Below are 137,784 nucleotides of genomic sequence, written 5' to 3' on the forward strand. Positions count from 1 at the left end.
TGGGGTGGTGAACATGCACCCGAATTTCTGAATGGCTGTCCATTATGTCTCCTATGCAGAGGCAGTGAGAAGAGTGGAAGAAAGAAGTGAAGTTGAAGAAATAATGGTAGTAGAAGTAGAGACACCAGAGAACATTCCTTGTCAACAGAGGGATCCTGACATGTTGCATGTTATGAAGGTGGACTTTGTAGCATTTATTGCATTGGTTATCAAGTGCACAGCGCAAACAGAGAGGAAATCGGAGAAAATAGGCATCATTGTGAGTGTGGCTGAGCGTTTTTTGGGACTCAGGGGCATTACAAGGAATCCTGTCGATGAATGCTCCGTCCTCACAGGCACCAGTGCGCCTATTTAGGGATGTGATTTGAACTATGACTGAAGGAGTGGGATGTTTATATTGTATAAAACAATACAATATAAACACCCTTTCCGCAATGTAATCTTTTTTTTTGTTTCAATAGGCCTACCCCGTACAGTAGGTGGCAGCAATACACCAATAGGTATAATCTGCCATAAAACCTTGAAGAAGAAGAAGATAATAGCTGGCTGGTTGGCCAGGAGGAAGGATGGCGGTTATGGAGTTTGAACCACATGGCTGTGGAGATAAGGATGAATGGGTTTCGATCCAGAAAAAAGGAAAAATAAGTAAAAATTGTTGTGGGAAATAATACATAGTACTGATAATAACCCATCGTATCTGGTAGGAATATGTTTTTTGAAAGAGAGGGATATGCCTGACTTGTGGAACCCGTTCGAAATTATGGAAAAAGCATTGGGTAAAGTCAAATCAGTGAAGGTCATTGGAAGTGGGTTAGTTCTGATTTCTTGTGTTTCTAAGAAACAGAAAAAATGTGTGTTGGATATCAAACAAGTTGATGGATATGATGTATCATGTTTTGAGCTACGGAGCAGGGCACCTGTCAAAGGAGTAATTTCCGTCTCGGAGGATGTTCACATTGCTTTATTGAAGGAAATTCCAGGAGTGGTCGATGTACGTAGAATGAATCATATGTTTAATGGCAGGAAGGAGAAGAGTTTGTCTGTTCTAGTGTTTTTTGATGTGGAGTCTCTCCCTACTCGAGTGCAGCTGGGATATGTGTAATATCCTGTTAGAGCTTTTGTAAATAGGCCTTTATGTTTTTTTCTGTAAAATGTTTGGACATGTAAGAAGTGTCTGCAGACGGCAGAAGCCAAGATGTGGGATGTGTGGGAAAGACCACTATGAAGAAGATTTTAAATGTCTAGTATAAGAGAATGGACAAGGAGTAAAGGGTTGCAACTGTGTTGGGGAGCATGAAGCGCAATCATTGGAGTGCCCGAGTAGGGTGAAAGAGACGGAGGTTGCTAAAATCAGGGCAGTTGAGAGAGTTTCCTATGCGGCGCCTGTCAAAGGGTGGAAAGAGTGAGTATATTTGCAGACCGGTATGCATACATTGGAGCCTACACCACAGCCTGAGAATCAACAGCAGGACCCAGAAATCCTTAATGTGGATTAGTGGATTAAAAGATTTTATAACTGAGAAGCTAAATGGAGTACTGTCTAGTGCGGTCCCACCCTCTCAAGCCCCAGAGCCTGAGTAGGGTTTATTTGTTTATTTATATTTTGTATTTATTATATATATTTTGTGGGGTTGTTAAAGTTTCTCAGTTTTCACCCCACCCAGTAGGTGGCGGCAATACACCATTTTTGGATGTAGTCCGTCAATAGAACCTTGAAGAAGAAGAAGAAGGGGACGTCTATATAACTGGATCATGGACTTCCTGTTCGATCGGGTCATACAGGTGAGGGTGGGGTCAGAATTGTCAATGGAAGTGTGGTTAGTCCGGTTTTGTTCACCCTGATGATAGATGACATATTTAAGGTGGGACAGGGAGTGGGTGTGGCCTTGTATGCTGATGATGGGGCTGTATGGAAGAGAGGTGTGAATGTGAAATGTGATGAGGAAGATGCAAGAAGCTGTGGAAGAATGGTTTCTAACATGGGGGTTTAGGATGTCTGTGGCGAAGTCCTGCATTATGGTGTTTTCTAGGAGGAAGGTTAAAGATGTTAGGCTGCAAATATATGGTCAGGATATAGGTAGGGTGTCTGAGTTTAAGTATTTAGGTATTTGGTATGATGAGAGGCGTATGTGGAAGGGACATATTGAGTATATTGAAATTAAGTGTAGGAAGGCGCTGCACCTCATGAGGGCAGTGGCAGGATGTGATTGGGGGTCGGATAGACAAACACTGTTGTGTATGTATCAGGCATTGATCAGGTCATCTTTGGATTATGGGTGCTTTGTATATGGATCGGCAGCCAAAATGGTACTACAGTGCCTGGATAGGATACAGTCAAGGGCCCTGAGATTTAGTGTAGGTGCCTTCAGGACGACACCTGTTGAGGCATTGCAGGTGGATAGTGGGGAACTGCCACTGAGGATAAGGTGGGACAAACTGGCATTAGCGTACTGGGCGATGTTGAAAGGGAGTTCAGAAGGACATCCTGCGGTCACGGCAACTGGGGAATGTTAGGAGCAAGGAGTGGGTAAGCAGAGGGCGTACGGGTGGACAATTGGGCAGAAAGTGGTCGAATATGGACTGGGGAGAGGACTGGGGAGATAGGGCCGGCAATTGCATTGGGGAACATTCCTCCGTGGCTGTTTCCGAAACCAAGTGTACAGTGAGGGAAAAAAGTATTTGATCCCCTGCTGATTTTGTACGGTTGCCCACTGACAAAGACATGATCAGTCTATAATTTTAATGGTAGGTTTATTTGAACAGTGAGAGACAGAATAACAACAAAATAATCCAGAAAAACGCATGTCAAAAATTGATTTGCATTTTAATGAGGGAAATAAGTATTTGACCCCTCTGCAAAACATGACTTAGTACTTGGTGGCAAAACCTTTGTTGGCAATCACAGAGGTCAGACGTTTCTTGTAGTTGGCCACCAGGTTTGCACACATCTCAGGAGGGATTTTGTTCCACACCTCTTTGCAGATCTTCTCCAAGTCATTAAGGTTTCGAGGCTGACGTTTGGCAACTCAAACCTTCAGCTCCCTCCACAGATTTTCTATGGGATTAAGGTCTGGAGACTGGCTAGGCCACTCCAGGACCTTAATGTGCTTCTTCTTGAGCCACTCCTTTGTTGCCTTGGCCGTGTGTTTTGGGTCATTGTCATGCTGGAATACCCATCCACGACCCATTTTCAATGCCCTGGCTGAGGGAAGGAGGTTCTCACCCAAGATTTGACGGTACATGGCCCCGTCCATCGTCCCTTTGATGCGGTGAAGTTGTCCTGTCCCCTTAGCAGAAAAACACCCCCAAAGCATCATGTTTCCACCTCCATGTTTGACGGTGGGGATGGTGTTCTTGGTGTCATAGGCAGCATTCCTTCTCCTCCAAACACGGCGAGTTGAGTTGAGCTCGATTTTGGTCTCATCTGACCACAACACTTCCCCCAGTTCTCCTCTGAATCATTCAGATGTTCATTGGCAAACTTCAGACGGCCCTGTATATGTGCTTTCTTGAGCAGGGGGACCTTGTGGGCGCTGCAGGATTTCAGTCCTACATGGCGTAGTGTGTTACCAATTGTTTTCTTGGTGACTATGGTCCCAGCTGCCTTGAGATCATTGATCCTCCCGTGTAGTTCTGGGCTGATTCCTCACCGTTCTCATGATCATTGCAACTCCACGAGGTGAGATCTTGCATGGAGCCCCAGGCCGAGGGAGATTGACAGTTCTTTTGTGTTTCTTCCATTTGCAAATAATCGCACCAACTGTTGTCACCTCACCAAGCTGCTTGGGGATGGTCTTGTAGCCCATTCCAGCCTTGTGTAGGTCTACAATCTTGTCCCTGACATCCTTGGAGAGCTCTTTGGTCTTGGCCATGGTGGAGAGTTTGTAATCTGATTGATTGATTGCTTCTGTGGACAGGTGTCTCTTATACAGGTAACAAACTGAGATTAGGAGCACTCCCGTTAAGAGTGTGCTCCTTATCTCAGCTTGTTACCTGTATAAAAGACACCTGGGAGCCAGAAATCTTTCTGATTGAGAGGGGGTCAAATACTTATTTCCCTCATTAAAATGCAAATCAATTTATAACATTTTTGACATGCGTTTTTCTGGATTTTTTTGTTGTTATTCTGTCTCTCACTGTTCAAATAAACCTACCATTAAAATGATAGACTGGTCATTTCTTTGTCAGTGGGCAAACGTACAAAATCAGCAGGGGATCAAATACTTTTTTCCCTCACTGTAGATGTGGATATGATTGAGGGTAGGAGAGAATGGGGTGAGGACGTGAGATGGGGTGTGGAGAGATGTATAGATAATCGTTTTTATTTGTTTTTAAGGATATATACCGATAGTTCAAAGGATCCAATGAGTGCTAGGGTGGGGGCAGGGGTGTATATCCCAGATTTCAATGTTAGAGTATGTAAGCGGTTAACTGATTGTGTCAGTGTATGCGGCCGAGTTGATGGCTATGATTATAGGTTTGAGATGGGTGTGAAGACAGGCAGGTTGGATAGGGGAGACTTCTTTGTGTAGATGATGGTGCTGTAAATGGGATTGAAGGGGATGGGAGTGGTGGTAAGCTTTTGTTGGGTTCCCACCCATGTGGGTGTGGAGGGTAATGAGAAGGCTGATGTGGGGGCTAAGAGCGTGGTGAGGAGAGAGGGGGTAGATATTCAGGTCCCGTTGGGCCATACGGAAGTCAAGTCCTTGATCCGGGCAAAAGTGCTTGATCTTTGACAAAGGGAGTGGGATGCTAGTAGTAAGGGGTGGTCATTTTATCGCGTGCACCGGTCAGTTAAGGAAGAGGTGGGGAGTATGGGATGTAAGAGAGAGGAAGTTGTGTGGAGTAGACCACGGTTTGGATGCCACGTTGTGGATGATAAGGAGACACGAAACAGGTCTGTGTGATGAGTGTTTAGTGGAGGAAACAGTGGAGCATGTGTTGATATTTTGTGACGTAGATAGGGAGAGATTGTGTGAATGGGTTAGAGAGGCTGGAAGAGGTTGGGGTTTGAGTGGTGTAGTGGGGGGAGGGAAGTGGTGTCTAGGGCTCTATTTCACTTTCTTAGAGGAACAGGACAAATGAAGATAATTTAATATAGGTAGGCCATGACTGGCCTCACACTCCAGTAAAGTAGAGTAGATGGCATGTACGCACCTTAAAAGTTGGATGCGATGCCAACAGAATCTCGAAGAAGAAGGAGAAGGAGAAGGAGAAAAAAAAATCTTTAAAAAAATCGACCAGACAGTGCAGCTGGCGCTGAGTGGAATTACTGAAGGTTTTTTGGGGAAGCAGCGTCCGCTCAGGAGAAGATGGCGGAAACTGAGGTTTTGTTTGAAACTGCTAATGAGTCGGGTGAAGCTAATAGTACAGAAAGTGAAACGAGAAGTAAAGCTGTGGTGGAAAATAGGAAACCACTAGACTTGTTTTTAGTGAGTGGGGGTTTTAGATCAATGCTACTTGGGAAATCCGTTTAACGTCTCGAAAGAAGTCTGGAATGTGTTCGAGGAAAGTGTGAAGTCAGTGAGAGTCACAAGAAGTGGTTTTATTTGGATTTTTTGTGTGTCTGCAGAAAAAGTGTGTTTTAAGACTCAAAAAGATATCGGAGTGGAATATTTCCTGTATGGATTTTCGTAGCAGCAGAAATAAAGGCAGAGGATATTACTGAAGACATTGATGGAGTGGATGGTGCACGTCGACTGACCTGTATGGTGGATGGAGAAAATAAATTCACTTCATCCATGCTACTGTTCTTTAATGAAGAGTCTCTCCCTTCTCATATAAAGTTAGGATTCATGAGATACCCTGTAAGCACTTTTGTGGACAACCCCCTTCAGTGTCATAAATGTAAAAGATTTGGTCATGTGTCAAGTGTGTGCAGAAGGGAAGAGTATCGTATGCCAGATGAAGGGAAATGTTGCAACTGTGGAGGTGAACGTGCGCCTGAATTCCTGGAGTGCCCTGTTAAGGTGAAGGAGAATGAGGTGGCAAGGGTAAGGAGTGTCCAGCGTGTCTCCTATCTGGAGGCGATGAGAAGATTGGAAGGAATGAGTGGCGGGGAAGAAACAATGGTTGTAGAGCCATCACGACCAGTGAAGGTTTCTCATCAACTGAGGGATAGTGAAATGCTACATGTTAAAAAAGGTGGACTTTGTATTATTTATTGCAATGGTCATAAATTGTACAGCACAAGCGGAGAATAAGTCTGAGAAAATTGGAATCATTGTGAATGCAACTGAACGTTTTTGGGGTCTTCGTAATTTCACAGCCGAGGCCGTGCAAGATAACCTGTCGGTGAATGTTCTGCCATCCCAGGCCCCTGAAGCTGTGTAGAGATGTATTTTGGAGTGGACTGTGATTGAAGAAGTGGATGGGTTTTGTTAGTTGAAGTGTTTAATTTTGTATTATGTCATTTTCCCCCCTTTCCTGCAATGTTTTTGTGTTTCTTATTCAATACCCTGTCCAGCTGGTGGTGGTAATGGACCATTAACATTGGATGCCAACCGCCGTTAAACCCCATCGAAGAAGAAGAAGAGTGGAATGACTTTGACGGACAAATGGGCAAGACGATCGATTGCTTCTGCTTTAACCCATTCTTCAGACAGACATTACTAGTTGCGCATGGTGATGTTTATATACGATCAAGACGAAGCAGCTGCTCTACAAGTGGGATGCACTGTTGAGAGCTACATCCCTAGGGATTTGTGCTGATTGTACAGAGATGGTGACAGCCGGTTAAATGGCAAGAACAAGATGTATGTCAGGAAAAGTGCAGTATTATCATAAGGAGATGTATACTTGGAATACGGAGGAGGAATGGAGGGAAAAAGAGAGGCAGAGGAGGTCTAAGAGAGAGAGGGAGGAAGAGGGTGAGCTTGAGTCGGTTAAAAATGGCAGAAAAAAGGGAGATAGTTTGTTAAAGAAGAATGGTAGAAGGTGTAAGCAGAGTGAATGAGGGCTTAGTATCGGAATTTGTAGGTGTGGTGAAGTTCTTGGAGCCCGAGGCTTGCACCGAGGGTCAGGATAAAGATGTGTCTGTGACAGTAGGAGTGAAGTCTTTGGAGAAAGTGGACCCTTGCCTTTTGGCCATTTGTGGTTTCAGGGTGGGTGAAAACAGAGTTGGGTGCTGTGGAATCGGTGAGGGTAACCAGAAGTGGTCTTGTGATAATAATTTGTGTTTCTGCTGGTTAGAGGGAGCAGGAGCTCCGCGTTAAACGAATGGGGGCAAGAGATGTGAATTGTTTTGCTCTCAAGAAAAGGGTGCCATTGAAAGGAGTGATTACTGGGGTAGCAGTAAATGTGAAAGTTGACCAACTGAAGGGGAAGATTCCCGGTGTTTGTGATGCGCGTCGTTTGGTGCAACGCAGACAGGGTGGCATGAGTGGAGAAACAGAAGAGTCGTTGTCTGTTCTTTTGAGTTTTGATGTTGAGTCTTTGCCCGACAAAGTGATGTTAGGATATATAAGTTATCCTGTACAAGCTTTTGTGCTGAAATACATTACGTTGTTACAGGTGTCAAGCTTATGGGCATGTGGCAGCAGTGTGTAAAAGGGAGGTTCCTAGGTGTGCAGAAGGGCATGAGACAAAGCAATGGGTAGCATTGGGGAAAGTAATGATATGTGTTAATTGTAGGAGTGCCCATGGGGCTGGGGATCAGAAATGTCTGGTGCGAGAGAGGCAGGTTGAGGTTTCCAGGGTAAGAGTAGTGCAGAAGTTGTCGTATGCTGAGGCAGTGAAGAAAGTAGAGGAAGATGGGTCAAGGGGGAGGGATCCTGAGAGGAGTGGTGTGAGTAGTAGATCTGTACCAGTACAGAGGGATAGGCCAACAAGTGATATATGTTTCAGCCTTTATAGCAATGGTTATTTACATTTACATTTACGTCATTTAGCAGACGCTCTTATCCAGAGCGACTTACAAATAGGTGCATTCACCTTATAGCCAGTGGGATAACCACTTTACAATGTTTGTTTTTTTGGGGGGTTGGGGTAAGGGGGGGTAGAAGGATTACTTTATCCTATCCCAGGTATTCCTTAAATCAACTGTACTGCAGGGATGGAACGTAAGTCGCAGAAAATTGAGGTTGTGGTGGCAGCTGCAGAGAGGTATTTGGGTGTGCAAAACTTGACATCAGAAGAGTTACAGGGTGTGTTAAGTCATGGTGTCCCATCCTTTCAGGCTGTTGGCCTGAAGTAGGACTAAATAGATTTAAATAGTGGAGTCGGGTGAGTGTTGTGTTAGATGGTAGGGTATTTGTTTCTTTATTTTTTGACGCAAAGTATAAGGAAGTTATACTCCAGCCTAGTAGGTGGCAGTAATGCAACATTTATTTATTGGTTAAACCTCATCGAAGAAGAAGAAATGGGCAAGGCGTTGTGGCTGACCAAAAATTGTGAGTAAAAAGCTAGCTAGCTAACATTACTAATTATCCATTCAGGTTAAATAGACCTAGCTATCATAATTACATATTATCTCAGTCATTGACAATTTTAGATAATGTTAGCTAGCTAGCTAGCTAGCAAACAAACCCATTCATGCTAGCTTGAGCATTAGCTAGCTAGTTACTTAGCTAGTTGCTAGCAAGCTATTTTCCTGTGCTGTGTGTGGTAGCAAAAATGTTAGCTAGCCAAACTTCAACAAAAACCTGTCAGTGCCTGTAGAAAACGTGTCTTCTGTAAGCCTAACGTTAACGTTACTGTGTGGTGCATTGTTTCACGTCAGGTAGCTAGCTAGTTAGCAAAAAATATACTGAATAAAATATAAACTCAACAATTAAGATTTTACTGGGTTACAGTTCATAGAAGGAAATCAGTCAATTGAAATAAATTCACTAGGCCCTAATCTATGAATTTCACATGACTGCACAGGGGCACAGCCATGGGTGGGCCAGGGAGGGCGTAGGCCCACCCACTTGGGAGCCAGGTCCACCCACTGGGAGCCAGGCCCAGCCAATCAGAATGAGTTTTCCCCCCACAAAGGGGCATTATTACAGACAGAAATACTCTTCAGCACCTCCCCCTCCTCAGATGATCCTGCAGGTGAAGAAGCCGGTTTTGGGGGTCCTGGGCTGGCGTGGTTACACGTGGTCTGCGGTTGTGAGGCTGGTTGGATGAACTGCCAAATACTCTAAAAGGGAGTTGGTAGAGAAATTAACATTCAATTCAGTCCTGCAGTCAGCATGCCAATTGCACACTCCCTCAAAACTTGAGACATCTGTGGCTTTGTGTTGTGTGACAAAACTGCTGGCCTTTTATTGTCCCCAGCAAAAGGTGCACCTGTGTAATGATCATGCTATTTAATCAGCTTCTTGTTTTGCCACACCTGTCAGGTGGATGGATTATCTTCACAAAGGATAAATGCTCACTAACAGGCATGTAAACAAATTTGTGCACAAAATCGGAGAGAAATAAGCTTTTTGTGGATATGGAAAAATCTTTTATTTCAGCTCAAGAAACATGGGACCAAAAATATACATGTTGCGTTTATATATTTGTTCAGTATAGGTTTCTCACACGGTTTGGCTAGATATACAGTACCAGTCAAAGGTTTGGACACACCTACTCATTCAAGGGTTTTTCTTTATTTTTACTATTTTCTACATTGTAGAATAATAGTGAAGACATCAAAACGATGAAATAACACATATGGAATCATGTAGTAACCAAAAAACTGTTAAACAAATCAAAATATATTTGAGATTTGAGATTCTTCGAAGTAACCACCCTTTGCCTTGATGACAGCTTTGCACACTCTTGGCATTCTCTCAACCAGCTTCATGAGATAGTCACCTGGAATGCATTTCAATTAACAGGTGTGCCTTCTTAAAAGTTAATTTGTGGAATTTCTTTCCTTCTTAATGCGTTTGAGCCAATCAGTTGTGTTGTGACAAGGTAGGGGTGGTATACAGAAGATAGCACTATTTGGTAAAAGACCAAGTCTATATTATGGCAAGAACAGCTCAAATAAGCAAAGAGAAACGACAGTCCATCATTACTTTAAGACATGAAGGTCAGTCAATCCAGAATATTACAAGAACTTTAAGTTTCTTCAAGTGCAGTCGCAAAAACCATCAAGCGCTATGATGAAACTGGCTCTCATGAGGACCGCCACAGGAATGGAAGACCCAGAGTTACCTCTGCTGCAGAATATAAGTTAATTAGAGTTAACTGCACCTCAGATTGCAGCCCAAATAAATTCTTCACAGAGTTCAAGTAACAGACACATCTCAACATCAACTGTTCAGAGGAGACTGCGTGAATCAGGCCTTCATGGTCAAATTTCTGCAAAGAAACCACTACTAAAGGACACCAATAAGAAGAAGAGACTTGCTTGGGCCAAGAAACATGAGCAATGGACATTAGACCGGTGGAAATCTGTCCTTTGGTCTGATGAGTCCAACTGTGAGATTTTGGGTTTCAACTTTGTGAGACGCAGAGTAGGTGAACGGATTATCTCCGCATGTGTGGTTCCCACTGTGAAGCATGGAGGAGGAGGTGTGATGGTGTGGAGGTGCTTTGTTGGTGACACTGTCAATGATGTATTTAGAATTCAAGGCACACTTAACCAGCATGGCTACCACAGCATTCTGCAGCGATACGCAATCCCATCTGGTTTGCACTTAGTGGGACTATAATTTGTTTTTCAACAGGACAATGACCCAACACACCTCCAGGCTGTGTAAGGGCATTGACCAAGAAGGAGAGTGATGGAGTGCTGCATCAGATGACTTGGCATCCACAATCACCTGACCTCAACCCAATTGAGATGGTTTGGGATGAGTTGGACCGAAGAGTGAAGGAAAAGCAGCCAACAAGTGCTCAGCATATGTGGGAACTCCTTCAAGACTGTTGGAAAAGCATTCCAGGTGAAGCTGGTTGAGAGAATTCCAAGAGTTTGCAAAGCTGTCATCAAGGCAAAGGCTGGCTAGTTTGAAGAATCTAAAATGTAAATCATATTTTGATTTGTTTAACACTTTTTTTGGTTACTACATGATTCCATATGTGTTATTTCATAGTTTTGATGTCTTCACTATTATTCTACAATGTAGAAAATAGTAAAAATAAAGAAAAACCCTTGAATGAGTAGGTTTGTCCAAACTTTTGACTGATAATGTATATGCTAGCTAGGCCTATTCCCTGTCTGAATTAATTTAACATGGTTGTAGCTAGTTGGCAAGGTTATTACTCGTCCTTTTATGGTGGTTCAGTTACTGTATGTTTATTGTTTCATAGTTAGCTAGCTAGTTAGCTGGCTAACTAGTCTCAGTCTGGAGGCAGACAGTTACTTTAGGTAGCTATAGCTAGCTAGCTACATATTGAAATGAAAGGAGTGTCACAATTGTTCATCCAAGTTTAGGCTATCCATTTTGACTCTCCACTTAAATTGTGCTAACGTTATGTCTTTGTCCCCCACTGCCCAGATACTAGAGGCTGCATGGCCCTGAATGCTTCTCCCACCACCAGTGTACTGAATGCGGGTATCTAACGTTGCATATTGAAATGAAAGTAGTGTCTCCAATGTTTATTCATTTTGGCTGTCCCCTAAAACCTTATGTCTTTGTCCCCCAGATACTAAAGTCGACATTCTCCCACCACCAGTAACGAGTTGGAAAGAAGACTGCCCGCCCAAGCATCGATGAGGCCTGAAAGTCATATTGTACCATAAGTATACATGTGGAATATTGAATACTATTTCATATGTAATACTGTAAACCAGAGGTGGGAAGTAACTAATTACAAATACTATTGTTACTGTAATTGAATAGCTTTTCCAAGAACAATTTTTCAAAGTCAGTAATTTTACTTCTACTTGAGTAAAATGTAATTGAAGTAACCGTGCTTCTACTTGAGTAGACTATTTCAGTACTCTTCCCACCCCTGCTGTAAACCACACACAAAGTGTCTGGACTCAACTCAATGCAAATTAACGTCTTGCACACAGCAATGGACTGTATAGAAGTATAGCAAGTTCTGAGCAATAGGAAAGGCCACACTTTGTGTGTGGGTGCGTGTGCGGGCATGTGCAATAGTGGATATTTCAGTACTCTTTCCACCACTGATTAACATTTCTTTGAATGTTTAATTTCTTTTCAAATGTTAATAGAATAGTTTTGACAAATCCTTCGGGGGGGGTTTTTTTACATACAGATGTGCGTTGCTCCAACTCATAAAATAAATTAACTTAGTTCCTACTGTACATTATTTTCCTCTCTTCCTTTGTCAATGTAATGCCTGGAGAATATCAGGTGTAACAATGTTCAGGTAACCTTAGCAAAATTAGCTAATTGTCAAGGTCAGTGTTTTTATTTTAAAAGTAACTCAATTAATTTTACTCAGTACTTTTTAAATGAGCTACTTTTAACTTTTGCTTGAGTTTTTTTTTTTTTACACAAGTAGTTTTACTTCTACTTGAGTCAAATGTAATTGAAGTAACTGTACTTCTACTTGTGTACGGTATTTCAGTATTCTTTCCCCCCCTACTGTAAACAATGCACAAAGTAGCTGGACTCAACTCAATGCAGATTAACGTCCTTCACACAGTAACGAACTGTATAGTATTGCATGTTCTGAGCAATACGAAAGGCCACAATTTGTGTATGTGCATGTGGGCTTGTGCAAGAGTGTGATGAGTGTCATATTCATATATTCTAATCCCCAGGTTGGAACCAACATGGCTGAATAACTCCGCCAGGCGACCAAAAGAACAAGAGACCTGAACCCTTCGTTCAGATATTATGTTTTGTTGTTTTACATGAATTCATATAGAAAATGGATACCTGGTAGGGGTTGGGGGAGTAGATGGTAAAGTGTTCACTTTTCTTCGCCCCCTTTTTCCTAACCTTTAATTGGTAGGGGTACTGTGATTTTCAAACTATGGATTGTGCTTCTAAAGTTTTTATTTGTGTGTTCCTTATTTGTTTATCTTTTGCATGACTTCATTTTGGAGCTGAAATTAATAACTCAAAATAACAATTTGTCATGATTGGCATATGTCATTTTAAGAATTTCATAGACTGTGTAGTAATTTCATAACATTGATTGTTATTGTTAGACATATTTGTACCTTTTGAAAATTAACAGATTCTGTAATAGAGAGAAGGTAGAAAAAAATGACCCTGCAATAAAGTAAGAAATAACCCACTTCTGGGTCAAAAATACATGAATAACAATAACCCAGCAAAAGAGTAAAAACCAACCCACTGCTGAGTCAAAGTAACCACGGTTTTCACGTAACCCAACAGTGCTGGGTATGTACAATAGTGACCCAGCGCTGGATTACAGAAATTACCCAAATTGGGACATTATTGCATTTTTTTGTGTAAGGAAAAGGGATGACCATGACATTGAACCTCTGTAGATAAGACATACTGTAGCCGTATGTTATTTCCATCCTTAAATGTTTGGGGGATATTAATGTTTACATAAGGAAGATGACCTTGGATAAAGCACAGCATTAAAGTCAATGCCCCAAATTTGCAAAAACAGAACAATGAATGATTCATGCTACCAGCTAACATCAATGGACATTTGACACCACATGACAAGACACAGCCATTGTTGAATGAAAACATTGTGGTGCCACTTGGAGACTGACATCATAGATCAAGTCGTTCTCCATTTGACTGTCAGTGTTGCACCATTGTTTATGGTCATCTGAAGTTTTAAATTTTTTATTTCATTGCATGGGCCAATGATGATACTGCAATGTATAGCCCACTGTAGAGTTACACAACATATGGATCACAATAGTGCACTCATATGAAGAGTATAACGAACCTCCTTCAAGTCGATATTGTATTGATTAGTAAATGAATAAGGGGTACATGAAAGACAACATCTGAGTGGGATTTTAAGCAAAAAGTTGCGTCTTCTCTTCTCTCAAACACAGAACATGGGTAGATATATGCAGAGAATGAGAATGTAAATATAATGGAGAACTGCAAATAGGACATTAGTGCATATCTTACCTGATTTTAAAAAATCCCCATGAAAACTTTCAACTAGTGAGACAGGGTTGTAAAAGGTTGCATAGGATCAATGGTATATAGGGTCCCCGAACTGAATGAATCGGCCCACTGCCACCCTTGGCGATTTGTCGGAAGTCCCTCCCTGCACATTCATTCACAATTCTCACTGCTGATCAGGTCAACTGGCAATTAAACAAAATCTTCCGTTTTGGGATGAAACCGTTAATCGCGTCCGCGATAGACGTGTTCAGTTCTCTTCCAGTCGCAGTGATGCCTATAAGACAGGAGGACGCAGTATGAGTTGACTGAAATTGGAAAAAGGGAGTCAGCGGTATTGTCATAATTTATACTACAATGGACGAGCCAAACATTCTCAGACGTCGTGGGCTTCAGGTAAGAAAGCCAATAATAAAAAAACATCAGCATAGCTATTGAAGATTGATATGATAATGCTTTGGAGTTGTGTTTTTGCATTAGAACATTAATGATGGGCCTACACAAACAAGTGTTGACCCACATTAGGGCAAACATGCGTTTCTCTCTAGGGTTATTTTGTGATTGTCAATTGCTGTTTACTAAACGACATAATAAACTGTTTACATTGGGCGCAGTGTTATGGCCCCCCAAAGCCAGTTTTTGGGGTCACAAATTATGGATATCTCAGAGCAAATTCGCATCTCATGTATTGTGCCACATTGTTTTGAAATGGTCATGAATAGGTTACAGTATCGATCCATTCTACACACATGAATGATGCGTGCGTTTGAGTAGGCTTGTGGATGCGCAAGTGTAGTTAATAAATCAATTGAACCACAGACCGTTTTTTTCTACAGGCAGACAATTTTCTACAGATTGAATGTCTTATTATTGCCAACACTAGGTTGCTGTGGTGATATGGGCGCTGAGCTCAATTGAATTCAGGGATGGATGATTGGTAGAGAGGCATCCCTTTATGTTCACTTATGTGTCCTATATCCAGTATAGATGAGTCAATTCTAGTCCTTCCGACGGCTCAACGTGTTCAGTTGTTTTTCATTCCAACCAATTACTCAGATAGCGGCGTAGCTGTTAAAATCGCTTCAGCATTGTTTGCTCTAAACCCATTATAAAAGAGATGTTGGTGGAAATGTGCTTGCCCCAATATCCAAAATAGGTGTTTTCATTTTATTATATTGATTTGGTTTCTCCATCTTACATGAGCCTGCAATGAGAATGTGCTTTTGGTTGTGAAACAACTTGCTTTTATCTTTGAAAATACAGCACACTGAGACATCATTTTCGGCATTCATATGCTCTGTACATTATCATGCACATTCTACATACAAGGGCTTCAGAATTAGAGCAAATAGAACAACCTACATAATGGCTATGAATGAGAAGACCTACTTAAGACATACAGAACTAGGCCAGAGCTATAATATCTTTACATATAGGAGGGGAATGAACAGCAGGGGACATAGCTGTCATAGACTGAGTTCATAATCAAACAGCCTTTCCCTCTGCAAGACTATCTTTACCGCCATTGTCACCATTTTAATGAATCGATCTTTCTCAATTGCAGAAAGAGCTGAGCCTTCCACGAAGGGGGAACATGTAAGTATCACTAAAGATCATCACTGGTTATCTCTACTCTTGTTACAAAACTATCGGGTGTCATAAGGTGTTATCTGTCAACAATTTGTCACAGTAGCAGACATTTACTTGGCACTTCCATGAGGCAACACCTCTTAAAAAGCTGCTTGTGAATTGTCTGTAGGCAAATGTGGTTTCACACTCCAAACCAGTTTTGCGAGTGCTAGTGCCTTGAGGTGGCAGATAGGCGTTAACGTTAGTCAAATATTTGGACATGTTAACAAACAGTGGTAGATTGAATGAGAATATACACTGAGCATACAAACATTAGGAACACCTGCTCGTTCCATGACATAGACTGACCAGGTGAAAGTGATGATCCTTAATTGATGTCACTTGTTAAATCCACTTCAAATCAGTGTTGATGAAGGGGAGGAGACAGGTTAAAGAAGGATTTTTAAGCCTTGAGACATGGATTGTATATGTCTGCCATTCAGGGGGTGAATGGGCAAGACAAAATATTTAAGTGCCGGGGCCTCCGGCAGGTCTAAGGATTTGAACCCTGGCTCCTGTCGCAGTTGGCCGCGACCGGGAGACCCATGAGGCGGCGCACAATTGGCCCAGCATCGTCCGGGTTAGGGGAGGGTTTGGCCGGCCGGGATGTCCTTGTCCCATCGTGCTTTAGCGACTCCTGTGGCGGGCCGGGCGAATGCACGCTGACATGGTCACCAGTTGTACGGCGTTTCCTCCAACACATTGGTGCGGCTGGTTTCTGGGTTAAGCGAGCAGTGTGTCAAGAAGCAGTGCTGCTTGGCAGGGTCGTGTTTCGAAGGACGCATGGCTCTCGACCTTTGCCTCTCCCGAGTCCGTACGGGAGTTGCAGCGATGGGACTGTAACTACCAATTGGATATCACAAAATTGTGGAGAAAAGGGGTCAAAAGTAATAATAATAAAAAAAACGATTTAAGTGCATTTGAACGGGGTATGGTAGTAGGTGCCAGGCGCACCGGTTTGAGTGTGTCAAGAACTGCAACGCTGCTGGGTTTTTCCACACTCAACAGTTTCCCGTGTGTATCAAGAATGGTCCACCACCCAAAGGACATCCAGCCAACTTGACACAACATGGGCAGCATCCCTGTGGAACGCTTTTGACACCTTGTAGAGTCCATGCCCTGACCAATTGAGGCTGTTCTGGGGGCAAAAGGGAGTGCAACTCAATATTAGGAAGGTGTTCCTAATATTTTGTACACTCAGTGTATAGATACATCTAATCAAATGTACACCCACACATTTTATGAAAGGACTATACATATATTGTTTATAGTATGCATGCACATCCAATGAGTTGAGGTCTTGTCAGTCTGGAAATAAAATCTGTATATGCGATTCAATATCAATAATTTCGCATATCATGCATTGAATTCTACATTTACATTTACATTTTTAGTCATTTAGCAGACGCTCTTATACTCATGTTTGTAATGATATGTCAGTTAGAAATGTGTATTTGCCCAGTGACCCTTGGCATGTTATTGTGTAGTCATAGCCTATTGCAGAGCTCCAAGATGAGGCGCTGGCATATTCCATAGGCGTGCAATCAGACAGATATATTCTGTTGTGGGCTTCTTATCGACATAGTCAGACAGTAACAGGTGTCATCAGGGCCGGCTCTAGCCTTTTGAGGGCCCTGAGTGACATTTTGCCATGGGGTGGAGAGTTTTAAAGGTAATTTCCTGCAATTCTACACATTTTGCCATGACTTATGCCATGTTAATGGTATCTGAGTGAGAGTGACTAACAAAATAAATGGGGGGCCCCCTGGAGGTCAGGGCCCTTGGGCACGTGCCCTGCGTGCCTAGTCTGTATTCGGCCATGATTGCTACAAGTTTAGATCGCTGCCTAGACTAATTTACCAATCTTAAAATTGTTAGCTGAAATGGCTAATTGAGTGACTGTCAGTGACTGACATAAGAAGAGAACAATTGCTGATGCACAACCAAATGTTCAACTTGCACCTTGTGTATTCTACTATTCTAACTCTCAACAGTAAGTTGTGACCCCGACTGAGTTCCCCCCCCAAAAAAAAATAAGATACATGTTGCAGTTATTAAGCAAGTTTTCTGCAGTTTTACACATTTTGCCATGGGGCGCAGAGGAAATTGTAAAATTATTATTATTATTTTGGGGGTGGGCCCACTAGTGGCCTGGGGCTCTAAGCAACAGCTTATGCCTGGAGCCGGCCCTGGGTGTCATAAAGAATGGAGCATAGATATAGATATGTGTGATTTGTGTATGGAATGGAGAATTGAACTCACAATGGCTTATAATGGGAAAGTCTTGTAAAATAGATTTGAATTGCTTATTGACAGGTCTTTCTCAACATATAGGCTAAATACATTATTTGTTGATCATTTCTGTCCCGCGTTTTTATAGAAGATGAATGATTTATTATGGAATGATAAGAAATAGGCTACTTTAATGGATGCACTAGGTCATCTTTTATCAACTTACCTGAATCTTTTTGAAATAGTCATGACCACATAGGTCTACAGTGACCACGTTTACATGCCCATAGTATTCCGATAGTAGCTCATATCCCGCTTAAGGTCTTATAAGCTGTTTACATGCACCTTTGATATCTCGCTCACGAGTATCCCTGTAACCATGAATAAACAGAATATTCCTCATTTTTAAGTTCATATGGGTTAAATGGAATAGTAACTAAAATATGGACGCTGACTGTAGGCCTATAACCTCTCACATGTAGCGTAATATAATATTAACTCCTGTGGAATTATGCATTTCTTGCAGTAAAATGATACAACAAATGTACAAATGGGCATGTAACGTGTTATTTGACACTGTTATGCAAGCAGACAGTATTTCAACCACATAAAATATGCACCCAAGATGAACAGAACGTGTCTAATCGTTTTCTCAGCTTTTCATTTCCTTAAAACCCGTCAAACTGTTGACATTTTGATATTTTGCACAGGACCAATCTTTCCACTGTTTTGGAGTTATTGCGTTTTTTCCCTGTCCCTAAACGAAACAACATGCAACAACTTCACTTAAATATAAATGCAACAGTTTCAAAGATTTTACTAAATTAGAGTTAATAGAAGGAAATCAGCCTATTTAAATAAATTAATTAGGCCCTAATCTATGGATTTCACATGACTGGGAAAACCGATATGCATATGTTGGTCACAGATACCTTAAAAAAAAAAAGGTAGGGGCGTGGATCAGAAAACCAGTCAGTATCTGGTCATTTGCCTCATGCAGCGCGACACATCTCCTTCGCACAGAGTCAGGCTGTTGATTGTGGCCTGTGGAATGTTGTCCCACTCCTCTTCAATGGTTGTGCGAAGTTCCTGGATATTGGCGGGAACTGGAACATGCTGTCGTACACGTTGATCCAGAGCATCCCAAACTTGCTCAATGGATGATGTGTCTGGTGAGTATGCAGGCCATGGGAGAACTGGGACATGTTCAGCTTCCAGGAATTGTGTACAAATCCTTGCGACATGGGGCTGTGCGTTATCATGCTGAAACATGAGGTGATGGTGGCGGATGAATGACACGCCAATGGGCCTCAGGATCTCATCACGGTATCTCTGTGCATTGAAATTGCTATCAATAAAATGCAATTGTGTTCATTGTCCATAGCTTATGCCTGCCCATACCACAACCCCACCATGGGGCACTCTGTTCACAACGTTGACATCAGCAAACCACTCGCCCACACAACGACATACACGCTTGTCTGCAATCTGCCTGGTACAGTTGAAACTGGGATTAATTCATGAAGAGCACACTTCTCCAGCGTGCCAGTGGCCATCTAAGGTGAGCATTTGCCCACTGAAGTCGGTTATGACGCCGAACTGCAGTCAGTGCAAGACCTTGGTAAGAATGACAAGTACGCAGATGAGCTTCCCCGAGACTGTTTCTGACAGTTTGTGCATACATTTTTCAGTTGTGCAAACCCACAGTTTTATCAGCTGTCTGGGTGGCTGGTCATAGACAATCCCGCAGGTGAAGAAGCCGGATGTGCAGGTTCTGGGCTGGTGTGGTTACACGTGGTCTGCGGTTGTGAGGCCGGTTGGACGTACTGCCAAATTCTCTAAAACGACGTGGTAGAACATTACATTATCTGGCAACAGCTCTGGTGGACATTCCTGCAGTCAGCATGCCAATTGCACACTCCCTCAACTTGAGACATCTGTGGCATTGTGTTGTGTGACAAAACTGCACATTTTAGAGTGGCCTTTTATTGTCCACAGCACAAAGTGCACCTGTGTAATGCTCATGCTGTTTAATTAGTTTATTGATATGCCACACCTGTCAGGTGGATGGATTATCTTGGCAAAGGAGAAATTCTCACTAACAGGGATGTAAACACATTTGTGCACAACATTTGAGAGTAACGAGCTTTTTGTGCGTATGGAACATTTCTGGGATCTTTAATTTCAGCTCATGAAACATGGGACCAACACTTTACATGTTACGTTTATATTTTTGTTCAGTATAGATTACTAATGGATTCATTCTTTCACTGTAAGACATTATTCTGGTGAACACTACTTTATTTAGTCTTCTGGGGCAACAAGTTATGACAGAATAGAAGCTGCATGTATCTAAATATAGCCTAGTTGACAAACAAATGGACTACCTAATGTTTGAAATTATCAGAAACGTATCTAAATAAGGGGTGAAAGTAGCCTAAGCTGTATCAGCAAAATATATTATTATGGAAGTATTATGGTGGATCAAACTGCGCAGGTGATTTGTTTGACAATCAGATGAAAACATCATCACACCACACCCATGATATTCGAAACTGAGCCTGCGCAGACTGCGAAAAACAACAGCAAAGGGGATACGGTGTCGACATGCCACAGTATCCCTTCTAACATCAGCATGTCCCTGGCATTTTATCCGGGTTTCTCATAAACGGGATTCAAGCCTTTTCGGGTTATTGTAAACGGGATGATGTTTATATGCGTCAACTCAAAAACAGAATACTTTAATATCCCGAGTAATAACGGGATATTTGTGTGCATGTAAACGTGGTCAATGACATTCAAATCGATGTGAAACCCATGATCAAACTTTTACATGAGCGCAACAATCCTCCAAATGACAACTTCCTCCCATCGGCGGCAATACCTCCTCCAACCGATGGGCTGACAAAATTAACTGCACAATTATTAGCTGTGGCTGGAAAGTTTTTTTTTTTGATCAGTTTACATGTTTTTGAGATTTAGAAATATGGATAATGTTGTGCGCGAAAGACAATGTAGTGCGCGAAAATTCACAGGGAATAAATAAAGCGATGACGGCATCATTTACGGTTGCTTTCTTGCCTGAACTGCCACGGGTATGGAGTCAGATAGTGCTAACCATTGTCGGAGTTTTTGGTTTCGGACTCCGAGGGCTTTCCGCAACATTTCCGAGTAAATAACAATTATGTTTCTCAAGAGATAGTGGACATTTACCAAATTTTATTTAAAGTATCACCTTGCATCATGTCTGATCAGAATTACTACTGGACCGTCTTGCCCAGCTACAAAACAAGTTTTGTGACTGGGGCCATGATGAAAAGATCGAAAAGGTAATCTGATTTTCTTCTATCATCCGATTTGTCAAACTATTTTAATCAGTGATAGTGTAAGACTTATGAATGGGACCCGCGCAGTTTAGCCTATTGCATGTCAATTGTGTTAGTCAAAGCAATCACCAGGCAACAGACCAAAATGACGTCGCTTATTAAATATGCTTTTTGTTGAAGATTTTCTCTAACAGTAATTTTCCCATTCATAACAATAGCACAAATTGGCCTTTGCTTTCATGTTGTTCACTCTGCTTTCGCGTTGTGTTCTCTACTACAGTATTTGTCGGTTTACATCTGCCCTAGTTTTGTTTTTCCGATAGAGAAACGTGGCCATTGTAGACAATGCGGTTATTGTTGCCTATGTATTGTCTTATAGAAGCAGCAGCTGTCCATAGGGACACAGTGTTCTTCATGCAGAAGGCTCACAGCTTGTTCATTACAATATAGGTCCCTCAAACTCAACTCTTGACAATGAAGCCAGTTCCACAGCTTTTTTAAAATTGTTCCCCTCTATTCAGGGACAGATTTAGACCTGGGACACCAGGTGGGTGGAATTCAGGTAGAACAGAAAACCAGCAGGCTGCAGTCCAAGTAGGGTAAGAGTTGAATGCCGCTGGTATAGGTTATACTATAGTCTAGCTAAATATGCAACCTGGACTCAGGGGTAGACGTAACATAGTAAACGGAATCCGGGATACTGAAATTAGTATATGTAGTGCTGAGCGATTTAACCAACATTTAGTAGTTTTTGTTTTTTAAACAACTAATTGATCAACGTCAGTTAAATTATTTGAATTCCATTTCCTTCAGGGTTTTTTTCTGTGAGCTTGATGTGCAGTTTCTGTAGAGATAAATCGGATCAAGCCTGAATTGTGAGATGTAGTAGGGAGTTGTAGTTTCCAACAGGGAAATATTCGACATAGTTTAGCACAGTAAACATGGTATTTAACTACAATGACCATAATCCATTGTGTGCCCACTTAAACTTGTCCGGTCTGTGCGGGGCAGACATGGATACTGAGAGAAGAGCGAACGCGCGATCGAGAGGGATAGAAAGCAGTTGCTTTGCGAGCCTGAAAATACATGATCTAAGTGATTGATAGTTGGTATTCAGCAGTCATAAAAGTATGCCTTGTTTACTTTGAAGAACTACTAAAATCATTTTGTCAGACCACATAGGCAACAGCTCTATAGAGATGAGATGACTTGGAATTAAATAATAAAGTCATCAAATAAAACAAACTTTTTATTAAAATAATGTGAATAACTGATGGGCAGTAATGGGCAGTCACCACCATCATGGGTCTTTTATTAAATGTTTTATTCAGTGTTACAGCATTCATCCCACATAATGCATAGTTCATTTTAATGTCCCCAAAAAATATTCGAAACCGAAAGGGACAACTGTGATTTAATTTTTAAATAATCGAACCGAAACTGAACTGACCTCTAAAAGCACTAATCACTCAGCACTAATGATATGATATATTAAGTTTGGTATGGTATATATTAATTTGTCGACGTCGTCATCCATTTCGTATGATATGTTACGAATTACAATTCGTATGATATGTTACGAATTAATTTGTGGATGTCCATCATCCATTTCGTAATATATTTTATGAATTTGCAATACGTTACGAATCTCAATTTGTTGTGGCTAACGTTAGCTAGGTGGCTTATGTTAGCTAGGTTAGGGGTTAAGGTTAGCGTTAGGAGTTAGTTTAAGGGTTAGCTAACATGCTAAGTAGTTGCTAAAATGCTAAAGTTATCCGTGATGAGATTCGAACACACAACCTTTGGGTTGCTAGACGTTCGTGTTCTACACCCACCCACCTTTTGTTTTTGCCTTAAGTAAACTTCTGTCTTTATATAACCATACCAAATGTAACATATTATACAGATTTTATTATGTTACGTCTAGTGTATGAGACCAAGCTGAAATATAAAGCAAAACTGTATAATTTACCCTTTTAATAGCTGGGCAACAGAACACATTTCAGCAAATAAACGCCCGTTTCAAATAAACGCCGGGTCTAAATAAATTGTTTACGAGGTTACCATGAATTGTTTACGAGGTTTAATGTTTGATGTTACATAAAAAAATTAACAATTAGCTATGCAAATGACTAAAAGCTGTGTGCATTAAAGCTGAAATATGTAACTTTTGGGGCGACCTGACCAAATTAACAGAAATGTGAGTTATAGATATGACATTCTCAATTAAAGCAAGTCTAAGAAGCGGTAGATCTGTTCTATGTGCGCTATTTCTATGCTTCCCGTGCTTAAGTTTCGTTTTTGTACACCAGCTTCAAACAGCTGAAAATACAATATCATTGGTTATGGAAAATATATTTGACAGTGGTTTAGATGGTACAATGATTCTCTACACTATACTTGCTTGTTTGTTTTGTCACATAAACTGAAATTAGTCGAACTATTAGAATTTTATCAACCAGGAAATGGCAGAGCAATTTGTGCATAGTGAGTGCATCTTTAAGCAAATAAACGCCCTGGCTATTAATTGAAGTTTTATGGCATTCACATGAATTCCCTATTTAGTGATATTAACTTTATAGAAAAAGCAGGGTAAGCATTGAATATTTCTTGGCTCTCTACATTTCCCTAAACATTTTGTATAATTAAAAAAAACATTTTGTAGAAAAGGTATTTCACTACAGTAGCTTACATTGGCGATCCAGTCAATATGTGGCCTACATGTTTGGCCATAGCCTACTACAGTTTTTTAGAATCCTGCCAGTGGATGTGGACAAATCTCAAGGTGTGTCTGACAGCTAACACCAGCAGTGTCAACAGCCAAGCATTCACCACAATCTCTGTTTGTTCATGACAAATCTGGCTATTTTTTGCACAAGCAATACAGCTTGTTGATAGACTGAGACAGAAACCATTTCTATTGACTCCGAGCGTTTTGGTTGTGATTTGATTTCACCTTGGCAGGTTGTTTTTGCAAATTAACATCGGTTATGAAACAATTGACCTGGATAGATCAAAGTTTGATGAATTAATAGATACATTTAAATTAATTTTATTACAAGGGGATCTTTTGTATTCTCAGTCGAGTTCTGCTATTAAACAAACATCTCTCCCAGATCATGTCTTTAGTGTTGAGGGCATGAATCTGATCTCCATGGAGACTGGTGGGGACACACCCTGCAGACACTGTGGCCCTCTAATAACATAGACAGAGTTTTTAACCAATGGACTGCTGAGCTAACTAATTTGGGTTAATCAAAGTTGTCCAATTCAACCAAATTAGATGGTAATTACTGCCCTGCCTACATTGTGATGGAGAATTCTAAGCCAAAAACAAAAGGGCCAAATTATTTTCCAAAACACAATTTGAATGATACATCTGCTGTATCATGAGTTGTTCTCAAAACCTGTGGTGAAATGTAAATACTGTATCATATATAACTGTTTAGATTCCACTACTTTAATGTGTCACTTAAAGCAATTCTCTCCCTTTCTCCACACAGTTGCCGTAACAACAAGAGAAGAAGTCTGGCAGTCGGGACAACCTCGCCCACACTCTCCCGACCACTCTCACCTCTCCCCCTTGCCACAGGTAGGTGTTGTTGTTGTCAGCCGTCTCTGCACTGCACTCAGCATGCGATAGAGATACCAGACCAATCAGCATGAGATAAACACATAGCAAACCAATCAGCATGTGACATTAGAGATAGCAGACCAATCAGACCTTTCCAGTGCAGTGTGCCAGCAGAGCACAATGCACACAGACACAGCTAACCACATGATGATATGTGTTCAGAGTTTTCTCAAACAGACAAATGAAAATGCAGCAGCTGAGCTGACGAAGCTCAAATTACTGTTTGGCTTCTGTTTTGAAGCTCTAGTTTCCGAAGAAGTTCATGTACAGTGAGGGGGAAAAAGTATTTGATCCCCTGCTGAATTTGTACGTTTGCCCACTGACAAAGAAATGATCAGTCTATAATTTTAATGGTAGGTTTATTTGAACAGTGAGAGACAGAATAACAACAACAAAATCCAGAAAAACGCTTGTCAAAAATGTTATAAATTGATTTGCATTTTAATTAGGGAAATAAGTATTTGACCCCCTCTCAATCAGAAAGATTTCTGGCTCCCAGGTGTCTTTTATACAGGTAACGAGCTGAGATTAGGAGCACACTCTTAAAGGGAGTGCTCCTAATCTCAGCTTGTTACCTGTATAAAAGACACCTGTCCACAGAAGCAATCAATCAATCAGATTCCAAACTCTCCACCATGGCCAAGACCAAAGAGCTCTCCAAGGATGTCAGGGACAAGATTGTAGACCTACACAAGGCTGGAATGGGCTACAAGACCATCGCCAAGCAGCTTGGTGAGAAGGTGACAACAGTTCGTGCGATTATTCGCAAATGGAAGAAACACAAAATAACTGTCAATCTCCCTCGGCCTGGGGCTCCATGCAAGATCTCATCTCTTGGAGTTGCAATGATCATGAGAACGGTGAGGAATCAGCCCAGAACTACACGGGAGGATTTTGTCAATGATGTCAAGGCAGCTGGGACCATAGTCACCAAGAAAACAATTGGTAACACACTACGCCGTGAAGGACTGAAATCCTGCAGCGCCCGCAAGGTCCCCCTGCTCAAGAAAGCACATATACATGCCCGTCTGAAGTTTGCCAATGAACATCTGAATGATTCAGAGGAGAACTGGGGGAAAGTGTTGTGGTCAGATGAGACCAAAATCGAGCTCTTTGGCATCAACTCAACTCGCCGTGTTTGGAGGAGGAGGAATGCTGCCTATGACCCCAAGAACACCATCCCCACCATCAAACATGGAGGTGGAAACATGATGCTTTGGGGTTGTTTTTCTGCTAAGGGGACAGGACAACTTCACCGCATCAAAGGGATGATGGACGGGGCCATGTACCGTTAAATCTTGGGTGAGAACCTCCTTCCCTCAGCCAGGGCATTGAAAATGGGTCGTGGATGGGTATTCCAGCATGACAATGACCCAAAACACATGGCCAAGGCAACAAAGGAGTGGCTCAAGAAGAAGCACATTAAGGTCCTGGAGTGGCCTAGCCAGTCTCCAGACCTTAATCCCATAGAAAATCTGTGGAGGGAGCTGAAGGTTCGAGTTGCCAAACGTCAGCCTCGAAACCTTAATGACTTGGAGAAGATTGCGCAGAAGTGGAGTGGGACAAAATCCCTCCTGAGATGTGTGCAAACCTGGTGGCCAACTACAAGAAACATCTGACCTCTGTGATTGCCAACAACGGTTTTGCTACCAAGTACTAAGTCATGTTTTGCAGAGGGGTCAAATACTTATTTCCCTCATTAAAATGCAAATCAATTTATAACATTTTTGACATGCGTTTTTCTGGATTTTTTTGTTGTTATTCTGTCTCACTGTTCAAATAAACCTACCATTAAAATTATAGACTGATTTTTTGTTTGTCAGTGGGCAAACGTACAAAATCAGCAGGGGATCAAATACTTTTTTCCCCTCACTGTATCACTATCTCCCTACTGCGAAACCAGAGGGGTTTGTATCGCTTTAGGGGAATAACTGATTAAATATACTTCACATGAAAGAGATAAAGGTTTCATTCATGGTTATTGATTGTGAGCCTGTGGCGGATTTATGGAATCTGAGACTTGTTATCCTCTTCCATTGTAACAAGCGGACAGACAAGCTTATTTTCATCATAACAAATCCGGTTGGCCAGACAGTTAATAAAAGTTTAATGCTACGGATGGAGTCGAGACTTATCAAGGGAGCGTGCGTTAGGCCTATCACAAAAACCCTGTCCTCTCCAGACCACATGGTCGTAAATATGCGTCGAGTTTATTGAATTCTGTTCCACCTGAGACTGATTTGCTTTGCATTTAGGGTCGCTTGTCCTTTTACTTGCGTCATCAGCTCCCAAGAATGACAGCAAACTGCAGTTATAACAACATGCCCTATTTCTTCATTATTAAAAACATGTCCCAGTGATAAAACTCTGACAGTCTGATTGTTGTGTTTCAGCTGGAAGTAGTCCCCAAGAAAGCTCCAGAAATGTCTCTGCCGGTGCCTCGGCCAACTTCCAGTTTGCGCGCAGGTAAGAAAAAGTCCAATCTTCCTTTCAACAAATACAGTTTAATAGAAGCAATTTACTTTTTAATTTGACGGTATTATTGAAGCTCCAAAAGTATTGGGTCATTGACAAATGTTTTGTTGTTTTGGCTCTGTACGCCAGCATTTTGGATTTGAAATGATATAATGACTGAGGTTAATGTGCAGACTGTCAGCTTTAATTTGAGGGTATTTTCATCCATATAGGGTGAACCGTTTAGAAATTACTGCACGTTTTGTACATAGTCCCCCCATTTCAGGGGACCAAAAGTATTGGGACAAATTCACTTATGGGTATTAAAGTAGTACAAAGTTAAGTATTTGGTCCCATATTCATAGCACACAATGACTACATCAAGCATGTGACTCTACAAATTTGTTGGATTCATTTGCTGTTTGTTTTGGTTGTGTTTCAGGTTATTTGGTGCCCAATAGAAATGAATGATAAATAATGTCCTGTCAAAAAGGATAGATCCTCCCAGAATTGTATAGGAACGAGATGGTTTGGTACAGTAGGTAACCTCCATCACTCCCATGACAACAGCAATGCATCAAAAACCTCTATTAATGAGGAGGACGGTGCTTTAGAGCGAATCCAGCCGAATGGCTCTAGGGGCACTCACGGGACATGGGACTTGGCATTTGTCAGTGCGATTAAAGGGAGAGTCACTGTGCAGTGCTCACACTCGTTACTTGGGGCTGCCATTATGATGCGATACAGACAGAGCCTTATGTCGAGTCTGTCAAGCTTCACATTGACTGTAAGCAAGCCCACTACTGGATACAAGCATCCACTTCAGTGGTAAACAGTGCAACCTAGTCAGGCTCGAGGACGGTGAGGTAAAGCCTTTTCCGGTACAGTATCAGTGTACCATAAGCCCTAAAGATAAGTGGGGGAAATCACATGGAACTTTTTAGCCGTGCGCAAGGTTGCGTTAACTTACATGACACAGCTAAATTTACTGAGGTTTCCGAGATGCCGATGTAGACAGATGCTGTGGCTGCACTATGTAAAGTGATGTGCTGGGATAGTTGTTGTCCTACTCATAGATTGCAGTCTGTTGTGTATGCAATTATTTGGCCATGGAAACAACACCATGCGAGAAATACTGTCACAATAAAGTGGGTGCTATGGGTATCATTCAATCAAAGCTGTTATCAGAACTTTGTTATGGTGGAAAATTCCCAGGTTATGTAAACATTTTCCAGGTGCTGCAAGAAAGTGTGTTTTGATTAATGTACTAAAGCAAATGTTTTCCTGTGTGAAACAAGAAGGGACTCAACTGTACACTACTTATCAAATACAATTCTCCCATTGTTTTGGCTTACCCGGAAACCTCTGTACACGGGTATTGATTGATTAAAGATCAGCATATCAAAACAGTCTCCCTTTACCTTCCTCTCCTACCTTTTAATATTAAATAATATCACTATTGTTAACCCCTTACACTCGTGGAAATTGGCCTATATGGATAGGGCTAAATTGAAATGTTTCTAACATAATTATAGAACGCATACGCATGACCATGGTTGCAATTGAAAGAGAACACTTTGGAGATTATGGGGAAAAAATAAGACAAGGAAAAATGATTACAGGGGTTTGAGTAGGAGGTCTAACTGGTGTCCACACACCTCTCCAAACTTCCATTGAGGAAGTGTTTGGAACACAGCCTTGCATCCCCACCATCGCACAATTATGGCCTATATACAATTACTGTTGTTTACGCAATCCAAAAACGTTCCATTTAAATCGCAATCTTGATCAGGTGGGCATCATTTGAAAGCTTATTCTATTGACAACATGGCTAGCTAAGTTATAAAATACGATCGTACGGTGTTAGGCTTTCAAAAGGCACTTCAGACAAACAGATTGTAATTTTGGTGCGCATAGAATGGAGTCATGAGTGCATTGAGTGCAAGTGCGTGTTCTGTGGCAAATTTTCTTCACAATACGACAGAGGCTCATTCTGTTCAGGACAAGCCAGGGTATAACGCAGGTCATCCTTGTACCTGTGGATCAAACAAAGTGATCATAAACATTGATACTGTAAATTACATGAGTTTTCAAATATGGAAATGTGAAGTGCACATTTGGACTCCTGGGTGTGTGGTTTGCTTGTATGACATCAAAGCGGTATTTATTATAATCCTCAATGTCTCATCCTTCAGAACACATCGACTCCTCTCGATTTACAGCATTTCCCTCAGTCAGACAACAACAAATGTGCAAAAGTAGCCCAATTTAGCAGGAGGGATGGGGGGGATCTTTTTGTTGCGCGCAGTGCTCAAGTTTATAACGGCTGTCAGTCAAAACCCATAGAGCGCTGTGAAGTGGAGAACCTGAGTTCTGACGTCATGTATAGCATGTTACTGTACAGCCACTGCGTTCCCATTTAGGCGCTTATCAATGACAAAATCTGCCATTTTCAACCCGTATACGGGATGATGGGACCTATGAGTGGAAAGGTTTAATAATACATCTGAGATATGAAGCGAAAGAGACATATTCCAGCCGACTAATCCTTGCCCTGATACCCACAGAAACCCCAATCTCATTAAGTCAGACCTGATTTGTCGACATGTCAGTCAAGCTGGTTTTACAGGGCGCTAACCTGACACATGAGGAATATTGTGCCACACTTGCCATTATGGATCGACTCCATCCTTAAACCTGTCAGGGAAATGGGGGGGGATGGGCCCCAAAGTGACATGTCTGTCAACATGGAGTGTCACATTTAGTAAATGAGGAAGTTGTGGTGAGGTGGGAGATTTGGCTAGGATGTAAACCAAAGTGGTTGAGCTGAAGGGTAGTGAAGTGTGTGTGTGTGTGTGTGTGTGAAATGACTCATTAGGCAGGTGCCAATGTGTTCATGGCATTGTGGTCTGATATCAGCTCGGCAGGTGTTCAGAACCTTGACTCCAGTCTGTGAGCTTCTGACAGCTTCACTGTGTCACTGACTGTTTGTTTTCTGTCTGTCTGTGCGTCTCGGTCTCTCTCTCTGTCTCATAATGTGATGAACCAGCCACCTGGCCCGCACTGAAAGGTAGGAAAACATTGTATCCTTTTTTCTTCTTATGTCAATTAAATTATACTTCATTTAAACATATTAAACAGCCTTTGGTAGTGCTTCATGATTTAACTCTCAAGAGGATATGTAAGAAATTTAAACGCTCACAAGTGCCATGTCTTTCCAGAGCGGATGGGCGAAGATGGTCTGTGGCCTCCGTCCCCTCGTCAGGCTATGGCACCAACCCCCCCAGCTCCTCAGTGTCTGTAAGTCGTCCCTCTCTTCCTCATTAAATATGTAAGCCCTTCGTCCTCAAAGACCAGCAAGGGAGCGTTTTGCCTTGTCGTCAATACTCTATAACTGTCAATCAAATGACTATGGAGCAACACCACCTTGTACAGTAAACCCATATGACATGTAGCTGTTAAGTTCAGTATTTAAGGTTAGTAATAGAAAGTAAGTCCAGGTAAGACATTTTATATAGTAGAAGACCGCTAAACAGGAACCAGGGTAGACGAGGCACATGCAAAAAATGTCATTTTTTGGGGACTTGTTTGGGATATTCTGTGTCCTTTTGGGGGTTCGTGTTGCATGTTCTGTTTTAGGCGCTTGTCCGGGATATTCTGTGTGTGTGCCTTGTCCTTGTTCCGGGATGTAAGTCTCCTGGCCTTGACATGGCTGTAATGGTTCACCACAGAATGGGATTAACGTTCATCTCTATATTGTCCGTTGGCAGTGTCCCCTATAAACAGCTGAGTGTCCATGGTGTTCTTTCAGCACAACTGTGAATTATGTAAACCAGCTGTGGAACAGGGTTGTAAGAGCAGAACACATGAGTCACCTCATGGGAGAACAGTAATACTGATGAAACGCCTCGCAAGCCCTTCTCATCCATCTTAAGCTTTTTGCCAGTGTTTTGGCTTGAGGGAGGTATGGTAGAGCAGAACTTAGGAAAATGACTACTTTGTAGTTTTTGTACAATGATTTATTCATTAACCCCCATGATTAAAAGCCCAAAATGACCTAATTTGAAGTGAAATCCTCACTTATCTTTTCAGTTGCTCAGGGCATTGGTTGTTTGCTTTGCACTGCTTAACATAATTTCTCCAAGGTTATTATAGTTTGGTATTTTTATATTCGTTTTTATTGTCATTCGTTTTTAATTATCCCGGCCGCGACCGGGAGACCCATGGGGCGGCGCACAATTGGCCCAGCGTCGTCCAGGGTAGGGGAGGGAATGGCCGGCAGGGATGTAGCTCAGTTGGTAGAGCATGGCGTTTGCAACGCCAGGGTTGTGGGTTCGATTCCCACAGGGGGCCAATATGAATAAAAATATCAAAATTATGTATGCACTCACTAACTGTAAGTCGCTCTGGATAAGAGCGCCTGCTAAATAACTAAAATGTAAATGTAAAATGTAATTAGAAATTCAGTTTAGTTTCAGTTAGTTTTCAGACCTGATTTGCTAGTTTTTATTCCATTTTAATTGTAAAAACAATTATATATATACATTCTTAGTAAAGTCTTTGACTTTATAATTTTATAATAAAATTATCTCAATGTGACTTAGATTTAATAGGAATAGCGCTGAGACTAGTGCAAAAAATATGTGTTTATATCAATCCAATCCTTTTCAATTTTAATAGTACATGTAACAAGAATCAAGTTAGCTACCTGTTGATAGTGATGCACAAGCTAGGTATGAAAAGCTTGAAATGGCCATTTTCTGACTGCATTTACCCACCAGATTCAGATCCTCCAAAAAGCTTGAAAACCCCATTACATTTTTTTGCCCAAAGTTTTGAAAAAACAATACAACTGAATATAATTCATGATGGTTTTTATTTAATTTTAGTTCGTTTTGGAGTCAAAGATAGTTTTAGTTTTTCATACAGGTTTGTTAATTATTTTATTTCAGTTTACTAAATCGTTTTTTCATGACTAGTTTTGGTTTACTATAATAACCTTGTCTCCCAGCACCATTTCAGTGTGGCGGGACCCTTTTTCCTAGCTATATTTTCCCCAGCCTATGATAATTGATCACCTATTGTGGAAACTCAGGTTAATAATAAACCCTAGACCTGTGAAAAACGGCATCACCAGCCAGACGAGTACTGGATGACATTGCACAATACCTCGTACTGCACTGTATACAGAAAGTAAAACCAAGGGCAACTAAATCTGTCAGCTGTGTCTGTGTCTGTGTCTTGCGGCATTGTTTCCTTATTTTGGAGTTGTCGAAAGACACCCCAGCCGGCGGACAAACAAGACCCATTCTATCCAGGCCCCTATGGTTGGGCTGTGATTTTCGATGGCTAAATGCATGGCTTAGGCAGTGAGGTCAGTCCCTCCCCTCCCACACAATACCCCATTCACTGCCCGTTGTCAGTTAACTCATTATGTAGCGCTAGGCACGGACGCCTCTCCGGTTTCCTCCTCTGAGAAAAGGTCAGATGATCCTCGCCTCCTTCAATGAAACACAAGCTTCTGGACGCTAATAAATTCCACTGTCTGCGTGTCGCACATTTGGTTTTAAATGAAAATACACACTGCCAACTGTGCCTCGGGCTACTGGGGAAACCAATACTGGTTCTGGTGACACACTGAAAGCTCACCAAATCCTTTTTTAAAGACCAAACTGGATGCAGGATGTCGTGCGCTTATTGCACAGTTCCACGAAATCCAATTTAGCTTGACATTTAGTTGGCTCTATAGAAACATCAGACAATTCAGCTACTAAGCATTATGCATCGTCTTCTAATACGTGGCAAGGCGATGTTATAGCCTACTATTTTCAGCCATGATCTCATTTATCTTCAGAGCTGACCTAACCTGAAAACACTGTTTTGTCAGCACTTTTTTAAAAATCAACATAGATAATGAGTTCACAAAGGGCGTTGATTTGATTGCATGTACACATTTACAGGAACTCTAGCTTGTTGTTGGTGTATCAAGGCCTCAGGGCCCCATGTTATGGGAAAAAAAAAACGACTTTGTTAGAACACATACTGATCTCTTTTTCTTCCCCCCTCTCTCTTTCTCTCTACCTCCTCCCCCAGTCGTCGTCCTCCTCCCAGGAGCTCTTGCACCAGCTGCCCTTCCAGCCCACGGCAGATGAGCTTCATTTCCTGTTTAAACACTTCCGGAGCACGGAGAGTGTGGCGGACGAGGAAGGGCAGCCCTCATCCCTTGTGAGGCTCCGCTCCCGCAGTCTTAGGTAGGCACACCACCAATCAGACCACCAACACACTTAAAGTTTGCATTTATTAATCTGCACAACAGTTGAAGTGTTAAAGGAAAGATTCAAAATAAAAGAAAATTGTATTGGTCACATGCGCCGAATACAACAGGTGTAGACTTTACTGTGAAATGCTTACTTCGATTCACCCATTTTGAATGTTATATTGTTTTTGCGCATCCCTCATTTAATGTTTTCATGTGTATCTGAGCTATTGCCGTTCAAGCAGGCAGAAATTCGGCCAGTTTGATGTAGCATTGCGATAAACTACATGGGAAATGAATAAGAATACAACTTTTAGATCGAAAACGTCTATCATGCATGTCAGATTTCAATACTGTCCGATGTCATAACGCAGGAGATTGTCTTCTCTTGAATGAGCCATTGATCATATAACTAGCTACTTCACATGTTGATATTGACTTTGGTATTATTGTGTCCAGGCTCTGTCATAGCCGGCTGCGACCGGGAGACCCATGGGGCGGCACACAATTGGCCCAGCGTCGTCCAGGGTAGGGGAGGGAATGGCCGGCAGGGATGTAGCTCAGTTGGTAGAGCATGGCGTTTGCAACGCCAGGGTTGTGGGTTCGATTCCCACGGGGGGCCAGTATGAAAAAATAAAAAAATAATGTATGCACTCACTAACTGTAAGTCGCTCTGGATAAGAGCATCTGCTAAATGACTAAAATGTAAATGTAGCTACGTTTGCTTGATAGCTAGCTAGCTAGCAAGCCAACCTAAAGAGAAAGCATTGCATTGTGGGTTTTGTAGTGGAGTTTAGCTGCAACAGATTTCCACAACGATTTTCACGTTGCTACCAACCTTTTTATAACGACAAAATGAAACAAAAGTATTGTTCTCACATTAGTGTTATTTAACACTAAATTATAGGAATTAGTGTGTTTTTGCTAGGTAGCGTTAGCTAGCGCTAGTCAGCTGTACCTGCGCCAAAACTCCGTCATTGTTCGTCCTATAACTTGTTCGCCATCTTCTTTTTAAATATTGAGCCACTTTTTTTATTTTCTCATGCTCTCGCTTGTGTCTGCAAATCAAATGTTATTCATCACATGCGCCAAATACAACAGGTGTAGACCTTACGGTGAAATGCTTACTTACAAGCCCTTAACCAACAATGCAGTTATGAAAATATTTACTAAATTAAAAAAAATAAGAGCAACAATAAAATAACAATAACGAGGCTATATACAGGGGGTACCGGTACTGAGTCACTGTGCGGGGGTACAGGTTAGTCGAGGTAATATGTACATGTAGGTAGGGGTAAAGTGACTATGCATAGATAGTAAACAGCGAGTAGCAGCAGCGGAAAAAACGGGGGGGGTGTAAATGCAAATTGTCCGGGTAGCTATTTGATTAGCTGTTCAGCAGTCTTATGGCTTGGGGGTAGAAGCTGTTAAGAAGCCTTTTGGACCTAGACTTGGCGCTCCGGTACCTCTTGCCGTGCGGTAGCAGAGAGAACAGTCCGACTAGGGTGGCTGGAGTCTTTGGCAATTTTTAGGGCCTTCCTCTGACACCGCCTGGTATAGAGGTCCTGGATGGCATGAAGCTTGGCCCCAGTGATGTACTGGGCCGTACGCACTACCCTCTGTAGCGCCTTGCTGTCGGAGGCCGAGCAGGTGCCATACCAGGCGGTGATTCAACCGGTCAAGATACTCTCGATGGTGCAGCTGTGGAACTTTTTGAGGATCTGAGGACCCATGCCAAATCTTTTCAGTCTCCTGAGGGGGAATGGCTGTCTTGGTGTGTTTGGACCATAATAGTTTGTTGGTGATGTGGACACCAAGGAACTTGAAGCTCTCAACCTGCTCCACTACAGCCCCGTCGATGAGAATGGGGGCATGCTCGGCCCTCCTTTTCCTGTAGTCCACGATCATCTCCTTTGTCTTGATCACGTTGAGGGAGAGGTTGTTGTCCAGGCACCACACTGCCAGGTCTCTGACCTCCTCCCTATAGGCGGTCTCAACGTTGTCGGTGATCAGGCCTACCACTGTTGTGTCGTCGGCAAACTTAATGATGGTGTTGGAGTGTTCCTTTTGTCCAGGTGGGAAAGGGCAGTGTGGAGTGCAATAGAGATTGCGTCATCTGTGGATCTGTTGGGGCGGTATGCAAATTGGAGTGGCAGCAGACATATAGTGAGCAATATGTTCCCAGATAGCACACATACGTCTGCCCAGCGTAGGGAAGATGTATACAGGATACATTGGGAAGATGCAGTTTAGACAGCGTTTGTTCATTGGCAAGACGTCTTGCAGATGTATTTAGAATGCCTACATTCTAAGTTCTACATTGTTTATACTGTATGTTGGCCAGACATCACGACTCTATTCTGTCTCGCTGACATCTTCCCAAGGTGCAAACGCTCTCCAAACTACATATTCCCCACACAATTTGATATGTCGGCCAAAGTTGTGCGCGTTATCAGGGTTTGGAACGTCAAATCATAAAATCGGTGTATCGGCCTCCCGAGTGGCGCAGTGGTCTAAGGTACTGCATCGCAGTGCTAACTTTGCCGCTAGAGATCCTGGTTTGATTCCAGGCTCTGTCGCAGCCGGCCGCGACCGGGAGACCCATGGGGCGGCACACAATTGGCCCAGCGCCATCCAGGGGAGGGTTTGGCCGGCAGGGATGTCCTTGTCCCATCGCGCACTAACGACTTCTTTGGCGGGCCCGGGAAGTGCACGCTGACTCAGTCGCCAGGTGTACGGTGTTTCCTCCAGCACATTGGTGCGGCTGGCTTCCAGGTTAAGCGGGCACTGTGTCAAGAAGCAGTGCGGCTAGGTTGGGTTGTGTTTTGGAGGACGCACGACTCTCGATCTTTGCCTCTCCCGTGTCCATACGGGAGTTGTAGCGATGGGACAAGACTTACTACCAATTGGATACCACGAAATTGGGGAGAAAAAGGGGGTAAAATACCAACAAAAATATATATATATAAAATAAATATATATACAGTCGTGGTCAAAAGTTTTGAGAATGATACAAATATTAATTTTCAGTCTGCTGTCTCAGTTTTTATGATGGCAATTTGCATATACTCCAGAATGTTATGAAGAGTGATCAGATGAATTGCAATTAATTGCAAAGTCCCTCTTTGCCATGAAAATGAACTTAATCCCCCAAAAAACATTTCAGCCCTGCCACAAAAGGACCAGCTGACATCATGTCAGTGATTCTCTCGTTAACACAGGTGAGAGTGTTGACGAGGACAAGGCTGGAGATCACCCTGTCATGCTGATTGAGTTAGAATAACAGACTGGAAGCTTTAAAAGGAGGGTGGTGCTTGAAACCATGGTTACCTGCAAGGGAACACGTGCCGTCATCATTGCTTTGCACAAAAAGGGCTTCACAGGCAAGGATATTGCTGCTAGTAAGATTGCACCTAAATCAACCATTTATTGGATCATTAAGAACTTCAAGGAGAGAGGTTCAATTGTTGTGAAGAAGGCTTCAGAGCGCCCAAGAAAGTCCAGCAAGCGCCAGGACCGTCTCCTAAAGTTGATTCAGCTGCGGGATCGGGGCACCACCAGTACAGAGCTTCCCCAGGAATGGCAGCAGGCAGGTGTGAGTGCATCTGCACGCACAGTGAGGCAAAGACTTTTGGAGGATGGCCTGGTGTCAAGAAGGGCAGCGAGGAAGCCACTTCTCTCCAGGAAAAACATCAGGGACAGACTGATATTCTGCAAAAGGTAGATTGGACTGCTGAGGACTGGGGTAAAGTTTTTTCTCTGATGAATCCCCTTTCCGATTGTTTGGGGCATCCGGAAAAAAGCTTTTCCAGAGAAGACAAGGTGAGCGCTACCATCAGTCCTGTGTCATGCCAACAGTAAAGCATCCTGAGACCATTCATGTGTGGGGTTGCTTCTCAGCCAAGGGAGTGGGCTCACTCACAATTTTGCCTATGAACATAGCCATGAATAAAGAATGGTACCAACACATCCTCCGAGAGCAACTTCTCCCAACCATCCAAGAACAGTTTGATGACGAACAATGCCTTTTCCAGCATGATGGAGCACCTTGTCATAAGGCAAAAGTGATAACGAAGTGGCTCGGGGAACAAAACATCGAAATGATGGGTCCATGGCCAGGAAACTCCCCAGACCTTAATCCCATTGAGAACTTGTGTTCAATCCTCAAGAGGCGGGTGGACAAACAAAAACCCACAAATTCTGACAAACTCCAAGCATTGATTATGCAAGAATGGGCTGCGGCCCAGAAGTTAATTAACAGCATGCCAGGGCGGATTGCAGAGGTCTTGAAAAAGAAGGGTCAACACTGCAAATATTGACTCTTTGCATAAACTTAATGTAATTGTCAATAAAAGCCTTTGACACTTATGGAATGCTTGTAATTATACTTCAGTATACCATAGTAACATCTGACAAAAATATCTAAAAACACTGAAGCAGCAAACTTTGAAGACCAATACTTGTGTCATTCTCAACCTTTGACCACGACTGTATATATCATCTGTGTATTGAATATCGTATCGGCACCTAAGTATCGGGATAATATCGTATTGTGAGGTCCCTGGCAATTCCCAGCCCTTGCAAATAGATAGCCAATCTGTCAAGGCTCACATAGAATTATGTGATTACGAGCAGCAGTAGTTCCTGGTTTTGGGTTTTCATCTTTGCTTATTTGGACGAATCAAGATTGGGCCAAGGCGGTGCTTAAACTGGTGCGGTGATTTTCAAGCCCGTGTTCGGATGATAAACAGTTTCCACTAGATTCCACAGCCACAAAATCAAAATTGGCTGTATCGTAAAAAATTCATGAAAACACGTGTGAAATTAGTGGAAGGGAGTGGATTGGCTGAGAGTTTCCATTTGCAAGGGAGGAGACTTCGCTTCTTTCCTTTGCACGAAGGTAATCACAATTGTTAACGGCATTCCCCCAAGATGTAAAAGAAGAAATGACAAACTTTTGCGAGAATTTTACTTCTGGGTAACTGAGATTGTCATGATTTGCTTAGTGACTTGCTTATCTCATTCACGATTCTTTCACATTGGTTTAGGTTCGTACCCATGAACAGAGGTGGCTTTTGCATCTGCTATGCATAAAGCTATTGAATACTGAGATTGGTGACTACATCCAGCCATCCAGGCTCTGCTTGCATCAGTGTTTATTTTCTTAATTTAGAATAGGAAAAAGCAAAACGAGTCAGTCAGTTATCCTTCTCCTCTTTCGACCACTTTAAGAAGACCAAGTCGGCCAGAGAGAAAATGCCAAAAGCGATTAGGATGGTCAAATCATTATGCAACAGAATTAAGTCCATTTTGTAATGAAGTTCAGATTGAGTTCAGACATGACAAGGGATTGTATTAAACAGTTACTTTGTGGGGTGCCCTAGAAATGGTGCTCTGGACAAATGTTGATATATTTTACAGTTATGGGGATCCCCACAACCGTACTATTTTTAACTGAAGCAACTTCCCCGATTTATTAAAAGGGGAAACTTTAAAAAAATTCAACTTCATATTCATCATCTCCAGCATCACCCCAACATCAACATACAGTGCGTTTCGGAAACTATTCAGACCCCTTGACTTTTCCCACATTTTGTTACGCTACAGCCTTATTCTTAAATGGATTTAATAGTTTTTTTCCCCCTCATCAATCTACACACAATACCCCATAATGACAAAGCAAAAAAAGGTTTTTAGAAATTTTAGCTAATTTATTACAAAGAAAACACGTATTACATTTACATAAGTATTCAGACCCTTTACTCAGTACTTTGTTGAAGCACCTTTGGCAACGATTACAGCCTCGAGTCTTCTTGGGTATGATGCTACAAGCTTAGCACACCTGTATTTGGGAGTTTCTCCCATTCCTCTCTGCAGATCCTCTCAAACTCTCTCAGGTTGGATGGGGAGCGTCACTGCACAGCTATTTTCAGGTCTCTCCAGAGATGTTCGATCGGGTTCAAGTCCGGCCTCTGGCTGGGCCACTCAAGGACATTCAGAGACTTGTCCCAAAGCCACTCCTGCGTAGTCTTGGCTGTGTGCTTAGGGTCATTGTCCTGTTGGAAGGTGAACCTTTGAAACATCAAGGATGATCAATGGAAACAGGATGCACCTGAGCTCAATTTCGAGTCTCATAGCAAAGGGTCTGAATACTTGTGTAAGTAAGGTATTTCTAATATTGTATTTTTTTGCCTGTTTTCGCTTTGTCATGGGGTACTGTGTGTAGATTGATGAGGAATTGTTTATTTAATCCATTTTAGAATAAGGAGTCTGAATACTTTCCCAATGCACTGTATGTGAAAATAGTGCGTTTATGTTCTGTAGTAAAAAAGATGGAGGAAGATACAGTTGAAGTCGGAGGTTTACATACACCTTAGCCAAATACATTTAAACTCAGTTTTTCACAATTCCTGACATTTAATCCTAGTAAAAATGCCCCGTCTTAGGTCAGTTAGGATCACCACTTTATTTTAAGAATGTGAAATGTCAGAATAATAGTAGAGAGAATGATTTATTTCAGCTTTTATTTCTTTAATCACATTCCCAGTGGGTCAGAAGTTGACATACACTCAATTAGTATTTGGTAGCATTGCCTTTAAATTGTTTAACTTGGGTCAAATGTTTCGGGTAGCCTTCCACAAGCGTCCCACAATATGTTGGGTGAATTTTTGCCCATTCCTCCTGACAGCGCTGGTGTAACTGAGTCCGGTTTGTAGGCCTCCTTGCTCGCACCCGCCTTTTCAGTTCTGCCCACACTTTTTCTATAGGATTGAGGTCAGTGCTTTGTGATGGCCACTCCAATACCTTGACTTTGTTGTCCTTAAGCCATTTTGCCACTACTTTGGAAGTATGTTTGGGGTCATTGTCCATTTGGAAGACCCATTTGCGACCAAGCTTTAACTTCCTGACTGATGTCTTGAGATGTTGCTTCAATATATCCACATAATTTTCCTTCCTCATGATGCCATCTATTTTGTGAAGTGCACCAGTCCCTCCTGCAGAAAAGCACCCCCACAGCATGATGCGGTCACCCCTGTGCTTCACGGATGGGATGTTGTTCTTTGGCTTGCAAGCCACCCCGTTTTTCGTCCAAACATAACGATGGTCATTATGGCCAAACAGTTCTATTTTTGTTTCATCAGACCAGAGGAAATTTCTCCAAAAAATACGATCTTTGTCCCCATGTGCAGTTGCAAACCGTAGTCTGGCTTTTTTATGGTGGTTTTGGAGCAGTGGCTTCTTCCTTGCTGAGCGGCCTTTCAAGTTATGTCAATATAGGACTCGTTTTACTGTGGATATAGATACTTTTGTACCTGTTTCCTCCAGCATCTTCACAAGGTCCTTTGCTGTTGTTCTGAGATTGATTCCAAAGTACGTTCATCTCTAGGAGACAGAACGCGTCTCCTTCCTGAGCCGTATGACGGCTGCGTGGTCCCATGGTGTTTATACTTGCATACTATTGTTTGTACAGGTGAACGTGGCACCTTCAGTTGTTTGGAAATTGCTCCCAAGGATGAACCAGACTTGTGGAGGTCTACAAAAATGTTTCTGAGGTCTTGGCTAATTTCTTTTGATTTTCCCATGATGTCAAGCAAAGAGGCACTGAGTTTGAAGGTAGGCCTTGAATTACATCCACAGGTACACCTCCAATTGACTCAAATGATGTCAATTAGCCTATCAGAAGCGTCTAAAGCCATAACATCATTTTCTGGAATTTTCCAAGCTGTTTAAAGGCACAGTCAACTTGGTGTACGTAAACTTCTGACCCACTGGAATTGTGATACAGTGAATTATAAGTGAAACAATCTGTCTGTAAACAATTACTTGTCATGCACAAAGTAGATGTCCTAACCGACTTGCCAAAACTATAGTTTGTTAAAAAGAAATGTGGAGTGGTTGAAAAACGAGTTTTAATGACTCCAACCTAAGTGTATGTAAACTTCCGACTTCAACTGTAAGTGTTTCCAATGGCATCGGTGTGCATCCTGTGATTTTGACCAATTGTGCATTGTCTACTAATTGGTTGATGTCATTGGAAACACATTTCTTTATCTTTTTTACTACAAAACATGTAAACATGCCATTTAAACATACAGTATGTTGATGTTGGGCTGGTGCTGTGAGCCCCACAATCTTGGACACCCATGTAATTGAGGCCAAGTCAAGACAACAAGTGTGGTCATGACTACATACAGTGGGGAAAAAAAGTATTTAGTCAGCCACCAATTGTGCAAGTTCTCCCACTTAAAAAGATGCGAGAGGCCTGTACTTTTCATCATAGGTACACGTCAACTATGACAGACAAATTGAGAAAAAAAAATCCAGAAAATCACATTGTAGGATTTTTAATGAATTTATTTGCAAATTATGGTGGAAAATAAGTATTTGGTCACCTACAAACAAGCAAGATTTCTGGCTCTCACAGACCTGTAACTTATTTTTTAAGAGGCTCCTCTGTCCTCCACTCGTTACCTGTATTAATGGCACCTGTTTGAACTTGTTATCAGTATAAAAGACACCTGTCCACAACCTCAAACAGTCACACTCCAAACTCCACTATGGCCAAGACCAAAGAGCTGTCAAAGGACACCAGAAACAAAATTGTAGACCTGCACCAGGCTGGGAAGACTGAATCTGCAATAGGTAAGCAGCTTGGTTTGAAGAAATCAACTGTAGGAGCAATTATTAGGAAATGGAAGACATACAAGACCACTGATAATCTCCCTCGATCTGGGGCTCCACGCAAGATCTCACCCCGTGGGGTCAAAATGGTCACAAGAACGGTGAGCAAAAATCCCAGAACCACACAGGGGGACCTAGTGAATGACCTGCAGAGAGCTGGGACCAAAGTAACAAAGCCTACCATCAGTAACACACTACGCCGCCAGGGACTCAAATCCTGAGTGTCCCCCTGCTTAAGCCAGTACATGTCCAGGCCCGTCTGAAGTTTGCTAGAGTCCATTTGGATGATCCAGAAGAGGATTGGGAGAATGTCATATGGTCAGATGAAACCAAACTAGAACTTTTTGGTAAAAACTCAACTCGTCGTGTTTGGAGGACAAAGAATGCTGAGTTGCTTCCAAAGAACACCATACCTACTGTGAAGCATGGGGGTGGAAACATCATGCTTTGGGGCTGTTTTTCTGCAAAGGGACCAGGACGACTGATCCGTGTAAAGGAAAGAATGAATGGGGCCATGTATCGTGAGATTTTGAGTGAAAACCTCCTTCCATCAGCAAGGGCATTGAAGATGAAACGTGGCTGGGTCTTTCAGCATGACAATGATCCCAAACACACCGCCCGGGCAACGAAGGAGTGGCTTCGTAAGAAGCATTTCAAGGTCCTGGAGTGGCCTAGCCAGTCTCCAGATCTCAACCCCATAGAAAATCTTTGGAGGGAGTTGAAAGTCTGTGTTGCCCAGCTACAGCCCCAAAACATCACTGCTCTAGAGGAGATCTGCATGGAGGAATGGGCCAAAATACCAGCAACAGCGTGTGAAAACCTTGTGAAGACTTACAGAAAACGTTTGACCTGTGTCATTGCCAACAAAGGGTATATAACAAAGTATTGAGAAACTTTTGTTATTGACCAAATACTTATTTTCCACCATAATTTGCAAATAAATTCATAAAAAATCCTACAATGTGATTTTCTGGATGTTTTTTCCTCATTTTGTCTGTCATAGTTGACGTGTACCTATGATGAAAATTACAGGCCTCTCTCATCTTTTTAAGTGGGAGAACATGCACAATTGGTGGCTGACTAAATACTTTTTTTCCCCACTGTAACTGTTTTAACTAAATGTTGCCATAAGTAGCATTTGATACATGTTTTCTCTGCTTACAGTTGAACTACTAGTCAACTGTAAAATTGCTAATAATCGTAGCACAATGTGCATTAGAAAGATAATTTGTGCTATAATGAAGAAATTGATTGAGTGATGATTTTCTTTTTTTCTTCCTCCAGTCCTGGTCGGACATGTGGCACCTTTGATAATGAGATTGTAATGATGAATCACGTTTACAAAGAGCGCTTTCCCAAGGTAGGTATTATTTTCTGACTCGCCACACTTTTTTTTTCTAGCACATCAATAGATTCATCCTCTTCACAAAATACTTTCAGTGTCTACTTTTATATTTAACTTTTATCTGCTTTTTAATTGTCTATGAAGTGCATTGACATGCATTGTGTTGGTGACACACACGTTCAAGTTTATCGTAACATTTGATGTGATCTCTAGGCCACAGCCCAGATGGAGGGGCGGCTGCTGGACATCCTCGCTGACTGCTCCCCAGACAGCACTCTGCCTCTGGCCGACGGCGTGTTGGGCTTCATCCAGCACCAGCTAGTGGAGCTGGCCAGAGACTGCCTGGACAAGTCCCAGATGGGCCTGGTCACCTCGCGCTACTTTATGGAGCTGCAGGAGAAAGTGGAGAAACTACTGCATGAGGTGAGGTTCTCTCTTGAATGACTCAGCTAAAGTCTCGTGCATACATTTTGCATTAGGTAGGCTCTCTCATAGAAATAGATTTACATGAGTGTATTCAGGTATGGAACTTTTGGAAACTGTCAAATTGCCGTGGTCTGAGGAGCTTTCCCCTATTTCTATTGGCTCTCTCCTGAATGATAAAATGATACAAGCCTGATGTAGTATGTGGGCTGTTCTTTTGGACATGCAAATTTAAGAAATGAACTTAAAAAGATCTGTTCTTTCAACATTAAATTGCATGGAGGATATGTTTAGCCTACGGAATAATACCTTTTACCATCTCAGGCATGAAAAACCTATAAACTAAGAGCTTTTTATCTGCCCTTGTACGACGTTGTCTGTTAACCCTATTATGGGACACTTATGGAACTGCCTAACTGTTATTAAAAGCATGTTTGAGATAAATCCAACATTTTGTCATGGATCAAGTATTCCTTGTACAAATAAACTCACATATAATATAAAACAGATAACCTTACCATTGGGCCTCTGACAGGGTTGATGATAACAGGGTTGAGGTTTTAGGTGAAGATCGGCCATTACTCCTCATGTGGTGAAAAGCATGGGACCACATGGTGTTCATGGAATTGGGAATTATACATATGTTCCACACATAATGAAAGTCAAAATCAAATTAAAATGTTGAGCTCGACCACCTCAGTCAAAGCTAAAACAATTATAAATACACCAAAAAGAAAGAGAATACTTCCTTCCTTTTCCACCATGCTGTTCAGAGGACCCAAATGATGTCACCTGCTGTGAATCATTTAACTTGGTGGAATGGCGTCCATTATTTTAAAGGGGTAAATTGTTTCCATAACAGGGTTGGCCTTAAAATGAGGGACAAACGTAAATGCATCACTAATCACATGAATATAAATAATAATCTTCAGAAATGACTGTCAAAGCAGCAAAATAACGAGGCCTTTACAATGATGGTGAAACTATGCAAGTATGTGGACACCTCTTCAAATTTGTGGATTCGGCTATTTCAGCCATACCCGTTGCTGACAGATGTATAAAATTGAACACACAGCCATGCAGTAGAATGGCCCGTACTGAAGAGCTCAGTGAATTTCAACGTGGCACCGTCATAGGATGCCACCTATCCAACAAGTCAGTTTGTCAAATTTCTGCCCTGCTAGAGCTGCCTCGGTCAACTGTAAGTGCTGTTATTGTTAAGTAGAAACGTCTAGGAGCAACAATGGCTCAGCCGCGAAGTGGTAGGCCACACCAGCTGACAGAATGGGACCGCCGAGTGCTGAAGCGCGTAACGTGTAAAAATCACCTGTCCTCGGTTGTAACACTCACTACCGAGTTCCAAACTGCCACTGGAAGCAACGTCCGCACAAGAACTGTTCGTTGGGAGCTTGATGAAATGGGTTTCCATGGCCGAGCAGCCGCACACAAGCCTAAGATCACCATGCGGAATGCCAAGCGTCGGCTGGAGTGGTTTAAAGCTTGCTGCCATTGGACTCTGCAGCAGTGGAAATGAGTTCTCTGGAGTGATGAATCACGCTTCACCATCTGGCAGTCCGACGAACAAATCTGGGTTTGGCTGATGCCAGGAGAACGCTACCTGCCCGAATGCATAGTGCCAACTTTAATGTTTGGTGGAGGAGGAATAATGGTCTGGGGCTGTTTTTTCATTGTTCGGGCTAGGCCCCTTAGTTCCAATAACGCTACAGCATACAATGACATTCTAGACGATTCCGTGCTTCCAACTTTGTGGCAACAGTTTGGGGAAGGCCCTTTCCTGTTTCAGCATGACAATACTCCTGTGCACAAAGCGAGGTCCATACAGAAATGGTTTTTGGAGATCCGTGTGGAGGAACTTGACTGGCATGCACAGAGCCCTGACCTCAACCCCATCTAACACCATTTGGGATGAATTGGAACGCTGACTGCGAGCCAGGTCTAATCGCCCAATAACAGTGCCCGACCTCAAATGTTTGTGGCTGAATAGAAGCAAGTCCCCGCTGCAATGCTCCAACATCTAGTGGAAAGCCTTCCCAGAAGAGTGGAGGCTGTTATAGCAGCAAAGGGGGGACCAACTTCATATTAATGCCCATGGTTTTGTAATGAGATGGTCGAAGAGCAGGTGTCCACATACTTTTGGAAATGTAGTGTAGAAGTCCTGGATTGCAGGGAGCTCAGCCTCAGTGATGTACTGGGCTGTCTGCACCACCCTGCAATCGAGGCCGGTGCTATTGCCATACCAGGCAGTGATGCAGCCAGTCAAAATGCTCTCAATGGTGCAGCTGTATAACTTTTTGAGGGCCAATGGCAAACTTTTTCAACCTCCTGAGGGGGAAGAGGTGCTGCTGCATGTGTGTTTCGACCATTTAAAGTCTTTTGTGATTTGGACACCGAGGAACTTGAAGCTGTCGACCTGCTCCACTGCAGACCCGTCAATGTGGTATGTCTTTTTTTTAGATAAATATTTTGCATTAGCTAGGTTTCCATCGAATTGGTGACATTTTCATGCGAATATTCTAAAATACGCATAAATAAAATATGCACATTTTCCCACCAGACATGTTTCTCCATCAAATTGACTTGGTCTGTGTGTGATGACGTAGAGCACATAAGTTACTTTTGCAGTTAAATTCATGTACCGAATAAAAAATACAAGTTGAATGGGTTTCCATCGCATTTACAACTCTACTGATGGTTTTGTCACAAAAAAATTGCATTTACATAGCGAATGTGCCCACTCTGGTATTGGCACATGCGCTCTAGCTAACAGCTCGCAGACACAGTGCGGGTATAGCCTACATGAGATTATTATGGACAACAGAGCGAGATTATTTAAATGTGTCTATCTGCAGCCGAGCATCAATCATCATGGGGGGGGGGGGGGTCAGTCAATGTAAATAGTCCGGGTGGCCATTTGATTAATTGTTCAACAGTCTTATGGCTTGGGGGTAGAAGCTGTTAAGGAGCCTTTTGGTCCTAGACTTGGCACTCCGGTACCACTTGCCGTGCGGTAGCAGAGAGAACTGTCTGACTTGGGTGACTCCAGTCTTTGACAATTTTTTGGGGCTTTCCTCTGACACCGCCTAGTATATAGGTCCTGGATGGCAGGAAGCTTGGCCCCAGTGCTGGGCCGTACGCACTACCCTCTGTAGCGCCTTACGTCAGATGCCGAGCAGTTGCCATACCAGGCTGCGATGCAACTGGTCAGAATGCTCTCGATGGTTCAGCTGTGTAACTTTTTGAGGATCTGATCTCCTGAGGGGGAAACCGATTCTGTTAGGACGAATGGTGCCACAAGCCCCTATTTTCATTTAAGAGGTCTATGAAAAGTGGATGTAGAACAATCAGACAGGGTGATTGACGGCGGGGGCGCTTGCTGGGGAGGGGTGGCTCCCAAACGTCATCATCCAAATCCTCTGCATCCTCCACTCTGTGGTGAATAAAATAAAGGGATATATTGTTGTGGCCCCGTGTAGCTCTGTTAGTAGAGCATGGCGCTTGTAACGCCAGGGTTGTGGGTTCGATTCCCACGGGGGGCCAGTATGAAAAAAATTATGCACTCACTAAGTCGCTCTGGATAAGAGCATCAGCTAAATGACTAAAATGTAAAATGTTGTAAGACGCACAGAATTACAGTTGACTCAATTTAGAAAACGACATTACTGTAAAGTTAAAAACACCAAGCCTAAACTTTATCTGTACAGTGACTCACATAGGTGTGAAGCACACACAATGCAAACAGTAACACTTTGGAGACAAAGGCAGATCTGAGAACCACAAATAAACAATGGCTATGAGAGTTTAGTGGCCTCTCCAAAGTTACAAGGATGAAATTTAGAACAGTGAACGAATATGAAAGACAATAACTATAGAAATTACTTGTTACATAGGCCTATGTAAACTAAATCCAAAGCACAAAAAGCAGACAACTTATAAAAAACTAAATACATATTGTAAATTGGCTATATAAAGTCATGAAAATAATGTACTTACAGATCTAAAAGTCGATCCTTCTAGAAAGCAATATTCGTCGGCCGTGTCGAAATCATTTTTTAAAAACCTTTCCCCCACTTAAAGCACAAATTAAAGCGATGAAATCTGTTTACAATGTAATGTAGCGTGCTCGGTACGTCTCGTCTCTGAACCAGGTAGCAATAGTTCGCAGTACGCATAAAAGGTTCTAGGCCTTGCTTTGTCCCACCAGGTCCAACTGCATATCCCTGGAAAGCTTATCTCATTGGCTACAAGACTCAAGGTGCCATAGTAGCCAATCTCCTGTGTAATGGATGCCTACAGCGCGTAAGTAGGCATCATCATATTTTTTATGCGCAAAGATATAGTCACTCGGTGGACGTTCGATGTTGCCATTAAGTCATACATCATCAGATAACATTGGCAATAGGTTAGATTTGTTCCTACCAACCAAATGATTAATTTGATACCCCTCATGTAGCTATAGCTCAAACACAGACCAAATCGAAGCTTACCTTGTAAGATATTTGTTGTTTGGCGAAAACGATGTGTAAAATAAACATTTTGACTCTCGGGGCTGGTGATCAATAACGGTAGGTCACGGGCAGACAAATAAGACATCGTCATGATCTGTGGAGTCCCAGCTTTAGGTGTGTATCAACGTATTCCATGTTTATTTCGTTTATGGTTCACAACGCTAACCGGAATGTAGGTAGCAGCCATCTTTAAATGAGGTCATCGACTCGGCCTGCCCTTATAAATGTGTATGCCCATATATGGTAGTAAGTCACACCCAAGATTTTAAGGCACCGATCAATAGCCAAGATACTCAGCTTTCCGCAGACACCCTGCTTTTGCAGATAGGGGCTACCGTTCTCATACCAGACTGAATTGAATAAAACAAATCAAATAGGGTCCCCAAATATGGGGACTTTACATTTAAGAGGATAAACTGCATGTCTTCCCGAGTCGTTGTGGCAGGACCACACAACTTCGATGGTTGGTTGATGATGGTTATTATATAAATATTTGCGCATAAAAACGTTTCCACCGACATTTCTCGCATAATGAATTTTACAGACACAAAAATAGCCCACCTTTTCTAGTATATTTAGTTTTGTCGACATTAGGAAAGTTTACAGAGATTACCTGTTTCTATCAGGCCTGTCGTGAAATGTTTTATCCGATATGTACTTTAAGCACATAAGAAGGTTGGATGGAGACCTGGTTATTGATTTCAGTGGCCTCTCAGTGTATTGAGAACATTAGATTGGAATTGGTCGTTTGATAGGTGCTCGCCCTGCTTTGATTCTAAACCATTAGTTGGCTCCGGCGCAATTGTCATTTTACATTAAATGGATCTCTCCAGTCTTACATGTGATTGCGTAAGCAGGGCTCATTGTGTAACTTTCCATAGGATCAATGCTTAACCATTGCTGTCCATACAATGGCTTGCCTTTATTTTTTGCTTTGTTAGTTTGTTGGCAGAGTTTTTCCCTGTATGTCATTCATTTTTCAAATATAGGATGCATCCGAGTTCATTCAGTCCTCTTATAATGGTTTGTTTTTGTCATAAGACCAAATATGTACCCTCTCTTCAAAAACAGAGCCACATCCTAGACAGAATTACAGTATTATGAAACCCTGTCATTGTTCGTACACTTTGTTGTACTTTCACATTAGACGGTGTTGCAGGCTGATCAGTATCCCCTGATCCCCTATAACAGTCACCATTTGTCAAAGCATCGACTACAACTTTTAAACTTTTCTAAAAGTTTATTGCCAGTCTCATGCCTGAATACTCAGGCTTAAAAAATACTGCACAATAATTGCAATGGATATTTGAAGCACAATTGACTAAGTTATACTTTTAATTAATAATTAAAATGCCATTTAGCAGACGCTTTTATCCAAAGCGACTTACAGTCATGCGTGCATACATTATTTTTTGTGTGTGTATGGGACACTTGATTGGGCACTATTTCTGTCACATTTGTAATAACTTGAAGCAGTGAATACTAAGCCAACTACCAACAGATTACTAGTAAGGAGCAGTTAAAAAAACTCTCTTTAACACTAATCTTTAAAGGGGAAATCTGCATTTTAAACAATAACAAAGGGCACCCCACCAATGTTTTGGTAAAAATATGAGGGATGAGGCTGGAGAAATGTAACCTTCACAAATATAGTTTTAAATATATGTTTTGATGCTATACAGTGTTTGTTTACAATTATATCATTTAAAAACATTGGCGTAAAACTTATGTTTTGGGTTCTGATGGGGTGCAACAGTTGAACTAAGCACATGAGGCATTCATAAGTTATAGTCTTCAAGAATCAATGGAGATATATAATTAATTTAAAAGTCAAAAAATGAATGTATCAATTGCAGATTGACCCAATGTTTGAATTATATATTTTTTTAATTTTTTTAGTAATTTAGCAGACGCTCTTATCCAGAGCGACTTACAGTTAGTGAGTGCATACATTTTCATACTGGCCCCCCGTGGGAAACGAACCCACAACCCTGGCGTTGCAAGCGCATGCTCTACAGGGGACCTTTTAAGTGAGAACAGCCTGGTTATTTGATTGTGAAAGAATGAGTTATACTGTAAGTGTTGTATTTGATTATCATTACTATACAGACTAAGCCACTTACTTTGACATTATACCAGATTATTTTGTAATGCTTCTATCGCAGTGCTGCCATGATGATAACTATAATAATAATAATTATTATTATGTTTTGGTGTGTGCTTATATGTACAAGTTTTTATTATACTCATGTATCAATTGGAAATGTGATTTTTGCATATCCCAACTCCCCTTGAGACACCCTCGGAGAGTGGGGACACTGCCAGGGTCCAGACCCTGGAGCAATTAGGGTTAAGTACCTTGCTCAAGGGGACAGATTTTTCACCTTTGAACTAGCGACCTTTCGGTTACTGGCCCAACGCTCTAACCGCTATGCTACCTACTGCCAATGTCATATACCAGGCATATAAGGTTCTGTATTGTTCTTGTCATGGTGATCAGGCGTATGAGCGGTCAGACAGTGAGGAAGTGACCATCATCATCAAGCTGGTGAAGAAGATTCTCATCATTATCTCCAGGCCAGCCAGGTTACTGGAGTGTCTGGTAAGATTCCCACACTCATGAAAATATATTTTTATTCTCCATTTCAGGAAGTTGTGCTTGTAAAGCTAACCAACACAACACATATGATTCATAACATCCATGATGCATTTTGCCCAGCCTCTATGATGTTGTTAATACTTTTTCATAGATTAAGTACAGTGAGAGCTAGTGTTAAGTACTCACCACTAAGTGTACATACTAGTTTGTTACAGGGTTATAACACTGTAGAAACCCTGGTAAACATACAGTATACCTATCTATGTAACGTGAATCATAATAACCAATATTCCTATGGTCTTTACACCACCAATAGGAGTTTGACCCGGAGGAGTTCTTGCACCGTCTGGAGGCAGCGGAGGGCCATGCCAAGGTGGGCCAGGTCATCAAGACAGACATCCCCCGCTACATCATCAGCCAGCTTGGCCTCACCAGAGACCCTCTGGAAGGTACAGTACTGTGGGGCTTCCTCTTCCTGGTAGAATCCTAGAGTGATATAAAGAAGGATGGGCCTGAGCTAGGAGCCTCACAGAGCTATCTAATCTATACATCAGCTAAAGCATGAGCAGTGGGAGCCATTGGAAGGTATTTGTAGGGTTTCCTGTTCTTCTTGATGCATTCCATGGTTGACTTCCCCTTAAGTTTCCTAGGCTCAGTTCTAAACCAACCACTATCTTAATATGAAGCACTTTAGGGTTATTTTAAAACCTGGCCAAGCGGCTACCTGTTGAAAAGATGCGGCTACCTAGTGATTCTCCCATAATGTCTTTGAATATAATATGCAATAGTTCAACTTATGATCGCACTGAGTTACAGAGGGGTGACCGTATGAGGATAACAAGGGTCATGTTCATTAAGGCATGCAAGATAAACGTTTAAAACGTCTTTGCTACAGAAAATGAGTGTTTCGTATTGTTCAGGTAGTCTCTGCAGGTTTCAGTCTGTTTTCTGTCGTTTGGTGCCTGACCATGGTCTCTCTCCCACTGTTGTACTGTAGACATGGTCCATCTGGAGCAGACCTGCCCTGGGCACGGAGCGGCCTGCAGAGACGCTGACGACACTGGGGAGGTAAGGCAACCAGAAACAGTTTCACTGCAGGATAAGTTCAGCCCCATGATGGTTAGATCATAGTGATGTAAAGCATTGTATTAGCATAGTGTAGCATGTACTGTGTAGGCCTATTGCATGAACTAGCATGTTCTAGAATTTAGTTGGCTTGGCTTTAGATGAGATGCATAGAAGAAAGTAAAGAAAGCTCTCTAAAAATTATATAACACATACTATGGCAATTACACAGCTTGTTTATTCGTTTTGACCTGGCGTTCAGGAGAAATAGCTTTGTTCCGCAATTTTGTGTCTCAGAACCGGGCAGCCTGCACTTCTTCTCGCAGGAAACCACTTGAGAGCGACTTTGACACCCTCAAGGTCATCAGTAACGGGGCCTATGGGTGAGTACGAGCTCTTCATTTATAGCGGTCTTTGAGGAAATCTGTGTGTGCAAAACGCAGAAGTGAAACTGAAAGAGGATGTTTTGAATGTGTGTGCTGCCATACAGTTGGCAAACATTTCTTCAACAAATACCATGCCAATGTTTGACCAACTGGCCAAATGCCTGTTCAAATATGTTGTTAGTGATGTGAGGACCCATTGCGCCATATTAAGCCGGGTGTACACTATACGATTTTGGCCCTGATTTTAGCTATCCCAGACAAGTTTTTGAGGTCAGAGACAAAATCTGCATGTCGTTGCTTACTCGAGGCCCGCGGCCGTCACCGGCGCTCGTTTAATGTGAGCGGGTCAAGAGACCCAATCAGAGGGCTACCGATCCCGTCTTTGAGCAGTCCCAGATGTCCCAAATTTTATTTTCAAACCGGTTTGATTTTATCGGCAGAAAGTCTGCAATGCTCTTGTAGGGTGAGATGTGCAACCACAAGTTGGAGAACGGTGATCAGCAATAGCCAATGAGAGCTCACCAGAGAAGAAGCCAGTGAGATGATGACAGTGTTTCGCATCACCCAGAATCAGTGTTGCCAACTTAGCGACTTTGTTGCTATATTTAGCGAGTATTCAGACCCCTCTAGCGACACATTTTCAAAAAAGCGACTAGCGACAAATCTAGTTACCTTTTTCTGGTGTTATTGGAAACTCTGACGTGAAAGCACGTATCGTTCTTACTCTTCTCAACAAGCAGCGGGTGCTGCCCCCGTCCCAAAGCGCTCACAGGCCCCACCCCCGTCCCAAAGCGCTCACAGGCGGCCCAGTCCTCACGCAGCAGTCCCTCCCAGCTGCAGTCAGAGCAGGAGATGTTCACCCCTCCGCGTCCAGACTGCAAATGAATCGTGCATGCGGGAAGCCGCCGCTGGCTGATCCCGCCCTGGCTTACATTCAGGGTGGGATGTAAATGTAAACATTAAAATAAACAATAATCAACAGAAAAAAGTTAATTTGTAGTTCTAAACATATTTAGGGTGTTTTTTACTCACTTTTTGTCTCTCCCACCAAGTTATTCCTCTCTCCTACAGCGTCCATCACAATTACATGCACATGGCCAATTATTCAAATTCACCCTGTCCAATCCTCCCAGATCTCCAAAAGTGACTAGGGGTTGTTTCTGGAAAGGGCCTGTGTCTAAATAGTTTTACAGAAGACAGCTCCCTCTTTTTATCTCCACTACACAATATGTCAAAAGCAATATGATTGATGCTTACTGGTCATACTCTCTCACATCAGTGCAGAAGAAGTAACTTAAGACAGTTATTCAGGTGCTTCTTATAACAAACTGGCTTTTCCTTTCTTCTCTCATTTCTTTCTCTCTCTCTCTGCCTTTCTTTTCTCCATTTCTCCCTTTCCTCTCTCTGCCTTTCTTTTCTCCATTTCTCTCTCTCTCTCTCTCTCTCTCTCTCTCTCTCTCTCTCTCTCTCTCTCTCTCTCTCTCTCTCTCTCTCTCTCTCTCTCTCTCTCTCTCTCTCTCTCTCTCTCTCTCTCTCTCTCTCTCTCTCTCCTTTTCCATGGTCGCAGTGCTGTGTTCCTGGTGAGGCACAGGGAAACCCGGCAGCGTTTTGCCATGAAGAAGATCAACCGGCAGAACCTGATGCTGAGGAACCAGATCCAGCAGGTATTTGTGGAGAGAGACATCCTGACCTTCGCTGAGAACCCCTTTGTCGTCTCCATGTTCTGCTCCTTTGAGACTCGCAGACACCTCTGTATGGTCATGGAGTATGTAGAAGGTAGGTTCTTAATGAAGATCTACACCCCTGCAGACTCACACAGACATATAATGTATATGGAAGGGTAGAATCCACTGGAATGTCATACAAGATACACACAGTCACACGCACACACACATTTGATTTTTTACACACTCATATGCTACGTATTGATTTACAGACGCTACCACTGCATGGCTATGGAGCATGACAGTACATCAGAATACCACCTTACCCTCACTCAACCCGCTTATTCTAAACGTAATGACTCCAAATTCACTCTTTGGGTGAAATTAGCCCAAGGCGGAGATTAGTTGAAATGATTGTCAGATAATAAACTTATATTATAGCGGCTGTAACTCTGATGCCTTGCAGTTCAAATTCAAGTCTCAGCAGCACACAAATCAAATCAGGCTCTCATGGTCGTTGCTGCCAGCCTTTAACACAGTCTGTTGGCGTGCCATCTTCCTCCTCAGGTGGGGACTGTGCCAACCTGTTGAAAAACATTGGCCCGCTGCCAGTGGACATGACCCGGATGTACTTTGCAGAGACTGTCTTGGCACTGGAGTACCTCCATAACTATGGCATCGTACACAGAGACCTGAAACCTGACAAGTGAGTCTGGAACCTGACTATCCAGGTGTCCTGCTCATAGTATACAGTAATGAAAGTGTGGCAGTGTGTATTCTGCTTTGTGTTCATGGTGTTGTCATTTTCAAACTAGGCCTACCGGTGTATTCTTTTTCAAACTAGGTCTATTTTCTATAGGCATTTTAAAGATGGTAAATTATCAGAGACACCGGAGAAGAGCACTTCTTTGGTTATGTGTAGAACATACATTCTGGAAGTTTTTTACACAAAGGCTTTTTTCGGCCTTGTTCACTATCCAGCATCAACTTCTGTTCTGTGGTAAATTATTGTTTTCTAATGTATTTTCTTCCTGTGTAGTTTGCTGATCACATCCATGGGCCATATCAAGCTGACTGACTTTGGCCTGTCCAAGATCGGCCTGATGAACATGACCACCAACCTGTATGAGGAACACATTGAGAAGGACACAAGGGAGTTCATAGACAAGCAGGTGAGCTCAATCTTTCTCTATCCTCTTTCTCTCCATTTTTGTCTAAATTGTTTTCTAATTTCCTCTCCATCTCTCTTTCTCTCTCTCTCTCTCTCTCTCTCTCTGATACCTTCTCATTCTGTTTATCTACCTGACCTATACTCTTTTTATTGTCCAATGCCCATTCTTAAATCCTCCCTTCTTCTGGTTCTCTGTCTCAGGTGTGTGGTACTCCAGAGTACATTGCCCCAGAGGTGATCTTAAGGCAGGGCTATGGAAAGCCGGTGGACTGGTGGGCTATGGGCATCATCCTCTATGAGTTCCTGGTGGGCTGCGTGCCTTTCTTCGGGGACACACCCGAACAGCTCTTCGGACAGGTGGTCAATGGTGAGAGTCATCTCATGAATGGGAAACGTTAGCCTGGTTAAATTAGACTGAATGCTATGTTTACTGTTGTTCACTCTGGTTTATCCAGGCTAGGGTAATGTGGCTTTGACTGGTCAAATTAATTCAATGAATAGGAGGTGCCTGTAGAGCCTATCTGTTGCCATGGATTGCATGCGATCACAGTCTTCTTGACCCAAAGACACCCTCTATCTTTTCTTACTCTGTGATAGGCAAATGTCCATAGTGCCAGATGTCTTTCAAACATCTAGTCACCAATGTCAAGAAGAACTTCTCGTCATCAATATCACAGTTCCCAACTACCAGTCTATTTGAATTATTGTCAAATGTTTCATGTTGTATTGTGTGTAATTCAGATGATATGGTATTCAGAAATGTGTGTATTTCACAGATGACATCATCTGGCCTGAGGGGGAGGACGCCCTGCCTGCTGATGCCCAGGACCTGATCACCAGGTTGCTGAGGCAAAGCCCTCTGGACCGCCTCGGGACTGGTGGGTGGCTTCTTTATTACCTTCTTCATTTGTCATTTTGGAGTCACTTCTATTGTAAATTGGATTAGAATATTTCTGAACACTTCTACGTCAATGTGGATGCTACCATGATGTTTATGGAGAATCATGAATGAATCGTGAATAATGATGAATGAGAAAGTTAAGAGGCACACATCCAAATCATTATATTCTTCACTGAAACAATTCAATGTCATGATCATTGTTTTTATTACTAAGATGGTTTGATGAGCTGAATCAAAAATGCACCACCTAAAGTGATATGGGTTTGACTATATTGACCATATTGACTACTGGTTTGATCAACTCAATGATCAAATCATTTATCCCTATGTTACTCCCAGGGGGGACACCAGAGGTCAAGATGCATAGGTTCTTTGTGGGTCTGGACTGGAATGGACTGTTACGACAGAAAGCGGAGTTTATCCCCCAACTGGAGACTGAGGACGACACTAGCTACTTTGACAGTAGGTGGCGACCTTTACCACTCTCATTGGGAGTATTTAAATGTTGTTGTTGTGTAAGACGCTGAAAGTAGAAGTAGCCTGTAAACACTGCTCTATTATCCTTACCCCCAAGCCTAATCTTAATCATCAAGGGCGGTGAAACTATCTGACTCAGGGTCAATGGTTAGGGCGAACATAACCTGCTCTGCGCTGGACGAGTGTGTAGGCTACTGACTTGTAATGTGTGTTGCTCTACAGCACGATCTGAGCGATACAGTCACCTGGGCTCAGATGATGATGATGATGATGATGAGACCTGTGATGAAGACACGTCCCTGGAGCTCAAGCAGTTCTCCTCTGTGGCACATCGCTTTAGCAAGGTGGGAAATGACCCAATGTTTGTTCAGATTTAGACTTTACCAAACATATTTACTCCGAAGAATACTCCTTGCAACACTGCCCCTTTTTAAAAAAATCATCATGATTTGGCTTGTCAGAACGAGATACAAAAAATATTTGTAAACTGTAAAATGACTCTTCCCTTAATGCGAGTCTCACTGTAATGACTTACATTTACGTCATTTAGCAGACGCTCTTATCCAGAGTGACTTACAGGACTCCCCTTTAAACCGCTCAACTGAAATTACCTGTGGTTTTGTTAAAAAGCATTATTTGTTTATTTTTCTAGGGGGAGGTCATGCTTGTTGTTTCACTAAACGTTTTTGTGACCTTTCTCTGACTTCTGACCTCTTTGTGCCCCCCAGGTGTACAGCAGCACAGAGCACCTGTCCACCTCCACGCCATCCAATCAGAGCCTGTCGTCGTCAGAGCGCAGCCACAGTGAGGAGAAGGAGGAGAGGTGGGAGGGGAGGAGTTGCCTCTCCCCAGGAGAGGGACACAAACAGGGGGCCAGCGGGGACTGGAGGACGGAGGGACACAGAGGAAGGTGAGAGACAGAGAAAGGTCCTTGGTACAATAACACAGCACTCAGACTACACTATGTTTCGTGTGAAGTTGAGACTAGTCTAGCATTAGCCGGAACATCGGCAAAATTCATTAAACACCGTTATATTTGCCTTTTTCTATGGTTATAAGGGAGACATCACATTCAACTCCAAATAACTATTGAAAACATGCACACATTCTAAAGTTAAATATTAATTAGTGGGCAGAAACTGTCATTCTTCCATCCGTTCTAGCATAATCAGATCGCAACTACCCTCTCTGTAAGTGTATCCTTTCTTGTCCTTGTTAACGGCATTCTGTTCTCCTCCCCTCCTGTACTCCAGCCTGCGTCCCAGGTCCTCCTCCAGTTTGTCCCAGTCAGAGAGGAGTGCCAGTCCGCTGGTGATGAACAGCACCCAGAGCCTGGACACCTTGCCACGCTTCACCATCTCAGCTGAGGAAGAGGGTGAGTTGAGACTGCACTGGTTCACACACATAAATGTGTTTAGGCCTACACACGCATACTGAGAGACATAGACACACTTTCTTTCCCTCTCTCTCCCTCCTCTTAGACGGCGTAGTGTCCAACTTGCGGCGTATCCGTCTGCGCAGTAACAGCACGGGCACGCGGCCCTCCTACAGGCGCGGGGGGTCCCGCCGCATCGGGCACCAGTTGGACACCCCCGAGAAGCCCAGGCCCCCTGCGGGCTGCAAGGTCCCCAAGTCAGCCTCTGTCTCTGGCCTGTCCCTCATCATCACCCCAGGTTGGTAAACCTACTGGAGCTAGCTATCTTGTACTAGCATACGCCGACATTAAGAGAGGTCTGGTCTCAAACGGTACCCTATTCCTGGTAGCATGCATTGCTTCATAGAATTCTATTTCTATAGATTGCTTTTGTCCAGAGCTATGACTAAAAGTAGCATTTTAAATGGGCCATTCATTTGAGATGCAGCCACTGTCTCTGGGTTAGCATAATGCTAGCAACAACACACACCTATTATCGTTTATGGATATGTAGCCTGTATGATGGATATGCTTGTTCCGACTTCATAAACAGACTTTGCTAAATTCTTTAAGAAATTCCTTAGTCCTAACGTATGGCCTCTCTCCATACCCCCAGACACTGCGGACGGTCCCCCCACCAGACCCAAGTCGTCCCTTTCCTCCAACCCCTCGTCCCGGGACTCGTCTCCCAGCCGAGGGGACCTGTCCCTCGGCATCAGCAGCCTGCGCCCACCCGTGGTCATCCACAGCTCTGGGAAGAGGTTTGGCTTCGCCCTGCACGCCATCCGTGTCTACATGGGTAACTCAGACGTCTACACCGTGCACCACATGGTCTGGGTAAGTGTCCCTACCACAGAATGAAATAGAACACTAGAATGGATTTTGGCACCCCAGCAACGTAACTACGGGATGGCCATCTTGGTCAGGGAAATCGGGCAATTCTAGTCTGTATCGCTATGGTTCCTAGTACTGCTGCAGTCATGCTTAAAGTATTGGGACTTGCTTTTATAGGCTGATTGAACTATTTGTGTGGTCTGGGATTGGTTTATGTTGTTTAGTTATTTCATTATGTGTCGTATTTGTTTCTAACAGCACTTGTCAGTCCAAATACCAAATGTCTGGCTGATTTTTAATCTATTGGGATTATTATTAGCGAGTGTGCCAGTCTTACAGTTTCTACTTTAGCCAAAATGTTATTTCGTCTTGTTGTACATTTAGTTTCTAAAAGCGTTGATGAATGCCAAAGCAGTCAGGGTTACATTCTGATCGGCTCTTCTTCATGTGTTCCTGTAGTGTGTGGAGGAGGGCACCCCGGCTCATGAGGCAGGGCTGAGAGCCGGTGACCTCATCACCCACGTGAACGGAGAGTCGGTCCAGGGGCTTGTGCACACTGAGGTGGTGGAGCTGCTGCTCAAGGTGAGACCCACTGGAAGAGGACTGTCTTAATACTCCTTCTTCCCTCCTCCAAATTTTACCATATTATTTTCACCTGTCCAGTATTTGGAGCACAGTAAACCAATAGCCCTTCTATTCACAGAGTGGCAACAAGGTGACGCTGCAGACCACAGCCCTGGAGAACACCTCCATCAAGGTGGGCCCAGCCAGGAAGACCAGCTACAAGAGCAAGATGGCCCGACGCAGCAAGAAGAGCAAGAGGCAGGACGGCCAGGACTGGTAAGAGCAGAACATTACGGCTGTCCATTATGTTACTCCAGTCACCACTACTAATGTGTAGCACCTACAGTGAGCTCCAAAAAATATTTGGACAGTGACACATACAATGACTATTAGATTAAAGTGCAGACTGTCAGCTTTCATTTGAGTGTATTTTCATCCATATTGGTAGTGGTGAACCGTTTAGAAATTACAACACTTTTTGTACATTTTAGGGAACCAAAGGTATTTTGACAAATTCACTTATGTGTATTAAAGTATACTGAATAAAAATTTTGATGTAACATGTAAAGTGTTGGTCCCATGTTTCATGAGCTGAAATAAAAGTTCCTAGAAATGTCCCATCTGGACAAAAGGCTTTAAAAATTGTGAGTGTGGCTTAATCAAGAAGCTGATAAACAGCATGATCATTACACAGGTGCACCTTGTGCTGGGGACAATAAAATGCCACTAAAATGTGCAGTTTTGTCACAACACAATGCCACAGATGTCTCAAGTTTTGACGGAGTATGCAATTGGCTGACTGCAGGAATATCCACCAGAGCTGTTGCCAGAGAATTGAATGTTAATTTCTCTACCATAAGCCGCCTCAACATCATTTTAGAGAATTTGGCAGTACGTCCAACCGGCCTCACAACCGCAGACCACGTGTAACCACACCAGCCCAGGGCCTCTGCATCCGGCTTCTTCACATGCAATATCGTCTCAGACCAGCCACCCTGATTTGATCATTGGCAATTTCAATACACAGCGATACCGTGACGAGATCCTGAGGCCCATTGTCATGCGATTCATGTTTCAGCATGATAATGCACGGCCCCATGTCGCAAGGATCTGTACACAATTCCTGGAAGCTGAAAATGTCCCCGTTCTTCCATGGCCTGCATACTCACCAGACATGTCACCCATTGAGCATGTTTGGGATGCTCTGGATCGATAGCATGTTCCAGTTCCTGACAATATCAAGCAGCTTCGCACAGCCATTGAAGAGGAGTGGGACAACATTCCACAGGCCACAATCAACAGCCTGATCAACTCTCTGCGAAAGATGTGTCGCACTGCATGAGGCAAATGGTGGTCACACCAGATCCTGACTGGTTTTCTGATCCACGCCCCTACTTTTTTAAGGTATCTGTGACCAACCGATGCATATCTGTATTCCCAGTCATGTGAAATCCATAGATTAGAGACTCATTTATTTATTTAAATTGACTGATTGATTTATATGAACTGTAACTCAGTAAAGTCTTTAATTGTTGTGTTAATTTTTTTGTTCAGTGTAGTTAAGTTTAGTTAAGTATTTGGACCCTTATTCCTAGCACACAAAGACTTTACTTTACTGCATTTGCAGTTTGTTTTGGTTGTGTTCCAGATGTGCCCAATAGAAATGAATCGTAAATAATGTATTGGGTCATTTTGGAGCAACTATTATTGTAAATAAGAATATAATAACAAAACAAACAAATATGGAATTCTGTGCTGCCTAATGCTAATATCGCAATCTTTTCTATCCACAGAATCAGTGTATTATAACGTCACATGAAAGGGATTGCTGAAAACCTTTATCCATATCCACATAAATTGAATCCCATTTCTTTCCTGTAGTAGACGACGTAGCATCTGGAAGAAGATAGCCAAGCACACCACTCCTCCCATGCAGAGCAGTCGCAGTTTCTCCTCCGGCTTCCAGCATTCAGTGTCCTCCAGTGACAGCTTGTCTGGCTCCCCCACCCAGAGCCTCTCGCCTGGGCCCAGCACACCCTGCCGCTCCCCCGCCCCCGACCAGTCTGGAGGTGAGTAGCTAGCCTCTATTGGATGTAAACTGTGGTTCTATAGTCAGCCATTTTGTGTTGTGCATATTTTAATGTAATAAGGTGGGTATATGACCATGTTTCAACCATTATGATATACCAAGTCAATTGGTATCTGAATAGAAGATACCTGGGTTATGTAAAAGCTCTTGGTTTTCATGGTACATGTCATACAGAAATGCAGGCAAAAGTTGATTCTCATTATTATCAGAACAGTTAACAGCACTACAGCGAGAATGTTTTCTTTGTAACGGAATAAATCAAAGGCTTATCTACAGCATGTTCTCCTGTACTATCTCTTCTCAGACTCCAACTCCCCCCAGAGCTCCTCTCCCTGCTCCAGCTCTCCCAACTCCCCAGTCTCCCAGGCCCGTCCCAGTTCCCTCCACGTCCTGGGCCGCTACACCAATGCAGGCCGCTGCAAGTCCACCAGCAGCATCCCCCCCTCCCCGCTAGCCTGTATCCCCCCTCCGCAGCCCCTTTCCCCCCAGTGCTCTCAGTCCTCCCTTCCTGGCCTGTCCAAGGGCCTCCATGGCAAGACCCTGTCCCCTCCCACCATTGCCCGCCACTCTGTCCGCCCCCGCAGTGCCGAGCCGCCCCGCTCCCCCCTCCTCAAGAGGGTGCAGTCAGCTGAGAAGCTCTCTGGGGCGTACCACGGCGACAAGAAGGCCTACGCTACCCGCCGACACACCATGGAGGTGCCCCTATCGGAGGGGGAGGGGCTAGAGGACCTGGAGGCGGGGGATACGGCCACAGGGTTTGTCTGTGTGGGGGAACAACATGGCCGCCAGGGCCTGTATCTGGGCGGTCAGAGAAGCCACAGGGAGTCGGCCAGCAGCGACCACCGCAGTGACCACTGCTCCAAGGAGTTGGTGATGAGGAAACTAGCCCTGTCCGAGAGGAGGGACTCCTTTAAGAAGCAGAAGGCGGTGCAGGAGGTGAGCTTTGACGACCCGGAGGAGAAGAAGGTGCCAAGACCCACGCTGCCCGTCAGGCAGCCACGGTTTAAGGCATCCTGGTTCAACTTGGCTCAGTCCGACTGGAGCCTGGAGGCGGCGGGGCGAGGAGCACAGGGTACAGCAGCGCAGATATCCAAACCAAAAGAGAGGGAGGGGTATTAGCCTAGCGTTGCTCCAAGAAGGTGAAAGGTAGTCTCACTCAAGACACCAAGACTCTAGACTAAGGTTACATACTCTCTTACCGTACAGTATATGAAGGGCTTGCATGTTTATCCGCAAGAATATACTCAAGCTGTGCCAATCGAGGCAACCAGAGGGAGAGAAGAACCAAAAAAAAGCTGTTACACGATCGAGTTACAGTATGCATCCTACCACACTGTAAACAAAAACTGTTGAGTGCCAAAATTGGTTTACATCCTGTTTTTGGTTTCCCCCTCCCCTGAAACATGTTTGTACTTTGTAAATATGTTTTTTTTACTGAAATAACCTATTCATTACTTTTTAACGTTCATTTCATTTTGTTTCAGGGCTGAATATGACGTATTATTGGCCCTTTTTTGTGGAAATTGCACAAATTAGGTGCGGCCATTCTGTTGTGTGAATTGATAAGAGACGTGAGGAAACTAAATTAAGAACAAATGTTTAGATGTGGTTTCTAGATGGAGACAGCGGATTAAGCAATTTATTGTCCATTATCTCTGTAAAATGTTCAATTGGTTAACATTTCCAAAAGTGTTTAATGACTTGGAAAATGGCTGCTGATTTTGTCTGATCAAATACGGCCTTTCAAACGTAAGTTGAATGTTTATGTACAAAAGTGTGTCCTTTAATTCAGTGCGGTCTTTAACACACTAGAACAATAATGTGTTGGTAATGATTTGTAGTCACTATCTGGACTGGATCCAAGAGAATCAGGGAAAGTGTATCACGTTTTAAAAGACCTTGGCACAAGTATGAAAGGTATCTAAATTCAGTATGCTTTGAAATAGTGCCCCTGTGCCAAAGCATGGATTTCTCATAGGAACCCTTCTAAAAAAAGAGGTAGTGTACATAGGAGGCTTCAGGAATGGGCCATGCCCTGTCGATCATCCAGTGATATCATCAAATGGATTCCACCAATTCTCTCATTGGTTTAAATCACAAAATGATTGACAGGACACAAAATAAATTAAGCTTAGTTCTGCCATTACTACCTTTTGATACTAGATTGTTGCCGATCCTGTAATGCCATACTTACCTACTTGTTGAAGCAAGCTACCCTACAATCTAATTTAGCAGGAGTGCATTTGTACAGGTGAGGCATTTCCCCTTAACGCTGTTCTCAATATTTTTCAGAACCCTTGTTTAAGAATCACACAGTGTATGTAGGAACTGGCTCCCTTTGCTGTTTTTAAACCATGTTATATGAATGTTTACATTTTGGGGGGCAAATGTGTACTGTATATGAACTTCTTCCATCTGCTGTTAAATTATTACAACGAATGACGGGAAACGGCAGGATTCCAACACAATAAATGGAACTGTTTTTTTGTATATTTTGACATGGAAGCACTCTTGTTACATTGCTGATTCACCAATGCTATTTACACACACCATAACTAATATAACGGCAGTTGGCAATGATTAAAAAGTGAGTTGGCAATGCTTAAAAAGTGACTTTTTGGGGGATAGAACAACAGACTTGACAGAGGTTTGGTGAGAGATTTGAAGATGGTTTTGCTCTCAACTTTGTATACTCCTTGGAACATTGTTTTCTTCTGCAACTATGGAATTAACAACCAAAATGCTTCCACTCTTGGTTATTTCAAATAAACTGTAATATTAGGATGAACTGTCGTACTGTATGTCAGGTGATGTTAGGAACACGTGTTTCACAGTTTGCTTTGGATATGGGAATATTGACGGAGTTAAAATAATAATTTAGCACCAACTAATAATTTAACAACTGGAACGAGATAGGATAGCGGAAGGTCAAATCTAAAACGTATCTACTTGTTTTATTACCCAACTTTGTTTACTTAATTAGTACTTGAAACAAATGTGTGGTTTGAGGATATAATCAAATAAGTAATTCAATTCACAATGGATTTCCCAGATCTTGATATTGTCAAAGTGTGGTCCCTTTATTAGAAATACTGCATCTTGTTACTGTGTCATCATAGTAGAATTTTTTACTGAATAACTACATGTTATATTTGTCAGAGGTTGTTTTCATGGTCTTGCTTGCTAGAGAATTTGTCTGATTCTTACAGTATGGCTAAGCTGACCTCGATTGTGAACATATAATCATTCTGCATTTCTACACTGTTCAATGATACACAAAAAAACACTGGTTCTGAATGTACCCAAATGAGTGTACTTTTTTTACGTCACTGAATTGTATTAATTTAGGGGTCTTTTAATTCAACTTAAATAATACTTCAATAATAAAGGGGGTGAAGTATGAGGTGCACACAGTATACAACCAACTGATGATACCTTCTCACATTTTTCCTGATATATGAAAAAGGGGACATTTGTAATGTTGATTTCTTCACATGGGTGGTCAATTGTAATTAATATAGATAATTCACATTGTTTTGTTCTGTCTTACCTTAGTGGCCCTCGAACAACTTCATTTAATATTTCCCAAACTGGTTTCTGGTGAAAGTTGGTGGAAATCCATTGTTTTGTCTAACAGTGTTTAAAATAAATGAATGACAAAAGACTAATATGAAGTGGACAATTATACTTGGACTTATTTTTATGAACTACATCTTACAACAATTTTGATAAGCACATTCACAACACTAACTATTCAAGGCTTATTGTGATCAAATCCATATTCTTCCATTCAAAACGCTGAACAAAAATATAAATGCAACATTTTCAAAGATTTTACTGAGTTACAGTTCATAAGGAAATCAGTCAATTTGAAATAAATTCATTAGGCCCTAATCTATGGATTTCACATGACTGGGAATACAGATATGCATCTGTATGGATCAGAAAACTGGAACACCTGTCGATCCAGAGCATCCCAAACATGCTCAATGGGTAACATGTATGGCCATGGAAGAACTGGGACATTTTCAGCTTCCAGGAATTGTGTACAGATACTTGCGACATGGGGCCGTGCATTATCATGCTGAAACATGAGGTGATGGAGGCGGATGAATGGCATGACAATGGGCCTCAGGATCTCGACACGTTATCTCTGCATTCAAATTGCCATCGATAAAATGCAATTGTGTTCGTTGTCCGGAGCTTATGACTGCCCATACCATAACCCCACTGCCACCATGGAGCACTCTTCACAACGTTGACATCAGCAAACCGCTCGCCCACACAACGCCATACACGCTGTCTGCCATCTGCCTGCTACAGTTGAAACTGGGATTCATCTGTGAAGAACATACTTCTCCAGCGTGCCAGTGTCCATCGAAGGTGAGCATTTGACCACTGAAGTCAGTTACGAGGCCGGTGAGGACGACGAGCACGCAGATGAGCTTCCCTGAGACTGTTTGACAGTTTGTGCAGAAATTATTCTGTGGTGCAAACCCACAGTTTCATCAGCTGTCCGGGTGGCTGGTCTCAGACGATCCTGCAGTTGAATAAGCCGGGTGTGGATGTCCTGGGCTGGCGTGGTTACACGTGGTCTGCGGTTGTGAGGCCGGTTGGATGTACTGCTCAGTTCTCTAAAATGACGGAGGTGGCTTATGGAAGAGAAAATAATTCAATTCTTACCGATCACTGCACCTGTACACAGCCCATCTGTAATTAGCCCACCCAACTACCTCATCCCCATATTGTTATTTACATTGTTATTTATTTTGCTCATTTGCACCCCAGTATCTCTATTTGCACATCATCTACTGCACATCTATCTCTCCAGTGTTAATACTAAATTGTAATTATTTTGCACTATGGCCTACTTATTGCCTTACCTCCATAACTTACTACATTTGCACACACTGTATATAGATTCTCGATTGTTTTATTGACTGTACGTTTTGTTTATTCCATATGTAACTGTGTTGTTTTTTTTATCGCACTACTTTGCTTTATCTTGGCCAGGTCGCAGTTGTAAATGAGAACGTGTTCTCAACTGGCTTACCTGGTTAAATAAAGGTGGAATATAAAAATTAAAAAAACGGCCTGGGATGACGGGACACCATTGCTATAAATGCTAAGAAGCAAACCTTACTAAAGCATACTGTAAACAAGTATCACTCGTTGACCTACTATCCCTCACCCTTGACCCATCCTCCTCTACTTTCTTCACTGCCTTTGCTTCTGCACTACTCCTCCTCAGCTTCAGCACTACTCTGACTCTGGCCACCTCAACCTGCCTCTCTCGCACCGGACACCTCCGATTCCCAGCAAAATGGGAAATACATGTACCAAGGCTTAAAAATCCTTCTTTAACCTGCCTCCTCTCCTTCAAATACACTGATTGAAGTGGATTTAACAGGTGGCATCAATAAGGGATAATAGCTTTCACCTGGCTTCACCTAGTCAGTCTGTCATATAAATAATGTTAATGTAAGTCGCTCTGGATAAGAGCGTCTGCTAAATGACTTAAATGTTAAATGTTGTACACTCAGTGTATTTTACAATAATTATTATAAAACGCCGTTGTGAACAGGCATGAACTGGCTGTACTGTCAAGATGCATTTTTTGGATCACTGAAATGCTTCAATTCAGGAGAGGTGAACAATTTGGGACTCCCTAAAAAACATGCCACTTAGATACAAGTGACTTTGTAACAACTAAGAAGAGCATTTTCGCTAATCCTAACCCTTTTCCTAACATTAACCTAATTATCATAACCTGCTACGTTAATTCTCCCAACCTGCTGCGCAAGTTCTCCTAACCCGCTACGAAAAAGTCGTAGGCTGTATGGAAGTGGCGTGATTTTAGGGAATTTCGAAATATCTATCGTGAGCATATGCTTCCTGTCCTGCAGGAATTCGTGCTTTTCCGACTGGGTTCGTTTATTTCCGCGGTGTTCATATTAGTTCCCACGCATTCTCCTTTTCTGCGCGGTGCTGTGCTGGAAATGGCTGTGTAGGGAGCTGAGAGTTATGTGCTGCAAAAGAAAGAAAGGGAGAAAGAAAGAAAGCGGACCAAGAGTGAACAAGGGGGGTGGAAGACTTTAAAGCATTGAGGGAAATAAACGGTGAAAGATAAGGAAATTAGCTGTCTACATTTCGACGTGTTAAACAGTTAAAGTGCCGCCACAGCTAGATTTGGAAGAAATATCTGCGGGTGAGTTTTTCAAGTTCTTACATTTCCAGTGCTAGCCACTGAACAGGAAAATGGTGGAAGAGCTTCAAGTGCGCTATGCATACAACGCAGTACGAACTTGCACATGTCTATAAACTTGTCAAAGAACACCGCAACAAGTCGTTTTCTGTACTTTTATAGCACGCTAAATGTTAAAATAATAGCCTCTATTGACATCTCTATTGGCATCTAGTGTGCCTCTATTGACATCTCAAAATCTACCAAGTCGAACTATCTAGCTACTGTAACCATATTTTCCAGAGTTCCCATATGGCGCGTGAATGTTGCATTATTTTGTTGGCCACATTTTTATGCAGTATAGCAACATGGTTACAGCTGTGAATTTCTCGAACACGACATCCATCTCTGGAAGATGAAATGTTTCATGTGCTAGTTTTACTTGCAACATTGTTGCGAGAAAAATAGCTACTGTAACTGACAGCACCCTATATTTTCGACCATTATAATATTGTTAATCCACATAGTTGGTGTGTTTTTGTTATTTTAAAGTGTAACGTTAGCATGTTTTGCACATTTGCATTGTTTTAGGTCTCTATGCCAAATCATGTCACCAGATTTCTCTTGGATTGATTCCAAATCTTGCAGGATCACCAATGTATGTGGCAACAATGCCTATCCAGTTTTGGAAAAATGTTTATCAAACTTTACATTCAAGTGACCCTATTACTGTATAATTGATAGTTTCTATAAATACAGTGTAATGTAAGATTGGTATTAACTCATTGCTACACTGTACTTGGGGTCAAGGTGAAGATTACTACTAGGGTTACTACTACAGATTACTACTAGGGTTACTACTACAGATTACTACTAGGGTTACTACTAGGGTTACTACTACAGATTACTACTAGGGTTACTACTAGGGTTACTACTACAGATTACTACTAGGGTTACTACTACAGATTACTACTAGGGTTACTACTACAGATTACTACTAGGGTTACTACTAGGGTTACTACTACAGATTACTACTAGGGTTACTACTAGGGTTACTACTACAGATTACTACTAGGGTTACTACTAGGGTTACTACTACAGATTACTACTACAGATTACTACTAGGGTTACTTATGTAACTATTACACTGTATATATATTTTTATTTCAACATAAAAATGAGAAATAAATAACCAGCCTACATATGACCACATATTTTGAATAGACTTCCAGTTAGGACATCCTCTAACGTCTGTATCTCGTTTTTGAAGAAAATATAACAACACCTTGAGGTGTGTTGAGAGGTGTTATGGCATGCCCATATTTATTCAGTTTAATGGAGCTACTTACGCTCATTATTGAAAAGTCTTTGAAGACCCAAGTCCCTTCATTTTGACTGGAAAAACTGGTCAAAACAATCGTCAAGTTCCTCCATTACAGCAAGTTGATGGCATGCCAGTTAAGCAAATAATTTCCCCCCTTTTTGTTTTACAGTAGATATGTGCCCTGATGTGGGCCAAGCCCTTTCCCACACAGGGTATAAAAAAGCCCCCAAAATGCTACTGCTCAGGCCAATTTTGCATTTGACCTACAAACAGTTAGTCAGATCTGGGTTAGATAAGCTGAGCCCTGATGTGCACCTAAGGGCAACTGTCTCTTAACAAGCAAGCACCACCACTATGTAAGCCTACCTCAAAATGTGCAGATTTGTTGTTGCTGCGTTTAGCTATTGAGGCCTGTTTTTCTGGAATCGTCTTATGCAACATATAGGCCTAGTGCTGTTCCTTATGTTGCTACAATATAACAAGGATTAGATTTCAAATATGCTTATGAGATATTACTAGGCTATATCATGTTGTAGACTGTTGACGTCCACAACAAGCATATGGTGTCTACCAGCGGACAGATGGCCACAAGGTGAATGTATGTCAATTCTAGTTTAAGCCTACATACTAGCTGCATTTTGGGGCTTAGATGTGCATTTAAATATTAGTTGTAACACTGTCTGCCTTTTTAAAATACTTACACTGAAATGGCTGTCTCCAGAAATGACACTTTTGACTCGAATTGGGTGAATGCCCCTTATGAAAAGCAATGATGAACACACAGAACTTGTCTCCTGCACTGATAGTTGGTTCAGGCTTTGATAGTCTGAGTTATGTGTAATTGTTAGGAAAGTATTAATACAGTTTGTCTGTTTTCCCCCCCATGCAAAGATTCATGTACCTGACTGAATTGCAGTATTAGTGCATTTCCATCATTTCCGTGTAGCTCAGTTGGTAGAGCATGGCGCTTGCAACGCCAGGGTTGTGGGTTCGATTCCCACGGGAGGCCAGTATGAGAAAAACAATTTATGCACTCACTAACTGTAAGTCGCTCTGGATAAGAGCGTCTGCTAAATGACTAAAATGTAAAATGTACACGGAGTGTACAAAATATTAGGACCACCTGCTCTTTCCATGACATAGATCCAGGTGAAAGCTATGATCCCCTATTGATGTCACTTGTTAAATTGACTTTAATCAGTGTAGATAAAGGGGAGGAGACGGGTTAAAGAAGGATTTTTAAGCCTCGAGACAATTGAGACATGGATTGTGTACGTGTGGCATTCATAGGGTGAATGGGCAAGACAAAATATTTAAGTGCCCTTGAATGGGGTACGGTAGTAGGTGCCAGGCGCACCGGTTTGAGTGTGTCAAGAACTGCAACACTGCTGTTTTTTTCACTCAACTGTTTCACGTGTGTATCAAGAATGGTCCACCACCCAAAGGACATCCAGCCAAGTTGACACAACTGTGGGAAGCATTGGAGTCAACATGGGCCAGGATCCCTGTAGAACGCTTTCGACACCTTGTAAAGTCCATGCCCCGACGAATTGAGGCTGTTCTGAGGGCAAAAGGGGGTGCAACTCAATATTTTGGAAGTGTACCTAATGTTTTGTACACTCAATGTGTATGAAATGCATGGTCACACTCCAGATCAGAAATTAAAACATTGTTTTTGGTCTGTTTTGAGGGGGCGGTCCTGCAAGATCACTGAGATGTGTATTTCTATTTATTCATTTCAGGAAATGAATAAGTAATGTTAAGTAGGCCTATTTGTAATTTCCCCTTGGCTATATCGTTTTACAGGAAAAACACATTGAGGGAATAAACACAAAAAGCTATGATGTGTCAAATTGTGGTCCTCTGTAGCTCAGCTGGTAGAGCACGGCGCTTGTAACGCCAAGGTAGTGGGTTCGATCCCCGGGACCACCCATACACAAAAAAATAAATAATGTATGCACGCATGACTGTAAGTCGCTTAGGATAAAAGCGTCTGCTAAATGGCATATTATATTATTATTATTATAAATTCGCAATATCTGTAGCAAGTGTTTTGCAGAGATTTTGCTTTATCAAATATAATTATAAAATATTATGCAATATTATGTTTATATATCAATAAGATCTTTAATACATCATAGCTTAATATTATGTCATGGCCCTGCGAGAGATAAGGGATAAGGGTATTGTCAGTATTTTCACCCCCAGTAACGGTCCAGTACAGCAGCCTGAGAGGGGACTGGGAGGTGGCCTTGAGGTTAAGAGTACAAATGGGCGCTGTAAACAGCCAGCTGGAGCCTAAGCAACCCGTATTTAATCAGTTCAGGACCACTTTACAGTAGGGATGGGCACGGTTATTTGAAAGTTATTAGAATATCCGAACGGAAGTTGGTATTCAATTACTAGTGAGTGTACATTTTTGAGAGCGAAATTATAGGCCTATTTTAACAGTGAAAAAATAATGTTTCTAAATTGAATTAAAATATCCATGTGACATTGTTACATATAAGGATATACCATGACATTTCAAATTCATAATTTAATAAAAAAAACTAACTTTTGAATATAGTTTTTCTGACTTTCAGCCTCATAAAGACTGGTAGCCTTTACACGTGTAGCTTGTTGTTTTTGTTGGCCAATCAAAGCGGCACTACAGTCAAACAGGTTCCATGTGTAGCAGTAAAGTGAGAGTTCACTAATGCAAGATGGAATTAAAAGTTAGCTAAATGAAAAGGAGTAGGCTACTACGCGCAACCAACTAAACTAACGTAGCAGGCATAAAAGAAACGCCTGAGCGGGATGCCCCACATTCTGGTCATGACGAGAGAAAAAATTGTCAGGTTCTCTTCTGCACTGTTCAACCAATCCAGTAAATTTGGAGAAGGAGTTTAGATGGAGTGTCGCCTTGTTAATATTCCGAATGGAAACCACTTCAGAGAGCAAGCTAGCACATGCTGTAGCTAGCTGCTAGCCAGATATTAGCTGGCGTTATCTAGCGATAATGGAATCTCCGACAAAGTTGTCACTAACAAAATTGGTATGTGGTGTCTGTCGACTTTGTGTCAATAACTTAATCTAGAAGAAAGACTGGCACTAGCTATAGACATCCGCTATATGTTTCACCGGAGACTGTAAACAACGAGGCGCACGTCCAAAAGTGGAAGTCGCATCACAGGTTCTATTCCTTTTCCCCTAAAAACCACTGAGGGTAGGCTGTTGTTTAATTTGAATGGGGCTGGGGAGAAAGCGCATCATCCTCAATTGGTCTGTGCCATGGGATCCTTGGGACGTCCCTACACCATTTGAAGTTGACATTTTAAATTAAGGTAAGGGTTAAAGCTACAATATGTAACTTTTTGGACGAGCTGACCAAATTCACATAGAAATGTGAGTTATAGATCTGTCATTCTCATTCAAAGAAAGTCTAAGCGGTAGATCTGTTCTATGTGCGCTATTTCTATGCTTCCCGTTCTTTTGTTTGGTTTTTGTGTCTTTTACTTTTGGTTTTGTACACCAGCTTCAAACAGTTGAAAATACAATATTTTTGGTTATGGAAAATATATTTCACAGCAATTTAGATGGTTCAATGAATCTCTACACAATGACTGCTTGTGTTGTCACATACACTGAAATTAGGCGAACTATTAACATTTTTGCAATCAGGAAATTGTAGAGCAATTTCAGCATATTACACCTTTTAAGGTTAGGGTTAGGTAAGGGTTATGGTTAACGTAGGGGTTAAGGTTAGGTGTAGGGAAGGGACGTCCCAAGGATCCCAGATAGCACTGACCATCCTCAATTATCCTGGCTAGCTATAGCTGGCTAGCTTCTCTAGGCTACTCCAGTCAAGACAGGCACTGTTATATGGGATGATAAATTACATTGAGGTTGCTACAAGTTAGCTAGTCTTTGCTGTAGCAAAGTTGACTTGGCTACTGCGTCTCTCTCCCTCCTGTCCACTCCGCTCCCATCTCACATATCCCATCTCCGCTCACCCGATGCAGCAATAGTGGCAGCAGCGTCTCTACCTTGTGCCGCAGTGCACAGGTTAAAAACGTACGTCCAAAAAAATATATAAAATTGTTTTTCGATTATACAGATATCTGAAGAAAAAAATAATAATCCCTACTTTACGGTGGGATTATGTTTTACTACTCGCTTATTTAGGAAAATAAGCTATTGTAAAATTGGTCAAAAGTTGCAGTGATTATATACCCAACTATATTGGCTTGCAGCTCCTCTGATGCTCCAGCTTTTGTGTGACTTCAGCCAGTAGTTTTGAAAGTAGTGCTCCTGAGTGGCGCAGTGGTCTAAGGCACTGCATCGCAGTGCTAACTGTGCCACTAGAGATCCTGGTTCGAATCCAGGCTCTGTCGCAGCCGGCCGCGACCGGGAGACTCATGGGCGGCGCACAATTGGCCCAGCGTCGTCCAGGGAGGGAATGGCCGGCAGGGATGTAGCTCAGTTGATAGAGCATGGCGTTTGCAACGCCAGGGTTGTGGCTTCGATTCCCACGGGGGGCCAGTATAAAAAAAAAGAAGATGTATTCACTAACTGTAAGTCGCTCTGGATAAGAGCGTCTGCTAAATGACTAAAATGTAAATGTAAGCCAAAACGGCATGTAGCTATGTTGAAACCGCTAATTACTGTTCCCAAAACAATGTCCAGTACAGACTAGAACACTACAATGCAAGAAGATACCGGTAGCTTTCAACTTTGTAGGCTAACTTTCCTTGCTAGCTTACAGCTGAAGCCAGCATCAATTCACTACCCTAGTACCTTGTTTGTGATAATATGCTAACATAATGCAAAATATTGCGGATTATAAAGCTCAAGGTTACCAAAAACTTTATTCACTTCGTCTCCCCCGCCTCACATCTCTCCCAGTCAAGATCATCTTTTGATTGTGGGGGCTGTTTTGTTCGACTTCAGTGCGGCTTTTGAGATTATCGATCATAGTCTGTTGCTGGAAAAACGTACAGTGAGGGGAAAAAAAGTATTTGATCCCCTGCTGATTTTGTACGTTTGCCCACTGACAAAGAAATGATCAGTCTATAATTTTAATGGTAGTTTTATTTGAACAGTGAGAGACAGAATAACAACAAAAAAATCCAGAAAAACGCATGTCAAAATTTTTATAAATTGATTTGCATTTTAATGAGGGAAATAAGTATTTGACCCCCTCTCAATCAGAAAGATTTCTGGCTCCCAGGTGTCTTTTATACAGGTAACGAGCTAGGCGGTGCTCCTAATCTCAGCTTGTTACCTGTATAAAAGACACCTGTCCACAGACGCAATCAATCAATCAGATTCCAAACTCTCCACCATGGCCAAGACCAAAGAGCTCTCCAAGGATGTCAGGGACAAGATTGTAGACCTACACAAGGCTGGAATGGGCTACAAGACCATCGCCAAGCAGCTTGGTGAGAAGGTGACAACAGTTGGTGTGATTATTCGCAAATGGAAGAAACACAAAATAACTGTCAATCTCCCTCGGCCTGGGGCTCCATGCAAGATCTCACCTCGTGTAGTTGCAATGATCATGAGAATGGTGAGGAATCAGCCCAGAACTACACGGGAGGATCTTGTCAATGATCTCAAGGCAGCTGGGACCATAGTCACCAAGAAAACAATTGGTAACACACTACGCCGTGAAGGACTGAAATCCTGCAGCGCCCGCAAGGTCCCCCTGCTCAAGAAAGCACATATACAGGGCCATCTGAAGTTTGCCAATGAACATCTGAATGATTCAGAGGAGAACTGGGGGAAAGTGTTGTGGTCAGATGAGACCAAAATTGAGCTCTTTGGCATCAACTCAACTCACCGTGTTTGGAGGAGGTGGAATGCTGCCTATGACCCCAAGAACACCATCCCCACCGTCAAACATGGAGGTGGAAACATTATGCTTTGGGGGTGTTTTTCTGCTAAGGGGACAGGACAACTTCACCGCATCAAAGGGACGATGGACGGGGCCATGTACTGTCAAATCTTGGGTGAGAACCTCCTTCCCTCAGCCAGGGCATTGAAAATGGGTCGTGGATGGGTATTCCAGCATGACAATGACCCAAAACACACGGCCAAGGCAACAAAGGAGTGGCTCAAGAAGAAGCACATTAAGGTCTTGGAGTGGCCTAGCCAGTCTCCAGATCTTAATCCCATAGAACATCTGTGGAGGGAGCTGAAGGTTTGAGTTGACAAACATCAGCCTCGAAACCTTAATGACTTGGAGAAGATCTGCAAAGAGGAGTGGAACAAAATCCCTCCTGAGATGTGTGCAAACCTGGTGGCCAACTACAAGAAACGTCTGACCTCTGTGATTGCCAACAAGGGTTTTGCCACCAAGTACTAAGTCATGTTTTGCAGAGGGGTCAAATACTTATTTCCCTCATTAAAATGCAAATCAATTTATAACATTTTTGACATGCGTTTTCTGGATTTTATTGTTGTTATTCTGTCTCTCACTGTTCAAATAAACCTACCATTAAAATTATAGACTGATCATTTCTTTGTCAGTGGGCAAACGTACAAAATCAGCAGGGGATCAAATACTTTTTTCCCTCACTGTATGTGTTATGGCTTTACTCCACCTGCTATATTGTGGATACAGAGTTACCTGTCTAACAGAACACAGAGGGTGTTCTTTAATGGAAGCCTCTCCAACATAATCCAGATAGAATCAGGAATTCCCCAGGGCAGCTGTCTAGGCCAATTACTTTTTTCAATCTTTACTAATGACATGCCACTGGCTTTGAGTAAAGCCAGAGTATCTATGTATGCGGATGACTCAACACTATACATGTCAGCTACTACAGTGACTGAAATGACTGCAACACTTAACAAAGAGTTAAGTGGCAAGGAATAAGTTAGTCCTAAATATTTCTAAAACTAAAAGCATTGTATTTGGAACAAATCATTCACTAAACTCCAAATCTCAATTAAATCTTGTAATAAATAATGTGGAGATTGAGCAAGTTGAGGTGACTAAACTGCTTGGAGTAACCCTGGATTGTAAACTGTCATGGTCAAAACATATTGATACGACAGTAGCAGTGCTACTCTACCTTCTAAACAGCACAATCAACAAGGTAGGTCCTACTGGCTCTAGTTTTATCGCACCTGGACTACTGTTCAGTCGTGTGGTCAGGTGCCATAAAGAGGGACTTAGGAAAATTGCAATTGGCTCAAAACAGGGCAGCACGGCTGGCCCTTGGATTGTCACAGAGAGCAAACATTAATAATATGCATGTCAATCTCTCCTGGCTCAAAGTGGAGGAGAGATTGACTTCATCACTGCTTGTGTTTGTGAGAGGTGTTGACATGTTGAAAGCACCGAGCTGTCTGTTTGAACGACTGGCACACAGCTCAGACACCCATGCATACCCCACAAGACATGCCACCAGAGGTCTCTTCACAGTCCCCAAGTCCAGAACAGACTATGGGAGGCGCACAGTACTACATAGAGGCAGGTAGCTTAGTGGTTAAGAGTGTTGTGCCAGTAACTGAAAGGTCACTGGTTCTAATCCCCGAGCCGACTAGGTGAAAAATCTGTCGATGTGCCCTTAAGCAAGGCACTTAACCCTAATTGCTCCTGTAAGTCGCTCTGGATAAGAGCGTCTGCTAAATGACTAAAATGTAAATGTAATAGAGCCATGATTACATGGAACTCTATTCCACATCAGGTAACTGATGCAAGCAGTAGAATCAGATTTTAAAAACAGATAAACAGCGGGGACTGTGAAGCAACACAAACATAGGCACAGACACATGCATACACACACTTGATAACATACACTCTATACACACGTACAAATTGATTTTGTGTTGTAGATATGTGGTAGTAGAGTAGGGGCCTGAGGGCACACACTTAGTGTGCTGTGAAATCTGTTATGAATGTATTGTAATGTTTTTTTAAATGCATAACTGCCTTAATTTTGCTGGACCCCAGGAAGAGGCAGCAGCTAATGGGGATCCATAAAAAATACAAATACAAATCTTGACAGTGCACACTTTGATCAAATAAGATTGGTTATTCTATGCAAATGTTGATCAGTACAATAAAATTAGGTAAACATATTTTTCATCTGTAGCCTCATGAAATCAACCAAAACAAGTTCAGTAACTCAATGCTTGCACATCCTATTGAATATGCATTCACCATATTCTGAATAGTCCTAGGTTACATCTTGATCTAGCCACTTTATCAATAGAGATTTACCATTCAAATAAATGATTTTCTTTTTCAGATATCTGTATATTCGAAAAACAATTTTATATATATATTTTTTACTTACGTTTTTAACCTGCGCACTGTGGCACAAGGTAGAGATGCTGCTGCCACTATTGCTGCATCGGGTGAGCGGAGATGGGATATGTGAGATGGGAGCGGAGTGGACAGGAGGGAGAGAGACGCAGTAGCCAAGTCAACTTTGCTACAGCAAAGACTAGCTAACTTGTAGCAGCCACAATGTAGCATTACGTTTTATATGTAGTATATATATTTTTTAACAAAGTCAAATTGATTGTATGATCGTATAATTGTTTAATTAATGCATACATTCAAAAATGTCCAATGTAATGATATTGAACTCAAAAGATCTGTCCGGTTCAAGTGCCATTCTGTGACTGGCTAATACGCCTTTTTTTTGCCGTGGAATCGTTTTGGTATCAACACTAATTCTTATGATGCATTACGAATTCCAATTCGTACAATATGTTACGAATTTGTAAGTGCTAAGGGATACTTCGGGATTTTGGCAATGAAGCCCTTTATCTACATCCCCAGATTAATCTAATCTGGTAATTTTGATGGTCCTTTCCTGGTAATGGTAAAATATAGCTTATTTATATTGCAGCACCAGACAATAATTGTATCTGTATAATACATTTTTTCATAAATATATATACAGTGAGGGAAAAAAGTATTTGATCCCCTGCTGATTTTGTACGTTTGCCCACTGACAAAGAAATGATCAGTCTAATAATTTTAATGGTAGGTTTATTTGAACAGTGAGAGACAGAATAACAACAAAAAAATCCAGAAAAACGCATGTCAAAAATGTTATTAATTGATTTGCATTTTAATGAGGGAAATAAGTATTTGACCCCCTCTCAATCAGAAAGATTTCTGGCTCCCAGTTGTCTTTTATACAGGCAACGAGCTGAGATTAGGAGCACACTCTTAAAGGGAGTGCTCCTAATCTCAGTTTGTTACCTGTATAAAAGACACCTGTCCACAGGAGCAATCAATCAATCAGATTCCAAACTCTCCACCATGGCCAAGACCAAAGACCTCTCCAAGGATGTCAGGGACAAGATTGTAGACCTACACAAGGCTGGAATGGGCTACAAGACCATCGCCAAGCAGCTTGGTGAGAATGTGACAACAGTAGGTGCGATTATTCGCAAATGGAAGAAACACAAAATAACTGTCAATCTCCCTCGGCCTGGGGCTCCATGCAAAATCTCACCTTGTGGAGTTGCAATGATCATGAGAACGGTGAGGAATCAGCCCAGAACTAAACGGGAGGATTTTGTCAATGATCTCAAGGCAGCTGGGACCATAGTCACCAAGAAAACAATTGGTAACACACTACGCCGTGAAGGACTGAAATCCTGCAGCACCCGCAAGGTCCCCCTGCTCAAGAAAGCACATATATAGAGGGCCGTCTGAAGTTTGCCAATGAACATCTGAATGATTCAGAGGAGAACTGGGTGAAAGTGTTGTGGTCAGATGAGACCAAAATCGAGCTCTTTGGCATCAACTCAACTCACCGTGTTTGGAGGAGGAGGAATGCTGCCTATGACCCCAAGAACAACATCCCCACCGTCAAACATGGAGGTGGAAACATTATGCTTTGGGGGTGTTTTTCTGCTAAGGGGACAGGACAACTTCACCACATCAAAGGGACGATGGACGGGGCCATGTACCATCAAATCTTGGGTGAGAACCTCCTTCCCACAGCCAGGGCATTGAAAATGGGTCGTGGATGGGTATTCCAGCATGACAATGACCCAAAACACACGGCCAAGGCAACAAAGGAGTGGCTCAAGAAGAAGCACATTAAGGTCCTGGAGTGGCCTAGCCAGTCTCCAGACCTTAATCCCATAGAAAATCTGTGGAGGGAGCTGAAGGTTCGAGTTGCCAAACGTCAGCCTCAACCTTAATGACTTGGAGAAGATCTGCAAAGAGGAGTGGAACAAAATCCCTCCTGAGATGTGTGCAAACCTGGTGGCCAACTACAAGAAACGTCTGACCTCTGTGATTGCCAACAAGGGTTTTGCCACCAAGTACTAAGTCATGTTTTGCAGAGGGGTCAAATACTTATTTCCCTCATTAAAATACAAATCAATGTATAACATTTTTGACATGCGTTTTTCTGGATTTTTCTGTTGTTATTCTGTCTCTCACTGTTCAAATAAACCTACCATTAAAATTATAGACTGATGATATCTTTGTCAGTGGGCAAACGTACAAAATCAGCAGGGGATCAAATACTTTTTTCCCTCACTGTATATATATATATATATATTTGATCATACTGCATATATTTTCATCAAAGAGCAGAGTCAGTCTTTGAGGATGCAAAAAAAGTGCAGTGTAAAAAAGGTGGAGTTGTTTGGGTCAGGAGTTTGATCACTGCCTAGATACATTCTAATATTAGAACATTTCCTTGATTTGCCTGAGCTTCTCTGGTGACTCCAGAGCACATGGCCAAATAGCAGCCAATGAGAGGCCAGGCTTAGTTTCCCTCTCTCTAGCAACAGTGAGTTTATTGCCTTTTTATTCATTAATTATTTTCTGTGGTCTCCCTTAGCCGTTTGGGCTCTCCTGATAACAAAGTGTGCCATCTCTTGACTGAATAAAAGTGAGGGGGAAAAAAGGGATGGATCCAGTGACGACCAGCCTGCCAGCTGCTGCCTTGAAATGTGGGCTGCTCTCCCTGTGTAGGATTGTAAGAGATGATTCTCCATTTAACTGATATTAGTTGCAGCACTTTTTTTGCTGTGGAATAAAATGCTGAAGTGGACTACAATGGAGTGCGGGATGATTGCAGTTGTCTTCTGCAAGATTGTGAATATAAACAAACAAAAAATGGCAAAGAGGAATGGATTTATGTGGGTGGGGGGATTGCTGGCTGTGGTTGGGCATGCCAGTGCCACTTGTCGACCCTGGCAACTCTTCTTTTTTTTCATTTTTTACACAGAGGATGTCAGACAGAGAGCCTTGGTGAGTCTCTCCAGTTTCTCTCTGCCCAAAAGTGGGGTGAGTAGTGTTGCCCAACGGTATGTCGTGTAATCATGATAACTATTTAACGGTTTATAGCGGTGATATTAGGACTCAGAAGATTACGAGAATGCTCTTATTTCCTGAGTCACAAGCCCAACCCCTCCATTGCACCCCCTCTCTCTTTGATTAGATTTTTGTCATTTCATCATCTGGGAAAAAAGGAGATTTCATCTCACCTTACTTTGTGGAACCAAACGCTAGTCTGAAAGTCTAATGTCTCTCTGTGGCACAGTTGCCATTTTGAGGGTCAACTTGGTCGCTTGTTTTATATTGTAGCTTCACTCCTCTTGCTGAAGCTACAGTACGCAAAAACTAAGGTAATTGACAATCTGTCTTTGACCGTGGATACAGTAGTCTAGGTCTTCATGTTTTAAGATAGGATTTTCCTACTGTGGCTCTGACTTAACTGACAACATTTTAGATTTTGACACTTAACTAGTCTTGATTAATTTATTAGGCCTAGGTGAGATCTCAACAACCATGATGTAATTGGGTCTACATAGCCATTGAGGACCTTTTTTACCATATTGACTGAAATGAAGCAAGTATGAATGTGAATGAATGCATGGGAAAGATGTTGTTCTGCAATTAATCCTATTCGATTATAAGAATAAGGTGCATCTTGCATCGAAAGGTCTTTCTTTCAATCTTGTTGCATTGAAGGGTTTTGGCACGATTAGGCAACTTTTCGAGAAGGCTGACAAAATATTTCTGAAGAAGCGGAACAGTCTTAAGTGGGTAATAATAGCCCAATTTCGCTTAATTAAAAAACGGTCGCAAGTGAAACTGCATTCTTTAATTTGGATGCTTTAAAACTGTAAGGCTGGTCATATTTTCTGTTTCTAACATTTTGCTATTACACACGTATTTATCCATATGATCCTCTTCAGAGCATCACAACATTTTTGAGGGAACTGCAGTATAGTGATGTGACTGATTTTCAAAATTGTTTTGTGAAATTGAGATTCGAAAATGTGATTCGGTCTGATTTGGAGAGTCTGTGGAAAGGTATGACGCAGTAGCATCATCCGATCCTTCCATCCAAACAAGATTGCACAAAAGCATTGCACTGCATTTTCATGCTTTGTGCTTTGCGGCGGTGACACAGGGATGCTTTGCTTATTGTAGGCTACAGCGTATCTGTAGAATACATACTGTAGGATAATGTCTTAAATTTAACATATGTATTATTTTTACATTATCTATGCATCTTCCCATAGAAACCCACTTTGTTGTATTTTTTTGCTCTGTGCACTGCAGGTTGTGTCACTGTCCAGAACGTGAGGAGCCTGAGAAAATCAAGGACTGTTGGACTGTCCTACTTTTCCTCCACCCCCACAGACGACACAGGTTGACTAAAGAGACCAACACTGGGCCGCAGTTAGGTTTCGAGCCGTCCAGCTCGTTGTTGCTGCTTGAAGGAGCATGTTGCCAACGCTGTCCCTCTGCTCCATCATTTGGTTAAACCGGGGTATCAAGCTGAGGAAAGTGCTCCACTGCGCCAACACCGGCCAGCTCTAAGGCAGGAGAACCCTACCTTTCTGTATAGACTCGGCCATTTTAGCAATGCGTCTAAGCTTCGGTTGATAGTTATTTGGCCCTAAATGACCACTACTCCAAGCAAAATCATCATCATCATTTCTGGGTTGCCGTAGCATCGGGCCGACTTTCGCATCCTCTTGGCGTCTTCGGCAGCTTTTCTCGGTTTCTCAAAATGGCGGTTGAGGGTTTCCAGTATCGTGCCCTCTACATCTACACCAAGGACTTGGAGGAGGACATTGACCTGCAGCCCGGGGACATTCTGACCGTCAGCAAGGCCTCCCTGAACTTCAAGGAGTGGGATGAGGAGCGTCCCGAGCTCCTAGGCTGGCTGCTGGGCTTCAACGAACGCACCAAGCAGAGGGGGGACTTCCCGGGGACATATGTCCAGTTCGTGGGCCCCGTGATGATGTCACCGCCGTCCAGCCAGCCTCTCTCCCAAAGACCCCTCCCAGCAGCCCCGGGGCCTGAGCCACAACTGTCACAGCAAGGTAAGTTCTGAAGCCAATATATTTCACTATAGATTTTTCATATTCTGTTTTATTGATTGTCTCTTCAGATATATGTCACCAGCATTTTAGTTTGTATTAATATTTTCTGTTCTAAAAAATAATTTTGAGATGTCAAGGAGAGTTGTGCATTCCTCTTGAAATAGCGATGACATACTATGTTTTAAAAAAAAAAATTTATTGTTACAATCTCCAGCAGTGTTTTTTGAAAGGGAACAGAAATCCTTGAATGTGAAGCCCATATTTGTTAGAACATTTTAATATTGGCTACTAATAAAATTTGTCTGGATTGAAGTGCTAATTTGCCCTGCTCTTAGTTTATTGTTTTGGGAGTTGTCGAAGGCTTTCATGTTTTACTCTGACCGCACACTGACACTTCTAATCTACTCTAAAGAGCTGTCATAAGCTTTCCCTCATTCCAAAAACAACTAACAAATTCTCATTTGAACTTAATCCAGTTACTGACCTGACTCTCTTGGTCAAGTTTTCTTCAGACTGTCTTATATATTTTGCCTTGACCCTCCATTCAACTCTCCTGTGAAGGAAAGGGTTGAGTTGCATTCAACTGTGTTGTACAAGGTTGTGTCCAAGAGCCCATTACTGACTTAAGGGTATCACTTTATTTGGATAGTCAGAAGTAGATGGTTTGTAGATGTTTAATAATGGTCAACATTTTTCAACTAACTATATCCACCAACCCTAACCCTAGCTCTATGGTGTGATGCAAACTTTTTATATGCCCATTACACATATTTTACTAAACTCCCTTTACGCATATGAGAGGTTATTAAGTAATTTAGGAACTGAGCTTGTGAGCGGTAAATTATGGATTGGCTTTATTGCATTTCTAATGGGCTGCTTCTGAGTGGAGGAATGTTCCAGTTAAATTTATTATGAATAAGCAAATTGTCAGGGAACATAATATCACATTGTTTCACCAAGCGATAAACTCTCCGGTCATTTAATCTCTGAACTACTATATTACTGCATAAATATATGGATGATTTAATATAAATTCATGAAGTATTTTTACTGAGGTGCTCGCCAACTCAAATATACCCTTGGCTTTGGCCCTTCCTCAGCAAGGCCAATTTATGGATTGACTAGTTCTTCTGCACTTGAAGTTTTCTCTCTCGCTTCCTCACTCTCACTCCCTCGCATTCATTCTTTATTAGGAATGCCAGCGGTTCATCGGGCCAAAATGAATAAAAAAATGATATCTGGCCACTTATGTGATTTGTGTCGGGATGAAAATACACATTCCTTCTCTGTCAAAAGTAATGTTCCCCAAAGCTCCCTTCTGCCCTTTAGTGGAAGATGGGCTAAGCACCATCTCCCAACACATAATTAAATTTGAATTGCCTGTAGTTTTGGCGATTAGGTTTTCATCACACTCATTGTAATTCATGTTCACTCATTTGGTAAGCATGCCAGTGCAGGCCTGTTTAGCCCGAGTACAGGCCTGCTCCAAACTCATCTGTTTTGCATGACATTTTAACTGGAATTCTGCAAGCGTCTATTATGCTACCTGGAAAGGAACATGATGAATGTTTTACCTGGAAAGAAGCTTAAGGGTAAGCTGGAGTGAACGTTAGTGAGGGGTCGGGGTGTATAATTTTGGACGATATTATATAGATAATTTGACTCCAAGTATAGATTTGTTTTATATATATATATATATATATATATATATATATATATATATATATATATATACATATATATATACAGTACCAGTCAAAAGTTTGAACACCTACTCATTCAAGGGTTTTTCTTTATTTTTATAATTTTCTACATTATAGAATAATAGTGAAGACATCAAAACTATAAAATAACACATGGAATCACATATGCTGAGCACTTGTTGGCTGCTTTTCCTTCACTCTGTGGTCCAAGTCATCCCAAACCATCTCAATTGGGTTGAGGTCGGGTGATTGTGGAGGCCAGGTCATCTGATGCAGCACTCCATCACTCTCCTTCTTGGTGTTTTGGGTCATTTACCTGTTGAAAAACAAATGATAGTCCCACTAAGCGCAAACCAGATGGGATGGCGTATCGCTGCAGAATGTTGTGGTAACCATGCTGGTTAAGGGTGCCTTGAATTCTAAATAAATCACTGACAGTGTCACCAGCAAAGCACCCCCACACCATCACACCACCTCCTCCATGCTTCACAGTGGGAACCACACATGCAGAGATCATCCGCTCACCTACTCCGCATCTCACAAAGACACGGCGGTTGGAACCAAAAATCTCAAATTTGGACTCCAGACCAAAGGACAGATTTCCACCTGTCTAATGTCCATTGCTCGTGTTTCTTGGCCCAATCAAGTCTCTTCTTCATATTGGTGTCCTTTAGTAGTGGTTTCTTTGCAGCAATTCGACCATGAAGGCCTGATTCACACAGTCTCCTCTGAACAGTTGATGTTGAGATGTGTCTGTTACTTGAACTCCGTGAAGCAAATAGTTGGGCTGCTATCTGAGGTGCAGTTAACTCGAATGAGCTTATCCTCTGCATCAGAGGTAACTCTGGGTCCCGCTTGATTGTTTTTGCGACTGCACTTGAAGAAACTTTCAAAGATGTTGAAATTTCCCGGATTGACTGACCTTCATGTCTTAAAGTAATGATGGACTGTAATTTCTCTTTGCTTATTTGAGCTGTTCTTGCCATATAATGGACTTGGTATTTTACCAAATAGGGCTATCTTCTGTGTACCACCCCACCCCAACTGATTATATATATATATATATATATATACTGGTAGTGTACGTACATATATACATACACTGGTGTCAAATGATTGTCACCTTTGATAAACATGAGAGAAATGACTAAAATAAATGAACTATAATCTTGTAAAAATAATTTCCCAAAATAAGAATTCTAATACAATTTGCTCAAAGACATTTAGTTTAATAAGTAATACTTTTTTCCCTCAAAGTTAGAGGTCAAAATTGACACCACTTAGCCTTTTTCTAAAATGTTTTATGAGATTGGAGAACACATTTAAGAGGGATCAATTCAAACCACAGGTTTTCAATGGGTGCCAAGTCCGGAGACTGAGATCGCTATATCAAAATGTTAGATTTTGTGGTCAATTAACCATTTTTTTGTGGGTTTTGGTGTGTGCTTGGGGTCATTGTGTTGCTGAAAGATCCACTTGTGGCCAAGTTTCAGCCTCCTGGCAGAGGCAACCAGGTTTTCTGGCCAAAATGTCCTGGTACTTGGTAAAGTACACTAATCGGTATTGGTATTTGGATTGGAACTGGTGCTATGGTCAGATGACATGAAAATAGAGCTCTTATGCCACGGTGGTGTGTTTGGTGTTTGAAAGAACTGAGGCATATGCAGAAAAGTACCTCTTACCTACTGGTGGTGGATCTTTGTTATGGGGCTATTTTGCTTCCATTGGTCCCCGGGGCATTGTTAAAGCCAATGGCATCATGAACTTGACCAAGTAACTGGACATTTTAGCCAGAAACCTGGTTGCCTCTGCTAGGAGGATGAAACTTGGCTGCAAGTATTGGAAACAGGGGTGCGAATAATATTTATATTTTTTATTTTTTATTACTTGTTAACCTCTTGAGGATCGAACCCTTTTTTTCAATTTTCGCCTAAAATGACATACCCAAATCTAACTGCCTGTAGCTCAGGACCTGAAGCAAGGATATGCATATTCTTGATACCATTTGAAAGGAAACACTTTGAAGTTTGTGGAAATGTGAAATTAATGTAGGCGAATATAACACATTAGATCTGGTAAAAGATAATACAAACAAAAAAACACGCGTTTTCTATTTATTTTTTTGTTCCAACATCTTTGAAGTTCAAGAGAAAGGCCACAAAATAATATTGCAGTTTAGGCACAATTTAGATTTTGGCCACTAGATGGCAGCAGTGTGTGTGCAAAGCTTCAGATTGATCCAGTTAAGCATTGCAATACTGGACTATTTTGTATCAACTATAGATAACATACAAAAATGATATGGTAATACAAAATGTAAGTTTACACACTCCCAGGAATGTCATACATGATGGCTCATTAGCTTATACACTAACTTTCACACATCTAGATGGCTGGGCGGGGTGGGTGTGGAGCCATAGACAGCAGGGGTTCAAACTGTAGAACCGAGTTCCTACATTTGAATATAAAAATTGATTTTATCAAACAAAACTATGCAACATTTTATCTCTGGGACCCTTAGGATGACAAATCAGCGCAAGATTACTGAATGTAAGTGCATTATTTACCTTCAGAAGTTAATGTATCAAACCAGTTGCCATGATACGTTTTTTTGTTGTTGTGCATTCAGACAATAGCATGTTATTTTTTCACTGTAATAGCTACTGTAAATTGGACAGTGCAGTTAGATTAACAAGAATTTAAGCTTTCTGCCCATATAAGACATGTCTATGTCTTAGAAAGTTTGCTGTTACTTACAACAGTCATGCTAATCACATTAGCGCACGTTAGCTCAACCGTCCCGTATACGGGACACCGATCCCGTAGAGGTTAAACAAAATATCTTTCTCTGAGCAATTGTATTAGTATAATATCATTTGCCCAATTTTTTTGCAAAGAATATAGGTCAGTATTTGTATTTTATACAGTCTTTTTTTGCTCATTATTATCAAGGGAGTCAGTCATTTTGGATCTTTTTTCTTTTTTTGCTAGGTGCCGTTAGCTAGCGCTAGTCAGCTGTACTTGTCCCATAACGCCGGTCTTTTTCATCCTAAAGCTTGTTCTCCATCTTCTATTCAAATGCTGAGCTAACATGTTTTCAGCCCTTTTTATTTCCATGACTGATTAAAACACATTTTCTCATGCTCCCTCGTCTCTCTGCAGCAGACATATAGTGAGCCATATGTTTGGAACATCAAATCGCAATACATTTGCAGTATCAAATCACAATGCATATAGAATCGTGGGAATCACAATACATAAGTATCCTGATAATATCGTATCGTGAGTCCCTGGCACTTCCCAGCCATAGTAAACGTATAGGCCTAGGCCAGACTGGGTTGTCAGGAGAGGGGCTCCTCAGAGTTGATGATCGACGAGAGAAACCAGTTGGGCAGCAGAGATTTCTCTGATTTGGATAGAGCTGGGGAGACGTGCCAAATGCTCTGCCAACAAGACAGGAGAGAGGGAGTAGGGGGTTGGCTTGGCCCAGCACCAACAATGCATTGTAGATTAGGAATGGGTAGGTCCAGATATAATCTTTATCTTCCTCAGGAAATGGAGTCCCTAGTTGTTGTGTGAATAGACTGAGTGTAGCCTACTCGTTGTGTACACTTTTTTTTTCATATGTACAGTGCCTTCAGAAAGTATTCATACCCCTTGACTTTTTCCCCATTTTGTTGTGTTACAGCCTGAATTGAAAATTGATTAAATAGAGATTGTCACTGATCTATTTTTTAATTGTTTACAAATTTAATTAAAAATGAAAAGCTGAAATGTCGTGCGTCAATCAGTATTAAACCCTTTTGTTATGGCAAGACTAAATAAAATGTGCTTAACAAGTCACATTATATGTTGCATTGACACAGTCTGTGTGCAATAGTGTTTAAAATCAGTTTTAAATTACTACCACATATATATACAATTATCTGTAAAGTCTCTGTCGAGCAGTTAATTTCAAGCACAGATTCAACCACAAAGACCAGGGAGGTTTTCCAAGGGATTGCAAAGAAGGGCACCAAAAAAAAAAACTGACCTTGAATATCCCTTTGAGCATGGTGCAGTTATTAATTACACTTTGGATGCACCCAGTCATTAAAAAGATACATGCGCCCTTCCTAACTCAGTTGCTGGAGAGGAAGGAAACTGGTCAGGAATTTCACCATGAGGCCAATGATGATTTTAAAACGGGTACAGAGTTTAATGGCTGTGATAGGAGATACAGTGCATTCGGAAAGTATTCAGACCCCTTGACTCCAAATTTTGTTACAGCCTTAATCTAAAATTGATGATACATTTATTTTTTTACCCCACAATGACAAAGCAAAAACAGGTTTTTTAGAAATGTTAGCACATTTATAAAATGAAATATATTTACATAAGTATTCAGACCCTTTACTCAGTACTTTGTGGAAGCACCTTTGGCAGCGATTACAGCCTTGAGTCTTCTTGGGGATGACGCTACAAGCGTGGCACACCTGTATTTTGGGAGTTCTCCCATTCTTCTCTGCAGATCCTCTCAAGCTCTGTCAGGGTTAATGGGGAGCGTCGCTGAACAGCTATTTTCAGGTCTCTCCAGAGATGTTCGATCAGGTTCAAGTCCGGGCTCTGGCTGGGCCACTCAAGGACATTCAGAGACTTGTCCCGAAGCCACTCCTGCATTGTCTTGGCTATGTGCTTAGGGTCGTTGTCCTGTTGGAAGGTGAACCTTCGCCCCAGTCTGGCCACTACCATAAAGGCCTGATTGGTGGAGTGCTGCAGAGATGGTTGTCCTTCTGGAACGTTCGCCCATCTCCACAGAGGAACTCTGGAGCTCTGTCAGAGTGACCGTCGGGTTCTTGGTCACCTCCCAGACCAAGGCCCTTCTCCCCCGATTGCTCAGTTTGGCCGGTGAGGCCAGCTCTAGGAAGAGTTTTGGTGGTTCCAAACTTCTTCCATTTAAGAATGATGGAGGCCATTGTGTTCTTGGGGACCTTCAATGCTGGAGAAATGCTTTGGTACCCTTCCCCAGATCTGTGCCTTGACACAATCCTGTCTCGGAGCTCTACTGACAATTCCTTCCAACTCATGGCTTGGTTTATGTTCTGACATGCACTGTGGGACCATATATAGACAGGTGTGTGCCTTTCCAAATCATGTCCAATCAATTATATTTACAACAGGTGGACTCCAATCAACTTGTAGAAACATCTCAAGGATGATTAATGGAAACAGGATGCACCTGAGCTCATTTTCGGGTCTCATAGCATATGGTCTGAATACTTATGTAAATAAGGTATTTCTGTTTATTATTTTTTATACATTTGCAAGCATGTCTAAAAACCTGTTTTCGCTTTGTCATTATGGGGTATTGTGTATAGTTTGAGGAAAAAAATGAATTTATTCCATTTTAGAATAAGGCTGTAATGTAACAAAATGTGGAAAAAGGGAAGGGGTCTGAATACTTTCCGAATGCACTGTACACTGGGAGACAAATTCACCTTTTAGCAGAACAATAACCTAAAACACAAGGCCAAATAGACTATACACGGAAGTTCCTTATCAAGACGACTATGAATGTTCCTGAGTGACCTAGTTACAGTTTTGATTTAAATCAGCTTGAAAATCTGTGGCAATACTTAAATGGCTGTCTAGCAATGATCAACAACCAATTTGACAGAGCTTGAAGAATTTGAAAAAAATAATGTGCAAATATTGTACAATCCAGGTGTGGAAAGCTCTTAGAGACTTACCCAGAAAGACTCACAGCTGACGGTGATTCTAACATGTATTGCCTCAGCTGTGTGAATACTTACAGTACCAGTCAAAAGTTTGGACACCAACTCATTCAAGGGTTTTTCTTTATTTTTACTATTTTCTACATTGTAGAATAATAGTGAAGATATCAAAATTATTAAATAACACATGGAATCATGTAGTAACCAAAAAAGTGTTAAACAAATCAAAATATATTTTATATTTGAGATTCTTCAAAGTAGCCACCCTTTGCCTTGATGACAGCTTTGCACACTCTTGGCATTCTCTCAACCAGCTTCATGAGGTACCAAATAGGGCTATCTTCTGTATACCACCCCTACCTTGTCACAACACATCTGATTGGCTCAAATGCATTAAGGAAAGAAAACACTTTTTTGGTTACTACATGATTCCATATGTGTTATTTCATAGTTTTGATGTCTTCACTATTATTCTACAATGTAGAAAATAGTAAAAATAAAGACAAACTTGAATGAGTAGGTGTCCAAACTTTTGACTGCTATTATATGTAAATATATATTTCATTTTCAATACATTTGCAAACATTTCTAAAAAGTTTTCACTTTCTCATTATAGGGTATTGTGTGTAGATGGGTGAGATAATCAATGTAATCCATTTTGAATTCAGGCTGTAAAACAACTAAATGTGGAATAAGTCAAGGGGTATAAATACTTTCTGAAGGCAGTGTACTGTGACTCACCCCCATTGGCATTTTTCCTATTTTGTTGCCTTACAACCTGGAATTAAAATTGATTTTTGGGGGGTTTGTATCATTTGATTTACACAACATGCCTACCACTTTGAAGATGCAAAATATTTTTTATTGTGAAACAAACAAGAAATAAGACAAGAAAACAGAACTTGAGCGTGCATAACTATTCACCCCCACCAAAGTCAATACTTTGTAGAGCCACCTTTTGCAGCAATTACAGCTGCAAGTCTCTTGGGGTATGTCTCTATAAGCTTGGCACATCTAGCCACTGGGATTTTTGCCCATTCTTGAAGGCAAAACTGCTCCAGCTCCTTCAAGTTGGATGGGTTCCGCTGGTGTACAGCAATCTTTAAGTCATAGCACAGATTCTCAATTGGATTGAGGTCTGGGCTTTGACTAGGCCATTCCAAGACATTTAAATGTTTCCCCTTAAACCACTCGAGTGTTGCTTTAGCAGTATGCTTAGGGTCATTGTCCTGCTGGAAGGTGAGCCTCCGTCCCAGTTTGAAATCTCTGGAAGACTGAAACAGGTTTCCCTCAAGGATTTCCCTGTATTTAGCGCCATCCATCATTCCTTCAATTCTGACCAGTTTACCAGGAAAAACATCCCCACAGCATGATGCTGCCACCACCATGCTTCACTGTGGGGATAGTGTTCTCGGGGTGATGAGAGGTGTTGGGTTTGCTCCAGACATAGTGTTTTCCATGATGGCCAAAAAGCTCAATTTTAGTCTCATCTGACCAGAGTACCTTCTTCCATATGTTTGGGGAGTCTCCCACATGCCTTTTGGCGAACACCAAACGTGTTTGCTTATTTTTTTCTGTAAGCAATGGCTTTTTTCTGGCCACTCTTCCGTAAAGCCCAGCTCTGTGGAGTGTACGGCAGATACTCCATGCTGCCACCCCAGTACTTCACGGTTGGGATTGTGTTCTTCGGCTTGCAAGGTACCTCCTTTTTCCTCCAAACATAACGATGGTCATTATGGCCAAACAGTTCTATTTTTGTTTCATCAGACCAGAGGACATTTCTCCAAAAAAGTACGATCTTTGTCCCCATGTGCAGTTGAAAACCGTAGTCTGGCTTTTTTATGGCGGTTTTGGAGCAATGGCTTCTTCCTTGCTGAGCGGCCTTTCATGTTATGTCAATATAGGACTCTTTTTACTGTGGATATAGATACTTTTGTACCTGTTTCCTCCAGCATCTTCACAAGGTCCTTTGCTGTTGTTCTGGGATTGATTTGCACTTTTCGCACCAAAGTACGTTCATCTCTAGGAGACAGAACGCGTCTCCTTCCTGAGCAGTATGATGGCTGCGTGGTCCCATGGTGTTTGTACTTGCGTACTATTGTTTGTGGTACTTTCAGGCGTTTGGAAATTGCTCCCAAGGATGAACCAGACTTATGGAGGTTTACTATTTTTTTCTGAGGTCTTGGCTTATTTCTTTTGATTTTCCCATGATGTCAAGCAAAGAGACACTGAGTTTGAAGGTAGGCCTTGAAATACATCCACAGGTACACCTCCAATTGACTCAAATGATGTCAATTAGCCTATCAGAAGCTTCTAAAGCCATGACATAAATTTCTGGAATTTTCCAAGCTGTTTAAAGTTTCTTCCTCACCTTTCACAGGGAAACTTAACTTAACTTTGAATAAAATGGCCTATTGAAAGAATCCCTTAACTCAATGCTGTTCAGATTCACTCATCTTTAGTCCTGACTGTTGTCTTTACAGATAGTTTTTACATATACTTCCATTCACATAAATATGTGTTATTTGCCAGAGAAACACAGGCACTTTGGGAATTACATCAGATTTGAAATCAAAATCAGGCTGAAGACTCCACCGTTGTCCTTTTGACATTTTAAAATTAAGCGTTTCTCGTGTCGCATAAATAATTATGCGAACAAGGAGGGTTTTCTCCTCCTTCCTTTCCTGGCCTCACTTTTACTGCCTGCTGAAGTGAACCATGGCTTGGCATTTTTGCAATTCCTCGTCCTCATCTCCCTGGTTCACATACATGTCTGATACTGTCTCCAGGCAGCTATAAACTAGCCACCCGCCCCAGTTCTCAGAAAGGAGAGGCCTCTCTCTTTCTCCACACCGCTCCCTGTTCCATTCTCCTTACCAGGAACCCACTTTCAAAGAATCCAACGAAGGGAGCCAATCCAGTACTGCCAATCCAATCCAGTCCTAGGCAGCAGATGTAGGAACCAGCTGGAACTGCGCTCGTTTTTATTTGCAGACTTTATATTGCTTTGTCAATATACACTGAACAAAAATATAAATGCTATGTAAAGTGTTGGTCACATGTTTCATGAGCTGAAATAAAAGATCCCAGAAATGTTCCTTACACACAAGAAGCTTATTTCTCTCAAATGTTTTGCACAAATTTGTTTACATCCCCATTAGTGAACATTTCTCCTTTGCCAAGATAGTCCATCCACCTGACAGGTGTGGCATATCAAGAAACGGATTAAACAACATGATCATTACAAAGGTGCACCTTGTGTTGGAGACAATAAAAGGCCACTCTAAATTGTGCTGTTTTTTTCACAACACAATGGCCACAGATGTCTCAAGTTTTGAGGGAGTGTGCAATTGGCATGCTGATTGCAGGAATGTGCACTAGAGCTGTTGCCAGATAATTTAATATTAATTTCTCTACCATAAGCCAATGTTGTTTTAGAGAATTGGCAAGAACGTCCAACCGGCCTCACAACCACCTGGATTGTGCAACATTTGCCCAGTATTCTTTTCAAAATTCTTCAAGCTCTGTCAAATTGGTTGTTGATCATTGCTAGACAACCATTTCCAGGTCTTGACATATAGATCTTCAAGCAGATTTAAGTAAAAACTGGAACTCCGTCAAGAGTGGTACTCTGTAATGTGTTGTTGCATTTGCCCCAAACATAACGCTTTGTATTCAGGACATAACGTTTATTTCTTTGCCACATTTTTGCTGTTTTACTTTAGTGCCTTATTGCAAACAGGATGCATGTTTTGGAATATTCTTATTCTGTACAGTCTTCCTTCTTTTCACTCTGCCATTTAGGTTAGTATTGTGGAGTAACTACAATGTTGTTGATCCATCCTCAGTTTTCTCCTATCACAGCCATTAAACTCTGTAACCGTTTTAAAGTCACCATTGGCCTCATGATGAAATCCCTGAGCGGCTTCCGTACACGCCAGCAACTGAATTATGAAGGATGCCTGTATCTTAGTAGACCAAACCAAAGTATAATTAATAACTTCATCATACTCAAATGGATATTCAATGTCTGCTTCGTTTAATTTTACCCGTCTAGGCTTGCCATAACAAAGGGGTTGAATACTTATTAACTGAAGACATTTCAACTTTTTCATTTTGTAATTCATTTGTAAACATTTCTAAAAACACAATTCCACTTTGACATTGTGTCACACAATATCCCATAATCTCAATTTAATTCATTTTTAAATTCAGGCTGTAACACAACAAAATGTGTCAAGGGGTGTGAATACTTTCTGAAGGAACTGCATGTTGGTGTGCTGTGGCTCTAGCTAGGTAATAAAAGCTGAATCGTAGGTTGCCGTCACTCCTGGTGTACAGACTAGGTCATATCCCGACTAAAGTGGCCCAGACAACTAAAATATTTTTTTTTTGAGTAAACTGAAAGACTCAATACTGCTCTGGCTAAGAGTAAATGTAAAATGGAAATGTAAATGAGTAGGGGGGGCAGGGGGGTAGTTACAGTAGGGGAAAGGCCAAGGTAATACATTGCTGTCACAATGACTGCGGGTCATACCAGGCAAAATACATGGCTCCATCTATAAAGTGTTCTATCTACAGCAGGGATGGGGGCCACAAAGAAACGGAACTCATCATGAGGGGCCATGGTGATCAATGGGCCCCACCCTGGTCGGTAATTCAACCATGCTTACGACAAGTTTAGAGAGCTGGCCGCTAGACTAATTTAGCAATCTGAAAATGTTTAGCTGACATAGGCTAATTGAGTGACTACTGATGCAGAACCAAATTTCAAAATTGCACCTTGTGTATTCTATTATTCTAACTCTCAACAGTAAGTTCAGACCCTGACTGAGTTCTTAAAATAATAATAAAAATATATTTCTCAAAGGTTAAACCCGACCAATGCAATCTTAAAGCTGGAATCTTTAATGATGAAACAGCCAAGTCCGTTTGCCATATTACAACAACAAAGAAGTTACTGCAAACAACGAACAGTTTTTCCCCCTCGGGACTTCATTGCACGCGCGATAGAGCACAATATGTACTGCAATTGTTTTACCATGCTGCGCGTCGGCTGTCAGATCAGCCCAAAAAAACAAGAACTGTGTTGGGGTGGCCAGTGGCGCCGTTTCCCCCTACTGAGTATTCCATCTTTAAGAATGAATCTCCATTTCTCTGCATGAAATATCTTCGGCTGAATGGCTCTAAAGCCCTCATGAGTCAAGAGAGCGACACAGAAAGGGAGGGAGGGAATGAATGTGGGAGAACTAGCCATGTCTTGCATAACCAGACTGATGGAGAAGATACAGTGCAAATACTGTTGCTTCAAATAGCAAGGCCTTATCCAATCTGCTTCAGCCATACCACCGCCTGCTTTTCACCAACTACTGTGAGAAGATAGTAAGCAAATGCAACATTTTATGCTTGATAATCACACAATTTAGTGAACATGGCTGAATGTCAGACGATTTTATTCGGTGTAGAAGTCTAGAAATAGGCGCTAACTGGAGAGGCTCGGCTGGTGAGCGTGTGAGCAGACCTTTAAACTTATACACAGACTACCCATTCCATTCCAGCGTGAATAAAGCTGTTTACTGTTATCACATGATTATACTGCTGTTCTGTTTTTCTGTGCCCCTCTCTCTCTTTTCTCTTGTGTACTCTATCTGCTCACTCTCTGCCTATTTGTCTCTCTCTCTCCCCCCAATGGCTGCTTCCCGGGCATGTTGACTTGCAGGCCTGCCTGCCAGCACGCAGACTGCCAAGTTGGTTCTAATTGAGTAATGATGTGTTGGTGCTCTCACCAAAAACTCAGATGACTCCAGGGCCACAGCTGTTTTTCTAAAAGAAAGAAAGAAAGAATAAGAAAAAAAAACGGTATTCCTTTGCACAAAAACCCAAGCAACTCCAAGCGTGAGGGAGAGATGGTAGAGGGGTATTCTTCTGGAGGAGTATAGGGTGATTCCTCACGAAACTAGACCAAAAAAAGAACATGATGGTTTTGGGATTTTCATGAAATGTAATCCATAGAAGGTTGTTTGGAAGAAGGTGCCTTCAGAGAGTATTCACACCCCTTTACTTTATCCACACCCCTGACCAGTCATGTGAAATCCATAGATTACGGCCCTATTTATTTATTTATTTCAATTGACTGATTTGCTTATATGAACTGTAACTCAGTAAAATCTTTGAAATTGTTGCATTTTATATTTTTGTTCTGTGTGTGTGAATGAATAAATAATAAATAAATACAAACACCTGGATTGTACAATATTTGCCCATTATTCTTGTTTAAAGTTCTTCAAGCGCTGTCAAGTTGGTTGTTGACCATTGGATGAAGAGGACCCTCCCACCTATAGAAGCTGGTTGAGGATGGACAAGGATGCCTTCAATTGCCTGTTGAGGATGGTGGAGCCACAGACCAGAAGTAGGGATACACAACTCCGTGAGGCTATTCCTGCAGGGGAGTGCCTAACAGTAACCCTGAGATACCTGGCCACGGGGCTTACTTTCTCCGCTTTAGAATACACCTTCCGTGTGAGTCAACGCAGTATTTAAAAAATTGTGATTTAGACCTGCAACGCCCTGTATGAGAGCCTCAGGCAAGAATACATGAAATTGCCGTCGACAGTGGAGGAGTGGGAGGCCATTCCAAGGAAGTTTGGGGAAAGGTGGAACAACCACAGTGCCTTGGTGCCCTAAACGGCAAACACGTCGCCATACAGTCTCTACCGAATGCTAGTTCCCATTGATTTGCGCTTTTCACACCAAAGTACGTTCATCTCTAGGAGACAGAACGCGTCTCCTTCCTGAGTGGTATGACGGCTGCGTGGTCCCATGGTGTTTATACTTGCGTACTATTGTTTGTACAGATGAACGTGGTACCTTCAGGCGTTTGGAAATTGCTCCCAAGGATGAACCAGACTTGTGGAGGTCTACAAATTTTTTTCTGAGGTCTTGGCTGATTTCCTTTGATTTTCCCATGATGTCAAGCAAAGCGGCACTGAGCTTGAAGGTAGGCCTTGAAATACATCCACAGGTACACCTCCAATTGACTCAAATGATGTCAATTAGCCTATCCGAAGCTTCTAAAGCCATGATGTCATTTTCTGCAATTTTCCAAGCTGTTTAAAGGCACAGTCAACTTAGTGTATGTACACTTCTGACCCACTGGAATTGTGATACAGGGAAATAATCTGTCTGTAAATAATTGTTGGAAAAATTACTTGTGTCATGCACAAAGTAGATGTCCTAACCGACTTGCCAAAACTATAGTTTGTTAAAAAGACATTTGTGGAGTGGTTGAAAAACTAGTTTTAATGACTCCAACCTAAGTGTATGTAAACTTCCGACTTCAACTGTAGATGTTGGTACCAATGGCCGGGTCAGCGATGGAGGTGTCTGGGCCAAGTGTGGCCTGAGCAGCACACTGGAGGAAAATACAGTCCACATGCCACCTCCAAGAAGTCTTTCAGGAAGAGAGGTCCCCGTGCCCTATGTTGTGGTGGCTGATGAGGCGTTTGGCCTGAAGCCCTACATCATGCAGCCTTCCCCTCGGACACAGCTGGATGAGGAAAAGGAGATCTACAACTACCGCCTCTCCAGAACGAGGAGGTGTGTGGAGAACGTCTTTTGGAATTCTGGCAAAGTGGTGACCATCACCAATGCAGCATGCGTGCTGCACAACTTCCTCAGGTCTCAACCCCTTACCTGCCATGTGTGCACATTCCATGGCCACTGCTGCACGCTCTTCAAGTTTGTCTCGCTTCCTGCTGGGTTGACTTGGGGTAGGAGGGAGGGTTGAAGGGGTTGCCAGGGAAAGTTCGGCACCAAGGTTGTCGGTACTCACACTGGTTTCTATAAAGTCCCGTAGAAACATGAGCTGGCTATAATATTTCCATTTGGAATTATACACATCTGCTCCTGATTCAGATCGCTTGGCACAGACCATCTTGTGCTCTCATTTTTTTCAGCTCTTCCACTGCAAACACAAAGAATGTATTACCATGCGAGCTGTATATATGTTTTGGTTATAATACAATCAATACACCTATACATGGGATTTGAAATTAATTTTGTTGTATGAATTGTATTAACTAGATACTTTGCATCAGTATACATAACCCACTTCCTAGATCAGAAAAGTGGGAGACCACAATTGATATCCCATGACTAATTAGGAACAATCATCACATTCAGTTTACAAATTGCTGCTGGCGCTGCAAGCCATCAAAGCTTGCTGGCGAATTATCTACAGTGTGTAGCTAACTACTCCGGCTTGCTTGATACGTAGTCAGCTAGGTAGCCAACTGGCTAATATTAGCTTGCTATAGGCTAATAACACAGGGAAAGGCGCCAATTCTCCGGCGCACTAAAGATTGTTTCAGAACCGTGGACAACGCGGGAGAAAGCGCATTTGTTATAAAACAATATTAGATTTATTAGTGTTGCATCATTATTTGTACATAATATAACGATATACAATTTCAGTATCGCATGTTTTAGCGGGATGGACTGTGCCATCCCCGTGGATTAGTCCGCAGAGACGGGCACAAATCAGACAGGTGTCTTGTGCACATTAGTTTTTTTAAGTATTGTGACTGCTCGACTAAAGAAACCTCGGTCAGCCTATCGACCAAACAATCGACCAGTCGACTAAATGGGGACAGCCCTAATAAATAAATAAATACATATATAGCTCTGTCAGGTTGGATGGGGAGCGTCGCCCCACAGCTATTTTCAGGTCTCCAGAGATGTTCGATCTGGTTCAAGTCCGGGCTCTGGCTGTGCCATTCAATGACATTCTGAAGCCACTTCTGCGTTGTCTTGGCTGTGTGCTTAGGGTCGTTGTCCCCACAGCATGATGCTGCCACCACCATGCTTCACCGTAGGGATGGTGCCTGGTTTCCTCCAGACGTGACGCTTGGCATTCAGGCCAATGTTGTGAAATTGTTAGATATTACTGCACTGTCGGAGCTAGAAGCACAAGCAGTTCACTACACCCGCAATAACATCTGCTAAACACGTGGATGTGACTAATAAAATTTCATTTGAGTTGATCTTGGTTTCATCAGACCAGAGAATCTTGTTTCTAATGGTCTGAGAGTCCTTTTGGTGCCTTTTGACAAACTCCAAGTGGGCTGTCGTCTGGCCACTCTAGTGGCTTCCGTCTGGCCACTCTACCATAAAGGCCTGATTTGGTGGAGTGCTACAGAGATGGTTGTCCTTCTGGAAGGTTCTCCCATCTCCACAGAGGAACTCTGAAGCTCTGTCAGAGTGACCGTCGGATTCTTGGTCACCTCCCTGACCAAGGCCCTTCTCCCCCGATTGCTTAGTCTGGCCAGTCGGCCAGCTCTAGGAAGAGTCTTGGTGGTTCCAAATGTCTTCCATTTAAGAAAGATGGAGGCCACTGTATGTTCTTGGGGACCTTCAATGCTACAGAAATGTTTTGGTACCCTTCCCCAGAACTGAGCGTAACGTAACAATGTGGAAAAAGTCAAGGGGTCTGAATACTTTCCGAAGGCACATATACTTATTTATTATAATTTTTCTGAAATTCATATTTTCAATTGTGGGATAATTAGAATCAATCAGCAGGTAATGTCAGTGGGAGAATGTCCCTTTCTGGGGGTGCGGGGTTCCCCTCAACGGCATTTTGAAACGTGCAGGATTGCCTGTTTCTTTTGGTGGGTTGATTTCTGAATGTCGGTTCTCCCTCCCTCACATCTTGATATCGGGCACACGCTTGCAGTATGTACATGCACCCCTCTCTCTTTCCCTCTTTCCTCTGTCGCTTTCACATAGGCACACACAAACACACTCTCTAACTCCGCCCCTGCAACCATGACTTGTCATGTGGAAGTGTGTGTGACATTTATGGAGGGGAGGGTGTTTTTAAATGTGCATATGTGAACGCGAGTAAAGAGGAAGAGCGTGCTTACTGCATGCGCTTGCCCGGTATCGAGAGGTGAGGGAGGGAGAACTGACATTCAAAAATCAACCCACCGAAAATGCGCGCTGCTGCTTGCTAGCGCAGGCTAACACTCACCCTCCGAAAAGCAGGCAAAGGTTCCATGTTTAACGTGCAACGGATAGAGCGAGAAAGAGAGAGCGAGAGGGGCGGAATGTGCTGACGCAGTGTTTTTCGTCTTAACTCCCCAAATTAATAATCAGCGCGGTTTAGCCATGCACTGCCAGGAGCAGGAGGCTGCCAAGCTCTGGCCTCGGGAGCGGTGGGCCCGAAAAGGAGGCCCTGGCAGCCAGCCACAGGGCTTTTGCTTGTTCAGGATTTTTTATTCAGTCCTTTATTGTGCTCCGCTCAGGCAAAGGGCCAAGGCGAAACAAACACAGAGAAATGACTGGAGGGGTGGAAAAAGGAGAGGGAGGAGAGGGAAAATAAAAAGGGAAAATGGGATCTCTTTTTTTCTCTCTTTTGCCTCACTCCCTCGCTCTGTTGCCTTTCCCTCTCCTCCTCACTCACTCACTCACACACACACACACACACACACACACAGTGTGACTGAAAACATGTTTGGTTTACTGCATAGGGTAGTTGTGGTGAGGGTGAAATGTCGACAGTTTCTGTCGACAGTTTTGGCACTGGTTTTGTGTTGTCTCCCTTTCCTTTTGGCACATTGCTTCTCTAGGAGTATTTGTATTTTTGAACAATGTAAATGTAATGTATACTACTCAGTCTCTGGAGTCTAGACGATAGTCTTTTTGGCTGCCTCCAACTGCTGTTTATGGGATATGTGGTCTTCATTGAGCAAATATGAAATGAAAAGCACATACGTTGTAAAGGACAAGCAATAGTCTCGTCGTGCTCCTCTGTCAATGGAGGCCTCCTGGAGTCCGTTTTAAGGTCTTGTCAGAAAATGTAACCATCATTTGTGTTGTTTCAGCTGTTTCTCTTCTGGATTTGACCGAGCAGTTCACACCGCCAGAAACTGCTCCCCCTACCCTGGTGAACCTAGTGATGGCCATTGAGAAGAAAGGTACACAATGCAACACACAGCACATAAACAGGCATACACAGTAAACTTACATAGTAGTGGTCATTCAGAGGAGAGGTACTCATAGGTTTTGGAGTAATGGAATACTGTCTAATACCTCCACAGACTGCACCGCCACACTGTTGTTTATTTGTCGCTGACAGTTTGATTTATTCTCACCTGTGTGCCGATGGTGCCATACAGTGATACAGGACAGGAGGCTACATTCACACTGCATTATGGAGGAGGTCTTTGTTCACAGTTTCTCGCTTTTACACATTCGACACACACACACACACCCTTCCTCCCACTCTAACCAATTCCACAACATTGTGTGAAATATACACGTTTTAGACAGACGTGTCAATTTCATGTTTCTGCCCGTACAACGTGTAAATTACACATTTTCATTTACATCGCACATTCAACAATTCCACTCTTTCGAGGAACCATTCAGACATTTGAGAATGGGTTGTTTCATTGCCACTGGCCTCTCAGACTCTTAAGCCATCTAGACTAACCTATGTCCCAAATGGTGCCCTTTTCCCTACATACAGCTCTGGTCAAAAGTAGTGCACTGTATAGGGGAAAAGGGTGCCATGTGGGATGCAGCCTGAAACACTTCCTCTAACTGTTTCTTCCACACAGATTGGTCTCTTCCTCTAGCCTCCATCATAGCTCCCCGGAGTGTATTCATAATCACATCCCTACTAGGGATGGGCATGAGTAATCAAGTACTCGAACTGATGTCAAAACTCGATCTTTACCAGAGATTTATTTATATTTTTTATCTAATACTGTAAAACTTTTTGGTCGGAATGTTGTCTTTAAGACAACGTTAATTTGCTTTGACTCTAGTGTTCCATTTGTACATGTGCATTTGCGGGACATAAAAAAAAATAAAACCAGCCAAGCATTACACAGTTCTGCTCCTTAAAGTCCCTTTCCCTTCCGTGTCTCACTCAATTGCGTTCCGACCGCTCCCTCTACACGCGTGCTGAGTGCGCCGACAGAAATAAATGCATATAAAAACGTATCTAACTGATGGGATACACAAGCAACATTCCTTGCCAAATGACAACAGTTTTAAAATACGTACATTTTAAATGGGCTGGTTGACTGAAGTAGGGAAATATGTGTTCCAACAATGAGCTGCAGTTTTGGAATAACTGGGTAATTTTCCGTTTAGGCTATTTTGCAGTTGTCGCTAGTTACCACAGCCACAAAGTCACAATTGGCTATATCGTCAAAGTTCATGTAAACAAAAATGTTGATAAAGACAAAGAGCGTATTTTCATAAGAATCATTCAACCTAGGCCTACTCGCCAAACGGAAGTCCTGGCCATAATTCATCCACATGCGGTGTTGAATGTAGAATTATTCAAATCCATTTAGAAAATTCCAAGGAACAGGCATAATAAAGTAAATCGAACATCTGTATATCGAAAAGAAGACCGATTTTGGTTTGTAACCCTGAAAAACATCTTTCAACTTGCCAAATCAAATTCAATTCAATTCCCATTCAAATGATTACGCTTTGAGAATAACTGTTCCAGATGCGAGATGCGAATCACAATTATATTACATGTTTTTATACTATAGAATAGGTGTCTTTACTGTGATAAGGCTCGGTAAATAAGAGCTACATTATCAAAACAAGGCTATGCCATTGCCCAGCCATAGGCTTCTACAAGCAAGCACCACACTGCAGAGGTCACTACCTTTTTGAAAATTGTGTTCCACAATATAATATAACCAGTTGATATTACTTTCAATAAATGAATCTTAAATGGCACTTGTTTTTTTATTGACTGAATATGAGTCAATTTAGCAAGTAGGATTTGCTATCTGTAATGGTTATGATAAATTAGGTATTGTTGCTCATAATTAGGTACTGTTGGCATATAGATAAATGCACAAAGGTTTTCCTTTGCCACCCTTGTTCTAAAAATAGCTTCTTTTTTTCCAAGTACTCATGTGATTACTCAAACAGTCAAAAAAGTTAAAATGCCCATCCCAAATCCCTAGGGTCTTTATGTTTCATGTGACCATCTGTATGTGTCTGTCATGCCAAGTCAGGCAGTCATGCATACTATAGAGGGGCTTGTTTTAGAAGGCTGATGAACTATCGTCTTGATTCGTCTGCAGGTCTGGACTGCAAAACACTGTACAGGACACCTGTCGCATCCTCCAACTCGGAGAGCCCAACACAGAGCCGGAGTGGTGGTGAGTTACTCCTATCACGCTGCAACTGTATTTGTTCAGTTCGAATTATTAGTATAGTATTGACACATCATTGATCCGCGAAATGAAGTGTTTTGAACGACTGTTACATTTGTGGGGGTGAGTTATCTTATTAGACTTTAAGTGTAGCAGGCAATTTTATATCCAATTTGCAGTAACAACACTTTCTTTGTACAACCTCTATAAATTATACATGTATACCTTTTCTCAAACCCATAGTGCATGGTAAGACTTGCTGCACTATTAGCATATAAATGTAGGAATATCATGCACGTAATGCATTCAAAATGCTCCCAATGCTTTTCCATGTGATAAATCTGACTGAATGAAATGCAGCTGGCCGGACCCACTGACTGTTTCTCTCTCTCTTTCTCTCTCCTTCTCATTCCCCAGAGGTGGAGTCTGGGTCAGGTAGTGACGTGGGCGCCTTGTCGGAGTGTGTGCTCCGCTACTTGCAGGAGCTGCCGTCTCCGGTCATCCCCCCCGGTGTTTACCCAGACCTGCAGGCTGTGCTGCAGCATGGCGCCGCGGGTACATGCCACATTTCACTGACCCCTGCTTGTGCGCAACCATTGCCCCCCCCCATCCCCATCCCAGACGAAACAGACCTAGGCTATAGGAAGTAATATGCCCAGTGTGGAGCCCTGGAGATGAGCTTGTCACAGGCATCCCAGAAATGTTGTAAGATATAAAGCTACCCTGGTCCCCGGGGATGTCAGGGACTTTGTGTGTATGTGTGCTGAGAGTTCCTTTTTGTGTGTTCCCACTTGTGTGTGTGAGTGAGTAAGGGGCTGTGGTAACACGTGGTCCGCCTCCTCCCACAGACGTGACGGCAAGCAGCAGCGGAGGCAGGGAGCTGAGCCTGGTCCTGGAGAGGGCCACCAGCGTGCCCCTGCACCACCGCCTCACCCTGCAGTACCTGCTCACACACCTGGGCAAGGTGGGCCAGGGCTCCCAGCTCAACGGCCTGGACCCTCACACCCTGGGCCTGGTCTTTGGGCCGCTGCTGATCCGGCTCAGCTCTGCCACTGGGTGAGTAGGAAAATCCATGATCTAACATCTAAGGATAAATGAGCTTGCACACTGCTCAAACAATGCCCAACAAACTTCAATATTCTTATGTTGGCAATAGTTGGTTGTTTTTACAATGTTCTAAAGCCGCCAGACAAATGCCAACAAACAACAGAGTTGGGTCAGTGTATGCCGCTCATCTGTGTTGGTTGACGTTTTTGGGGGTAATATTTTGTCAAATTCGGCATGTTCAATCAGCGTTTGGTGTTAGGACTGGGAGTATTGTGTGAGCAGTGTTCAAGTAGCTTAATGGATTGCATTCATACTGTATAAACTGTTGCTTTTCACTAGTTTTTAAAGCGCTTTACATTGTATTGGGGTAACTAACCTCAAACCCCACCCTTGTGATACACAGCAGCCATTTTGTGTCAGGTTGCTTAGTTACCACACAGCTAGTGAATATCCTACCACACTACCACATAGCTAGCGATAGCCTCTTGAGACATACAAGAGAGGGCTCCAGTGGCACTGGGTGAGTGGAAGGACATGTGATTGTTAGAGCTCTCTCCCTCGTGTGACTCAAGAGGAAATCCCTAATGCTAAATGCTGTTATTACAGACTGTAGCTGAGTACTTTTCCCCTCCCTGCTCAGCACCATGTGTTTGAATGACCTGACTGAACATCTTATGACCACGTGTCTTACTCCCTGCTGTTGTTGATTGACAGGTGGGAGGTGGGGGAGGAGTTCCCTGCACTAGTACTGGAGAGGCTGTTGATGGAGAGGGCCATGGGACAAGAAGTCCCGCCCCCAGGTATGGAGGATAGATACAGTGCTTTAAAATGGAGGGCTCGATAGAAATTAATATAGAAACTGGAATGGATGGAAATAGTGTTTTAAAATGGTTTGCACAGAATAATGGATTGTACTATTTACTGTGCATAACTTAGTGCTGATTTGTACAGACCAAAAAGCACACAAAACATCCCCAACTAAAGATGATTTGGCTTGTATGTCAGGATCTGTATGTGTTAATGAGACTTTTTATGTTGAAAATCTCTTGTGATGTTTGCTTGTCTAAAACATTCTAATCTAATGGGGTTTTCGGTTTTATCCGTGTGTTTGTGTATAGCTCTACCAGTCAAGCCAATGAAGGCCAAAGCCACGACTACAGCCATGACTGAGACTCAAATACTGAGTGATTCTGAGTGGTACTGGGGGGAAATCTCCAGGTAAAGAGCCACTCGTGTATCAATAACATTTCTAAATCCTCAATTAAATAATTTACTACATCAACAAAATAGTTTTGGGGGGAAAAAACACTAAAAGAAATCAGCTCCAAGTGATTTTAATTTAGGAAAACTGTTCCAAAGTATTCCCACGCATAAGAGAGATACAGTGAGGGAAAAAAGTATTTGATCTCCTGCTGATTTTGTACGTTTGCCCACTGACAAAGAAATGGTCAGTCTATAATTGTAATGGTACGTTTATTTGAACAGTGAGAGACAGAATAACAACAAAAAAATCCTGAAAAACACATGTCAAAAATGTTATAAATTGATTTTCATTTTAATGAGGGAAATAAGTATTTGACCCCCTCTCAATCAGAAAGATTTCTGGCTCCCAGGTGTCTTTTATACAGGTAACGAGCTGAGATTAGGAGCACACTCTTAAAGGGAGTGCTCCTAATCTCAGCTTGTTACCTGTATAAAAGACACCTGTCCACAGAAGCAATCAATCAATCAGATTCCAAACTCTCCACCATAGCCAAGACCAAAGAGCTCTCCAAGGATGTCAGGGACAAGATTGTAGACCTACACAAGGCTGGAATGGGCTACAAGACCATCGCCAAGCAGCTTGGTGAGAAGGTGACAACAGTTGGTGTGATTATTCGCAAATGGAAGAAACACAAAAGTCTGTCAATCTCCCTCGGCCTGGGGCACCATGCAAGATCTCACCTCGTGGAGTTGCAATGATCATGAGAACGGTGAGGAATCAGCCCAGAACTACACGGGAGGATCTTGTCAATGATCTCAAGGCAGCTGGGACCATAGTCACCAAGAAAACAATTGGTAACACACTACGCCGTGAAGGACTGAAATCCTGCAGCGCCCGCAAGGTCCCCCTGCTCAAGAAAGCACATATACAGGGCCGTCTGAAGTTTGCCAATGAACATCTGAATGATTCAGAGGAGAACTGGGTGAAAGTGTTGTGGTCAGATGAGACCAAAATCGAGCTCTTTGGCATCAACTCAACTCGCTGTGTTTGGAGGAGGAGGAATGCTGCCTGTGACCCCAAGAACACCATCCCCACTGTCAAACATGGAGGTGTAAACATTATGCTTTGGGGGGGTTTCTGCTAAGGGGACAGGACAACTTCACCGCATCAAAGGGACGATGGACGGGGCCATGTACCATCAAATATTGGGTGAGAACCTCCTTCCCTCAGCCAGGGAATGGAAAATGGGTCGTGGATGGGTATTCCAGCATGACAATGACCCAAAACACACGGCCAAGGCAACAAAGGAGTGGCTCAAGAAGAAGCACATTAAGGTCCTGGAGTGGCCTAGCCAGTCTCCAGACCTTAATCCCATAGAAAATCTGTGGAGGGAGCTGAAGGTTTGAGTTGCCAAACGTCAGCCTCGAAACCTTAATGACTTGGAGAAGATCTGCAAAGAGGAGTGGAACAAAATCCCTCCTGAGATGTGTGCAAACCTGGTGGCCAACTACAAGAAACGTCTGACCTCTGTGATTGCCAACAAGGGTTTTGCCACCAAGTACTAAGTCATGTTTTGCAGCGGGGTCAAATACTTATTTCCCTCATTAAAATGCAAATTATTTTATAACATTTTTGACATGCGTTTTTCTGGATTTTTTTCTCTCACTGTTCAAATAAACCTACCATTTAAATTATAAACTGATCACGTCTTTGTCAGTGGGCAAACGTACAAAATCAGCAGGGGATCAAATACTTTTTTCCCTCACTGTATAAGTGATCTAATACAAATGTAAGCAATGTTTGAAGTGGTTATGTTTTAGTTAAATATTATCTGTTTGGGCTTCTTGCGGTCAATTTGCAATCTGTTATTTGTAATTATGTTCCGGACCCCTGACCATCCGTTCAAGAAAACATCAGCCCGTGGCTGAATCTAGTTGATGATCCTTGGCCTATAGTATTTATTTATTTATTTATCCAGTTTTTGTGTGGATTAAAACTGGATTATAGTAAACACTATTGTAGATTATGGTATAGGATAATCGGCACTCATGAAACAGCTGATTGTCGTTATGTGCAAGTCATTAAGTTGTATTGTATGTTCACCCAGAAGTGAAATCTTGCGTAATTTGGTCAGCTGCGTGATTAACGTCTTTGTTCATTCGGAGCTATTGCTGCTCGTTATCACAGGCATCCCATTTAGTCCTGGCAGATTCTTTGGTCTACACGCAGAATCTGCCCACAGGAGATGATATTATGAAGGATGTGGTGCTCTCATGAATTCACATTCCCCTTCAACTGTGCCATTGTGTTTCCAGGGAGGAGGTGAACGAGAAGATGAGAGACACCCCTGACGGTACGTTCATGGTCCGCGACGCCTCCAGCAAACTGGAAGGAGAGTACACACTGACCCTCAGGTGAGAGGCTGCTCCTAGTATCAAGGAATACAGTATATTTCTTATGTAAAGAGTAGAGGACGGTCAACATTACCATTTACTAAACTCCTGTGAATAGTTGATTCTGAGTATGATTTTTGATCTCCTTTTAGAATGTGGAATGTAAGTTTGCTATTGCGATACTTGGGTCTTCAGTTCATGTTTGAAAAAGAGCAAATTATTTAGTTCAAAAGATCTACAGAATGAGTCTTAAGGAAAGCAATGTCACTTTCACAGAGATTTCAAATTGATTTCTCATCATTGACATTGATTTCTCACCGTTTCTCCACCACAGGAAAGGAGGCAACAACAAGCTGATAAAGATCTGCCACCAGGGAGGTTGCTATGGCTTCTCCGAGCCGCTCACCTTCGCCACGGTGGTGGAGCTCATCAACCACTACCGCCACGAGTCCCTGGCCCAGTACAACGCCAAGCTGGACACCCGGCTCCTCTACCCCGTCTCCAAATACCAACAGGTACCTACTTATACTACATGTACATTGACAACAACAGACAACTTTACTGTCCATCGAATTTAAACTTTATCCTATTGCTGGCCTGCCTTTCAAACCTTTGGATTACCACTGCTGCAACAATCTTCTGTAGTCTATACCAGAACCACAGATGCATAGTTCAGCCAACTCTGAGATGTACACTTTCTTTGTTTTGTTTTTTCTCCCACACCTCAAATTCCAAGACATTGCTGTTAAGAGTGCAAGTTAGAATGACATTTTCATGGAACGTTTGATTTAGTTCCTGCTGAATTTGTATTGCAGCATCATTGTCTTCCCACTTAATTGACTGCTTTGTGAATATTCTCGCTGACAATTGGATAACGTTGCTTTCCTCAGGAGCAGCTGGTGAAAGAGGACAGCATTGAGGCGGTGGGCGAGCAGCTGAAGGTGTACCACGAGCAGTACCAGGAGAAGAGCCGGGAGTACGACGTGCTCTACGAGGAGTACACCCGCACCTCACAGGTACTATACTGCTTCCTGTAGTGTGTAGGGCGTACTGGGTCCACACTTCTGACTTCTGGAACACACCTCTGTCTCAGGCTCTGTTCCAATACTCTGAAATTTGCTATTTTTCTTGTATCCTTCTTTTATCCTTGCTCTGTAACCAATGATCTGAAAGGACAGGTGAAAACAAAATGGTGGATATTCACATCCCTCCTAACTGCCATGAGTGGAACAGCGAAGAAAATAAGACTCCATTTGAAAGTATTTCAAAGTCCTGTGTGGTTTAGTTGGTAGAGCATGGCGCTTGAAATGCCAAGAGATGTGGGTTTGATTCCCACTGGGGCCACCCATATGTAAAATGTATGCACACATGACTGTAAGTGGTTGCAAAAGGAGAGGAACCGAAGAGAGGATCCCACTGGTCCCATCATGCCCCATGCTGACTCGTGTTCCCCTGTATGTCATTGTCAGGAGCTCCAGATGAAGCGCACGGCTATCGAGGCCTTCAGTGAGACCATCAAGATCTTCGAGGAGCAGTGTGAGACCCAGGAGCGCTACAGCAAAGAGTCCATCGAGAAGTTCCTACGCGAAGGAAACGACAAGGAGATCCAGAAGTAAGCATTTGCCTGTCCATAGTGACATGGGTATTTCGACTACAACTCGTGTCAAACTAGTACCTCTGTATGTACGTAGGCTGTATTTTAAGACAATTTAAAACATCAGTCAATGTATTGTAAAGAACATTCAAACCAGAATACTACCAATGAACCCCAGAGGCGATTTGTCATGGGGCTTTTTTCCCCACTCACTTCAGGATCCAGAGCAACTCGGAGCGTCTGAAGTCTAGGGTGACGGAGATCCACGACAGCAAGAGAAAGCTGGAGCAGGATCTGAAGCAGCAGGCCACTGACAACAGAGAGATTGACAAGCGGATGAACAGTCTGAAGCCGGACCTGATTCAGCTAAGGAAGATCCGGGACCAGTACCTGGTGTAAGAAAATACAACACTATAGAGCCATTTTTTGTTTACCCTCAAACGTCACGTTTGAGTGACGCGCACGCATCCCGACATCAAAAAGCTCTGTAGCAGGATCGCTAACGCTGATGTCAGAACCTTAACAAACTTAAGTGAGTGATGACCATGAAAACACTCAAGACTGATGGCTATAGCTATGTTCAACAAGTTATATAATTTAGCTATGCTATGAAGATTATATATTATATTAGTATTTGTTGACTGAATTGAAGTGGAATGGAGTGCAATTCTGTTTCTTGCAGATGGTTGACACAGAAGGGGACGAGGCAGAAGAATATCAATGAATGGCTGGGCATAAAGAACGAGGCAGAAGAGTAAGTGACAAAGCTGCAACATTTGGCAAGTGTTTAGATTGCATGTTATAAGCTATACCCGTTGGGTGCATCTGTAAAACTTGAATTTGAAACTGTTGCCTTGTATTCTGTATTGACGTCATATTCTTGTTGTATTCTGTATGGACGGCATATTGATGTCATATTCTTGTTGTATTCTGTATGGATGTCATATTAATGTATTTTTGGGGGGGTATTTTATTAGGATCCCCATTAGCTGTTGCGAAAGCAGCAGCTACTCTTCCTGGGGTCCACACAAAACATGACATAATACAGAACATTAATAGACAAAAACAGCTCAAGGACAGAAATACAGTGAGGGAAAAAAGTATTTGATCCCCTACTGATTTTGTACGTTTGCCCATTGACAGAGAAATGGTCAGTCTATAATTTTAATGGTAGGTTTATTTGAACAGTGAGAGACAGAATAACAACAACAAAATCCAGAAAAACGCATGTCAAAAATGTTACAAATTGATTTGCATTTGAATGAGGGCAATAAGTATTTGACCCCCTCTCAATCAAAAATATTTCTGGCTCCCAGGTGTCTTGGCGATGGGCTACAAGACCATCGCCAAGCAGCTTGGTGAGAAGGTGACAACAGTTGGTGCGATTATGTGCAAATGGAAGAAACACAAAATAACTGTCAATCTCCCTCGGCCTGGCCTGGGGCTCCATGCAAGATCTCACCTCGTGGAGTTGCAATGATCATGAGAACTGTGAGGAATCAGCCCAGAACTACACGGGAGGATCTTGTCAATGATGTCAAGGCAGCTGGGACCATAGTCACCAAGAAAACAATTGGTAACACACTACGCCGTGAAGGACTGAAATCCTGCAGCGCCCACAAGGTCCCCCTGCTCAAGAAAGCACATATACATCCCCGTCTGAAGTTTGCCAATGAACATCTGAATGATTCAGAGGAGAACTGAATGCAAATCAATTATAACATTTTTTACGTGTGTTTTTCTGGATTTTTCTGTTGTTATTCTGTCTCTCACTGTTCAAATAAACCTACCATTAAAATTATAGACTGATCATTTCTTTGTCAGTGGGCAAACGTACAAAATCAGCAGGGGAACAAATACTTTTTTCCCTCACTGTACATCAATTTAAAAAAGGCACACATAGCCTTCATATCAATACATACACACAAACTATCTAGGTCAAATAGGGGAGAGGCGTTGTGCCGTGAGGTGTTGCTTTCACTGTTTGTTTTTTAAACCAGGTTTGCTGTTCATTTGAGCAATATGAGAGAACTCAGAGGGTTTTCTTTAATGGAAGCTTCTCAAATGTCAAACATGTAAAGTGTGGTGTACTGCAGGGCAGCTCTCTAGGCCCTCTACTCTTTTCTATTTTTACAAATAGCCTGCCACTGGCATTAAACAAAGCATGTGTGTCCATGTTCTTGTTGTAAAAATTAATTTACAAAATGACAATTATGTCATTGCAACCAATTCTGCCCACTGAGAATGATGAGGTTGCCTTTCCCTAAAAGCCGCAATGCTTTTAAACTCTGCACCAGCTCCCCAAAAGTATGGCCAAAAGTAATCCTAACACTGTTATAAAGGATTTAGTAAAACATCCAGTGAGACGATGAGTCATTAACACCCTGTCTCCCTACTACAGCTCCTACTCGCTGGTGGAGGAGGACGAGGGCTCGTCCCACCACGACGAGTGCACATGGTACGTGGGCGACATCAAGCGCACCCAGGCAGAGGAGCTGCTGAGGGACAAGTGTGACGGCACCTTCCTCATCCGAGAGAGCCAGTCGCAGAAGAGCTCCTACGCCTGCTCCGTGGTGTAAGTGTTTATTTCAGTGTGTTACATGTCAGTCAAAAGGGCGAAGACTATTCTTTGATGGGTTGAACTATTTAAAACTGGCAAAGAAAATGTATGTTTTACCTCCCACCTGTTGTTGGCATTCCCCCAAATGACCATTGTACACTGTGCCATTTGATAAAGAGGATACCAAAGGGGAGACCAATATAGCTCCTGGGTAGGTCAAAGCTGTGTGCTGGAAAACCTTGGTAGTGCATGGGTGAAGTTGGGGCTTCAGACCAGCCCTAATGTCTCACTTAAAATGTAGTTTTAGTGTTTAATTACAAATGAAATATGTCTATTAGTGATTCCATAAAACACTAATTGAGCTCGCTCTGTCTCCCCCAGTGTGGACGGTGACGCCAAACACTGCGTCATCTACAAGACGGATAAAGGCTACGGCTTCGCCGAGCCCTACAACCTGTACGGCTCCCTGAAGGACCTGGTGTTCCACTACAAGCAAGAGTCCCTGGTCCAACACAACGACCAGCTGAATGTAACCCTGGCCTACCCAGTCCTCACCCAGACCCAGAAGCAGCACCCCAGATGAGGGGCAGCGTGGCACGACGACCCCGAACGGTGACCAGCATTTCTAAAGCATGGCAAAAAAAGCACACTACGTACTACAGTACCAGCCGCAGTAAACATGAGACAAAAACCCTGTTCGTAGACTAAAAACAACATAAGCACAGACCATAGTTAGAAGAGCAAGAAGGAGCGAGAGGAGAGGGGAGAGAGTCAGGGAGCTGGAAGGTAAAGATACTGGATGGAGCTTAGATTTTTTTTGCCTTGGCACCCACTTACCCTTCTAGACTAAGGCCTGAGCTGTCAGTCCTAGTAAGGACTTTGCTAACCTGGCTGCTCACCACACCGCACTTCACACCAACGAGAGCTAAGAGACTTTGGTGCTGGGGTGGGGGCACGGTGGCGGGGGGGGATGCACTTCAGCTTTCAGATACATGGTGCTGGAAAGGCGGGGTGAGGTGGCTTTGACAAACCAGTTAGATGCTATAAAAAGCTTGCTTAAGTACCATAGAAAGAGCCTTGATTGACCACAAGCCTGTGTTGGGAAAGAGGGGAACTACAGTGAGGGTCCCACTGCTGATTTTGGGACTGATAATGTCTTTGTCAGTGGGTAAACGTACAAAATCGGCAGGGGATCAAATACTTTTTTCCCTCACTGTATGTAGGGTGGGATGTTGGGGGGAGGGAGAGGGGGGCATGACAGAAAGCTACAGCTTTAGAAATATCTATATATATATTTTTTAAGTTTAATTTACTGGACTCTCCTCCAGTTTGTTGTAAGATATATACATTCTTTATAAAAATAGATTTGGTATATTTGTTGTATTGTGGATGGATTGATAGATAGAGAGATGGATAGATAGATAGATAGATAGATGATATTCACAATAGATCAAATATATATATTGATGAATGCAGTTTCTAAAGGGATTCAGGTTTCCCTTTCCATTTAATCATGGGTAGTGGAGAAATCCCTGCAGCTCGTTTCTTATTTCTAATTAGCTCTTCTAGTGCTTTCTTTTATACTGTAGCCTGTAGCCATGATGGACTAAGGTATTACTGTTAGTATTCTTCAGATGTTTTCATTTCTATGCTAATATACTCACAGATCATCGATCTATCAGATCTTAACTCTCAGTACTGAATGGCTTAGTCTCTAGGAAGCCTATGCGGTGTTCGTTTACAAGCACTTGCATTTTTTGTCGCAGCGTTACTACTACTTACGGTACTTCCACTTTGAGCTTGACTGTTGTTTTTATTTGACACAAGCTTGATTCACAGAGCTGTAGAACATTGTTGTACAAAAGAAAAAACAGATAATTGTAGAAAGCCGTTATGATCCATATATCTACCGACAGTAACAGGCAGTGTGACTGTCAAACAGAAAGTATTGAATGCTTTTCTTTTCAACGGTGTCACCCTGCAGGGGAAACTGCTGGAGGATGCACGGTATCCAGCTAAACGTGAGCCAAATGAAGGATGTCTTTTCATGTAGCAAAAAAAGATTGGATCCTTTTTTAAAGTAAGCATGACCGGTCCGGGAGATTTTCCATAAGTACCATATGTATGGAAATCCTTATTTTGTTTAGTACCTAGACACTTGCTCTAGTACTTGTGCTGTTTTAATTGCACATGTCTTGTGTATAGACCTGTATAATGCACAAACAATAGTAAGTGAATAAGAATACAGTGCCTTGGGAAAGTATTCAGACCCCTTGACTTTTTCAAAATTGTGTTACGTTACAGGCTAATTCTAAAATTGATTATATTGTTTTTTTCTTCATCAGTCTACACACAATACCCCATAATGACAAAGCAAAAATAGGTTTTTAGAATTTTTGGCAAATGTATTACAAATAAAAAACTGAAAAATCACATTTACGTGAGTATTCAGAATCTTCACTCAGTATTTTGTTGAAGCACCTTTGGCAGCAATTACAGCATCAAGTCTTCTTGGGTATGACGCTACAAGCTTGGCACACCTGTATTTGGGCAGTTTCTCACATTCTTCTCTGCAGATCCTCTCAAGCTCTGTCAGGTTGGATGGGGAGCGTCACTGCACAGCTATTTTCAGGTCTCTCCATCGATGTTAGATCGGGTTCAAGTCCGGGCTCTGGCTGGGCCACTCAAGGACATTCAGAGACTTGTCCCGAAGTCACTCCTGCATTGTCTTGGTTGTGTGCTTAGGGTCGTTGTCCTGTTGGAAGGTGAACCTTCACCCCAGTCTGAGGTCCTGAGAGCTCTGGAGAAGGTTTTCATCAAGGATCTCTCTGTACTTTACTCCGTTCATCTTTGCCTCGATCCTGACTAGTGTCCCAGTCCCTGCCGCTGAAAAACATCCCCACAGCATGATGCTGCCACCACCATGCTTCACCGTAGGGATGGTGCTAGGTTTCCTCCAGACGTGACGCTTGCCATTCAGGGCAAAGAGTTCAATCTTGGTTTCATCAGACCAGAGAATCTTGTTTCTCATGGTCTGAGAGTCTTTAGGTGCCTTTTGGCAAACTCCAAGCGGGCTGTCATATGCCTTTTACTGAGGAGTGGCTTCCATCTGGCCACTTTACCATAAAGGCCTGATTGGTGGAGTGCTGCAGAGATGGTTGTCCTTCTGGAAGATTCTCCCATCTCCACAGAGGAACTCTAGAGCTTTGTCAGAGTGACCATCGGGTACTTGGTCACCATCCTGACCAAGGCCCTTCTCCCCCGATTGCTCAGTTTGGCCAGGCGGCCAGCTCTAAACTTCTTCCTCCATTTAAGAATGATGGAGGCCACAGTGTTCTTGGGGACATTCAATGCTGCAGAATTTTTTTGGTACCCTTCCCCAGATCTGTGCTTCGACACAATCCTGTCTCGGAGCTCTACGGACAATTCCTTCGACCTCATGGCTTGGTTTTTGCTCTGACATGCACTGCCAACTGTGGGACCTAATATAGACAGGTGTGTGCCTTTCCAAATCATGTCCAATCAATTTAATTTACCACAGGTGGACTCCAATCAAGTTGGAGAAACATCTCAAGGATGATCAATGGAAACAGGATGCACCTGAGCTCAATTTCGAGTCTCATAGCAAAGGGTCTGAATACTTATGTAAATAAGTTAATTATTTGTAATTCATTTGCAAACATTTCAACAACAACAAAAAATATTTGTCATTATGGGGTATTGTGTGTAGATTACTGAGGATTTGTATTTATTTAATACATTTTAGAATAAGGCTGTAACGTAACAAACTGTGGAAAAAGTCAAGGTGTCTGAATACTTTCCGAAGGCACTGTAGATTTACAGACACACTCACTGTCGAGTGAATCCCTCCACAGGTACTGAGCAGTACTTTTGTTGTGTGGCTTAAGGAACTTACTCTGCCGACTCTTCTATTCCTTTTGCATAGCACAGACTTTGTTCGCGTGAAGACACTTCAGCCAAATTTCTAACGTTGATTCTTGACTAAACGAAGCCTCATGTAATGAAACTGAGGATATTGAGGATTTAAAGTTGGTGGTGCTTTTAAATTCCTTGAGAAAGAGGGAACTTCCCAGAGAAAATGAGTTTTACAATTTTTGTAGAATGTGCATAAAAAGATCCGTCTTATAGTGGCCGCTCTCCTTTTGTCCGGTTTTAAACATGATCATTTGCTCAGAGCAGATTTATTTTCCCCATGCTGGTTGTACAGATTATGTATGATAAATAGTCCCCTGTAGCTCCGTTGGTAGAGCATGGTGCTTGCAACGCCAGGATTGTGGGTTCGTTTCCCACGGGGGGCCAGTATGAAAATGTATGCACTCACTAACTGTAAGTCGCTCTGGATAAGAGCGTCTGCTAAATGACTAACATTTTAAATGTAATAAATGGATACTGCAACTGAATAGTCATGCTATTGGATTGGTTAACTAGTTGAAGGAAATTTGAATAATTTGGCTTTTGTGTAATAGTCACATTTTAATTGGAAGTTGAAAAAAATAATACAACATTTTGTGGAGGGTTGCATATTGGCGAGAGCATTTTGTATTCAAAATGTATTTTTGGTGCAAATGTTAGCAGAAAAAAATGTGTATCTAAAGGAAAAATTGCTTGGTACTGTATAATGGTGCTTTGCACAGTTCTTGGCCAGAAGAATAGTTGAGAATTAAACTCGAAATGACAGTAGTGGGGCGTCTTGAGAGGCGTATAAGAGTGTGATTCACAAAGTTAAGAAGTGCCTTAGCTCTTTTGTTGTTGTTGTCAGAGGAGCTTCTCTCCTATAGACAGTGCCACCGCATACTGTATGCTTTGTTTAAAAAGCATTTGCCAATGATATAATGTCAACCCCTGAAGAGAACTGGCAAATGAGCGTAGTTGTAATCTTTCCTGTAGAGTGTGTGAGGTGCGAGTTATGGAGATTGTGTTTAGTTTAGTTATGCTTCTCTTTTGTTATATCATTTTTATTAAGGTTACAATTGTATTTTTTGGACGGGCTATAGCTTGGTGCTCTTCAGTGAGTGAGGCAGTTTTCTTTGGGGTTTGTTGTATAGTTTATTGAATCAAACCTAGAGTGGATAGAAATGTGAATGCACAGTCGTAGCCCAACACGTAGCGTTTTGTTTAATAAGCCGAATCTCATTCAATAAGCTCTTTAAGTGAATGCATGCAGTACTTCTCAGTGTTTTCACGTCAATTCCCTGTGAATTCAGATCCTGTTTACCCATCTACTGACTCGTTTATTTACTCAGTCCATCGGACCAACATTTTGTGAATGCACTTTTTCCTCTTCCACACACCTTAAAGGAAAATTCCACCCAGAAACGTTATTTTGGTATTTGTTTCATTAGTCCATTGTTGATATAGTCCCACATTTTTTTTGCATGTCAGCAATCAATTCGAGAACTTTCAAAATACAGAAATATAACCGATATGATGCATTTTGCATATGATGCAAAATGCATCATATCGGTTGTATTTCTGTATTTTGAAAGTTATATATCTTGAATACTTAAACAGTGGACTAATGAAACAAATACCAAAATATAGTTTTGGGGTGGAGTTTTCCTTTAATTGAGTCTCAAAAATGATTGACTATTTCTAAACCGCATTAGTGAAGCTCAGTAGGCCTTGATAGTATTGTTGGTTTTATTAAGTGTCATGTCAGGGATGTTTTAATCTGACTTTCTTTGTGAAACATTTAGTGTTCCCCCTACACAATACATGTGGTGGAGGCTTCACAAACTCTGAAATAGTAAGCCGGTATTGGGGCAAGTGGGACTCGTCCATTTATTGCTGTTTTTCATGATTTGAATTGTTTAACTGTACTATAAATCTGTGTTTGGTTTTGATTGTGCCAGGCCCACCCATTTCCCATTTTAAAATGGGTGATCCGTTTCAAACCAAATGAAAGGTAAGCTAGCTAATATGCAATCGACATACTTGGTCGGTCCTCAACGCTCCAACGATATGGATGTCATCGAGTCACATTAACGTCACTTGCATTAACATTCATGTTAACACTTGTGTGGTGGTAGTGTTTCGACGGTCATGCCCAATGAGATGACTTGGAGCAGGGTTAGCTTTGAGTTGTCCTTTACCCTGTTATCTTGAAACCACGTGTCAGCGCACCCTCCAAAATGTTCTGGTGAATTACCCAGGCCATTACTATTGCTTATCTTTGGTACAAAACACCTGTAAATAGTGGTGTCATACTTCTACCATATAATTTACTGAATACAAGTAATTAACATTTATTACGTTTGAATATTTAGGTTTGAAGCATATTTGAAAGAAATATATTGAAATATATCTTGACGTATTGTTTTGGGTTATATATTCTGATTTAATTATGCTGGAAATGGATCGGAAACAGAAGCTGACTAAATGAGTTTAGATGTGAACACGTCTATTGACAAGTGCCACAGCAGCTTTGCAACAGTGGGCCAAGTAATTTCTAGTTTTCATGTTAATGCCCTGACGTGTAAGTCATTACGCTGAGCTTTATCATTATCACCAGCAAGCATTCCTTCCTTTTTGTTCATGGTCTTATTGGTTTTAATTGACCAGCAATGATTGATGAAGCAGGCTCATCTACTTTTAAAATGCAGCGCTGACTCTAGTCGTCCATGATGACATACTGATTGGCCAACCTTGGCCCCATTAACCTACTCACACATGAGTGTCTATCAAATTTGAGTAGAGATTATCAATAGTCTTGACACAAGTGTCTTTCAGCAAAGCTCCGTTGTTGCTACCCTACCAAGGATGGTGACGACAGAGTTGACCAATACTGGGACTAACTGGTGTCTAGACTACAGCCTGTGTATTTTAAGATTATACGATTTATTATCCGAGCAGAAAATAGGTTCCTATATAGATATGCTTTGTCCATAGGGATGGGGAAAGCACCTTTTTTAAATTTTCATTTATTTTAAGTCATGGTTGCAAAATTACATGAAAATATATTCTCCGTTTGGAGATTCTGGTTGTGTTTTTTATATTGCGAGAGGAGGCAGTTTGAAAGTGATACCAGAGGAGTGTTTGAGGTATGAAGAGGGGCATTTAATCATCGGATAAAGTCCCCCAAATGCACTAGACAACACATGATACTTCATACCGGCCAAACATGTTGCCAACAACAAGTTAAGGAACACATTTCAACAGTTCAGAAACACTCCTTCGGTGAATAACCAACCTTTGTTAGATGGAACAATGATGGCATTGGAAAGTGTTCTTTTATGGTGCATAGGGTTTGTTTTTAATTAGGCTTTTTTAAAAGCGAATTGATTTGTCTGTCCAAGTGTTTTGTTTGTTTATCTTTGTTAATGATAACCTTACAGAATCTATAAAATAAGCTAGCTTGAATATTTTCCTTCATACAGAAAAGTACAAATGTTTACGATATCTAATTAACCAAATAGCAAGTATGCGTTTGAGAATCAATCTGTCTGTCCTTAAAAGCGACTCTGATAGATTGATTTGATTTATTTTTTTCCTTTGTCATTTTAAACTTGAAAATGTTATGACTGCTTGTTCTTTTGTTTTGATTATTTTTGTACTTGTCAAACCTTGCTCCCTCTATAAAAAAAAATAAGAATTGTTACCGTCTACTGCTTAGAACAGAATCGACTAAATCATTTTTTTGAATGGCACCCAGGGCAGAATGGTCTGCAATGGTGTTCTCTCCCCTGAGTGGCTTAAAATCATTGATCTCTGTTCCTGTACCTTCTGTACTGCCGACTACTTCATCTTAGACTGAGCCTTGTGTATTCACGACTGAATCTTAACTTTAGACAAAGGCTTGACTTTGCGTATTTTTTTATGTCAATGGGAAATGTGCACGCAATTTTGAGTAGCACTTGCAGATCTCAGTTAGGATTTGGCCGTAGATTGCACCCTAGATGATTTGGGAGGCTTTAGTTTTCAGGCTTTTTAATGTTTGAAAGAGAGGGAGGTGCACACTACTTGGGGAAAAATGTATGTCTACAGTTTTGGGTTGAGTCAACTATTAAATTAATTTGGAGATTTGTGAAGGTGAAGAGGCATGTATTTCGATTTTGCACTAAGTCATTCTCGTCTCACTACACTCTAAGATAAAGATGTCCAGTGACTTGCTCTCTGTCATTCAAAACAATTTCTTTATCAAATCTATCTTGTTAAGTGTTTATTTGTTCGGTCTTATTTGTAAAATGGGTTGACTCAATTTAAAAGTATGCTTTTGTTTACTTCAAACTGTTTATGTCATCTCTGTAACCCTTCAATCAGGGTCGGGTGGTAGCGGATTACATGTAACGGGGATTACGTCATTCGATTACAAATATATGAAGTAGGCCTAACTGTAATCAGCCCGGATTGCATCTTTTAAAATGTGTAATCGGATTACAGTTACATTATTAAAAACGTCTGATTACATTTGGGATTACTTCATCTAATATCAAGAGGAAAAAACGTATACAACTTTGTCAGCATTGCTGTCATTTAGCACACCCTCAAGACTTCTCCCATGCTCTCAAATATGATATTGTTCTGCTGATCGCCCATCAAGGGTGGATGGCTTCTTTTGTATTCAAACGGGTTTAGTGAATAGGTAAGGCTTCCAAAACATTTACACCTAGCCTTCTGGTCAATCAGACAGTCGTCTGGACTCGAGTTCCTGCTTGCTGCTTTGTAGCAGTGCACTTTCACTCTAGCTCTCTCCTTTGGCTTTGTGTGCTCCTAGTGGGAGCGAATAATGCTCTCTGATTGCTCTCTGGGCAATAAACAAAAAACACTGTTGTGAAAGTGCAGCTTTCTGTAGGTTTGACTGTTCTTGATCAACTCTTAATATTGAACAAAGGGCACTCACGTCGGCCATTCAATTCCAAGGTGATTGCATAGGCCTATTCATTATTATTAATTTACTGATATCAATTACACAGCTATAAGTAGTCTAAGTATTATAATTTAGATTTAGCATCTAGCTAACCACTTCCTCAGGTGTTGAATGAGCCCCAAATGATTTAGTCTATAGTGCCCCCAAATGATTTAGCCTATAGTGGGCAAAATGATGTAGACAAATGTAATCTCTATTGAAAAAAAGGGGAAGATTCAGGAACCATTTTGTGACAGTAAAATAATAACAACTATTGCCTAATTGTCAAACTCAAAATTCATGACAATGACTGGTTTAGGTTGCACATCAAAATATCTGTAATCATGCATTCCTACTTGAACTTGTTAGATTAAACCAATTTATTTATTGAATCATACCATCTAGTACACCTCTTAATGAAGCATTTTGAATGACTATAAGATCATTAGGCTACGCATTCTTTCTATTGCGTGACCCTGCAGCAAAATTTTGGTGCGACCAAATCATGGGCTGGGGCCCAACTAAAAACATTAGTATGGAGCCTTGTGACTATGCTCTCACACATTAGAACATGTGAATTATAGGCTCTTTAAGCTTTCACACTTAGTCCCCAATTTGGAAATGGTCATGTTGCTAAATTAATAATATATAATAATGTATGCCATTTAGCGGACGCTTTTATCCAAAGCAACTTAGTCATGCGTGCATACATTTCATGTTTAGGTAGTCCTGGGAATCGAACCCACTACCCTGGCGTTACAAGCGCCATGCTCTACCAACTAAGTGGACATTTTTTTTAAATATGCCTGGGCGTTGAAGTAATCCAAAAGTAATCTGATTACTCAAAATGTGTAACGTAATCTGATTACTGATCATTTTTCATGTAACTGTAATCCATAGCTGATAAACATTTTTCAAGGAATCTGGCCAACACTGCCTTCTATGTAGATTTCATCCTAAGTGGCTGTTTGTGATCATGTGACTGTCATAGAATGCAGATCAGGTACAGTACATTTTGACAAACCTTTCTTTGGAGAAAACAAAGTACAGTATGATAATATGATTCTTATTGTAGTGAGATGTGGTGTGAAGTTTTATCCTTTTTCAAAATGGTGACTGGAAATTAACGAGACAGTCTGATAAAGCTACTCTACACCAAAGTGCAATTGAACTCAGAGGGAGCACTGTTGGTGAACCAGTGGGAGTCTACTCTGCTGGTTGTGGTGTGCACAATCCTTATGTACGTAAAATGATTCTTCTCTCTTCTTTTCCCAGTCTGTCTTAATTCAGATGCAACATTTTATTGCTTTTGTTTTCTGTGTACAGCTTGCTTCCGAGTTGTTTGTCTCAAACAGGTACTCTTACTTCTGTACGGTTATTTCCTTAGTTTGATGCAATGATTTTTTAAAATCAATAAAAGATGTAAGAAAAAGAAAGAAAAGGTCTTGTGTATTTTGTCAGTAAGTTTGATTGACTTGTAGGCGTGAGTTCAGTCAAACCTGTGACAAGAATAAATAGGAAGAATTCAGAGAGTGGGAGCCTTTCCTACTCTGGGGATAGTTTGGGTCAATTCCATTTAAAATTCCTGTCAGTTGAAGGCTACGGTAGACTTGCGGTGCTGTGGCTGATGTGTGACGTAGTCGGTATTGAATTTAAACCACAGGAGGGTGCCATTTTCTGGCCGAATTTCAGCATGTGTAGGCCTACACACACATTAAGGGTTGGAATCAATCAAACCTGTACTGACTGCATTTTAACCAAATTTCAGAAGAATCACTTTGCTCATGTTCAACGAAAAGCATGTTTGTTATTACTATATGTGACCGACCGGCTCGATTCGGTCTTATGTAGCAAAATTTGAAATTGTGTTTTTTATATTGGATAAAAGTACAGACACAGAGCTAGAAAATAGTATATCATACACTACAGTTGAGGAACAATGGGACAGTAATTCTGCTTTGAAAGTTGGTAAACTTGTATCTTCACTTTTGAGAAAATGGCCCTTGAATGTTTTGGTACCTACTTGAGAGCTCTTCTTTGTCTACAGCCATTCAGCATCGTTCACACCCTCTTAAGCATTAGCTTCACCCATTACTTTTTTTATTTTTTTTTATTTTTTATTTAACCTTTATTTAACCAGGTAAGCCAGTTGAGAACAAGTTCTCATTTACAACTGCGACCTGGCCAAGATAAAGCAAAGCAGTGCGATAAAAACAACAACACAGGGTTACATATGGGGTAAAACAAAACATAAAGTCAAAAATACAACAGAAAATATATATACAGTGTGTGCAAATGTAGCAAGTTATGGAGGTAAGGCAATAAATAGGCTATAGTGCAAAATAATTACAATTAGTGTTAACACTGGAATGCTAGATGTGCAAGAGATTATGTGCAAATAGAGATACTGGGGTGCAAAAGAGCAAAATAAATAACAATATAGGGATGAGGTAGTTAGGGCGGGCTAATTTCAGATGGGCTGTGTACAGGTGCAGTGATCGGTAAGGTGCTCTGACAACTGATGCTTAAAGTTAGTGAGGGAGATAAGAGTCTCCAGCTTCAGAGATTTTTGCAATTCGTTCCAGTCATTGGCAGCAGAGAACTGGAAGGAATGGCGGCCAAAGGAGGTGTTGGCTTTGGGAATGACCAGTGAGATATACCTGCTGGAGCACAGACTACGGGTGGGTGCTGCTATGGTGACCAATGAACTAAGATAAGGCGGGGATTTGCCTAGCAGTGATTTATAGATGGCCTGGAGCCAGTGGGTTTGACGACAAACATGTAGTGAGGACCAGCCAACAAGAGCGTACAGGTCACAGTGGTGGGTAGTGTATGGGGCTTTGGAGACAAAACGGATGGCACTGTGATAGACTACATCCAATTTGCTGAGTAGAGTGTTGGAGGCTATTTTGTAAATGACATCGCCAAAGTCAAGGATCGGTAGGATAGTCAGTTTTACGAGGGCATGTTTGGCAGCATGAGTGAAGGAGGCTTTGTTGCGAAATAGGAAGCCGATTCTAGATTTAACTTTGGATTGGAGATTCTTAATTTGAGTCTGGAAGGAGAGTTTACAGTCTAACCAGACACCTAGGTATTTGTAGTTGTCCACATACTCTAGGTCAGACCCGTCGAGAGTGGTGATTCTAGTCGGGTGGGCGGGTGCCAGCAGCGTTCGATTGAAAAGCATGCATTTAGTTTTACTAGTGTTTAAGAGCAGTTGGAGGCTACTGAAGGAGTGTTGTATGGCATTGAAGCTCGTTTGGAGGTTTGTTAACACAGTGTCCAATGAAGGGCCAGATGTATACAAAATGGTGTCGTCTGCGTAGAGGTGGATCTGAGAGTCACCAGCAGCAAGAGCGACATCATTGATATACACGGAGAAAAGTGTCGGCCCAAGAATTGAACCCTGTGGCACCCCCATAGAGACTGCCATAGGTCCAGACAACAGGCCCTCCGATTTGACACACTGAACTCTATCTGAGAAGTAGTTGGTGAACCAGGCGAGGCAGTCATTTGAGAAACCAAGGCTATTTAGTCTGCCAATAAGAATGCGGTGGTTGACAGAGTCGAAAGCCTTGGCCAGGTCGATGAAGACGGCTGCACAGTACTGTCTATTATCAATCGCGGTTATAATATCGTTTAGGACCTTGAGCGTGGCTGAAGTGCACCCATGACCAGCTCGGAAACCGGATTGCATAGCGGAGAAGGTACGGTGGTATTCGAAATGGTCGGTGATCTGTTTTTTAACTTGGCTTTCAAATACTTTCGAAAGGCAGGGCAGGATGGATATAGGTCTGTAGCAGTTTGGATCTAGAGTGTCACCCCCTTTGAAGAGGGGGATGACCGCAGCAGCTTTCCAATCTCTGGGGATCTCAGACATTACGAAAGAGAGGTTGAACAGACTAGTAATAGGGGTTGCGACAATTTCGGCGGCTAGTTTTAGAAAGAAAGGGTCCAAATTGTCTAGCCCAGCTGATTTGTAGGGGTCCAGATTTTGCAGCTCTTTCAGAACATCAGCTGTCTGAATTTGTGTGAAGGAGAAGCGGGGGGGGCATGGGCAAGTTGCAGCGGAGGGTGCAGAGTTGGTGGCCGGGGTAGTGGTAGCCAGGTGGAAAGCATGGCCAGCCGTAGCAAAATGTTTGTTGAAATTCTCGATTATTGTAGATTTATCGGTGGTGATAGTGTTTCCTAGCCTCAGTGCAGTGGGCAGCTGGGAGGAAGTGCTCTTATTCTCCATGGACTTTACAGTGTCCCAAAACTTTTTGGAGTTAGTGCTACAGGATGCAAATTTCTGTTTGAAAAAGTTAGCCTTTGCTTTCCTGACTGCTTGTGTATATTGGTTCCTAACTTCCCTGAAAAGTTGCATATCGCATGGGGCTATTTGATGCTAATGCAGTACGCCACAGGATGTTTTTGTGCTGGTCAAGGGCAGTCAAGTCTGAGGAGAACCAGGGGCTATATCTGTTCTTAGTTCTGTATTTTTTGAATGGGGCATGTTTATTTAAGATTGAGAGGAAATTACTTTTAAGGAACAACCAGGCATCCTCTACTGACGGAATGAGATTTACATTTACATTTTAGTCATTTAGCAGACGCTCTTATCCAGAGCGACTTACAGGAGCAATTAGGGTTAAGTGCCTTGCTTAAGGGCACATCGACAGATTTTTCACCTAGTCGGCTCGGGGATTAGAACCAGCGAACTTTCGGTTACTGGCACAACGCTCTTAACCACTAAGCTACCTGCCTCTATGTAGTACTGTGCGCCTCCCATAGTCTGTTCTGGACTTGGGGACTGTGAAGAGACCTCTGGTGGCATGTCTTGTGGGGTATGCATGGGTGTCTGAGCTGTGTGCCAGTCGTTCAAACAGACAGCTCGGTGCTTTCAACATGTCAACACCTCTCACAAACACAAGCAGTGATGAAGTCAATCTCTCCTCCACTTTGAGCCATGCATATTATTAATGTTTGCTCTCTGTGACAATCCAAGGGCCAGCCGTGCTGCCCTGTTTTGAGCCAATTGCAATTTTCCTAAGTCCCTCTTTATGGCACCTGACCACACGACTGAACAGTAGTCCAGGTGCGATAAAACTAGAGCCAGTAGGACCTACCTTGTTGATTGTGCTGTTTAGAAGGTAGAGTAGCATCTATATCCATCCAGGATACCTGGGCCAGGATTCACTTTAAGGATTCACATGTGAGGCTATGTACTAAACAACCAAAGATTTCAAGACTAAAGGCTAGTTTATACTACGGGTTTGTTCGTTAATTTAATCTGGAATGCAAGAGTGTGCTCTGGGCGTTCGTATACTCAGAGCATTGTCAGTTCGTAAATTCAGAGCGTTTCGCTCTTGGAGCGTTCAGAGCGCACAGTGGACACTGGCCGAGGAGTAGTGTTCTGACCTAACAGCAGTCAAGCACCCAAGCTAACTGGCTAACATTGGCTACATACTTCCAGACACAAATGAGAGAACAGCTCACTGACCATTTTACTCACCCTAGCAGAGCTGGTTAGGCTGTTATCTTATCCAGTGTTGGTGACTGCAACTGTGCTGCTGGCAGCAATTTAATTACGCTTTTTTGCCAACGTTTACTGACACCGGCCATATTCAACGGGTGTTGAGCGTCATTCTGCGCTCTGGCACACTCAGACGAGAGTGCTCTGAAATCGGAGTAGATAGCCAGAGCGAATTTACCAGTTATGTCTATCGACAGTTGTCGCAGTGACATCATACACATTCTATTGAAATAGTTACTTGCATAGTGGAGTCTTTTGTTTAGACATGTAGCTAGCTAACTAAACAATTAACCATAATCCCAACTCATAATGTTACTACCCTGCATGAATCTGCAGGTAGCTAACCAACCAGGTTCAATGTTAGCTAGCTAATATTAGGCTATAACTAGAAATGCAAATGGCTCTCAGATACGAATAATATTACTACACAGATCATACACGAAACGTTAGCTAGCTAACCAGCCAGCTAACATTAGCTAGTTAGCTAACAGTACACTTTAACTTGAAATAAAAATGACTTTCTGACAAAATTAGAAACGTGTAATATCTGAAAGTGTAGCTAGCTAGACTATCTTACCCGTATACATGGGTGGACGCTTCTCCCTCTCTGTCACGGATGCCATGGTTGCCCTTAGTTTGAAGATGTAATCTGGTGACAGGTGTTTTATACAACAGCCTTCTGTGTGTTCTCTATTTGACTCTGTCTGCATATTTGCAATCAAACGCCAGATTTTTCTCCATCTCCTTAGCTATCATACTCTAATTCCACTGATTTCAAAACTCGGTCCTCCAGAAAGTGGAGAGCAACACTTATGCAGTTCTACTACATTATATCTTTCAAAAAAGCAGTGTTAGAAAGGATTACCTACACATATTGACCAGCTCATGTTATAGACAGAACGTGGTACATGGCAGACCAATCCAAACTCATCTCTCGGCATGTCCAGCCCACTCATTATCTCAGCCAATCATGGCTAGCGGGAAGGATGCGTTCTTTTTCCGTGGCTAAACCAACTAAGCAACTAATTTAACGATTGTATTAGTATTTACAAATGGCATACAAGTTTGTTATTAAGGCACATGAAAGTTCACATGTTCCAGAAGGCATTTCTGCCCCAAAAAAATGCAAAGTTTGCGTTCAAATGGCGCTCCTGTGAAGTAGTGACGCATGACATACGCCTTGTTTCCTGAAACGAGTCACATATGTTCACTTGGGGTTGGGGGGAGGGGACTCAGTTTGCGTTACATTGAAACATGCATTTCCTGGGTTTTAGGTAGACAATTCCATAAGCAGAAATAGACCCAGGCTACAATCGATCCTTAGAGGAGAACCGACTGTACAGAAAAGTAGTCCAGTCATAAACAGTCAACTGTCACAGGATCATCATAAAGTCATCCTCCTGTCCTGTTTGCCTTCACTGAAGATTATGAGACAGCCCTAAAGGATCCCATGACACTAGGTTAATCTTTCACAAGAAATTAGTAATGGATTTTGCTGTGGTGTGCATTTCCAATGAGGTCATGACTCTGAGTAAGAACAGTCAGGTGGTATGAGGAATGAGGAACAGTAGCAGGGTTTCTAATAATAAAGGGGGAACTTCCAAGATCTTTGAGAGACTGACACCAGTGGCACAACTGGTTTGAAGTTACAAGCTAAAACTGTCACTGATAGACTGATTGTGCAACCCAACACTACTACAAACATGTTGACATAATAGACAATAAAAAGGGTGTAGGCACTTAAATCTATAGAAGACAGCAGTAATGTAACAGGCCGATTCGGAAAGAGTGAGTTGTAACTGGTTTAATCTATGGATCCGCAGGCCCAGAGGAGTAGCGCTCTTGCTTCTGCACCACAGGATCGATGGATCAAACCCGTTACAGCTCACTCCCTCTCCACATCAGCCTGTTACAGTAACGTTGCAATGTAAAGCGTGCCTTAATGTGAATATCTATAACAATATATATCCGGGTAAAGCCTGCAGGTATAATGCTTAACTTGTAATAATCATGTAGATGTATGAACCTTTGTAATGCATTATAACGTATTATAATAAGGCTTTTAAAATATGTGTGTCTATGTATCAACTTTTCAACTGGCTCAGAATGTTAGGTATAAATAGTAGGCAATAAAAATATGGTATAAATAATTAGTCAGGATCATTTAGGTTATTATAATACATTATAAACAGGTCATTTATGCTCGTTTTACAATACATTAATGAATCTGCTTTGCCACTATAAACAGTAATATGAGTTGGATGAAACAAAGCTACACAAATAGCTCCAGGTGAATAACAACTCGTGACAATGTAAGCATTTTCAAGACAATTCCAACTCGTCATGTGGTACAATGTTACTAGATCCCGATAGTCTGTTTTTCGGGTCTACACTTTGCCGGTGTTTAGTGACGTTGTTAGTGATCACATGACTTTGAACCAATCACGTAATCGAAAATCTCTTTACCAAGGAAGAGGGCAAGCGATTAAATTTGAATCGCTTGATATATTTACTAGTTTAAGTGAGGGACAGCGGAGTTTGTCGTCTTGTGCTGAAGGAAAGATGAAGGGAATTATTCTATTCACACTTTTGACCATCTGGTCAAATGTAGATTGTACGCCGTGCTCATATTCTCCATCGCAGTGGTGTACCTCTGTGGACTCAGCCATCGAATGTGGGGTAAGATAAATTCTTCTCGGAATTAAATGGATACAATGTTTTGGTAACACTGCATGAAAACTATAATTTTGATATCATGGATGGCCAGTCCTTGCATCCATAGCTATGTCTATGAATTTGAGTGTGGTTTAATTTCTCCAGCCACATACCTCAGACTTTTACCAAAACGGGTGCGTTTCAACTTTCAACTTTTTGTACATTAAAAATAATATTAAAATATAATATCAACACCCATAAACTTTTTCTCTTCCATAGGTCCTGATTGACATATCATATCTAGACCCTATTTAGGCCTACTAAATATTCAACCAAACTCACTCTGTGTGTGTGTGTGTGTGTGTATTAACTTGTATGGCTTTACTGTAAAGTCGTATTACTTTTCTTGTGGCAGGTTCTGAAGCAGTGCCTGGAAGCCAATGCCACCAAGCCCAACGCACCGGTGCAACCAGTGCAGGTGGAGCTGTACTTTGAGAGTATGTGCCCAGGATGCAGGTTTTTCCTCACCTCACAGCTCCTTCCCACATGGACCATGTTGCAGGACATCATGAGTGTCACACTGGTGCCCTACGGAAATGCACAGGTACGTACTATACAGTAGGCTAGAAATGATGATGCTTGTCTCATGTATTATGATACTTGCTTGGATATTGCTTAGACAACGTAGTTATCAGTGAATGGAGTTGAGGAATTGTGTGTTTAGTAAAAATAATTTTTGTTTGTCTCACTACAGGAATCTTTTGATGGGAAGCAGTATCGGTTCACCTGCCAGCACGGTGAGGAGGAATGTCTTGGCAACATGATCGAGGTGAGATTTTGGTAACACTTTATTTTACAGCCCACTGTTTACCAGGTAGTTACTTGGAAATGACTTATTAAAACTATAATTACCTAAAAATTGCATAGCAATTACACTTTGGTTTCTCTGAGATTCATTGACGTAAGTACCAGAAAGTATCCATTGTCACCACATAGCTTCCTAGTTAATACCATGTTAATACCAGGTAAGTACCAGCTTAAACCGGGCTGTAACATGAAGCGTTACAGAAAGAAAAAAAATCTGCAAACTTGACACCAGCGACATTGTTTTAAACCTTTTTCATCTTCCCCTCTCTCTCCAGACCTGTATATTGAATATTACAGGAAGCAAAGCATTCCAGATCATCTACTGCATGGAGGCCTCCACTGATGTAGTTAAAGCGGGAGAGAAGGTGAGTGACATTAACTCTTACCTTCTTTCTCTCAACACAAGACCATGAAAAGACCACACCTCAAACAATATACAGCACCCCCTATTTTTATTCAAATACCTCTGAGAAATATGAACAAAAAGAGGCTGAAATTAAATCCAAAAATTATAATACAGAATCACTTTTTGCACTTGGTGATTAATGATATGTTCTGCTCACATGTGGTAGTGTAAGGGTATGGCTGGAGGGCAAGATAAGATATGACCGGATGGCATTGTAAATATGAGGATACTTGGAAATAATGATAATAATAATGTTCTGACCACCTGTCCCCTTGACAGTGTGTGGCGCTCTATGACCCGAACACCAAGTGGGACAGCATCATGACCTGTGTGAAGGGAGACCAGGGGAATCAGCTGATGCATCAGAACGCAGTGAAGACTGGTGCTCTGAAGCCAGCCCACAACTATGTGCCTTGGATTGTCATAAATGGGGTTAGTTCACTGAGGCTAAATATGCTTGTTGTATGTGTCAGCAAGTTTACTGTATTACTAACTGCTACTAGCAAAGTCTGTCACATTCGATTGTTATATCTGGAATCTTCTTTCAGGAGCACACCGATGACCTTCAGGACAAAGCAATGTCTTCACTCTTCACTCTGATCTGCAGCATGTGGAAGGTAAGTTTTACCATTCCAGTTTTAACAGTGTTATGTCCTATCGATCATGTCCATTCTTCCCTCCTTGTTTCTATACAGTATATTTGGAAAGTATTCAGACCTCTTCCCTTTTTCCACATTTTGTTACATTACAGCCTTATTCTAAAATCGATTAAATAAATACAAATCGTCATCAAGCTACACACAATACCTAATAACGACAAAGCGAAAACAGGTTTTTAGAATGTTTTGTTAATTTATTAAAAATAAAAAACAGAAATACCTTATTTACATAAGTATTCAGACTCTTTGCTATGAGACTCGAATTTGAGCTCAGGTGCATCCTGTTTCCATTGATCATCCTTGAGATGTTTCTCCAACTTGATTGGAGTCCACCTGTGGTAAATTCAATTGATTGGCCTCCATCGTTCTTAAATGGAAGAAGTTTGGAACCACCAAGACTCTTCCTAGAGCTGGCTGCCCGGCCAAACTGAGCAATCTGGGGAGAAGGGCCTTGGTCAGGGAGGTGACCAAGAACCTAATGGTCACTCTGACAGAGCTCCAGAGTTCCTCTGTGGAGATGGGAGAACCTTCCAGAAGGACAACCATCTCTGCAGCACTCCATGAATTCTCTGGTCTGATGAAACCAAGATTCAACTCTTTGGCCTGAATGCCAAGCATCACGTCTGGAGGAAACCTGGCAGGGAGGGACTGGGAGACTAGTCAGAATCAAGGCAAAGATGAACGGAGCAAAGTACAGAGAGATCCTTGATGAAAACCTGCTCCAGAGCGCTCAGGAACTCAGACTGGGGCAAAGGTTCACCTTCCAACAGGACAACGACCCTAAGCACACAGCCAAGACAATGCAGGAGTGGCTTCGGGACAAGTCTCTGAATGTCCTTGAGTGGCCCAGCCAGATCCCGGACTTGAACCCGATCGAACATCTCTGGAGTGACCTGAAAATAGCTGTGCAGCGATGCTCCCCATCCCCACGACAAAGCTTGAGAGGATCTGCAGAGAAGAATTGGAGAAACTCCCCAAATACAGGTGTGCCAAGCTTGTAGCATCATACCCAAGAAGAATCGAGGCTGTAATCGCTGCCAAAGGTACTTCAACAAAGTACTGAGTAAAGGGTCTGAATACTCATGTAAATGTTATATTTCCATTTTTTATTTATTTTATAAATTTGCAAACATTTCTAAAAACCTGTTTTTGCTTTGTCATTATGGGGTATTGTGTGTAGATTGATGAGGGGGAAAAAACAATTTAATCCATTTTCGAATAAGGCTGTAACGTAACAAAATGTGGAAAAAGTCAAGGGGTCTGAATAATAATAATATAATATGCCATTTAGCAGACGCTTTTATCCAAAGCGACTTACAGTCATACTTTCCGAATGCACTGTGCATAGTCTTCCTGTCTATAGAAACCAATGACAAAGATAAAATGATTAGAATGAGTATAGACTTTGCAGAGACTGTACTATAGATAGTAATTCAGTCACCCTATGAAGTTGGTATTTGTTGACACCTTTCTCCACCAGAGTGTGCTGTGAGAATAAGATTTCTAAAGTATGCTCTGTCATACTCTCCTTTAGGGGCCCAAGCCTGAAGCCTGCGGTGCAGCTCGGATGAAACGACACAGAAGTTACTGCCATGACGAGTAAATCATCTACTTCTCACCATACCGCAATATGCCTTAGTGTTCAACTTGAATGACCAAATAGGGATGGTAAATCTGAACTTTTAAATTTGTTTGACACACTATCAATAATGTTTTAACCTGGTTTGACTGTCAGTATCACATAGTTCTTCAGATAATCAAGAAAAGGGACGTCATGTGCTGTATCATTGCTCAATGAATGAGCCTTCTGTGGAATGAGCTATGTGAAATAAACTCTGATAGCAATCTATTTTTATAAACGGATGAAATTAAAGGAAACTATTTTAAAAGGACTGCCTTCATTAAATTTGCATTTTATGTTGAATGTGATCTGTGGTCCTCTGTAGCTCAATTGGTAGAGCACGGCGCTTGTAACGCCAAGATAGTGGGTTCGATCCCCGGGACCACCCATATGTAAAAATGTATGCACACATGACTGTAAGTCGCTTTGGATAAAAGCGTCTGCTAAATGGCATATTATTATTATTATTATTATATTATATTATTATTATTATTATGGGTGTTTAGCCTATTAGATCAGATATTTCGTTTTTGACAAGCGCTGTGGTATAATGGAGATGAATACCTCTTTGAGTGAGGGCTCTTACAGTAGAAGGCTTTGACATGGTTGTCATAGTTCTGCATAGCCTGTCTTGCCTAGGGGAGACAGCAGTCAAACCAGTGATAACAAGCCTCTTCTCTGGTGGTTTAATAGGACTGCCTGTGCTGCATTTAGCAGTGTTAAAGAGCCATGTTCTCCTATATAATGATGATAAAGGTTCATGTCCTTTGACATAATTTGGTTTGTCTATTGGAGCACAATGTAAAAATATATACCGGTGAGAAAGAAAGATGCAAGATAAGATTGAAAGTATGATGGCTACAAGACTTCAGCCTTTTTTATTATTCTTTGGTTGTTAGTAGGGGTTCACAGCGAAGTTATTTGACCTTGACATGGTCAAATAACTCAAGCATAGATTGGTAACTTTTTTTCTAATTTGGCACACAGAAACTAGAGGCCATGTGTAACTTGGTCAAAAAGATTGGCACTGATTGGCCTATAGGTGGCGCTGTTATAAGTTGTCTCACTTAAACCCTCATATCCGCCGCCCCGTTTGACCTAGAGACTTTGGATGTAGGTGTCTTTCCTAACGATGAACAAATTTGCCTCAAGGACCCATAAGGTCCGTCAGGATAGATTTTCATCCATCTTGGACATTTTGGAAAACATTTGAAAAACTTCATGGTGCATCTCTTAGTTTGTGCATCTCTTACTTTGAGAGAAGCTACGGGATTGGTTAAGGGATGACTGAGTTATTGATACATCAGGAAATCAGATTTTACATTTTATATTTTGAAACTCTGTAGGGTCATCAGAAATTACCATGATGAACCATTTTAAGTTTGGCATTGAGATCTTTAAGAAAAAGGAAACTACAGTATTAATAGTTCACATTTTTGACTATGTAATGCTAATGTTTAAAATTATCATAAAAAATCTTCTCATGGACTAAGTCAGATTCACTCCAAATTTGTTCTTTGGACTCATCACAATAGTCTAAAGAGTTTGTGAAAATAACATTGACGCATTCAAAGATGGCCACACTATACCAGTAGATGCATATTAGGACATACGCTAATATGCCAAAATATAATACAATTACTTCTTCTCATGAACCATAGGACCAAATGACACCAATTTGGAATGTAGGCCCATGTTAATGGCTTTACTTAGTTTGAGAAAAGCTAAGGGATTGGTCAAAAGATGGCTGAGTTATTGACAAGTCAAACATCAGATTTTACGTGTTCATTTAAACCACTGTAAATCCACTCCACAGTGGCCTATCAACTTGAAACTTGTCATCGCTATCATGGACGACCCTAAGATGTATATTTTTGTACATATATATATTTTTTATTTTATATATTTTAGATATTTTATTTTGTATTTTGTACGTATTTTGTATTTCTTAATCAAGTATGAAACAATGGAAGAATGAATAGCATACTCACGGGCCTTACACACTGATCTAAAGCTGGAGATGCTTGTATTGCATAGGCCCTACTTAGTTTTGGATGGATGCACCATTTTTATTGAGCCAAAACAAACAACCTTTACACTATATGGATTATGATCCCTGGTGGATCAGTGACAAAACTTAAGTCTGGATTTCTGCTTACTCAATGTCTTTCTAATCAAAGCAGACATATGACCTTTGTCCCCAGCAGGGATGTAGCTCAGTTGGTAGAGCATGGCGTTTGCAACGCCAGGGTTGTGGGTTCGATTCCCACGGGGGCCAGTATAAAAAAAAAAAAAAGATGTATGCACTCACGAACTGTAAGTGGCTCTGGATAAGAGCGTCTGCTAAATGACGTAAATGTCCCTTTTCTATGCATTGTGTTTCTGGTGTGTTTTATGAAAGGCAAAATAGTAGGCTAGGAATAGAAAGTTATGTCAAAACAGTTAAATGTTGGTCTGTTTAGGGATGTAATTTGTCAAGTATTTTATATCATACAAATTATTTGATGTGTTAACCTACATTTTTGGAGAAATCAGAATTTCACACGAGAGAGATCTTGAGCTTCAGCTGTTTTTTTTTTTTTGCGCAGCATTGTTGAGTATGATGTCCTCAAACTCCTCCCAGTTACGCATTTGACACACATCCAGCTCGCCCTTGACAAGGGCAGGTAGGCCTAGTCAGAGGACCTGATGAAAGAAACTGATATAGCAGCCTATATAAGTCTATGGATAGCAGCAGTCTTCGATAGTACTGCAAAAATATATATACGACATTAAACATTTATAGTGCCGTAGTGGACCAGTTAAATTGGATTTACGTCGTTTGGAATCAGAATCATGATTCCTCAGTCGAGCAGAGAATTTGTCTTCAAGATTGCTGGTTATTGGAAGCCGCTTTTCAAAGGCAGGTTTCTAATTGTAACCAATACTGTGAGCTGTGGGTGTATGCTTGCCGGTGGCGACATCATTCAACAAACCAGAGAGAAACGGAGGGTCCCCGAGAAGGCACGTGACTGGACGCGAACAGGTAATGTCCAGGACCAAGGACAGCAGCCGATAGGGAGCCCAATATCCACCTTGTATGAAATAAATTCTGAAGCGAAATGAACCATGTGCTAGGGGCAACAGAGCCAATCATTGTCATAAAATAGCCTAACCAAAATAAAAATGCAAAGCATACACAATGAACTTAAACTATAATATTCCAAACCATAGTTTTAATTATATGCTTTATGTTGATATTATTTTTGCTTATTATTATGTTTTCCAACATCCTATACAGTAGTTATGGGTTTCACTAACTGCAAAGAACGTTTTATTTTCCTGTGTTACTACTGCCCTCTGCAGGTTGCATGTTTGCAGTGGGCTGCTCAATGGGGCCCTTCATGCACTACTGGTACCAGTGGCTGGACAAGTTATTTGTCGGCAACGCTTTACCTGCTGTCAGCAAGAAAGTCCTCACCGATCAGCTGATTGCATCACCGACCATGGGAGCATGGTATTTCATTGGTGAGATATTTATGTGTTTTTTCAAGAAGTCAGCATTTCAGTATACTGAAATCCATGTGTACTTGGACTGTTTCCAGAGAAGGGGAATTGTCAGGGCAAAAAACAACAATTTTCTCATGGAAAAGCTCACAACAAAACTAATCCTTGCGAGGGACATCTAGATATAAATACCACACTTCACTTGTTTTTGTTTTTTTCTTTATGTATTTTTTCTTTATTGTGCCTTTCTCCAGGTATGGGAAAGTTGGAAGGCCACAGTCTGTCTGAGGGGTTAGAGGAATTCAAAGACAAATTCTGGGAGTTCTACAAGGTTAGTGGAACAATTTGGCTAAGAGTATGAGGAACAGTTTGATTAAGAAACCCAAGCCTATTGTACTGAATCCTGCTGGCCCGGTTGATGCTCCTAGATCTCAGGGTTTGTTTGTGCTCCTTTTCATTCAAGGCGGACTGGTGTGTTTGGCCCGTGGCACAGATGATCAACTTCTACTTCTTGCCTCCTAAGTTCCGTGTCCTCTATGTCAATGTCATCACCCTGGGGTGGGACACCTATCTCTCCTACCTCAAACACCGTAAGAGCTGCTCTGACGCCATTTTGTTTTTGTCTATTCAACATTACACCGCCAATGATTCAGATGTTCTTTAACAGTAATAGTATCGTCTCTGCTGTTCCAGGAGACAATGTTGAAGGAAGCACTGGAGATGTCACTGAACTGAATGAGCCAGAACTGGAAGTGTCAGCAACCAAACAGTTGGAAGAGAAGCTCTAACATTGGATTGGTGTCGTTGGGAGCGTCGCAGGACTTGAATTCGATGTCAATGTCACTGACAATGGCAACATTCCTTATCATGTGTGCCTTAAAAGCACTACCTAATTCAAGAGTTTTATACTAAACTATGGTAAAAAAATGTGCGCCCACACAATGCATACCACATGTACTGTACAGTGCATGCATTTCCACTATAGACTAAAGCTTTGTCTGGTTGTTGTTGTATTGAGTGTCTATTTGCACTAGGTGTAGACGGCTAATCTACCAACCTATTAATGAGAGTGAGACTTGTTTCAGGTGTGCCAAAGTTAACTTTTCATACTATAATGTAATCTATGTTGTTTACCCAGTCAAACTTGTTTAAGTAATAACTGATGTGCAGTAAGTTACACATATCATTCTTGTGTAATAGGCTTAGGCTAATATATGTCTAGTAGGTGACATGAATGAATCCCTTTGTGTTATTTAAAAATCCAATCTTTTATTTGTAGGAATAGCCTTTTCAAGCATCTTAAAATATTTATACAATCTTAATAATCTTTTATTTAAATGTTGTATTTTAATTTCAACAGATTCCTTTACTGGTATGGCTTGAATGTATTAATATTGAATATAATTTATAATATGCCTGTAGGTTTCTTAGGTTTATATTGAAGTTGAATAAATGCCTTATAATACAGTATGTCAATGAAGCAATACAATACTGTAGCTGCAACTGGCCAAAGATAAGGTTCATTTCCAAACAAAATGTATGTTTATAATTGCATTGTAACAACATAAACTCCAGGACCCAGATTCACAAAACTCGCTTAAGAATATATTTCTTAACTGCCATTTTTCCTTAATTATAGACTTATGAAGCAAGTTAAGCAAAGTTGCTATTCCTCAAAAAGGTTACTGAAAATGTTCTTGCGTTATTTATTATGTTTCTCCTTAAGCAAAAAGTTAAGAAGAAATTAGGTTCTTGAAAATAAAGTTATTGGATTTGTTCTTGGAAATGTTCTTAATTCCAAGATAGCTAAACCCTTGTCTTAAACTCAGGGCAGTAAGAGAATA

General features: G+C 41.9%; 4 protein-coding genes across 5 annotated transcripts in view; all 4 read left to right on the forward strand.

Moving 5' to 3' along the window:
• The first annotated feature begins 14,001 nt into the window (after window positions 1–14,001).
• LOC121535054 (microtubule-associated serine/threonine-protein kinase 3) lies at window positions 14,002–65,306 on the forward strand. 2 transcript variants are annotated; one of them, XM_041841745.2, is made up of 28 exons: window positions 14,002–14,357; window positions 15,526–15,557; window positions 24,652–24,740; window positions 27,176–27,248; window positions 30,286–30,306; window positions 30,458–30,536; window positions 33,330–33,487; window positions 43,459–43,534; window positions 43,733–43,942; window positions 50,969–51,070; window positions 51,384–51,516; window positions 52,065–52,135; window positions 52,430–52,515; window positions 54,086–54,294; window positions 54,750–54,888; window positions 55,222–55,354; window positions 55,555–55,720; window positions 56,130–56,231; window positions 56,594–56,716; window positions 56,954–57,075; window positions 57,460–57,641; window positions 57,985–58,106; window positions 58,213–58,404; window positions 58,762–58,982; window positions 59,439–59,561; window positions 59,683–59,819; window positions 61,425–61,612; window positions 61,937–65,306. In XM_041841745.2, exons 1-28 carry the CDS (start codon window positions 14,319–14,321, stop codon window positions 62,749–62,751), a joined length of 4,143 nt encoding a protein of 1,380 aa, XP_041697679.2. In that variant the 5' UTR covers window positions 14,002–14,318; the 3' UTR covers window positions 62,752–65,306. The 2 variants fall into 2 exon arrangements, with proteins under 2 accessions (XP_041697679.2, XP_041697677.2); XM_041841743.2 differs by lacking the exons at window positions 14,002–14,357; window positions 15,526–15,557 and adding an exon at window positions 20,732–21,151.
• Window positions 65,307–67,631: 2,325 nt separating this feature from the next.
• LOC121535055 (phosphatidylinositol 3-kinase regulatory subunit gamma) lies at window positions 67,632–112,824 on the forward strand. Its single transcript, XM_041841746.1, has 16 exons — window positions 67,632–67,840; window positions 81,688–82,457; window positions 100,758–100,850; window positions 102,996–103,073; window positions 103,485–103,622; window positions 103,916–104,123; window positions 104,829–104,914; window positions 105,233–105,332; window positions 107,634–107,732; window positions 108,046–108,226; window positions 108,602–108,727; window positions 109,181–109,323; window positions 109,524–109,700; window positions 109,988–110,059; window positions 111,707–111,880; window positions 112,247–112,824. The coding sequence occupies exons 2-16, from the start codon at window positions 82,142–82,144 to the stop codon at window positions 112,446–112,448; spliced, it is 2,193 nt and encodes a 730-aa protein (XP_041697680.1). The 5' UTR covers window positions 67,632–67,840; window positions 81,688–82,141; the 3' UTR covers window positions 112,449–112,824.
• Window positions 112,825–128,691: 15,867 nt separating this feature from the next.
• LOC121535056 (gamma-interferon-inducible lysosomal thiol reductase) lies at window positions 128,692–132,725 on the forward strand. Its single transcript, XM_041841747.2, has 7 exons — window positions 128,692–128,925; window positions 129,317–129,505; window positions 129,656–129,730; window positions 130,044–130,133; window positions 130,454–130,606; window positions 130,723–130,791; window positions 132,368–132,725. The coding sequence occupies exons 1-7, from the start codon at window positions 128,809–128,811 to the stop codon at window positions 132,434–132,436; spliced, it is 762 nt and encodes a 253-aa protein (XP_041697681.1). The 5' UTR covers window positions 128,692–128,808; the 3' UTR covers window positions 132,437–132,725.
• A 2,370-nt stretch (window positions 132,726–135,095) lies between these two features.
• Window positions 135,096–137,784, forward strand: part of LOC121535057 (mpv17-like protein 2) — a 2,891-nt gene continuing 202 nt past the window's right edge. The window contains exons 1-5 of the mRNA XM_041841748.2: window positions 135,096–135,479; window positions 135,800–135,961; window positions 136,195–136,271; window positions 136,404–136,530; window positions 136,634–137,784. The exon at window positions 136,634–137,784 is cut by the window's right edge and continues 202 nt beyond it. Coding sequence (XP_041697682.1) covers window positions 135,290–135,479; window positions 135,800–135,961; window positions 136,195–136,271; window positions 136,404–136,530; window positions 136,634–136,728 — 651 coding nt within the window. The 5' untranslated portion in view covers window positions 135,096–135,289 and the 3' untranslated portion in view covers window positions 136,729–137,784. The remainder of the gene's footprint in view (window positions 135,480–135,799; window positions 135,962–136,194; window positions 136,272–136,403; window positions 136,531–136,633) is intronic.

The sequence above is a fragment of the Coregonus clupeaformis genome, chromosome 21 (assembly GCF_020615455.1).
Source record: "Coregonus clupeaformis isolate EN_2021a chromosome 21, ASM2061545v1, whole genome shotgun sequence".
Classification (NCBI taxonomy): domain Eukaryota; kingdom Metazoa; phylum Chordata; class Actinopteri; order Salmoniformes; family Salmonidae; genus Coregonus; species Coregonus clupeaformis.

Bases quoted from the DNA above. Each gene is read 5' to 3' on its own strand.
- LOC121535054 (XM_041841743.2), top strand. From the start codon at position 21,066: ATGTCTGATCAGAATTACTACTGGACCGTCTTGCCCAGCTACAAAACA. The intron at 54,295-54,749 runs GTAGGTTCTTAA...CTTCCTCCTCAG, and splicing joins GGTCATGGAGTATGTAGAAG to GTGGGGACTGTGCCAACCTG. The intron at 54,889-55,221 runs GTGAGTCTGGAA...CTTCCTGTGTAG, and splicing joins AGAGACCTGAAACCTGACAA to TTTGCTGATCACATCCATGG.
- LOC121535055 (XM_041841746.1), top strand. From the start codon at position 82,142: ATGGCGGTTGAGGGTTTCCAGTATCGTGCCCTCTACATCTACACCAAG. The intron at 107,733-108,045 runs GTGAGAGGCTGC...TCTCCACCACAG, and splicing joins GAGTACACACTGACCCTCAG to GAAAGGAGGCAACAACAAGC. The intron at 108,728-109,180 runs GTACTATACTGC...TGTCATTGTCAG, and splicing joins AGTACACCCGCACCTCACAG to GAGCTCCAGATGAAGCGCAC.
- LOC121535056 (XM_041841747.2), top strand. From the start codon at position 128,809: ATGAAGGGAATTATTCTATTCACACTTTTGACCATCTGGTCAAATGTA. The intron at 129,506-129,655 runs GTACGTACTATA...GTCTCACTACAG, and splicing joins TGCCCTACGGAAATGCACAG to GAATCTTTTGATGGGAAGCA. The intron at 130,134-130,453 runs GTGAGTGACATT...TCCCCTTGACAG, and splicing joins TAGTTAAAGCGGGAGAGAAG to TGTGTGGCGCTCTATGACCC.